Source organism: Cervus elaphus, chromosome 23 (assembly GCF_910594005.1).
Source record: "Cervus elaphus chromosome 23, mCerEla1.1, whole genome shotgun sequence".
Taxonomy (NCBI): domain Eukaryota; kingdom Metazoa; phylum Chordata; class Mammalia; order Artiodactyla; family Cervidae; genus Cervus; species Cervus elaphus.
In genome coordinates, this window is record NC_057837.1 from 32,397,253 (window position 1) to 32,519,148 (window position 121,896).

The window sequence follows — 121,896 nt, forward strand, 5'->3', positions numbered from 1 at the left end:
GTTGTGTCCAGCTCTTTGTGACCCCAGACTTCCCTGGTGGCTGACAGTAAAGAATCCACCTGTAGTGTAGGAGACCTACGTTCGATCCCTGGGTTGGGAAGATCCTCTGGAGGAGAACACGGCAACCCACTCCAGTATTCTTGCCTGGAGAATCCCCATGGACAGGAGAGTCTGGCAGGCTACAGTCCATGGGACTGCAAAGAGTCAGACATGACTGAGCGACTACTTTATTATTTTATTATTTAGACTGTAGCCCACCAGGCTCCTCTGTCCATGGAATTATCCCAGAGTGGGTTGCCATTTCCTCCTCCAGGGTATCTTCCTGACCCAGGGATCGAACCTGTGTCTCCTGTGTCTCCTGTATTGGCAGGCGGATTCTTTACCACTGAGCCACCTGTGAAGTCACTTTTAAAATCAGCTATACTCCAATAAAAAATATAAAGTTCAAAAAAAATACCAAGAGACTTCTCTGGTGGTCCAGTGGCTACGACTCCGTGTTCCCAATGCAGGGGGCCTAGGTTTTCATCCCTGGTTGGGGAACTTGATCCCCCATGCCACAACTTAGACTTGGCACAGCAAAATAAATAAATAATCTTATTTTTAAAAAAGGTCTTTCCTTTCATCTCATAATAGTAATGCATATTCAAGTAAAGGAGAAATGAAATGTTTCCCTGACATATACACAGGCATCCCACTTTGGTGAGAAAAAGGTCTTGTTCAAATTATTCTTGTTAGAACAATTTGAGATTCATAAAAGGTAAAAGTAAATTAGTTCTTACCCTACCTTACACCATAACACTCAAAATTTCAAATGGAAAGAAAGTTACACAAGCCATAGAAGGATAAGAAAATTACTTAAGATTTGAGGTGTCTAGGTCTTTTTAAGCAAAACATAAAACCAGGGGAAACTGGCAAATTTTGTACCTGAAAGTTTAAATATCCTGTAATACAAAAGCCATCATAAACAAACTAAACATAAGTGCACCATAGAAACACATGTGACAAAGAATGCACAGATATATATATATATATGTGTACATATATATATATATCTGCTAATCCAAATCAATAAAAATGACTAACAATTCAACAAAAGTGTGGGCAAACAATATGGGAGGGCAATTCACAGAAAAAAATACAAATAAATAATAAATACATGAAAATATACTCAATTTAAATAACTGGGTAAATATAAATGGGAAAAAATGAAAAGATTTGCAGTATTTAGTGTATGAATATGAAGAAACAGGTGCTCCCATACCTTGCTGTTGGGATTAAATTGATATAAAATTTTTGGAACACAATTTAGTAGCATCAATCAGAATTTAAAATGGGTGTTCTCTTTAACATAACAATTTTACACCGAGGAATCTCTCTTACGTGAATACATCTGTACAAAGGTCCAAAAGTCCTTGAGACTGTTATTTAACTTCTCCAAGTCTGATCCTTCATTGATAAAGTATGTATTAAAATATGCATACCTCATTTGCTTATTAAGTGAGATAAATGGCCTGGTGTATAAGTGTCAATAAATACTATATATACCTATTATACATTGATATTACAATTATCAGCATTATCATCTTGTTATTTTCAGGACTTATCAATAATTATAAATTATAAACAAAAATGTCCATCATATATTAAGAAGTAGCATGCATATGCACATATGTATCCACATGAAATCTCCAATACATGTGAGCAAAATCACATAAAATATTTAAATTGTTTCCATTTATGTAACAATTTGTGTATGTGTCTGTGTGTATTTGTATGCAAAGGGGACGAGAAAAAATAAATATGTGTTTTATAAAGGTCTAAAAGATACCAAGCTGTTAAGTATGCCTAAAGTATTGGAACAAAAGGGAAAAGTGAAGAGACACACTTTCACTGTGAGTCATTCTGTCTTGCCTGGATTTTGATCTTTCTGAACAGCCAACAGAAGCTGCAATGTTCCTTACAAAACCCATGAACTTGACTTATCTGAAACCATAACAGTTGGACCATATGACTTCAGTCAACTCTAACCAATGTGGTCATCTAGTTTTTCAGATTAGAAATGAAAGAAGATAATGTATAATCTAGATTCTGCACACCACTTAGGATGTCAGAGATTTATATCTATCTTTTAAATGGGGTTGTATTTTTTTAATGGGGTTGCTGAAGGTTTCTAGAAAATCATTTTATTGCTAAAAATGGCAGATTAATGAAGCATTTCTGAACAAAAGTATTTCATCTTACTCTGATGAAAGAACTCTTCATTTGAGAAAACTATAATACTTTTACATTCTTTGATTAATACCATACATATAAAGTGAAAGTATCACTGAGTCTTACTCTGATGAAAGAACTCTTCATTTGAGAAAACTATAATACTTTTACATTCTTTGATTAATACCATACATATAAAGTGAAAGTATCACTCAGTCATATCTGACTCTTTGCATATAATTAACATATTAATATTTCATCCTCACAATAACCCTATGAGGTAGCAACTACTATTTCACTGCTGTGGAAACAGGAGAAAGGGCCATAGGCCAGTCAGCTGGGACCTGAACCCACCACTCAGCTCACAGTCTATGCTCATCGACTACCCCGCTGTGCTGGTCGGGCCCTAAGCATACACTGTGTCTGCTGTCCTTTGCTTAGTCAGTCACGTCCAACTCTGTGACCCCATGGGCTGCAGCCCGCCAGGCTCCTCGGTCCATGGGACTCTTTAGGCAAGAATACTGGAGTGGATTGCCCATTCCCTTCTCCAGGGGATCTTCCCAACCCAGAGATCAAACCCAGGTCTCCCATGTTGCAGGCACATTCTTTACCATCTGAGCCACCAGGAAAGCCCCAATTATTAGTGATATGCTGACACAAGAGAATTCTCTAAGAAGATCTTCTGTTGTAAGGATAGTGCTCACATCCTTTCAGCACAAGGCCTCCTGTCAGTGACTCAAAGCTCACCTCCTCTCCCCGTTCCTGTGAGCGATGCCAGAGGGCCAGGTTGGCTGGAAAATATCTCACTACAACTTCTGCATAATCGGAAGCATTCACTATCAAAGGGCTTGCCAATCAGAATACCACATATATCCTAAAAGAGATAATGCCTAGGTTGCTCCTTTCCACTGTTGTCCTGCTAAATGAAACTATAATCTTCCCCCTTTTTTTAAATTAAATAATTTTATTTATTTATTTATTTACTGGCTGTGCTGGCTCTTCATTGCTGTGTGGGCTTTTCCCTGGTTGCAGTGAGTGGGGACTACTCTCTGTTGCCATGTGCAGGCTTCTTATTGTGGTGGCTTCTCCTGTTGATGAGCACAAGCTATAGGGCACACAGGCTTCAGTAGCTGCGGCATGTGGGCTCATGAATGGACTTAGGTGATCCACAGCATATGCGATCCTTGTGGACCAGGGACTGAACCCATGTCTCCTGTACTGGCAGGTGGATTCTTTACCACTGAGCCACCCGGGAAGCCCTAGCCTTCTCTTCTAATTCAAGATAAGGAAAACAGCTAAATAGAAGCCTTTGTTCAAAAGGATAAAAGTAGAAAAAACATAGGAAAAGAAAATTCCACCAAAACAGTTCCCTGGATGTGACATTAAATTCTACCACAGAAGTGAGTTTGATACGACACCAGAAATTTCACCTGGCACAATATAGTTGTTATAAAACCATTAGAAGCAAATTGTCATTAATTCCAATTAGCATTGATTATTTCTATTTGCCAAGCTCTGTGCTATGCAGTTGTAGATGTTATCTCATTTGCAACTCAGACAATTTCTAACCCCATTTTATAGAAGAGGACTCTGAAGCTTAAGAAAATTAAGTATTTCCCCCCAAATCTAGCACAAGTCTCACTCCCAGGCTCCAGGTCTTAATCGTTATACCTGTCACCATTCTGTTGCTGAAAATAGCTGATTAGAGAATTTTTAAATATCTAGTAATAATAACCTATGGTATTGTTTTTAATTTTATTTTGTTAGTATTTGTCAGGAAATAAATCTGTGGACACTTTACCCCTAGATAAATATTTATAGCTTTTGATTAATCCATTTTATTCACTACACGACTAGAATTAGTACTAAAACAACTCAGCCTTAACCCCACAGAAGTTGAAAATAAATGTGGTAATGATTTCTTCTTTTAATGTTTACTGAATAAAACACATATTTTAAAATAAGCAAACTGTTCTATAATATATAAAATAGATAGCCAACTAGGACCTAATGTATAGAACAGGGAACTATACTTAATATTTTGTAATAACCTATAAGGGAAAAGAGTGTGTGTGTGTGTGTGTGTGTGTGTGTGTGTGTGTGTTAGTTGTATCTGACTCTTTGGGATCCCATGGACTATAGCCCACCAGGCTCCTCTGTGCATGGGATTAGAGTGTGTGTGTGTGTGTGTGTGTGTGTGTGTGTGTGTTAGTTGTATCTGACTCTTTGGGCTCCCATGGATAGCCCACCAGGCTCCTCTGTGCACGGGATTAGAGTGTGTGTGTGTGTGTGTGTGTGTTAGTTGTATCTGACTCTTTGGGATCCCATGGATAGCCCACCAGGCTCCTCTGTGCACGGGATTAGAGTGTGTGTGTGTGTGTGTGTGTTAGTTGTATCTGACTCTTTGGGATCCCATGGATAGCCCACCAGGCTCCTCTGTGCACGGGATTAGAGTGTGTGTGTGTGTGTGTGTGTGTGTGTGTTAGTTGTATCTGACTCTTTGGGATCCCATGGACTATAGCCCACCAGGCTCCTCTGTGCATGGGATTAGTGTGTGTGTGTGTGTGTGTGTGTGTGTGTGTTAGTTGTATCTGACTCTTTGGGATCCCATGGACTATAGCCCACCAGGCTCCTTTGTGCATGGGATTTTCCAGACAAGAATACCTGTCTTGGGAATTTCAGACAAGCAGTGGGTTGCCATTCCCTTCACCATATATATATATAACATAACTGTGAATCACTGTGCTGTACACTTCAAACTAACACAACATTGTATACCAACTATACTTCAATTTTTAAAAACCAAAAATAAATTTTTAAATTTTAAAACACAAAAAATAAGCAAACTCATTAAGTGTTTTCAAGGTATACAAGCATCGAAAGTTAAATCACAGGAAATATTTTAAAATACTTCTTCAAAAACTATCTGAATGCATTTACATAAAGTATATAATTCCATAAGCATAATATACAATAAGGATTTTTCAGGGCCAAAAATGTTTCATTACTATGAACATGTACAACCTGTAAAATAACCAACATTTTCACAAACCTGTTTTTATAGGCCTTTTTTGCTACCTATGTTCATACCTAACTTTTTTGTTACCTATCACATTGTTAGTTCATACTGTCTACTACATATAGTATCAACTCTTCTGCAGAAAAAAAAATTATCCTGAAATTTGTAAATTTCCAATTTAAAAAATGTGATACATTTTAATTATACAAAATCAGCTTTTATATAAATTATCTTATATATGTTCATTTTGGAATTGAAACAAAAAAGTAATACTAGATTTTAGAGCAAATGCTTATGCATAAAAGTCACAAAGTTGTACCTTTGAAAAAAAATATTTGATGCTAAAAATCAACATTCTCCTGGCTGAAAACTGTTTAAGTCATTTTTTTTCCTTCTTGAGTAAATTTAATGTAAATTAGTCTTTCCATTTCCTCAGTTCTTAAGATTAATTTCTTTTGTAAAGTTTTTAATAAAGTTCAGCTAAAGTATACTCAATAAAACTAGCTTCGGAGCATATTCATTTAACCACAAACCTATTTTAGTCAAGTGATGATTAAATTATAAATCACTCAGGCAAATTATAATTACTTCCTATTGTGAAATATTTCTCAAAAACAGTAACACATATGCTTTTCACAATCTTGAATATATTCCTTTCTAAGAGGCGTGTATGTGTTTAGTTAACAAAAGAGACTGGAAGTTCTGTTCAATGAACAATACTACTAAACTAAAATCTAACTGTAATGATGTCCATTGATTTCACAAGATTAGATTCACTACAATAAATAACCTGATTATCACTCTGGATTTTAATACTGTTCTCTCTTATGCTCTCCACTACTTAAGTGAACAGACAGATCAATTGTATGGCTATAAAATAATACATACTTTAAAAACACATACAAAATGTCTTACTATCTCACACTATGCAAATATCAAATTTTTCATCTATATAAACTTAAAGCTATGGTGTTCATTTTGGTGAGAGATATAGCAATGCTGATTTTTTTCAGTTACGTAAGTACATGAAATACAGCACTTGTAAGAAGTCACCTTTTTTGGCCCCCTGGTATTTCTCTAAGGCAGTGTTTCTCAAACGGATAGTGGAACCTCTAAACTGCCTATATCAAACTGCCCAGGACCTTGCAAAAAATGCAGATTTCTCAGTTACCAAGCCACTGATGCAGAATCTCTAAGGGAGGGGGTCTGGGGTCCTAGGATCACTCTTAAAGAAGCTGTGGTCAAAATCCTTTTTTTCTACAGTCTTAATCCTAAAAGTAAAATCCTCAAAATGTTAAGTGGATTTAAAGTGGATTTAATTTTCAAGTTGCACAAATGACATTTTAAAATATAGGGGGAAGGCAGTACCCTAAATCAAGAAATAAAATGTATTAAAAAAATTTTTTTATGTTTTAGTATCACTGCATAGCTTGTAGGATCTTAGTTCCCCAATCAGGGATTGAACTCATGCCCCTGGCAGTGGAAGCTTGGAGTCTTAACCAGTGTACCTCCAAGGAAGACCCTAAAATGTATTTTCAAAGCACTCTCAACCTTGCATTATGTATCATTTTGGTAAAGCATAATATCATGGTGAGAGTATATAGTAAAGTAGAACAGAAAATGTACTTAATAACGTGTAAGCAAAACCAAAGTATATTAATTAATCAGAGTTTTGCAGTCTAGGTGCTAAAACATCAACATAAAGATTGAATTAATAAAACACCTGGAAATTCCATGTGTAAAAATCACTTAGCACTTTTCAATCCCTTAAAAAGACATCAATCTTCATGTATCATAGCAAGGCATATTAATCAGGTTAAAAAAAAATCCCAATGCCACATTTCAAAGCCAAACTCCAGTGAATTAGATCAAAAAGACCTATGTGTTACTCTGCAACCAAAATATGAAAAAACAAATCACCGAAAACATCAAAGTTAGTATCACCAGTAAATGGGACAAATCAATATTCCTGTGGAAGAGTGCATAAATTAAAGTTAGTCATGAGGAAATAACAAACCCAAACTGAGAGACTGTCTCCAAAACAACTATCCTGTACTGATGAAAATGTTAAAACCATGAAATGAAGAAAAACCAAGGAATCATTCCAGACAAGAAGAGATGACAACTAAAAGAGTGCCTGAACCTGGATGGGCTCTTAACCCAGAACATATGTTCAGAACTTCCCTCTTGGTATTTGAAGGACTGTAGTTTAGTTAGGCTTCCCTGGTGGTTCTGACAGACAAGAATTCGCCTGCAATGCAAGAGACCCAGGTTCAATCCCTGGGTTGGGAAGAACCCCTGGAGAAGGAAATGGCAACTCACTCCAGTATTCTTGCCTGGGAAACCCCATGGACAGAGGAGCCTAGCAGGCTCCATGGGGTTGCAAAGAGTCAGACAACTAAAACGACTTCACTTTCACTTCATAGTTTAGATAGTCTGTCAGTTTTAATTTCCTCATTTGGGTCATCATATTGTGGCTGTTTAAGAAAATGCCCTGGTTCTTAAGATCATACACTGAAGAAATGGTTCACAAAATATTTCAAATAGATAGAATGTTACAGCAAAATCACAAAATGTTAACAAGTAGGGATTCAAGTGAAGACTAGCATTCTTGCAATTTTCTTGTAAGTTTGAAATTCTTTCAAAATAAAAAGTGAACAGTATATTTTTAAAAGCTGGAAAAGGAACACCAGAAAAAAATATAAAATTTTAAGAACATATTTTTAAGCTTTCAGTCTAGAGGAACAACAAATGTCTATCTGTTTCATAAATTTAGACTAAACAAACTGAATTTTCAATTTCATTTAATGCCTTCACATTGGAAACTACAAAACTATGTTGCTCTTTTTATCGTATATATGTGTATATTCCATATCTATGTATATATTGATGGAAAATATGTCTACACTTTACACTTTCATTTAAACCTTGCTTCTTACAGTTATTCTGCCTTCAGTGTTGCACCTTGATGATTTAACAGCTGCATATCTGTAAGGGTTTGAAAATAAATTTAAACCAGAATATTACCTATTTAATGGCAGTCTGATACACTTATACACGTGAGAACCTTGCCACATCTGGATGGGGAGAAAGGATACATATATATATGCATGGCTGAGTCCCTCTGCTGTCCACCTCAAACTATCACAACCTAGTTAATCAGCTATACTTCAACATACACAAAAAGTTTTTTAAAAAGTCAATAAGCTGCCACTTCAGGCTACCTATGCACTCAATTTTGTTAAAGCACAAGGAATCATTTCACACTGTGATTTTCTAACCAATCTGACCTAGGAATTATGTCAGAAGTTCACTATGTATGTTGGATAGACAGACGTACGCTAGGAGGAAGATGTTAATTCCCTAAAACAGTCCTTGGCACACAATGCGCACAAATATTCTTAGGGGCAGAGAGGAGGGGAAGGGATTATTGCACAATCTTATATCATTTTTGTAATATATCACCAGAAACCATGAGATAGTGGCATTATAATTAGATGCTTAATAATCTGAAGATGTAATGTTTCTGAGATTCTACAGATGTCAAAGAACAAAAGCCTTTGGTGAAAAGTGACTTTTTAACATTAACTATTTAATATTTATTTTGGCATTTTTCATTAAGTTATAACTATTAGGGAAACTGCTTTATTAATATCAAACTGAGGTACTTCCCTGGCAGTCCAATAGTTAAGAATCTGTGTGGAATCTGTGCTTCCACTACAGGGGACGCAGGTTCGATCCCTGGTTGGGGAACTAAGATCCCACGTGCTGCATAGTATAGCCAAAGAACAACAACAACAAAAATAACAAATTGAAAACCATGAAAAGTTAAAAAAAAAAATACTGTGGAAAAATTTTTAAATGCATATTGTATCTATTATTGTGTGATAAACTATAAAGCTATGAAAAATTTAAAACTAGAATTGTAAGGAATGTCAAATCCCATTGGAAGTTGCTAGCATCAAAATTTCTTGGTATATGGTTTGTCAAATCCAAAATCTTCAGGACTGAATTCAAAATCTATTTGATTCAAGCCTGATGTGCATACTCAAAGGAACGTTATAGTGGTTTTGGGAGATTTTCCAAAGAGTCTATCACAGGAGACAAGTGCAAAGGACTTTCAAATATTTCTCCTTGTTGCAATCAAATTACCATTTAAGCACTTTATTTTCTACACAAAAGATGGCTGAGAATTAGCTGAAATAAAAGTTCCCAAAGATAAACTAAATCTAAAGTTTAGGCATACTTTGAGCATATTAACATAGTCTCTGAATAGTCTGATGTATTACATTTTTATTAAAGTTGATCTCAATTTCTACTTCAAGATATTCCATCACTTAAGGGGAAAAAAAGAGTATTAAATCTGCTGGTTAGGCGTACAAGGTGAATTAATGCAAATTTTAGGAAGAAGACTGAAAATACTTTTCGTAAGACAGGCATCTAATAGGATAAACATGTGAACTTCTTGTACTATGTTACCAAAGGGGAAAAGTCCCTGAAAATTTCTTCCATATAAAAATTCAAGATAAAAACAATCAAAGTCAAATAAATACAGAATGAACGTCAGCATTTTTGAAAATTAGTAACCTAATATTACAGAGAAAATATTAAAATGTAATAAAAGAAATAGCACCTTTTAAAAATCAAGTTATCTAAGATGTAAGTCTGCAAAACTATTCTGAACTACAAATTTCCAGATGAAATCATTTGAAGAGGAAGTGATAACACAAAACAAGCAATTCTGAAAAGTGAAAAGTTACATGTCGACTGTAAATGAAAACAATACAGAACAATTAAAGCCAAAATTATACCTACACATCTATAGCAAGCAAAAAATTCCTTTTCTTTTAAAGTCACATATTTAAAATTCTCTTTAAAATAGGTCAGGAAAGCAATATATCTTAATATTAGAGGGGAAAATTTTAAAGGATATACTTAAGAATAAAAGCATGATTAGATTATCTTCAGTGTATCTTTCTATTAAACATGTGAACAGAAGCTTTATTATAAGACTTTTTACTGGTCAATAAAATTCAGAATAAAATAAGTCTATTTCAGGTCATATCCTAAAATTTCTGTTACCTAAGTACCACAAAGGTGTATCACAAGATGAATTTTATTAGATGATCCCACAGTGTAGAGCAGCCTTTTTCAGCCAGAGTTCTCAATGTAACAGACCCAGTGTGACCATCAGACTCAATATTCTCATTTTCCTTTTTACAAGTGAAACTAGGTATACACTTATATTCTTTCTAATCTGTTAAAATCCTTACAGTTGGAAAGGTTGACCTTGGGTAGTCAATTCAAATGAAAATAAATGTGCTTAGCAGTAATTTCAATGGCCTAAACACATTTCTAAAGACTGTTTTCCAACTGTGACATTTTCTTGAATATTTTTGACTTTCATATGGCTACTTTATCTAAATCAAAAGATCTAGCAAATTATGTCCACATTTCCAAAAACTGGTATTAATTAAAAATGTTACCTGTTATACTTCAGAGAAATAGACCCTGGGTTCAACAAATGCCAATACATTATTAACAAGTTATTATAATTCTGTATTCAGTTTCATTTATAAATATCACACAAATATCACTGGCAGGCATCATAACTTTAAATCATTAAACTAATTTTTAAATATTGATTTAAAAAGCTTTGAACCTATGTAGCAAAAATCACTTGGTGAAACTTAAAAACTACTGAAGCCTTTCCCCCACCCCACCCCAGGTAATATACCCAATTATTTTTTTTGATGATCATCACCTACCCAGGAGTTTATATTAAATACTTGCATAGTTCTTGTAGCAAATGGAGCGGCACAATCTGAAGACAAATATTGGCAAATACCACGTGCCCCAAGTTATAGTTTAAGAAATAATACAACCCGCAATATTTATCAAGTTGTTTATTCTTGTTATTAAAACTTGGACTCAAGTAATCCTGGTTATTCTGGAAAAAGCACCTTGTTGTGGGGATCATTTAATCATCCTTTTCGACAATCACCTCTCCATGAAGCACCTTTCTTCTCTGCCGTAACATATGAAAGTAGAGTTGTGGAAACACTTAATGGAGAAAAGAAAACAAGAAGGTGAGCTTTTGTTGGAAATGTTTCATACTTACAGCCTCTCAAACATGGTGATCTTTGAGAGCAAGCCCGTCATGCACCATGGCTACTGCCCTAATCGTTACAAGGCTCAGAGTAAGGGTACAAATGGAGGCTCCTATACCATATGCCTAAATGTTTTAATGCCATAAACCGTCAGGTTTTTTTTAGCAAACTTAAATATTTTCTTAAATATATCTTTATAATGACCTGGAAGGCCATGTTTGAGTTGAGAACTCTGGATGGACCTAGAGACTGTCATACAGGGTGAAGTAATTCAGAAAGAGAAAAACAAATATCATGCATTAACGCATATATGTGCAATCTAGAAAAACGGTGCAGATGAACCTATTTGCAAAGTAGAAACTGAGACACAGGCATAGAGAACAAACATATTGACACCAAGCTGGGGGGAAGGAGGGTGTGGGATGAATTGGGAGACCGGGATGGACATGTATACCCTACTATGTATAAAACAGGTAATTAACGAGAACCAACTGTATAGCACAAGGAACTCTACTCAATGCTCTGTGGTGACAAAGAGGGGATATATGCATATGTATAGCTGATTCACCTTGCTGATCAGCAGAAAGACAACACTGTAAAGCAATTAAACTCTGATTAAGAAAAAAGAAGATCTCTATAACTTTTAGGAATACTGTGCCAGAACAGTGCGGCACAAAAAAACCTGGCCCCTTCTCTGCGTTCTATCAGCTGTCCTATGTCATGAGGGGTTTCAGGAACATCTGTGTGGATGTCCAACCCCACACAACCCAGCTGCATCCATCCACCTCCCAAATAGCTTCCCCTTAGTCTCAGGGATGTGCACACAGGTGACGCAGTTAACCCTCAGGAGAACGCAGACTGGGGAAGAAAGCCAGGCAGTCCCTGGATGCATGCCCAGTGCCATCTGGGTAGCAAATTCCATGGTCCCAGCTTTCTAGGATGTGATCTGAAGGAAAGGGGTCCTGTGTGGAAGAGTGATCAGTGTGGGCCCAGAGCAAAAACCCCTACTGGTTGGGCATAAGGGTGGTCTGTTATCTACAAATGCACATGTATTAGGTCAATTAAACAAATGGTTATCCACCCTGTCGAATTTGGAGAATTATTTTGAGTCAATTTGAACCAGCACTGTAAATTATAGGGTAAATGCTAGTGGATGAGCAAATTAACATCAGCTATAAATAATATAAATATAAAAATATATCTGAAAATGAGGAACAGAATAACGAAAATGAATGAATCTAATGACAAAACAAGCTCTGAATATTTTGCTAGGGGAACTATGGATAAGTACTTACAGAATTTAGCTCAAATGGAGCCAAAATGCATGAAAGATTTTACTTTTTATTTAAGTAGGTACTATCCACCTTCATAAATGTAACCATCATATTATATCTAAGAGTCTAAATATATTCAGGCAATGTAGACGTAGAGCTAACTGACCAAGTTTTGAAAATAGGTCTATAACATCCTGATTAGATAGACTTGTTTTGAGTGCTAAGATAAGCGCTCAAAATATACTTTCATACTTGTAACTGGCAAAGCATTTAAAAGAGTCAGATATTACTTAGAGACTAAACAACAACATCAAAACTAATACTAATCATCAGGTGAAAAACATCCCCTACTGACTGACTGATCCACCAGCAGGAGGGGGACAGCCTGATAAACTGAGAAGCTGCTACTGGCAAAGCCCAGTCTTCACAGGACACCTGAAAACACGCTCTTACAAATTACTGGTTTCATGGTTTCAAACCACGATCTCTTGGGCCCTGGGTTTTCACAGAGATGCCTCAGTGACTGTGAAGAAAAGAGGAACTCAAGACCTGGACCTGTAAGTATCAGGGGACAAGTGTGGCTCTGCTCCGGGTGTGGTGCTATTCACTAGATGCTGGGAAAATCAGGGGAAGGAACAAGTATTATAGGCTTAGCACCCCTGAGCCCCCCTGAGCCCCCCTGAACTGGTTCTGGTGGAGAAAAAGAGGAGAGTCAGACTGAGAAGAGAGAAGATCAGGGAATAAAAACATTATATGACAAGTCCATTCTCTATGTCTGCATCTCTGTCTATTCCTGCCCCACAAATAGATTCATTGGTACCACTGATTCTACATATATGCATTAATACACAGTATTTGGTTTTCTCTTTCTGACTTACTTCGCTCTGTATCTCAAGCTCTAGGTTCATCCACATCACTACAAATGACCCAATTTGGTTCCTTTTTATGGCTGGGTAATATTCCATTGTATTTATGTACCACATCTGCTTTATCCATTCATTTGTCAATGGACATCCAGGCTTTTTTTTTCCACGTCCTGGCTATGGTATATAGTGCTGCAGTGAACACGGGGGTCACTGGGGTCACAGGGGAGGAGGGAGAAGGGAGACAAATAGAGAGAGTAGCACTGACATGTATACACCCCCATATGTAAATCAGATAGCTAGCTGCCATGCAGCACAGGGAGCTCAGCTTGCGGCTCTGTGATGACCTAAATGGATGGGATGGCTGGGGGCTGGGAGGGAGGCTCCAGAAGAGGGGTTATAAATGTATCACTTCTGGCTGATTCACAGCATTATATAACAGAAATGAACACCAACTTGTAAAAGAATTATAGTCCAAGTAATTTAAAAAACTAATTGAAAAAATTAAACTAAAGATACTATATGACCATCAAGTCAATTTTTACTTCAGAAAAACTAGGCCCCGAAGAAGTGGCCAAATTTTATATTCATCCTCTCTAAATGAAATATTTCACACTATGTCAATGCTGATTTTAGATACCATAAATGTTTCTCATTTCTTTTTTTCTCCTGCACTGACCTCAGAGTCTCTAATTTTATTGACAAGGGCTAACAACAGTCTTGCTGTATCTCCATATTTCCTGCTAATGATTATCAAAATCTGACATAAAAATATACCACTCTGTATTTAAATGAAATGAAGAGAGTCTCATCAATTCATTGCAACTATTGAAAGATGAGAAGAAATTAGTGAAAAGGCTGAGTTATTAGAAATGCCTTAAAAAAGTAGCTTATTCATTATTTTCTAGTACATAGGAAAACACACATAAGACTAAAAACTACTTTGGGACACTTTTTCTAAGTATGTGCTTAATGAATAGAAATGATCTCCGATCTCCTTGGATAAAATATTTCTGTTCAGATGCATAATTCTAAATGCTTTCAAAGAGTTCACCGTGGGCTCATCTTTTCTTTAAAAACATAAATCATACTAAGCTTATTTTTAAATGATTTCGAGAAGGCAGTCATTTGTGTGTTAATTTACTTTTTTCCTCACAATTTGCCTTTCAATTATTTCAAATTAAGGGACTGAACAGAGGTTTTGATATATTTGTAAGACATTATTTCTCCCTTTTAAAAAAAATTTTATTTGAGTGAAGTTACTTTACAATGTTGTGCTTGTCGCTACTGTATAGCAGAGTGGATCAGCTGTACGTGCACATATATCCCCTCTTTTCTTGGATTTCCTTCCCCTTTAGGTCACTACAGAGCACAGTAGAGTTCCTTGTGCTGCATAGTACATTCTGGGCAGTTACCTATTTCATACATCATGGTATATATATGTCAATCTTCTGACATCTTTCAAAGCACTTTCACAGCATATGCTACATCGGAGTGCTAACAGATATATACTTACATGGTATATATGAGGCCATGGTTATAAGAAGAAAATAATAGTAGTCAAAAGAGACATTGTATTTATTGGGAAGTCTTATGGAGAACATTCCTGTTTTCTTCACATATGGTAAGGCAGCGTATATTGTAAGAAGTTCACCAGCAACTCCAACAGGATATAAGATGATAAAAAAATTATATCTGGAGAAAGAAAAATCTGAGAATTATTTTTCTAGAATAATTACTGGGCTCTATAATTCTTTTGCTACTACTTTATTTAAGCTTAAAAATTCTCCTTCCTATATACTTATATTAACCTCACATAAAGGTTAACTTTTTCTACTTTAATCATTTGCTTAGTAATTTAATTATTATCACTTTTTTTTCTTCTAGCAGTTCCCATTTTAAACAGCAAGATCTTAATAAAGTAAGAAGTCAACTTACTTTATAGGACTGAAATAACTATACATTTGAAAGTCAATGATTGATTGATGCAGTGTTTTAAGTATGATAAATAATACAAGTATTTATTACAGTCTATTGTAAAGTAAATATAAGCATTGTAAGATATTGTAAAAGTAACTGCTTGGACACCTGGAATCATACTGACTGATTTTTTTTCCCTGCAGCTAGTCATTTGTTGATCCAATGCTATGTTTTTAAAAGGCCAGTTATGATCCTAATTTTAGATCTAAATTTTGAAACTGCCAAAATAGTTGTTTGGAGGCATTCGGAAAACCCTATGTGGTTATTAATTAAAAGGAACTCCTATTTTAGAAAACTGATAAAAACCATCTGAAGCATCATCAATAACTGCTAACCAACGTATTGTCTAAAATTGCTTTTATGATAAAACAAGGAAGATAGGTCATTTCCTGAATCTGCATATTAAAGGAATAGTTAGCTTGCTTAAAATGGAACTGAGAAAGTTCTAGTCAAAATCCAAATCACAGTTTCTTCATTTGGATTGCAGGTCGTCCTCTCACATACACTGGGCCCGCAAGTGCCTGGCATCACTTCCGCCTGTGAAGTCTCTACTGGTGGACCAACAGGACAGACTCAAGCACCCCAGGTAATAACATTTCTCCATCAAAAAAAAAAATCAGTTTTCTCCAAGTCAGTTGCTCTATAATAGTTACCACAGAAGTTAAGGTCAAAATTTTGGTGGAAAAAGAAAGCAAGCAAATTGATCTGGATTTTAATCATTTTGTTGGGATTAAGACATATTTGTAAAGAGAAGTCAAATGTGTGAATACAGCAGGAGCTTGGAGACAACTTAAAAGTCGCCTTACTTCTATGTGCCAAGGATATGTACGCAAAGACAAGAGATGACAGAGGAGGAGAGGAGAATTATTTGCCAAAATAGATGAACTGGTAAAGAAAGAAGAATGATTCCTCAATGGTCCCCCCATGCCCTCTCCTTGCCTTATGCATGGCACCTCTCTCAGCAGCCTTGTGTTGTTCTGTGTATATCTCTTAAATCAATCTTTTCCTATCTCAATTTAAAAGCACATAATCGAAGATTTTATATTCCTTTCTCAATTAAGACACTCAAACTTAAGTATTTTCTTAACTTTATGTGGCTCTCAGATGATGTTTTTTGGGTAGGACTGTTCTTTAATTGAAAAAAAAATAACTCAGAATAAAGTAAGTTAAAGTCATAAAAACAGTAATTATTTTCAATGAAATGGGGAGAAGTTATATAATTTATTTGACTTTATTTGCACTTTAAAAAGGCTGTACGTCACCAATTCTCTAAGTTCTGACAGCAGCATGAGAGATTTAACTAATATTCCAAAAAAGATATGATGCTTCCTTACAGATTCCCAATTGTCATCAGAAAATTTTTGAAAATAAAAAGAAATCTGTATGAAAACATAACAATGTACATTTATCTATTCAGTGAGCTTTTCTAGGAACACTTTTGACAGACAAATAGAATCAAATCATATCCAGATATCCAAATCATCATAGCAGGGCAATGCTTTATAAATAAAAAGCCATTTTTAAAGTGAAGTTTTATTTAAGAAAGGCTTCAACATTTGAACATAAACATAAATGCTATTTTAGGTTAGTTTAATGGGGTGGGCAAATACCTATAGGTGTTTGGGATCTTTCTGAGTTTTTACATGAAACATAATTATTCATGACTATAATGAACTGACGTGATGTATTATGTTAAATTATGCATTTCAAAGTTGAAAAATTTTACAGAAACCTGTTTACCATTAAGGCAACTGACAAAGGATTTCTGACAGCAAATTTAAACATGCAATGGTAGAATTTTTAACTTTTCCAGAAATTCAAGACATGCAAATGCATTCTAAAAGGCAGACAAAATAGTAAAGACCATTACCTTCCACAAACAAATTTTATAAATATAGCAAATAAAAAGAGACTATATCTTGAATTAGTATTATGAAAGGTGCTGGAGGGTCTGAAAGACTGAGGTCATGCAAAATGGCAGTGAGTCACATTCTGGGATTAGCATCCAGCCACATTCCAAACCGCTAATCTTGTGAAAGGCCCAACTGCTAGAGTGATTACATTTTCTGGTACAAGAAAAATAAAACCAACCAAATGCTTATAAATGGTAGTGCAACCTTCAGCAGATAAAATGTTTAAGCTCAAATTATAGTTTTAAAGCCTTATTTTATATACAAGGGCTTCCCTGGTAGCTCAGCTGGTAAAGAATCCGCCTGCAATGCAGGAGACCCCAGTTTGATTCCTGGGTTGGGAGGATCCCCTGGAGAAGGAAACGGTTACCCACTCCAGTATTCTGGCCTGGAGAATTCCATGGACTGTAGAGTCCATGGGGTCACAGAGTCAGACATGACTGAGCGACTTTCTTTCACTCACTCACTTTATATACAAAATGGTAAGCCACAAAAAAAGAGCTAGAGAATATAAAAAAGTTTGAAAGAATATATATTGATAGTATAATTAACAGTGATTATCCTTTATAAGGGGAATATAGACAATTTTAAGTTTTTATTCTTAAGAAAAAGTGTTAGGTTTTTAGTATATGGTAATCAAAAACAAGTCTGACACTAGATATGGATTGCCTTGATATTAGCTATATAGTAATACCAGAGTTGTTTAAAAAATAACAGAAATATGGATATAGCATTGTTCTGATATCACAAAGCAGTATTTAGAGTATCCGAAAACCAGAAGTAATCTAAATTCTGGCAATAGAGAAATGAGTCATTCATCCTATGGACTATGATGCAGCATTAAGAGACAGAGAGCAAGCTCTAAATGGACCTGCACCAATTTAAAAAAGAAAACAAGAGCTCCAATATATAAACAAAAATCAAGTATCATGTCATTCATTTATTTTTCAAAAACTCACATCTGTGTGTTCCCACTGTTAATAAGAAAAAGTCTGGATGGTAAACTCCCAACTTTCTCCAGGGGGAGGCCAGGCAGTCAGGTAGGAATACTAACAGAACTTTCGATGTTTATTATATAGACTAAAAACTGTTCGTGTTTTTTATAATGAACACATACTACTTTTGAAGCTAAATTTTAAAAATTTAAAGATTGAAGATACCATCAAGCTCTTTTATCCTACCCATGTGAGATATCTATCCATCTAGCCACCAGGCTTTCCTGGTGGCTCAGATGGTAAAGATGCTCTGCCTGCAATGCAGGAAACCTGGGTTCAATCCCTGGGTCAGGAAAATCCCCTGGAGAAGCGAATGCTACCCATTCCAGTATTTTTGCCTGGAGAATTCCATGGACAGAGGAGACTAGAGGGCTACAGCTCATGGGGTCACAAAGAGTCAGACACAACTAAGCAACTAACACGCTTCATCTATCTATTAATATCTATCTATTGTCTATCTATCTACCTACCTACTGGGTTGGCCAAAAACCCAAAAGAACTTTTTGGCCAATTCAGTACATAGCCATATATGGGACAGATATCTCTTACCCTAACAGCCTACCTGCATTTCTCTCCATTCAGCATTTCTCACACCTGTTAGTCATTTTATTTTTTTTCCTCTTGCATCAGGAGGGGACAGAGATTTTGTTGTCCTCACACCTGGGTATGTTATTATTATTACTGTTATTTCTGATTATAAGTATGTAGAGAATGAAATGAACAAATCTATGCTGGTTTGTGATTTGTTCTCCAAAGAGCAGTCTTGTTTTTATAATAATTCTGTAAAATATCAGCTGCTCAAGAATGCAAATTTTAAAAAGGACAGAATATCTTTTATTTTAAAAACTGTTGCTTTTGGAGAGCTATATTTAGAACCCTTGAAATATAAATGTTGTCCTCCTTCCAAATAATACAATTCCAAATAAGGATGACTTTTAAAAACTGTCTTATCTGCTACTTAATACACACACAAAGCTGACATTGTATATACAAGATACTAAAAGTGTGGATATGACATAGGCTGAATATTAAGTTAATGACTGATTGATGTAAGGATCACTTTTAGCAATTACAAGAACATTATGTATTTAATTCAGTGAAACTCTGTCATATTAAAAAAATTTCTAGGCACAGAATGTTTCCAATAATTTCTTTAATATCCATTTTGTTTCTAAAGCTCATCTGTTTTATAGTTTATTTTTAGTGTTTTAGTTTATTTTCCTAACTTTGTTTTGTAGAATATAGAGTTTGTGAGCTGTCAAAAAGAAAATTTTAGTCAATCAGACAAAATGCCGTATTTTGGGTCAAGAGTTGATTTAATATAATTCCATAGATGTATATCTTGCTTTCAAGGAAAAATGAATGACTAGTTAGGAATTTATTTAAGGATACTAATATAATTTGTCTGGCACTGCTTTCATTCAAGATATATGTTAATATGACTGTTCCCTAGTCATTAAATTAAGCCTTTAGAATGCAAGTTATAAACTGCTAATATCCAAAACGGCAGCCTCCTAGCAACACACGGCTAAGACACACATTTTAATTTTGTGTTAGCTCAGCACACAAACACGCATGCGCAGCACCATGAGCAACTAAACTGCAAGACATCATCGCCACCTGGCCCATTTAATGAAGTATGGCAAGTGGTCGAGAAGACTGAATGTGTAGAAGGAGTAGCGAGTGATCTCTGTCACCGTCCACGCGACCAGAAAAAGCACCACACTCTCCTCATTCTGGATCTGCGGAATTACAGAGAAAGTCACAGGTTCGTTGAACTTCTTTCTCCATGAAGATTTTTTTTTTTCATTATTTACTACGTGCCTTTTGTTATAATGGAGAGTTAGGGTTAGAAAGATGCAATACAGACAACTCAATGCAGTCACCATTACCTAGGTCTTTACCAATATCAGATTTAAATATGCCATTAACAGAGGAATGGCTGGATTTCTACTGGGTCCTCTCTGTCCCCTTTTGCTCCAGCTAATAACTCAACCATCCCAGGACAATATCAGCCTCTCAGAACCAGTATGCACTGTCTAGAACAGCGTCTCTTTTATTTGATTGATCTCTTTTATTTATCTGTTGGACTCCCGCTCTTAAATGACAAGGCAATCTGAATGAGGGCCTGATTTTGTACATGTACATGTGTGTCCACTGCCCTCTGCATGGCGGGCACTGGTTAGGGACCGGGTGGACTGAGTCAGCTGAGTGAAAGATTCTAGTCGAGAGGGTTGAAGTGCAGAGCAGTAAAGGGCAGAAGGTCAGCAATCTGTCCCCATGCAGACTGGAGGCCATGAGCCCAGCAGGCCACGCAAGGGAGGTTATGTGTCACCACAAGCAGACAGGACAAGTCAGGCATCTGAGGACAGGACAGGAGGCCAGAGAGCTGTCCTCAAGTAGACAGGAGGCTCCAGAGGCTGTCAAGAAGGTCAGAAGGGCCTGTGTGGGAAATGCTTCTGTCATGGGTTTAAGAAACCCAATGGCTTGAAATGCTAAACATGGTGTTTGTTTGTCTAAAAGGCTTTAAGCCATTAATTAGACTCGAGTCTCCTGTCATGCTTCAATAAACAGCAAGCTTATTTTTCTCTAAGTTCCTTAACGTTTCTAACTTTTAATTGAGTCTTTTCCAAGTATTCAGGGCTACAGAGCTAGATTAACTTTGTGTGTCTCTAGCTACAATGCTCGATGCTAAATGAGGAAAAAGGAACTGTCTATACTGACAACTTCAATTACATAATCAAACACAATACACAACTTCAACAGAAAAGAAAATTCTCATTTCACTATGTGACAGAATAGGAACATTTCACTTCATTTTATTTTACTTATTTTTTTTAATTTTTATTTTATACTGGAGTATAGCCGATTAACAGCGCTGTGGTGGCTTCAGGTGCATAGTAGACAGCACTGTGGTGGCTTCAGGTGCATAGTAGAGCGATTCAGCCATACATATAAATGTATCCATTCTCTCCCAAACTCCCCTCCCCCTCCAGGCTGCCACATAACATTGAGCAGAGGAATACTGATTTTAAAAACTGCAAAACTCCAGAGGAGAGTATATTATGGCTATAAAAATGCCAGTTTGGGGGTTTGCTGGTGTTTCAAAGCCATTCTATGAATGCGCTAAGTCAATGTACAATCCCACTTACATCCAAACCCAACCCTTCTTTGGCCAAGGGTTCTGCTTCCTGAAATATAGTCAGGTTAATATTTTGGGTTCCTGTTAATAAGAAAGCTTTCCTGCTGGCTCAAGTAGACTCAAGTAGACCAGTGTCACTTACTGGTTTTATACTGTGAGTAACGAGCCAAACCATGAAGATTCTTGAACTCACTTGGACCCCAGCCACAATCACAGAAGTAGGTACAATTCCTTAAAAAGAAAAACAAGTCAACCACGGCCCCAAATGCAATCTCTGCCGAACATAAAAATCAAATTAAAAAAAAAAAACTCACCAATTAAACAGTGGACTATCTGTAAGCAAACAAACAAACAAAAAAATCACATGTCAATAGCATAAAATAAATCCCTGCCACCACTGGTTTTAAGTGAATCTATGGGGAGTAAGTAATAAGCAAAATAAGACTGATTCTGCTCCAACAGACATATTTTCAAATAAATATGATATAAAAACAAGCATCGTTGAAAACTTACCTCAAGCAAGGCAAATGTCTGGAAAAATTTAAGTGTCTTCTGAATACTTTTATATAAACCTTTGTGTGTTCCTTTTTCCATGTAAAAACGTACCATGGCAATAGCCAGTACCAACCACCTAGAGAAAAGAAAAGCATTTTATAAAGCTCTATCAGAATGAAGTCTCCTGAATCCTGAAAAGATATGCCATAACTTATACAGTACTTGCATGTATGTGTTAATATGCTCAGTTCATTATTCTATTTTCAAAAACCCATAGGAAGAGATAACAAACATCATTTTTACATTGACTCCTCAAGGAAATAAACAGGAGTGGGTAGCCCTTCCTGTCTCCAGGGGATCTTCCCAACCGAGGAATCAAACCTAGGTCTCCCGCATTGCAGGCAGATTCTTTTACCAGCTGAACCACAAGGGAAGCCCAAGAATACTGCAGTGGGGAGGCTATCCCCCAAACCAGGGATCAAACCTAGGCCTCCTGCATTGTAGGCAGATCCTTCACCAGCTAAGCCACAAGGGAAGCCCAAGAATAGTGCAGTGGGTAGGCTATCCCTTCTCTAGCAGATCCTGAATCGAACTGGGGTCTCCTGCATTGCAGGCGGATTCTTTACCAACTGAGCTATCAGGGAAGCCCGTATTCAAGATCAGCTACATACAGATGTCAAACAATGTGCACTGTATTTTTGGTTTCAGCAGATAAAGTAACAGACTGAAGTAGGTTTCTCTACCAAAAATGAAGTTATTATAAAGTAGTTCATAATTATATAAAGATTTGATATAAAGAGCTATGTGTATATAAATATCTATTTTACACAAATATATATGTAAAAGTCGTTAATAAGAACCATTAATGTTTTTATAATTTCCATTAAATAAAAACAATTGTGAGGCCGCAGAAGGAACACATAGAGAAGGTCAGATGTAAACCTGCTTTTATAACCTTTATAAAAATTTGTACTTATTCGTTTATTTGTTATTTTTGGCTGTGCTGGGTCTTTGTTTTCCAAGCAGGTTTTCTCTAGTTGTGATCAGGGGCTACTCTCTAGTTGTCGTGCATGGGCTTCTCATTGCACTGGCTTCTCTTGTTGTGGAGCATGGGCGCTAGAGCACAGGTTCAACAGTTGTGGTGCACAGACTTAGTTGTTCCACGGCATGTGGGATCTTCCCAGATCAGGGATTGAACCCATGTCTCCTGCATTGGCAGGCGGACTCTTTACCAATGAGCCACTAAAGGAAGCCCCAAGCCTGCTTCTAAAACTAGTGGTTGGGAAGGGGAGAGGGATAAGACAAGAATAGGGGGTTAAAAGACACAAACTACTATGTATAAAATAAACAAGGAACAAGGATATATCATATGGCACAGAGAAATACAGCCATTGTTTTATAATAACTTCAAATGGAGTATATTCTATAAAAATATTGAATCACGACAATCCCTCGCGCTCTTCCTTTCCAACCACGGCCCTACAGGATGGCTCCGGCAAAGAAGGGCGGCGAGAAGAAGAAGGGCCGGTCCGCCATCAACGAGGTGGGGACAAGAGAATACACCATCAACATTCACAAGCGCATCCAAGGAGTGGGTTTCAAGAAGTGTGCCCCTAGGGCACTCAAATCCGGAAGTTTGCCATGAAGGAGATGGCAACTCTGGACATGCTCATCGACACCAGACTCAACAAAGCCGTCTGGGCCAAAGGAATCAGGAATGTCCCATACCGGACCCGTGTGCGGTTGTCCAGAAAACGTAATGAAGACTAAGACTCGCCAAACAAGCTCTACACTCTGGTTACCTACATGCCCGTCACCACCTTCAAAAATCTACAGTCAATGTGGACGAGAACTAATTGCTGATGGTCCAATAAAGTTATTGAACTGCCTTCGCAAAAAAAAAAAAAATATATTGAATCACTATGTTGCACACCTGAAACTATTATTGTAAATCAACTATACTTTTTTTAAAAAGGGTTCATTAAAAAAAAAAATGCACATCCTCACCCCTTTGAACTTGGTGGTGGTGTAGCCACGAAATTGTGTCCGGCTCTTGTGACCCCATGGACAGTAGCCCACTCAGCTCCTTTGTCCACTTATACATTAAATGTAGTTGTGGTGAATTAATGGTACTTACAAACACAAATCAAACCTGTGGACACCAGCTTTCTCACAAGTCAGATACTCAATCTCCAAGAGTCCCTGATAAGAGTTCAGTTTTTTCCATTGCAATTACAAAAGCACTTTGAAGCTTAAAAAAGTTGCATCACCTGTAACTTTTAAACATCTTTAATAACATACACTCATGGAAATGAATAGCTGCCCCAGGCTTTCAGAAACAGTGGTCTCCAAAGTGACTAGTTAAATGGATTTATGAATTATAAAATTATTACACAGTTTTAACTTTTTAATTAAAAAGCACTCATAAAATAGACAAATGGCTTAAAGGTGCCTGTGAAGAAATGACTGATTGAGTGGGATGAAAAGCAGACTCAATAGAATAGTGAGAAAATAGTAGAAGAGCACTTCAACCCTGGGAATGTTCCCTCCTCAGCACAGAATGAGTAAAGAACAATCACTTTCTAGTGAGAATGACAAGAAATCAGGCAAATGTCTGGAACTATCACAAAGACCTTTGAAATGTAGAAGTATTAACGTAGTAGCAAGTATACTTTTGGAGTGCTTTCAATGTTCTAGACACTGCCCTATCTATATATGTATATATATAGTTAAAATATTAATATTTCATCCTCACAATAACCCTATGAGGTAGCAACTACTATTATCCTATTTCACTGCTGTGGAAATAGGAGAAAGGGCCATAGGCCAGTCAGCTGGGACCTGAACCCACCACTCAGCTCACAGTCTATGCTCGTCAGCTACCCCGCTGCACTGGTCGGGCCCTAGGCATCCACTGTGCCTGGTGCGATGTCCTTAGTCACTCAGTCACGTCCAACTCTTCGCAACCCCATGGACTGCAGCCCGCCAGGCTCCTCTGTCCATGGGATTCTCCAGGCAAGAATACTGCAGTGGGTTGCCATGTCCTCCCTCAGGGGATCTTCCCAACCCAGGGATCAAACCCAGGTTTCCCGCATTGCAGGCGGATTCTTCACCATCTGAGCCACCAGGGAAGCCCAAGAAGACTGGAGTGGGTAGCCTATCCCTTCTCCAGGGGATCTTCCCGACCCAGGGATCAAGTGGGGGTCTCCTGCACTGCAGGGAGATTCTTTACCAGTGAGCTACCAGTCTGGGGATATTAGCTAATCATAAAAATACATGTATTTAAATTGTAGTAATTTTTAAAGTTATACAGAGTGTTAAACTCAGATATTTCAGCTGATAGTAGTATGCTATCAGGAAAGTTTGAAGGCCATTGTTCAATACGAGGTAATCACCATGCAGAGACATCTAAGGGCTTATCCTAAGGCTTAGAGTAAGTTCACGGTAGAAGTCTTTTAAAGCCCATTTATACTTTATACTACCTTTATATTCCTTTATACTATATATAGTATATAGGATATTCCCTTTATACTACCATGGCTTCCTGGATTCAGCTCATGGTTTCACCCCACACTGGAGCCAACACTCAATCCTGTGCTGGGTTCATCTGAGTGTGCTCATCTGAAACATGTTTTAGGTACTTCCAGTTGTAAAATGTTATGATTTTCAATATCTTCAATTCCAAGGCCTTATATGACTTCTCATAAGAAAACAAGCTCCATAAGCTGTTTTAATTCGGAGCTTCCCTGGTGGCTCAGGGTAAATAACCCGCCTGCCAATATAGGAGACACGGGTTTGATCCCTGGGCCAGGAAAATACCACATGCACAGAACAAAAATTATTACCCTACCAAAGAATTCATCAGAAGATTCATCGAGATGATAAGTTTTCTATATTTTTAAAAGCATGATACAAAAATCCAAGCATTGTTAACAGTAACACATTTTATTGTTGTCCCATAGGTGGCAGTATTGTACCAACTATTAATGGTACAGCATTAGGAGAATACCACCACCAACCTGTTGGAAATAAAATAAATGAACACTCTAGGGTTATAAAGGACCATGGAACCATCTGTGCTAACCTCTCACCTGTTTTTCAATAAATACAGCCAGAAGCTCATCTGAACTAATCCATTCTCACCTCCTAAGCCCTCCATCACAAAGGGTGAGGATCAAAATTTCTCTTAAGGGACCTACATTTAAGTAACCTTGGACTGCTACATCCATCAGTTTAGTCATTATAATTTTAAATATTTCCAGAAGCAACTAGAGTTCCTACAATTCGGAATTCTTTTCTGGAAAGTTTTCTTAAAAAATATTTCAGAGCTATCAATTACACAAATATGAGCCCAGACACTTTCAGTCCTTAACAAAACACTCTCTTTGGAAAATATAAACATGTGTTCCACATGTAGAAGGTTTCTTACTTGCTTGATTCATTTATTTATTCATTCAGCTTCAGTATCAACATTTATTGCTACACTAGGTACTGTGCTAGGTCCTGGAGAATTAGAGATAAGACATAGTTCTAGAAAGTGGAGACAACGCAACAGTGCAGCAAGGAAAGAGACGTATAATTTCCTAAACACCTTATGGCACTCACGAAACTGCTCCTTCTCACGCACTATGGCTGTGACGACCCTAAAAAGTCTTACTGAAGGTGGAGCTCGCTTTTCCAGATGTCTTCTGGTGCCTCTTTTTCTCCTACTATCTCTTGGAGACCACCTGCTTTTTTAAGAACTTGGTTATCTACACCTATATCTCCTTTTTTTTTTAAATTTCAACACTACTTTAAAAAAATTTTATGAACAACTTCAAACATATACAAAGGTGTAGAGCATGCATGAAAGGTGTAGAACTGAAACTCCAATACTTTGGCCACCTGATGCTAAAAGCTGACTCATTGGAAAAGACCCTGATGCTGGGAAAGACTGAAAGCAAGAGAAGAGAATGACAGAGGATGAGATGGTTGGATAGCATCACTGACTCAATGGACATGAGTTTGAGCAAGCTCTGGGAGTTGGTGATGGACAGGGAGGCCTGTTGTGCTGCAGTCCATTGGGTCACAAAGAGTCGGACACGACTGAGCGACTGAACTGAACTGAGAGCATGAATGATACTATGACCCCTGTTCGCCACTGCCCTGCTTCAACCAGTACCATCTTTTAAATTTTTTTTTAGTTCATTTTATTTTTTGACCACAAGGTATGTGGGACCTTAGTTCCCTGATCAGAGATTGAACCTGTGCCCCCTGCAGTAGAAGCACAGAGTCTTAACCACTGGACCACAGGAAGACCCAATCAGTATCATCTTACAAATAATTTTGTTTCATCCAAACTTCTATTCACTTCTCTCCCCATAAGCCTTCCTCTTTGATTATTCTGAATTAAATCTCATACATCCTATAATATGATTGATAAATGCTTAATAATGTCTTTCTCAAAGGTTTATTTTCCACAAAGAGAGCCAAAACACCACTATCCCATGTGAAGAATTTAATGAGAACTTCTTCAATCACAAAACTAGAGTTAAGACACAACTGTCTCAGAATTTTTAAAAATCATAATTGGGGGAATTCTCTGGTGGTCCAGTGGTTAGGACTCAGTGCTGCCAATGCAGGGGGCATGGGAGTGACCTGGATTGGTGAACCAAGATCTCGCATACAATACAGCCAAAAAAAAAAAAAGAAAGAAAGAAAGAAAGAAATCATGACTGAAATAAGATTCATTCACTGTAATTAGTTGCTATGTCTTTTTTTATGATTATGTCGATCTATATATTTTGCCTCCTTCCATCCATCCATTCATCTCTCCTCCCTTCTCTTTCTCAAAAACTTTATCTGTTGAAGACACTGAGTGATTTGAATGGATAAAAAGCACTATTTACAATAGCCGGGACATGGGAGCAATCTAAATGTTCTTTGACAGATGGATGGATAAACAAAATGTGGAACATATATACAATGGAATAGTACTCAGCCATAACGAAGGAATGAAATTGGGTCATTTCTAGCTATGTGGATGGACCTAGAGTCTGTCATACAGAGTGAAGTAAGTCAGAGAGAGAAAAACAAACAATATCAATGCATAGATGTGGAATCTAGACAAATGGTACAGATGAACCTATCTGCAGGGCAGGAACAGAGCCACAGACAAGAGAGCGCGGACGTGTGGGCACAGTGGGTGGGGGATGACCTGGGAGAGTAGGACTGACATATACACTACCATGTGTAAAACAGCTAGCTGGTGGGAAGCTGCAGTGTAACACAGGGGGCCCGGCTCTGTGCTCTGTGATTACCTAGAGGGGTGGTATGCAGCAGGGTGGGGTGGTGGGGGGTGAGAGGGAGGTTCAAGACGGAGGGGATATGTGCATACATATAGCTGATTTATTTTGTTGTACAACACTGTAAAGCAACTATACTCCAATTAAAAAAAAAAAAAAAAAAAGCTGTCACAGATCCACACATGGATTCATCCTCCCCAGGAATAAAATATATGTCTATTACTTAACATGTTGAGAAATGTACATGCCTGAACCTTGGGTCTGGTGCTCTGCTAACATACACCATGTACACAGGGAGAATATCTCAGTTTCTGCACAAAGTGCACTTTACAATTCACCACCAGGAACAGGAATTATCATTTCTAAACACCCACTATGTGTCAGGCAACTCTGTCAGCCACTTCATATCCACTTAATTCCTTGTAATAATCTAGCAAAGTAGTTGTGTTGTTCCTTTGACAGATGAGAAAACCCAGGGTCAGAGAGGTTATGGAACTTATCTGAGGTTACCCGGCTAAAAAGGGGTGAAAACATAACCTTCAATTATCACCTTCCGTACTGCTTACAGGTTAGAATCCAAACATGTTAGCAAGCATGTCAGGCCTGCGCAAAGGGGCAGGCTACCCGTCCATCTTTCTGTCCCAGCCTATGCTTCAGACCCACTTGTTTTCACCCCAACAGCATGTCTAGTGGTGTCACATCTCTGTACCCTAACTCCTGATGCTTCCTCAACCCTGCCAAGTAAATCCTGCTCATCCTTCAAAGCTCAGTTAGAATGCAATGGTTACATATACATACACACACACACACACACATACACCTTTCTCTGATTCTCCCTACCTACAGACATGACACCTCTGTGGAACACTTATTTCATCCCGTCTTTTACTGCAATCTATAAATGTCCCTGGTAACACTTCTCCAAGCACAGGGCCTAAAATATTTAGCTTCTGTCTCTCACTTGACCTAAGACAATTCACAAATACATGCAGGCTTCAAAAGTGTTTGTGGCAAAACAAAAAAGAAGAGAGAGAAAATGCTCCTAGCCAAGCATCTATTGTCAACAAGTACCACAAAAATCCTCACATCCTTTAAATCACATTATTACTTAACTAAATTAATTACATCCTGTAGTTCTACTCCGGGAATTCATCCTAAACAAGTAATTCAAGAGAAACAAATTAAAGGATAATATCATTAGAGACATGATTTGTACTATTACTGTAACTTAACTCTATTCACTTTTATATAACCATGAAAGAGTGTAATTTTGAAAACTACATGGAAATATTTGGTGAAATACTGCATGAAAACTGAATATCCAACAGAGTAGATATTGTAACTACAATACTCTATAATATCAGTACATTCATTTACTCGACAAATACTGGGTTGGCCAAAAGGTTCCTTTGGGTTTTTCTGTAAGACGTTCTGGAGAAACTCAAAAGAACTTTTTGGCCAACCCAGTATTTCTTGAGAGTTTCACGGGGCTAACATTGTATAGGGTCTGAGAAGCAGACCAATAAGCAACAAGACGATTTAGTAAAATTCATCGTACAGTTATATGGTAACAAGCATGATGGAGAAAAATAAAGCAGGCAAAGAGGATAAGGAGTGATTTGTAAGCAGCTGCTACTTAAATGAAGACAGCCAGGGAACGCCTGCCTGAGTATGGTAATTTGAGTAAAAATCTGAACAAATTTATTCTCATGAGATATTACAAGGAAAAATGAAAAGTCATGCTGAGCTTATAGAATTAGGCAATTTCTTTTTTACACTTATGTAAAAATTTCATTTCTCAGATATTGTTTGATTTCAAAACTATTACCAAAAAAATCAATAAATCTTCCAAAGTTGTGCTAAATGCGAAAAAACCAAGCTAATAAACAAAAAGAACCTCTGCATTAGCAGATGTAAGCTATTACACATAGACTAAATAAACAAGGTCCTACTGTATAGCACAGAGAACTATATTCAATATCGTATGATAAATCATAATGAAAAAGAATATATAAAAACAGAATGTCTATATGTGTATAACTAAGTCACTATGCTACAGAGCATATACAGCAGAGATGGGCACAACACTGTAAATCAACTAAACTTCAATTTAAAACAAATCAGTTGCTAGGATCCTAAATCTTAAATGTTCTCCATCCCAAAATAAATATGGCAACTATGTGAGGTGACAGATGTGCTAACTAATCTTATGATGAAAATCATTTTGTAAAATGTACATATACCAAGTAATAAATCAAGCAATCGTATTGTACACCTTAAACTCCCAGTGTTAGGTGTCAGTTACAACTCAATAAAGCTGGGAGAAAAAAAGCAGGCAAAAAAAAAAAGACCTCCAAACCACTCAATCTACACGTGTGTGTCCCACTTTGAACATCACAGCTTTGCCAACCTCATCTGCACAATGTCTGCACTGCTGCTACTGCTAAGTCACTTCAGTCGTGTCTGACTCTGTGTGACCCCATAGACATCAGCCCACCAGGCTCCCCCACCCCTATGTCCCTTCAATTAAATCAGGAAGCTTCACTGCATCTCATGCCTATTTTCAGAACTCATCTCACTTGAAATATCCACCCTCTACATATGCAAATCCTACTCTTTCTTCAAATCTCAATGCCTCTAGAAAGCTTCCAAAGAGTTAGTTATACGATTATTCCATTTCTGCTCCCCTTGCTTTGAACAACTGGGAGACAGACAAGATTCCGGGGAAGCAGTGATTTTGCCGAGCCAGGTAGGAAGGTCAGGAATGAAGTTTGAGAACACACATTTAATTCTGCTTCAGGTGGGGTAAGACACCCAGAGAACTTCAAAGAGGTGACGGTGGTTAAAAGTCATGGCAGGGACACAGGGAATATTATCCACAGGATGAACAAGCCTGAGCAAAGATGGAAAGAGCCATGAAAATAAAATTGCACGGTGCTTTGAGGGCACAGTTGAGCGAGAGGAGATACCAAAAGCAATAAAACTGGGAAGAGTAATCAGGCAGATATTGCCTTGAATGACAGCCTAAATCCCTTCCATTACAGTGGCGGTAATGCAGAGTCACTGAAGGCTTTAAACTGGAGTTATGCATTGATCTTCTTTTTTTAAAAGGTAACTCCGCCTTCAAAAGGGAAAGTGGCCTGGAAGAGAAAGGGACCTCAGACAAGTTAATAGATGGCAGGCTTCCCCAGTGTTTATTAACTGGATGAGACTAGCAAGAAGAGACGATTTTTTGCACGCTCTAGCACATAGTGGGTACCCAACTGTTCTCCAGTGGCTTGTGAATCAATTAGTTCTCTTTTTCAAGATAAGAGTGGGAAGCAGAAGTAGCAGGGCTCCGGAGTCAAACTGTCTGGGCTGAAGTCTTAAGTCTGACGCTTACTGGTTGTTTGAACTTGAGCAAGTTACTTAATCGATTTGTGCCTCAGTTTCCCATTCTATCAAATGTAACATCGTGCGCCCCTCACAGGACGTACAGGACCGATGATGACAGATTACACCTAGATGAACCGACACAGTGCCTGCCCCACAGTGAGTCCTCATTAGGCATTAAGCACAAAAGTACTCAGCACTGTCTCAAGTCATTTATTGAATCTCGGTCAATCACAGTTTTCTGTACGCCCTAGAGAAAGTTTTCGATATTAAGCTTTCCCCCCACATTTCCAGAGGTTAGTAATACCTCGTGGGATAACGCAAAACAGGTTTGTTTTTTTTTTTTTTTAAGGCAATGCCATTTAAAAATGGAAGAGCATTTCCCAGCAGGTTTTTAAAAGTCACTGCGGCCGCTCTTTGCAGAGCTATGATAGTCATTGTGTAACCTTAACTGGTAAATCGCACTCAAAGTCAGAAATAAAAGTAAAGAGTATCAGTCACGGAGCCACAAGATCCTGGACACGAATGCCACGCTCCGATCTCTCAGGGTATTTAGAAAATCGTCCCAGGTAAGAAGCTCTCCGGCGCACTATTACTTAAAAAAAAATCGCAGAGACAGGAAGAGTCAGCAAACTCTGCCCAGCGATACGGAGCACGAGGTTGTGCAGTCCAGGGGCCGGCGACCGGGAAAGCGGGTTGGAGTCACCCTCCGGACAGCTCCGGGCTCGGGGGCGGCAGGACCTCGGCGCTTCTACATCAGCAGCCGCAGCGGTGGCGCCCGGGGCGGAGGGGGCGGGCGGGGGCCGCCTCCCCCGCGGGTCGGCCCCGCATTCCTGCCCAGGTCTATACTTAACCTCCGGCCAGCGCCCCGCGGCCGCCGCGCGCGCCGTGCACCGTATTAGGCAATGCCAGGCGAGCACCGCCCGGCACCCCCCCCCCCCGCCCCGCTCCATTCAAGCCCGGAGGCGCAGCGCCCCTCCCCCTCCCCACGACCGCCGCCCGCGCCCCCTTCCTGCGCCGCACGCACCCCCGCGCCCCGACCACCCAGCTACCCGCGCGCACGCGCACTCGGCCCCTCGCCGCCCCTCCCGGGAGCCGGGAGCGCTCCGCCAGCGACCAGAGCGCGCAAAGTCGGGGGCGCGGCGGCGCGGGGAGGGCCCCCTCTGGGCGCACGTACCCCGCGGTCATGGCGATGTTGTAGAAGGTGAGCCAGACCGTGGCCAACAAGCCCAGGCGCCTCCGCTTGCCCACAGCCTCCCTCTCCTCGCTCGCCTCCGAGGCGCCGCCGTTGGTGCCGTCCTCCTCGCTGGACGCCATGGCGGCCGCGCAGCCGGGGGACGTGGACGAGAGGGGCAGGGGAGCGGGAGGGGACCCGGCCGAGCGCGCCGCTGAAGCGCCGCCGCCCGCTGCCGCCGCCTCCGTCAGGCGCCCCATGTGCCGCGCGCAGGGGGCTCGGCGCCGCCAGACCGGCCGCCCGCAGTGGGAGGAGCGGGCGCCCCCGGCCGCCGCCCCGCCCCCGGCCTTCGGGAGCGCGCGCCGCGCGAGGGCCGGGCCGCCTGGCCTGGGAGCGGGGACGCGGGGGTCCTGGGAGCCCGTGGTTGCGATCTCTCGCCCCCCTATCGGGGAAACCTCGCGAACTGGGGAACCTCCTCTTAGAAACGCCGGGGGAGTCTTGCTAGTGCACGGGCGCCTTGCTAGTGCACGGAGTCTAAACGCACCTGGACTTGGCGTAGCCCTACCCCGCCCAAGACTTTTTTAAGATAAATTTCTGGATGTGGAGAGGGGCCTAGGTATCTTCCCGCCAAAGACTCATTCTTAAGAGATTCTGGGGAAGGAGCAACCACTTCACCCTGTTTCGCTTTTCACAGCCAGTGGAGCAGGTATTCGGGGGCGGGAGGTGCAGCCGGATCGCCACTCCTGCGTGGATTTCACTGGAGCCAGTGATCTAAGGGCCCTGATTGCAGTGCAGCGCGGAACACAGGATGTCAGGGGGAAACAGGACGTGACAAGATATCAAAGGAGAAAAGTTTGAACAGACAGAGGCAATCTATAGCTGTAAAGATAACAAGAACCCTTCCCGCAGGAAACATGGTATCCCACTGTTATCCACTCTCTATCTCCCTAAACACACACACACACACACACACACACACGCAAAACAAAAACCACTTCCTCCAGATACACATGCTCCTGACAGCTCTTCCTCTTTCCTCCTAAAGCACACAGTTAAGAAGACAGGCTCTGGAGTCAGATTACTGAAATTCAACCCCCAAATTCCTGGCTCCACCAGTCTTGGTCGCTGTGTGAACTTGGGCAACTAAAATCTCTTCATACCTCAATTTCCTCAGTGAGAATAAATTTAAAACCTACCTCGTGGGGTTGTTGTGAGATTTAAGTGAAATCGTTCATGTAAACCACTCACAGCCCTGACAGTTTGAGTCACCCAAAATCAGTGTTATCACTGTTGGGACAACTCCCGGTTCGGTTCATCCAATGAAAGAAATGCTGCACGCGCCAAGGAAACCGATCTGCTTGTTAGGTCATTCTTGGCTTCCCTGCTGGCTCAGTGGTAAAGAATCTGCCTGCAATGCAGTAGACGCAGGAGGCCTGGGTTCAATTCCTGGGTGGGAAAATCCCCTGGAGAAGGAAATGACAACTGACTCCAGAATTCTCCCCAGGAAAACCCCATGGACAGAGGCACCTGGTGGGCTATAGTCCTTGGGGTCGCAAGAGTCCAACAGGACTGACTGAGCACGCTCTCCAGTTACCTGGAACCTGAGCCAGACCTCAGGGAGGGGAGGAGCACCTGAAGGCCAGAGAGACCACAGTTGGACCTGTTCCACACTGAGCTTTGCTCTGGGTTCTGGCCACCCAGGTGGCACTTCCAGCCTGATACAGGGAACTTAGACATAATTGAGGAAGACTTTGCAACAGGGGATAGGGAGTCTGAGGTGTGCCTGGGGAAGAAATATCAGCTGAAAATTGTCCAAGTTTGATGAAAACTATGAACTAGTGTGCAGAGCACATCATGAGAAACACTGGGCTGGAAGAAGCACAAGCTGGAATTAAGATTGCAGGGAGAAATATCAATAACCTCAGATGTGCAGATGACACCACCCTTATGGCAGAAAGTGAAGAACTAAAGAGCCTCTTGATGAAAGTGAAAGAGGAGAGTGAAAAGGTTGGCTTAAAGCTCAATAGTCAGAAAACAGATCATGGCATATGGTCCCGTCAGTTCATGGCAAATAGATGGGGAAACAGTGGAAACAGTGGCTGACTATTTTTCTAGGCTCCAAAATCACTGCAGATGGTGATTGCAGCCATGAAATTAAAAGATGCTTACTCCTTGGAAGGAAAGTTATGACGAACCTAGACAGCATATTAAAAAGCAGAGACATTACTTTGCCAACAAAGGTCCGTCTAGTCAAGGCTATGGTTTTTCCAGTTGTCATGTATGGATGTGAGAGTTGGACAGTGAAGAAAGCTGAGCGCCAAAGAATTGATGCTTTTGAACTGTGGTGTTGGAGAAGACTCTTGAGAGTCCCTTGGACTGCAAGGAGACCCAACCAGTCCATCCTAAAGGAGATCAGTCCTGGGTGTTCGTTGGAAGGACTGATGTTGAAGCTGAAACTCCAATACTTTGGCCACCTGATGCAAAGAGCTGACTCATTTGAAAAGACCCTGATGCTGGGAAAGATTGAGGGCAGGAGGAGAAGGGGGCGACAGAGGATGAGATGGTTGGATGTCATCACCAACTCAATGGACATGGGTTTGGGTGGACTCCAGGAGTCGGTGATGGACAGGGAGGCCTGGCGTGCTGCAGTCCATGAGGTCGCAAAGAGTCGGACACGACTGAACGACTGAACTGAAATGAATGTACTAGTGTTTTTAAAAGTATTTACATTGGAAAAGAATAAGTAAAACTATTCAACATTATATTATTAGAAAAACCTAAGGAATCCACACCCAAAAAAGCTACTGGAATTAGTTGCAGGTTACAAGGTCAATGCTACAAACATCAGTAAATTGAAATTTAGAGTAAAATTATATAATACTTATCAACGTCCAAAAATATGAAATATAGAGTGATAAATTCAGCAATACACGTGCAAGACCTGTACCCTGAACATGATAAATCACAATTAAGAGAAAGTAAAGACCTAATAAGTATTACAGCTTCATGAATTGGAACTCAAATTGTTAAACTGTCAGTTCTTTGCAGATTCCAGCAGAATATTTCTTTAATTTGACAAAATAACTCTAAAATTTATACATAAATGTGTAGGAAAAACAAAGTTGGAACATGCACATACCTCTTTTCAAAACTTAGTATAAAACTACAGTTTCCAGGACAGTGTGATAGGCACAAGGTTAGATATATAGGTCAATGAATAAAGTCCAGACCCCATACATATAGTCAACTGGTTTTCAACAAAGATGCAAAGCTAATTCTTTTTAACAAACAGTGGTGAAACGACTAGATACCACATTAAAAAAAAAAAAAGGAAATGCTTGACCCTTACCTTACATTTTAGACAAATACTAATTTGATGTGGGTCATAGACCTAAACATAAGAGGTAAATCTCTAAACTTCTAGAAGGAAACAGCAGAATCTTCATGACCTTGGGGAAGGCAAAGATTTCTTAGATACAACAACCAAAAATAAATAAAAAACAGCATTAATCATAAGAAATATGATTGAACTTCATCAAAATGTAAAACTTCTCTTACCCCAAAGATACCATAAAAAAGTGAAAATATTCACAATATATGTATCTGACAAGGAACGTGTATCCAGAATATATTAGGAATCCTTATAACTCAAGAATACAATAACATTTTTTTAAATTAGCAAAATATTTGAATAGACACATCACAAAGAACATATGCAAATAATAGCACAAGCAAAGATGTTCAATCTTTTTTGTCATTTGGGAAATGCAAATTAAACCCACAATGAGACATCACTACATCTAGTATTTTTAAAGGTTGTCAAGGATGCAGAGCAATTGAAATTCTCATTTATGGCTAAAGAGAATACTACTTTGGAAAACAAACTGGCAATTTCTTTAAAAGATCAACATACACTGACCATATGACCCAGCAATTTCATTCCTAGGTATTTAACCAAGAGAATGAAAATAGGTCTGTACAAAGACTTGGACACCAATGTTCATAGCAACTTTGTTCATAGTAACCTCAAACTGAAAATCATCAATGTGTCCATCAATATGTGAATGAATAAACAAACTGTAGTATGTTCACACAACAAACTATAACAGCAATGAAAAGGAACAAACTACTGTACATGCAAACATGAATGAATCTCATAAACTCTACACTGAGCAAAATCAGAAAGACTGCATAGTAGATAATTACATTTATATGAAACTAGAAAAGGAAAATCTAAACCTAAAAATCTACAGTGACAAGAAACAGGAAAGTTGTTGCCTGGTGCTGGGGATGTGTACAAAGAGAAGAGACAGAATAGACACAGGAATCCTTTTGGAGCAATGTAAGTGCTCTGTTTGTTGACTGTGGTTTTACACAGGTGTATATACTTGGTAAAACTCATCACAGCAAACACATAAAGCAGATGTATTTTATGTATATAAATTATTACTTAGAGTTGATTTTAAAGTGTCCTGAATAAGAAATATTTTAAAGTGTAACATTTACAATATTGATATGTTTAGCATAAAACCCAAATTTTATGGGAGAATGGGTTTGTGTATTAATAGTTAATATTTTTTCCTCCAATTGTTACTTTAAAACATTGAACATGGCATGAGATGTAACTGATTTTCAGAATGGCTGTATGTTTTTACAAAGTTGAATGTAACATTTTTGGGAAAAAAAAACCAACTTTGAAATATCCTAAGAATACATAACATGCCAACAGACTTCTAGAACTCTCCCTTTAAGAGTGACGTATATACACTATTGATACTATGGCTCAGTGGTAAAGAATCTGCCTGCCAATGCAGTAGATGCAGGTTAGATCCCTGGATCAGGAAGATCCCAGAGAAGGAAATGGCAACCACTCCAGTATTCTTGCCTAGGACATCCCATGGACAGTGGGAGCCTGGCAGGCTAGTCTATGAGGTCACAAAGAGTCAGATACGACTTAGCCACTGAAGAACAGCAGCAAGATACAGATAGTTCTCTATACAAGATAGAGAACTAATAAGAACCTACTGTATAGCTCAAGTAATAATTCTACTCAGGGCTCTTTGGTGACCTAAACGGAAGGAAATCCAAAAAAGTATGGATAAATGTGTACATATAGCTAATTCACTTTGCTGTACAGTAGAAACTAACAAAACATTGTAAAGCAACTATACTCCAATAAAAGTTAATTTAAAAAATAAATAAAACTGTCCCTTTAAAAGGTAGATATATTATACTGTGTACAAATAGGTATCAAAACAGTACTTTTTAGTGGATAAGAAAATTATACAAACAAATGTATGCCAAGATAATGTTAGAAACATACCACATCTCATGCGTCAGGCACTTCCATTGATTTAATCCATATCTTTACAGATAGGTATTATTATCTACATTTTCAAATGAGGTCATTGAAGTCTGGAGGGATTGAGAAACTTGCCCAAGGTCACAAGCTAGCAAGTAGAGCGTCTGATGTTCTGCCTGACACCAAAGTCTGTATTCTATCATCAAATGCAGAGTAAAAGAAACTTGAAAAGTGAATCACACAGAGCTATAAGAGTAACTTGCTTGGGGGGCTCAGAAAAGGCTTCATGCAAGAAATTACTTTTGAATACTTGAAGAATGAGTCTGATTCCAACAGACAGCTTGCAAGAGGATCTTGCAGGCTGGGGGCTCACCAGGAACATGCGGGCAGGAAAAACAAACTTGAGGAAAAGTGATTTGTGCCATTTGACTGTCTTAAAAGCACCAAGAGAAAGGTAGTATAGAAATCCATTGAAAACCACTCTATTTTAAAAGGCAATAGTGAATTTCTGAAGACTTAAGAGAAGGAAAATCGTATTAAAGTAGCCTCTTTTCCAAGGTTAATTTGGCAGCAGTGTAGTGAATGCTGAAGGCATGCGGGAAAGGAGATACTTCAGTCTAAAAAGTAATAAAGCCCCAGAACTAGGTCAGTGGTCAACTGCAGCATAAACTGGGGAGTGAATGAGGAAATATTCTGAGACACAGCAGCGTCCAAACAAAAGCTTTTATTTGCTTATTTGTTGAAGCAAAGGTGCCATTAAGACGTGAAGAGACTGTCTTTGTGAAATAGGTTACTTCATGAAGCAAGATGTGAGAGGATAAGCAATCAAGAAGATAGAGAGGAATTCAGTTTCAAAAAGAGAAAGGACACTTCTTTTTCAGACAGGAATAAAGGAAATGGAGGTGGAGATATTTTGAGGCAAGGAAAAAGAAAGTTGAGGTGGGAGCCTAATTTAATGCCATTTGCAGCAACACGGATGGACCTAGAGACTGTCATGCTGAATGAATTAAGCCAGAAAGAGGAGAAATATCATGTGACATCGTCTCTTATACATGGAATCTAATATGAGATGATACAAATGAACTTAGAAAACACAGACTCACAGACTTAGAGAACAAACTTACGGTTGCCTGTGGGGAAGGATGCAGGGAAGGGATAGTTGGGGAGTTGGGGATGGACATGTCCACACTGCTATACTTAAAATGAAAAAACCAACAGGTCCTACTGTATAGCACAAGGAACTCTGCTCAATGTTATGTGGCAGCCTGGATGGGAAGAGAGTTTGGGGGAGAGTGGATACAAGTATATGTATGACTGAGTCCCTTTGTTGTTCACCTGAAACTGTCACAACATTGTTAATTGGTTATACTCCAACATAAAATAAAAAGTTTAAAAAGAATAAAAGAAAGAAAGGGGTCCCCAAAGCAAAGAAGATTTGAAATAGCATTTTACATACAACCTCCTTTCACTTCTCGCAACATTTTTTATTTTATCACTCTACACATTAGCCCCTGTCTTTCAGATAAAAGTGGATTACTCAGCTTGCGTTCAGAGCTCTCTACAATATCCTAACCCCGGGGAGCCAATCAAATATTATCTCTTATTAAGCGCCTGTCACTGAAATACACTGACTCAACCAAGCAGGTCTGTTCATTGTCTGTAAACTGATCTGGATAACTTTTAATCCAAACCGCCATTCTTTTCTCCCTACCCAAACTGCTAGTTTCCCTTCTTTCATGTTTGTGTAAGTCTCATTCACTCTTCAAGGCTATATTCAATAGCAGTCCTTTCGATTGCCTTTCCCTGATGGCTTCAAATCCTGCTGGATCTTTATTCTTCTGCAACTAAAACTCTACTGGTAATGTGTCATTAATTACATATCATCTTCTGCTTTTACTTAACTCATTCTTGTGTGTGTTTTAGTTCCAGAAAAACATCTATTTCTGCTTTATTGACTATGCCAAAGCTTTTGACTGTGTGGCTCACAATAAACTGTGGCAAATACTGAAGGAGATGGGCATGCCAGACCACCTGACCTGCCTCTTGAGAAACCTGTATGCAGGTCAGGAAACAACAGTTAGAACTGGACATGGAAAAACAGAATGGTTCCAAATAGGAAAAGGAGTACATCAAGACTGTATATTGTCACCCTGCTTATTTAACTTATATGCAGAGTACATCATGAGAAACGCTGGGCTGGAAGAAGCACAAGCTGGAGTCAAGATTGCCAGGAGATATAGCAATAACCTCAGATACGCAGATGACACCACCCTTATGGCAGAAAGTGAAGAAGAACTAAAGAGCCTCTTGATGAAAGTGAAAGAGGAGAGTGAAAAAATTGACTTAAAGCTCAACATTCAGAAAACTAAGATCATGGCATCCGGTCCCATCACTTCATGGCAAATAGATGGGGAAACAGTGGAAACAGTGGCTGACTTTATTTTTTTGGGCTCCAAAATCACTGCAGGTGGTGACTGCAGCCATGAAATTAAAAGACACTTACTCCTTGGAAGGAAGGTTATGACGAACCTAGACAGCATATTAAAAAGCAGAGACATTACTTTGTCAACAAAGGTCTGTCTAGTCAAGGCTATGGTTTTTCTAGTAGTCATGTATGGATGTGAGAGTTGGACAGTGAAGAAAGCTGAGCGCCAAAGAATTGATGCTTTTGAACTGTGGTGTTGGAGAAGACCCTTGAGAGTCCCTTGGACTGTAAGGAGACCCAACCAGTCCATCCTAAAGGAGATCAGTCCTGGGAGTTCATTGGAAGGACTGATGTTGAAGCTGAAACTCCAGTACTTTGGCCACCTGATGCAAAGAGCTGACTCATTTGAAAAGACCCTGATGCTGGGAAAGATTGAGGGCAGGAGAAGGGGACGACAGAGGATGAGATGTTTGGATGGCATCACTGACTCAATGGACATGAGTTTGGGTAAACTCTGGGAGTTGGTGATGGACAGGGAGGCCTGGCGTGCTGCAGTTCATGTGGTTGCAAAGAGTCGGACACGACTGACCGACTGAACTGAACTGAACTGTGTGTGTTTTGGCTGTGGTGAAGAACTGCATAGAGATCATGAACTGTAAAAATCCTTCTCAAAAAGCTGAGTAATGTTTTGCAATTCTTCCCCCCACAGAAAGTGATTTGTTGTTTTTAGAACAAAATAAGGTGCTCTGAGAAGTTTTTTTTAGCAAAGAAAATACTTTTAGAACTTTAAAAGTTTTTAGAGCTTTTCTAAAACATTGTTTTTGTCTGCTGTTAAAGTAGGCTCTTCAGTGTGGAAAACTCTCCAGAGGTCAGTGCCTGGGTTGGATCGCACAGCTCACGATTGTATCATCTGTGAAACCTTCACCGCAATCAAGATAGTAAACACATACGTCATCCCAAAGAGCTTCCTTGTGCTCCTTTTAAATCCCTACTCTTACCCCTCCTCAGGTAGCCACCGATCAGCTTTCCATCACTTCAGATAAATTTGCATTTTCAGTAATTGTAGATACATCTCTTATATGTGGAATCTAGAAAAAATGGTATAGATGAACTCATTTGCAGAGCAGAAATAGAGATACAGATGTAGAGAGCAAACTTACAGATACCAAGAGGAGAAGAGGGGGTGGTGGGATGAATTGGGAGATTGAGATGGACAGAGATACCTTATTGATACTATATATAAAATAGATAGGGATTCCCAGATGGCGCCAGTGGTAAAGAACCCATCTGCCGATGCCGGAGACACAAGAGACGGGGGTTTGATCCCTGGGTCAGGAAGATCGTCTGGAGAAGGGCATGGCAACCCACTCCAAGTATTCTTGCCTAGAGAATCCTATGGCCAGAGGAGCCTGGCAGGCTACAGTCCATAGGGTCGCCAAGAGTCAGACGCGACTGAGGTGACTTAGCATGCATGCATGTAAAATAGATAACTAAGGAGAACCTACTGTATAGCACAGGGAAATCTACTCAGTGCTCTGATGTTACCTAAGTGGGAAGGAAATCCAAAAAAAGAGGGGATGTATGTATGCATAGAGCTGATTCACTTTGCTGTACAGTGGAAATACAGCATTGTAAACAACCATACTCCAATAAAAATTAATATAAAAATAAGTGAAACCATATGTTATGTACCCTTTGTGTCTGTCTCCCTTCACTCAGGATAATTATTTTGAACAGGTCCTCCTTCACAGGCATGTGGCTGGTGCAGTCCTGTAGGATCTTGTTCTTTAAAGGCCTTGGCACTTGTTTTAATGCTCTGCTGTCACTGTTTTGAAATTCTTAATAATATGTGAGCAAGGGAATCCATATTTTCATTTTGCTCTGTGTTCCACCAATTATGTAGCTGGTTGTGAATTAGAGATTCATCCATGTGGCAGTGTGTATCAGTAATTTACTCTCTTTCATTGCTGAGAAGTATTCTATTTCATGGATATACCACAGTTTATCTATTTACCACATAGTTTATCTACTCATGTTTAGATATTTGGGTTTTTTTTTCTCCCAGTTACAAATAAAGCAACTATGAACATTTGTTGACAAGTCTTCGTACAGAAATACACTTTCCTTTTTCTTAGGTAAATACTTAGGAAGTGGGATGACTGGGTCGCATGGTTGATATTTGTCTAATTTTCAAAGAAACTGCTAAAGTGTTTTCCAAAGGGGTTGTACCACTTTACGTTCCCACCAGCACAGTGGAGGAGTTTCAGAGGGTCTACATCCCGGCCAACACTTGGTATGGTTAGAAATTTTACATATTCTGATTCATTCTGCCCCAAAACTTTGAGCCACCTTCATAACTGTAGTTATCTCTTTTGGAAATCTGTAGCTCATTTTAACATGCATGAAAGCCTGTGAAAAGTCTGAATGGTAAATGCTGGGGAGGAGCAGATTTCTTGGGGATGTCTTTATTTTCAAACATCCTTCATGATACATCAGATGCAAACTAAGTCAACTGAATCACCATAAACCCCGACCAGCTGATGAGTGTTGCTAATCCAATTGCCCAGTCATTAGCAGTTATTTAGGTTAAAGAAAATACATAATCTTTATAAAGAAAGGAGTCAAAGTGGAAGTTAGGAATTGAGTGACAATAAGAAATTACATTCTTTAATAGAAATAGAGCTATTCAAGTAAACTATTTCTGTCTTGAGCTTTAGAATTTTTTGCTGTTGAAGGAATTTGCCTTTTCTTTTTATCTAATTTACAGGTATAGAGTAGGCCATAATATGGGAATTCCCTGGTGGTCCAGTGTTAGGACTTGTCATTTTCACTGCTATGGGCCCAGGTTCCATCTGTGATCAGAGAACTAAGATCCTGCAAGCTGTGAGGCCTATATATATTTATGTTTTAAAGAGAATTGGCCATAATAATATTCCCTTATTATCCTCTTAATATCTGTGGCATCTGTAGTGATGTCACTTCTCTCATTCCTGAAACTGGAAATTTGTATATTTTCTCCATTTCCCTTGTCAATCTAATAGTTATATCAATTTTATTTATCTCCTCAAAAACTTTAAGTGTGATTTCTGCTATTGTTTCTCTGTTTCCTTTTTCATTGCTTTCTTCCCTGATGTTTAATACTTTTTTCTTCTGCTTCCTTTGGGTTTCATTTGCAGTTTTTTCTAGATCCTTAAAATGAAATCAAGATCATTGATTTGAGAACTTTCCTCTTTTCTAGCATATATGCTATATGCTGTGCTGTGCTTAGTCGCTCAGTTGCATCTGACTCTTTGTGACCCCATGGACTGTGGCCCACCAGGCTCCTCTGTCCATGGGCATTCTCCAAACAAGAATACTGGAGTGGGTTGCCATGCCCTCCTCCAGGGGATCTTCCCAACCCAGGGATTGAACCCAGGTCTCCCACATTGCAGGTGGATTCTTTACCATCTGAGTCACCAGGGAAGCCCAAGAAGACTGGAGTGGGTAGCCTATCCCTTTTCCAGGGGGCATCTTCCCAACTCAGGAATCAAACCAGGGTATCCTGCATTGCAGGTGGATTCTTTACCAGCTGAGCTACCAGGGAAGCCCATATATGCTATATTATATTATAAATATCCCTCTAAATACTGTTATAATTGCTTCTCGTAAATTTTGTTATTTTATATTTTCAGTATCAGCCCTTTCTCAATACTTCCTATTTTTCATTTTTATTTCTCCTCTAACCAATGCGTTATTTAGAAGTGTTACTTAGTTTCAAAATATTTGGGTACTTTCAAATATCCTTCTGCAATTTATTTTTAATTTAATTCATTTGTGCTCAGAGAACATACTCTTTGCCAACAAAGGTCCAACTAGTCAAGGCTATGGTTTTTCCAGTAGTCATGAATGGATGGGAGAGTTGAACTATAAAGAAAGCTGAGCACTGAAGAATTGATGCTTTTGAACTGTGGTTTGGAGAAGACTCTTGAGAGTCCCTTGGACAGCAAGGAGATCCAACCAGTCCATCCTAAAGGAAATCAGTCCTGAATATTCTTTGGAAGGACTGATGCTGAAGCTGTAACTCCAATACTTGGGCCACCTGATGCAAAGAACTGACTCATTGGAAAAGACCCTGATGCTGGGAAAGATTGAAGGCAGGAGGAGAAGGGGACAACAGAGGATGAGATGGTTGGATGGCATCACTGACTCAATGGCCATGAGTTTGAGTAGACTCTGGGAGTTGGTGATGGACAGGGAGGCCTGTCATGTTGTAGTCCATGAGGTCGCAAAGAGTTGGACACGACTGAGCCAAACTGAACTGAACTGAACATACTCTGTATGACTTGACTCCTTTTAAATGTATTAAGCTTTGTTTTATGGCATGGAATATTCTCTATCTTGGTATGTCATGCACTTGAAAAGACTATGTAATCAGCTTTCATCAGATGTAGTGTTGTATCAGTTTCATTTAAGTTCGATGATAGTACTCAAGTCTTCTACTATTGAGATGGGGAGTTGAAATTTCCAACTATAATCATTTCACCTAGTTTTCAGTTGTTTCAGGCAAAATGATAAATCCAGTCTCTGTTATTCCATCTTGGCTAAAGTCAAAGTGTGAAAAATATATTCCTTTTTCTTCTTGGCTTTAGCACTAAGATTGTCATTAAACCGTAGCGTAAAAATGGGCATTCTTCTGTTGCTTCTTACTATAGAAGAATCATTCTCTTTCACCATTGAGTAAGTTGTTAGGTCTAAGTTTTTCAGAGATGACTTTTATTAGGTTGAAAAAGGTTTCTTCTATTCTTTGTTGTTTTTATCACAAAGGTTTTGAATTATGTCAAATAGTAATTTTCTGTGGCTATTGAAATTTTCATATGGTTTTTCTCTTACATACTGTTAGTATGGTGAACTATGTTGATTGATCTTCAAATACTAAAATAACTTTATAGTCCTGGGATACACTACTTGGTCATGATGTATTCTCTTCATATTCCTATAAATTTCTTTTTTAAAAGGATTGTTAAAAAAAAAAAGGATTGTTATATTTCTATTAATAAAGGTATTATTTAATATAATTATAATATTTTAAAATATTATATTTTAATAATAATTTTGATAATTATAACATCTGATCTTGGTGTCAGGATGCTTTTGGTCTCATACAATAATTAGGAAATTGTTCTCATCTGGTGTATTTTCTAAAAGATTTTGTAAATGTTTGATATTATTTCTTCCTTAGAAGTTTGATATAACTAACAATTGAACTCATGGACCTAGGAGATTTTTGTAAAGTGTAATTAAGAATTTAATTTCTGGTACTGATATATATATATACATATATATACATATATATATATAGGCTTCTTTGGTGGCTCAGAAGGTAAAAAAATCCACCTGCAATGTGGAAGACCTGGGTTTTATCCCTGGGTTGGGAAGATCACCTGGAGAAGGGTATGGCAACCCACTCCAATATTCTTGCCTGGAGAATCCCCATGGACAGAGGAGCTGAGTGGACTACAGTCCATGGGGTCACAAAGAGTTAGACACAATTGAGTGACTAAGCACACACATTGATATATATATACATATATATATATAAAATACAAATAATATGTATAATATAAATATATATATATCTCAATGTGTGTGATATTTACTCCTTGGAAGACAAGTTATGACCAACCTAGACAGCATATTAAAAAGCAGAGACATTACTTTGCCAACAAAGGTCTGTCTGGTCAAGGCTATGGTTTTTCCAGTAGTCACGTATGGGTGTGAGAGTTGGACTGTAAAGAAAGCTGAGAGCCGAAGAATTGATGTTTTTGAGTTGTGGTGTTGGAGAAGACTCTTGAGAGTCCCTCGGACTTCATGGAGATCCAACCAGTCCATCCTAAAGGAAATCAGTCCTGAATATTCTTTGGAAGGACTGATGCTGAAGCTGAAACTCAATACTTTGGCCACCTGATGCAAAGAACTGACTCATTGGAAAAGACCCTGATGCTGGGAAAAATTGAAGGCAGTAGGAGAAGGGGATGACAAAGGATGAGATGGTTGGATGGCATCACTGCCTCAATGGACATGAGTTTGAGTAGACTCTGGGAGTTGGTGATGGACGGGGAGGCCTGGCGTGTTGCAGTCCATGGGTTCGCAAAGAGTCAGACACTACTGAGTGACTGAACTGAACTGATGTTATCAAATTTATCAGCCTAAAGATTTTTAAAAGAATATTCCTTTATGAATGTTTTGGTTTAATATTATTTGTGTAATGTTTTAATTACAGGATCTATAGTCATGCTGCTTCTTTAATTGTTGATACTGGTAATTTTTTTCCTCTTATTAATGTTTTGATCTAGGTAAAGTGAAGTCGTGAAGTTGCTCAGTCATGTCCGACTCTTTGCAACTCCATGGACTGTAGCCCACCAGGCTCCTCCATCCATGGAGTTTTCTAGGCAAGAGTACTGGAGTGGGTTGCCATTTCCTTGAGTGCTATCAATTTTGACTTTTAAGAAGGTTGAATTTTGGTTTTATTGATTTTGTGTTTTATTGATTTCTGGTTTTATCTTTATTATTTCCCTTTTCTACTTGAATTCTTTTTCTATCTTCTTAAGGTAGGAGCTTAGCTCATTGATGTTAGAGTTTCTTTTCTAATATCTAATGCTTAAAGTATTTCCTCTAAGCATCACTTTAATTGCATCTCACAAATGTTGATTGGTTGTTTTCACTTTCATCTAGTTCAAAATAGTCTCTGATTTTCCTCTGACTCAGATTATTTAGAACTATATTGTTTAATCTTTACATAAATTGAAATTTTCAGATAGCTTTGTTACCTTTCTAAGTTAATTGTTTTAGTCAAGAAAACAATCTACTTAATTTTATCCTTCAAATTGTTTTGAGTCCTTATACAGCCAGCATCTTGTCTTTGTTTCTGTTCTTGTCTACTTGACAAGAATGTTTGTCTTGCAGTGTTTGGGTGGGGCCATCACAAATGTCAATTTGGTCCAGTTGGTTGAGAGAGTTCTTTGTCTTCTGTGTAATTAGTAATTTCCTATTTGTTCTATCTTTTCCTGAGAGAGGAGTATTAAAATAGATAACAAAACTCTGGATGTATCTATTTCTTCTATCAGTTCTGTAAATCTTGCTTCCTCTTTTTACAGTTCAGTCTTTAGGTTAAACACATTTGATATTACTGTCTTCTAGTGAATTTATGCCTTTATCTTTGTAAAATGTCATTCATTATCCCATTTGGTAATTTTGGGGTTTTCCCTTCCTGGGCATAATCAGAAACTGACTCTAGACAGAAGGCTGTGGCAATCATAGGGCTCATTGCTTTTTTCTCCTTGGGCTCACAGACTGCTGTTTCAGGTCTGCAATCAGTTGTTTTCATACATTTCGTCCAGTGTTTTACTTGGTTATGGTGAAAAGGTAAGGCCAGAGCCTGTCACTCCCCATGGCTGCTAATGGCAGTGTGCCAATTTAATCATGACATATTTTATTTACTGCATTTAACAAATGTTTATGGAACACCTATTGTTGAAAGTCTGGGAACCCAGAGATAAGAGAGTCACAGGCCAATGCTATGGAAACAAGTAAAAAGTTACAATAGTGTGGCAGCTTTCAAATATGGCCCCCAAATTCTTCAATACTCTTTCCATGGAGAGGTGGGTTTTATTTCCTTTCCCCTTGAGTGTAGATGCTGCAATTGCTTGTCCAGTGGTATATGACAGAAGCACTGCTATGCCCACTTTCTAGTTGAGGTCTTGAGAAACTGGGAGTTTCCTTTTCCTGCCTCTTACAATGCTCAGTCCAACGTGCTGACACACGGGAGGTCCCCTGCAGGTGTTCCGGCCAAAAGCCCCAAAGACCCAGCCAATTGCCAGAGTCAACCACCAGTTATGTAAGTGTGCAAGCTTTCAAAAGACTGTAGTCCCAGTCAATGATCCCAGCCTTGACCCCTCTCTTACTGACCTTGTATGGAAGACAGGCAAGCTATGCCCACAGAGTTCTGTTCAAGTTTTTGATTTGCAAGCAAAAGAAATGATTATTGTTGTCCTAGGTCAGAAACTTTGGGGTGACTTTTATGTAGTAGAAGATACTTAATGTAATACCATTAAGTTCTATGATAGAAATGGTCAATAATCAATTAACTAACAAATACTTACTATGTGCCTATGACAGTTCGGAATTGGAATTTGAGTGGAGATTTAGAGAAGGTATAGAACCAGAGCAGGAAAGTAGAAAGAAATGCTTGTTTGAAGACATGGAAAATATGGGGGAATCTGAAAGACTAAAGTAGAGGGTCTGAGAAACTAGTTTTTAAAAAATGAGATTTTCACGGACCAGTTCTATAAGGATGTAATACTAAGGAATTAGGACTTAATTCTTTATTCAGTGACTGCATTCCCCATCAGCTATACTCTATAAAAGAGCTTTAATCTCTGTGTTTTCAGCATCTAGTATGGTACTTGGTACACATAAGGAGTTAATATTTATTAAATGACTGAAGAACCATGTGATAACTTTAAAGGAATAACATAATCAGATTTTTGTTTTAGAAAAATCATTCCAGCAGGGGTATGGAGAAACGTAGGTGTATTTATTCAGCTGTTGTAAGAAAATGTCTTAGGCCAGGGGCTTAAACAAGAGATTTTTAAAAACAGTTCTGGAGACTGGAAATCTGAGATCAGGCTACCAGCATGATCAGGTTCTGGGGAGCACTCTCTTTCTGGCTTGCAGACACAGCTGCCTTCTCACTGTGTCCTCACATGGCAGAGAGGAGAGAGAGTAAGCTCTCTGGTATCTGTTCTTATAACGGCACTAATCCGACCACAAGGGCCCCACCTTCATGTCCTCTTATAAATGTAATTGCCTATCTATCCAGAGAAGGAAATGGCAACCCACTGCAGTATTCTTGCCTAGAGAATCCTGTGGACAGAGGAGCCTGGTGGGCTGTCGTCTATGGGGTCGCACAGAGTCGGACACGACTGAAGAGACTTAGCATGCATGCATTGGAGAAGGAAACGGCAACACACTCCAGTATTCTTGCCTGGAGAATCCCATGGACAGAGGAGGTTGGTGGGCTACCGTCTATGGGGTCGCACAGAGTCAGACATGACTGAAGTGATTTAGCAGCAGCAGCAGCAATTATCTACCAAAGGCTTTATCTCTAAATATTATCACATTGGTAGTCAGGACTTCAACATATGAATTTTGTGGGGACATGATTCAGTCCACAGCAGTAGGAAAGGAGAAAAACATAGCAGGAGATAAACGTAAAAAATCATCTAAAAGATGATGGGAGTGTGAACTGAAGTAGTGTTAGTAAGGTTCTGTTTTTTAAACCTTAAAATTTTCCTGGAGTAACTCTATTTGCATGGAGGTGTCTTCTTCTTTTTTTAATGTATTAGAATTTTCAAAATCAAACCAAAAAAGAAAAAGGGAATAATATATCAAAATTAACCACAGAATCTAGTAAACACATATTACAGAAACACTTGAATGTTTCTTTTTGTCTGACGCCCGTCTGACCTTTTGCGACCCCATGGGCTGTAGCCCACCAACCTCCTCTGTCCACGGGATTTTCCAGGCAAGAATACTGGAGTTATCCAGGGTATCTTCCTGACCCAGGGATCAAACCTGCATCTCCTGTGTCTACTGCATTGCAGGTAGATTTTTTACCACTGACTCACTGTGGAAGCCCCTGAATGTGTCACTACAACGTTTTAAAAACTATGGTAAAAGTAAAAGTGAAACTCATGTAGTTTCAATGTTTTAAGGGATAATCATGGAAAGGCAACTTCAAAATACAAACCACTTTCAGTTTTTCTATTTGGTTTTATGTTAAATAATATTAAAAATGCTTCCATAGCCTATTAATCATAAAGTCCTCAAACGGCCAACATCATTCTTCCAGGTCAGAATACATGGATAATTCTATGAAGATTACTAAGTGTGCTATTTTACTTTAGTATTTCCAGAGCGCACATACTGATGAGCAAGGCTTGAACAATTTGCTCACTAGCTTACTGCTGGCAACATAGTTCTTCAGTGATGCACAAAGCACAACCAAATGCTTCTTCATAAATATCTGGCTCAGATACAGGACAATTATGATTAATGTGTACCAGACACTAATGTTTGGGAACTTGAGGTAGACAAGTTGTCACCTGATCCTGTCAGCCCAGTAATCAAAAACTGGTTTTTCAGAGAGAATTTTCCACTTCACTGATTAATACTGATGTTTTGGAAGAATTTTATACTTGTCATAAGGAAACATAAGCAAGCCTTGGTATTGGCTCCTTAAAGTGTAAAGAACTGGTGGGACTAACATACCACATTTTTTACACTGTTAACTATTTTTCTGCTTTTCAAAGAAACATAGGCTCATGTATTTGTAACACATCATTAAAATATTTGTAAAATATAAACTGCCTAAGAACAAAATATCATCACAGATCTTACAATTCAGAGATAATCAAATTATTCTCATCTATGCCTTTTCAAACTGAAAATTTGGGGTACTGCATAAACCTATATGGTTTTGTAAGCAGCTTTTAAAAAAGGAATATACTTAGATGTCATTCTGTAAAAACACAGATCTGTATTAACACTTATAATAGCTGGAGAATTTTTAGACTGTGTGTACTATGACCAATACGAATTAAAATGATTACTTACACTTATTTAGTGCTTACTATATGCTAGGTATTCAGGGGCTTCCTTTGTATGAATCCATTTGATCCTTACAACCCGATTATCACTCCTGTTTCATAACAGATGAAAAAACTGAGGCACCAAGAAGGAAGTTAGCTGTCTAATCCCTAATGTCCTGCATTTTTCTGGTTAACAGTGCTTTGATATTATAAGCAATGTTGCCATGAACATCTTTGTTCATGTTGTTAAAGAATGTCTTTAGGATAAATTTCAAAAAGTTGTTGGGTCCAGAGGTATTCACATTTTAAAACCTTGTGTTACACATTTTCAAATATTTCTACTGAGAGACTAATAATTTCATTTAACAATATGAGTGTATGATTCCCCACATCCCTGGTTCTTTTGCATCTTTGTCTGACAAAAACGTATCTAAACACTACTTTAATCTGCATTTCTCACTTTTAAAAACGGAACCTCATAATGGATTTTTTCTAAGCACTCTCCGTCTATCACAATACTAACCTTGTTGACACGTTCTAAACGTTTACATGCTACAGTCAGCAGTTACGGTAAATTTTGGTAAATTTACATAATTTCAATTTACATGCAAGATGCTCCTTAGAATTTCTACAGGATACAGAGAACAATTTTTGTTATTGTTAAGTAAGCTTATAAATAAAATTACTAAATAGTTTAAGTTATTACTAATCACTGATCAAGCTTTAGATCCATTTTTCAGCTTTCTTTTTTTTTTTGCTCGTTTTTTTTTTTTTTTTTTGGAGGGGGGGTTGTCTATCGCAGACCTTTTTGGTCAACTGCCAATCACTGTTAACAGCCTGCGGATCACACAGCTAGTAGCTGCCAACGCCCAGCTAGAAGAGCTTTCGACAGAGCTTCCAGGCAGCCCTTCGGGGACTCGCTGGAAGGTGCCAGCGCCGCCCCAGCCTCCGCGAGGAGCCGCGCGCCTGACACTCCCCTCTTTGGGATTCGAGCCAAGCCGCCCGCTCACATGACTTTACCAGAGCAAGCTTCCTGTCACCGCGGGCAGCGACCTGAACTCATAATCCCTTTTACTTAGATAAGGAATGGAGTTTCCATCCTCCCCCCTAGGGACCACAAACTTGTGACCACCATCGGAGCACGGGGGAAAAGAGGGTTTCTCTCTAGCCAGACGCGACCCCTTTTCTTTCTGCTCATCCTCTGATTCACGCCTGAGCTCGTTAGTCGTCTTCGGCGCGCCTGGAGGACCCCGTCCTCCGGAGGCGCCGGACCAAGGCCAAGTCAGGAAAGGCAGGCATCCCTGCCACTGTCCCGTGGGGCTAGTCAAAGGGGGTCCGGGCGGAGGGGGCTCTGAGGTTGGGCCGGTTTCTGCGGGGCAAGTTCGGGGCAGGTTCTGGACAGGCGAAGCCCAGGGCACCCAGATTCCCGACAGGCTCCGCGCCCGGGGCCTTCGCGGCTCCTCCGCTCTTGCCGCCGCCGCCGCTGCTGCCGCGGTTGCTGGGGGTCGGGGAGAGCTGGGGCTGTAGCGGGCCGTGGAGAGTCCGTCTCGGCCGCTGTTTTTGCCCGAGGAGACTTCCTTCCTAGGTCGCACCCTGACTCCCGTGGTGTCGAGGGGGAGTCCCTGCGGACACCTCTGCACGCAGTGGAGATGCCTCTGTTTGCCACCAATCCCTTCGATCAGGATGTCGGTAGGTGGTTCTGCCGCCCCCCTGTCCAGCCCCCGGCGGACCGCGAGCCCGCTCGGCCCGCTCCCGGCGGACGGTCTGGACCCCCGGGTCGGGCGGAGTCCTTTCTCTTTCCTGAGGCTCTTTTTGTAAGGGTTTGGAGGAGGTTGGGGGCATGTCGCATCTTCTTACAAAAAAAGGGGGCGGGGGGAGACTGAGAGAGCTTGGGAAATAGGCCTGGAGCTGGGGCTGTGGGTTCCGAAGGAACTGCTGGAAAGGTGGGTGTCGAAGGCCGCGGAGGAACAGCTGGTGTGGCATCTGGTGCTGGGACATTGCTCCTGGGAGGACAGAATCGAGAGCTAGGGAGTCCCAGCTGGCGTAGGATGATAAGCTGTGTGATGAAGGGTTTCCCGGACACATGTCAAACGTTGGGAACTGGCATAATGTTTTAGGTTAGCTTCCTTAGAGGACTTTAAAATCTGTTTTATAACTACCAGGGAGAGGGAGGAGAGAGCTTTGGTTAAGGGTAGACTCTTAAAGATACTGGGAGAGAGATGAAGATGGAATACTTGACAACAATATAAACACGCTTGAGGACCTGATTCGCTGGGCTGCCTTCCTAGGGTAGGTCTGAGTTCTTTAAGTGTAGAAGAGGACCTGGGATCTGAAAATGCTAATTTGTTCTGAATTTGAAATACTCTTTTTTGTTTGTTTCGTGAATCACAAGTTTTAAGTACTGATCATACCAATTCAACAGGTTAGCTCTGTGTGTGTGTTTTCCTGGTCTGAGGGTAATAATGAATGACAGGAGTTTGAATTTTCCCTGAGAGAATTTTGGAGTGATTTGAATGCATTTGTATGGTGCACAGGTGTGAAATGAAAGCAAGTTAAACACCATGTCTAATGGTTATAGTCAAGAAAAATAAGGACGACCTTATGGAATTACTGTTTCTCTATTTGTGTAGTTTAATTATGAAAGGTTTGAATTTGCTTTTTAATTCCCAACTTACAGCCTGCCACTGAAGCTTGATGGTTTGGGTTAAGATTAGAAAATGTTTCAGTCCTGTCCCGGCCACTGCCTAGCTCAGAAGGAAATCATGGGCAGGTTACTTAAGGTAATAACCAGGGTTCTTTGAGCCCTGGTGTCCTCATCTTTAAAGAGAGGGAAAACACATCCTGTTTGTGGTTCAATAACATGTGTAGAGGATCTGCTGCAGTGCCTTTAGATAGTAGGCATCAACTCAAAGATAACTTTTTTGGGATATTTTAAATGAATGTCCTGCATCTTAGCAGTGGATGGAGCCTTAGCGTTCACTAGGGGTATTTAATAAATAAATAATTGGAAAGTAACATTTAACTTAATAAGTATTTAGCACACACTGTTTATAGGACACTGCTCAGTGACATAAGAGATAGTGATGAATAAGAGCCGTGGTCGCTGCTCTCAAGTGGTTTTATAACTTACTACATTAATTTCCAGGGCAAATGGTTAAAATAAAGCAGTTTCTTAATACCTGCTCCTTCTGTTTCCAGCACCTTAATCTAGTTTTCATGGTTGTATGTAACCGAGCTTCCACCTACATAATCATCTATATATCCCATTGCCCTTTGAACCCGCATTTCCATTGGATTTTTAATGTCAAACCCTTTCCCAGTACCTGCACCACCCAATTCAGACACAGGCTCCTTCTTGCTTTTACACTTTTGCTTGTATTGTTTCTTCTACCTTTCTGCATGTCCTCATGACTAAAGGCCAACTCAGCATCCAGCTCATACCTGAATCATATCCTGATTACTCTAACTTGGAGTTTCCATAGGTGACATTACGAACGGTTTGGACCAGGTAAATGTCTTTGTCGTGGGTATCTGTCCTCTGCAGTGTAGGGTGTTCAGTAGCATCCCTGACCTCTCCCCATCCAACCCACAGCTATGATTTAAAACATCTCCAGACACAGCTAAATGTCCCCTGAGGGCACAAAGTAGTTTCCAGTTGAGAAACATTGTTCTATCCCACTGTTGTTGCCACCCTTTTCAGACCTCCTGCAATACTTTTTGTCTTTACTAAATTATTTCATATTAAAGGTAGTCATATCTTGCGTTATGCTCCTTAACTATTACTTGTTGCTACAGAGGAGATGCCTAATAAAAGTTTGTTGAATTGAGAATGTATCAGTTGAACCTGCTAGGGTAAGCTTCTTGAGTATAGGAGCATTGTTTTGCTCCAGAAAAGCTTACTTTTTTGCTTGTTTTATTTTGGCTGCTCTGGCTGGTGACTGGTGGAGTCTTAGTTCCCTGTCAAACCTGTGCCTTTGGCAGTGGAAGCAGAATCCTAACCACTGGACCACCAGGGAAGTCCCAGAAAATTTTACCTTTTAAAAGCTAGGTTTTAGTGTTTGGATCAATTCTTTTGCATGATCCATGTATCAAAATATCATGAAAGGTTATCTAAGAAGACTTGCCAGAGACTCTCAGTAAATCATCCTCGGACAGAGTCCAGTAGACTCCCATTTAAAATTTTTTTACTAGGATAGCATACAGAATATAGTATGTATAATACATTTAACTATTTCTTCTCACTTTATCCATCAGTGAGCATGTCAGTGATACACTCTCACTAACTCACTTGATATATTTATCACTTAACATTAGCATATATTTTTACCACTTCAAAATGAATTGCCGTTAGCTTTATTCATCAATAAACTGGTAAACTGAAACCATAAATCAGAAATTTACTGATTTATACCATGTAACATTTTATGTAAAGAAGTAAAACACTGAAGATAACTTTTCCTTTGAAGAAACGCCTCAATATGTTATTAGAACATATGCTCCCTGAGGACAGAGCTTTTTGTTTGGTTTGTTCCAACATGTAGACCACTGTCTGGCACTAGTAAACATTCAGTAAACATTTATTGAACACATGAATCTCATTTCAGATGTTTTATTTCTTGCTCAGTTGAACTCTTGAATTATAAAGATAACTCATTCCATCAAGCTTTTATTTCAAAGTCCCTGGTGAATTCCATTTTGCCAAATCCATCAGTCAATTCCTATTCCATTTCTTTGTTGATCTCTTAGCATTCCTGTTTTTGATGTACTTTATTCTCTTGATTTCTAGGACACCAAACTTTTTCTAACTTTCTGCTTAGCTCTTTTTAAGTCTTTTTGGCTTCCCTCTCTCTCTCTTATTTTTTTTTTTGTGACTTCCAAATGTTCAGTCCTAGAACTTATTTTTTGACTTTTTTTTTCCCTTTGGAGTCTTACGAGGCAATTTAGCTTAGTGTTAAGAATTCAGACTCTGAAGCTGCACTGCCTAAACTCAATTCCCAGGTTAGCTGCTGACCAGCCATTTAACTTTGCTAAGTTGCTTAAACATACTGTGCCTTGGTTTCCTTATTGTTAGTATGGGAAATAGAGATAATAACAGTTTTTGGTTTCTTCCCCACATCTGCTCAGTCCTTCATCCTTGCCTATTTCAATAGATGGCATTGCTGATACAGTCACTCATCTCTAATGTCTGCTGCTGCTGCTGCTAAGTTGTTTCAGTCGTGTCCGACTCTGTGCGACCCCATAGATGGCAGCCCACCAGGCTCCCCTGTCCCTGGGATTCTCCAGGCAAGAACACTGGAGTGGGTTGCCATTTCCTTCTCCAGTGCAAGTGAAAAGTGAAAGTGAAGTTGCTCAGTCGTGTCCGCGTCTTAGCGACCCCATGGACTGCAGCTTACCAGGCTCCTCCATCCGTGGGATTTTCCAGGCAAGAGTACTGGAGTGGGGTGCCATTGCCTTCTCCGCTCTAATGGCTAGGAGTCATCATTGATTCTCCTTTTCCTTCACCCTCCACATCTTTACTCTAAGCCAATTCTTCTGGTTCTTCTTTAAAAATATATCTAGAATCTCATCGCTTCTCCTTCGCTCATCACTGTTATCTTACTCCAGTCATCCTTCTCTCTTTGATAGACTGGCAGGAGCTATTGGCTTCTTTGCTTCCGTTCTTGCCCTTTACAATCAGTTTTCATGTACAAAGATCCGTGTTCTTTTAAAAATCTGAGATACTGTCATTTACCTGCTCAGAATCTTCCAGGACCTTCCCATGCCACTTATTGGGAAATGCAGGTTCCTAGTGTGGCTCACAGTCTTATCCTTCCTGTGTTCCGATATTATGATCTCCAGACACTTTCATTCTAAGTTCTTAGTACGCCAAGCTCATTCCTGCTGTGGTATCTACGTTGTGCTGTTTTCTTTGTCTAGGACATTCTTACCCCAAATATTTGAAGATTTTATATTCATCAGTCTTTCAAGACTGTTCAAATACGTTTCTAAGAGAGGCTTCCCCTAATTTCTTTCTGTAAAAAATACCATCTTCACCCTGTGTCCTTGTTGCATTTTGTTTCTTCATTATACTCAGCTACCTCCCATTGATTGATTGATTGATTGTCTTGTGTGTGGAATATAAACTCCTGGAGGATGAGAAATTTTCAGTTCTGTTGTAGTACCTTAGGGCCAATGCCTGGTACATAGGAAGCACTCAATATGTATTTATTAAATAATGAGTTGTTGATACTTTGCTCCCTCTCTGGCCTTGCCTATCTATTTGGTATTCTGTTACCACCTAAAAAAAAAATCAATGTCAGAAAACTGAGCTTATCTTTCCAGATGGGTTCTTTCTTAATTATGTAGTTTATTTTATCATGTTCTAGTTATCTTGGTTTGAAACCCAAGAGACATCTTTGGAATCATGACCCTGCTTCTGCCGAATCATCATGTCTTAGTTTTTATAATACTGCATTTGCATTCCTAGTCACACTGCTTTGGTCCAGTTCATACCCTACAATCTTGGACATGTTTTGTTAGCCCAGTCAGTATCAAACCACAACGAGTTTAATTTTCATAAATGTCAGTATCAGTCTCCTGCAGTTTAGTTTGAGGGAAAGACCTTGCTTGGGCTTTGGGTTTAAACTCCAGGTGCAGCATCGGCTCTTAGTAAGTGGGCAGAATGTGGACTTAAAAAACACACAACATTCTCTTTACTGGAGTTGAATATTCAAATTCAGCATGTTCAGAATTACATTCAAACTTTTCGTTTTGAGTATGCTTTTCCTCTATTCTGATGACTGGTGCTTCAGTTTACGTAGTCACATATGTCAAGAACCTGGATGTCATTCTTAAATTCTGTAATTGTCATTTTCTAGATTCTCCCAGGAAATACACGCTGTCTGCTGTGAGACAGGTACCCTGAACTTGCCCTCAAGGATTCTGGTGCGGTCGCAGTCGGTGTGCTTCTAATAGCTCTTAAGTTTATTCATCGGTCCCTTCGTTCATGTCTCCCATCCTTTTTTTCCTCACTGCCGCCACCCAGGCACGTTTCGCTTGCCCTCTGATGAGTAGTCCAGCAGCTCTCTTATCCCTGCTTCCAGTCTGTCCCCAGTTATTTTCCGGGTGACAGTGATATTTCTAAAATGTAAATGTGATCTTACGGCTCCTCTGATTAAAATAGTTGAATGAATCTACAGCTTTCCACAGGAATTTGCACTTTTCGGCATAGCATATATGACCTAACCCTAATCTCTTCAGCCTCTACATTTGTCCTCAAGGCATATTTCCTGGTTGGTTTTACACCATGGCTTTTTCAAAGTTTGTGGATTCTCTGACCTGACGTACTTTTCTCTTCACGAATCCCTATTAAAGGCTCTTTTGAGGAGATGATGCACGTAAAGCAGTCACCCCAGTACCTGCAAGGGATACATTTCAGATCCTCTTATAATCAAGTTAGACAGCAATTTGGAGGAGGCTACTCAGCTTCTGTCTTTCAAATTTAATTAACTATATAAAGATCGCTGGGCTAGTAAATGGCTGAACCAGAATTCAAGTGCAAGTTGTCTAACTCAATCTGTAGTCATACTAAATAATTGGTAATTGTTAGCGGAATATAAGTACCCTCTGTAGGGCTTTCCAGGTGGCGTAGTTGTGAAGAACCCACCTGCCAATGCAAGAGACAGAAGAGACGCAGGTACTATCCATAGGTTGGGAAGATCCCCTAGAGCCTTCTAGGGATGGCAGCCCACTCCAGTATTCTTGCCTGGAGAATCCCATGAACAGAAGAGCCTGGTGGGCTACAGTCCATAAGGTCGCAAAGAGTTGGACAGGACTGAAGCAACTTAGCATGCACGCACTCAGATTCTAAGAGGTGGATTCAGTTATTGTAAAACATACTGGGGAGGAAAATGTGAAAATCCAGAATACAGATATGTTAAGGGTCTGCTATCCACTGGGTTAAGAGATTTTCTACTCAATGTTTCTTCTGTTCCTGTTTTACTTCTCCTGTAGGTTATTCTTTCTGATGCATCTAGGTTTTCCTTTCTATCTTGGGCTTTTTTCTGAGACACTTTCATGCTTTCCTTTGACACCTGCTTCCCTGTCTGGTCTGGTTAGAAGAGCTTCAGATTGCTCTGCCAGTAGGATTTCCAGTGCTCAGGATGGACAGGAATGTTAGGTAAAACATTTCTGGAAAACTGAGTCTGATAATCTCCAAAAGGGATGATTTCTTTAGGACTTGTGTTTTCCCTTGGCTGATTTGATGAACTCTTACATCTCTCGACTGATTGAATGAGTCTTTTTCCTATAGCCTGAACATGGTACACAGTCATCCTGGCAGCACCTCCCCAAATCTCTGGCAGTCATAAATTTTGAGAAAATCAGAAGTAGCTGCTTCTCAGAAAAAAGTTCTTTGATCCATTGAGAAGACTACTGAAATTCAGATGAGGCTCAGTGTGTGATTTTTCTGGGTACTGCTAGGCAAATTTCTCAGTTTTTTAGTATAATGGTAAGGATAATCTGAGGATAAAATGAGATCATTATGAAGCTTTGAATTCTTTGGAAGCAACTCTGTTATATTTACTTGTTACTTTTCCCTTTCCCGCGAACCCTGTTTTTTGTCTTAGAAAATGAAGAGTTTTGACATTGCTGTTTACAAATCCATGTTGAACTGCTACCGATAGTTTATATTTTTCTGATTTGAAAACTGTTTATTGTTTTACAGCCTAGAAGAACTGAGCTATCGCCCTTGATCTTGAGGCAGCATCAGTAACTAATGGGAACAGCTTTAGTGTTCTGAGATGAATGACGTCTCTGATCTCTCCATTAAGACTGAGTTAGATCCTGATCCTACTTATGCATAGGAAAATGTTTAGCATAATACCTGCTAATGACTATACCAGACACCCCTGGGTATGCCTTAATTCAGATCATCCTTAGTTATGACAATAGACAATTTGTATTTGATCAGACACAAGCTTGTCATTTCTAGTTAACTATTTACTTTTTAGTAAATTATGTTTTAGTAAGCTTAACTATTATATATTTTTTGCTGTTTTTTAAAAGTTTTTATTGGAGTATAGTTGATTTACAGTGTTGTGTTTCTGTACAGCAAAGTGAATCAGTTATGCATATACATACATATATATACTCTTATTTTTAGATTCTCTTCTCATATAGGCTATTACAGAGCATATTGTATTATTTAAGAAATAAACTGATAGGTTTTGAGATTTAAGTGTATTCTTTTAAAAAATGCACTAAGCTTTTACAAAATCTGCTTGGCTACCAGTCAGTGACAATGATGAATTAATTATTTAAGTGCACTACTAGACCAGAGTGATAGCCTGCTTTCCTTTTCTAAGATGAAATACAGTCATCCCTCAATATCTGCAAGACTCCCATGGACACAGAACTGCAGATGTTCAAAGTCCCTCATAAAATGACATCATGTGTTCATATAACATATGCACATCCTCCCATAGACTTTTTTTTTTAACAAGTTGGAGAAGATGTTTTTACCAACGAAAATTTTTTAAAATATTCTTTACAAATACTGAACACTTACAAATTAATAAGATACTTATGTTTAGTCACTAAGTAGTGCCCAACTACTGTGAGCCTATGGACTATGGCCTGCAGGCTTCTCTATCCATGGGATTCTCCAGGCAAGAATACTGTAGTGGGTTGTCATATCCTTCTCCAGGAGATCTTCATGACCTGAAATCAAACCTGGTCTCCTACATTCCAGGCAGATATTTTACCAGCTGAGCTACAAGGGAAGCCCTAAGACACTTATGTAGACGTACAAAAAGAGAGATGGGCAGAGGCCATGAATATGTATGTTGCAGAAGAAAAATACAAGTAGTTGATATAAACAGTATATTACACTTGACACACTAATAATTAAACATAGAGAAACTACAATAAAAGTGAAATATTTTTATTGTAAAGTTTAGGCAGTTATTTCTGAAAATTAGCATTTTTTTGGCAGTTACTTGTGATTGATATAAGTATCTGCTTACAAAAAGAAACCTGCAATCTTAAAAGAACACATTTTAAAAAATATGTATATAAAAATAAAGCATTGGATGGCTTTGCTACTTCCCTGGCACATTGGACATGGAAACATGAGATCTTTCCTTTTCCTGCCAGTGTTTCCTCCTTTTCCAGTTATTTTGAGAGACTTGTTCAATCAGTCTTATTGAACCACACATGACCAAAGCCCTTCAGGGATTCTGGAAGGAAAATTCAGACTGGAGGTATTCAGGAGAGTCAAGAAGAAGCACATCTTCCTCTGAGTTCATCCCAAAGGAGATGAATACTCCCATATACTTTCAGTCAGGGGTCCCCAGCCTCTAGGATCTAATGCCTGATAATCTGATGTGGAGCTGATGTATTAATAATGGAAATAAAGTTCACAATAAATGTATTGTGCTTAAATAACTCCCAAACCACCCCCAGCCCACCCCTGCCTTCCATGAAATTGGTCCCTGGTGCCAAAGAGGTTGGGGACCACTGCTTTAAATCATCTCTAAATTATTTGTAATACCTAGTAAAATGTAAATACTATGTCAATAGTTGTAAATACAGTGTAAGTGCTATGTAATTAGTCACCCATGCACAGCACATTCAAGTTTTGCTTTTTGGAACCGTTTGGAATTTTTTTTTCCTGGCAGTTTTGACCTATGGATGCTGAATCTGCAGACTGTCAATGTTAGACTGGAGGATCTTGTTCGGGATGACTCACTCAGTCTTCTTGGGTGTCAGATGGTTTGGGGGTTTAATGGGGCAAGGTTCTGGGACTCCTCAGAGCAGTTCCCCTTGGATTTACTTTACACGTTGGGTTTCTTTTAAGATAAATTTTTCTTAGAAATGGTTGAATAATAAAGGATTTTACTAATCTTTGTCCATGTTTTCTGGAAAGTGTTAGTCACTCAGTCGTGTCTGACTCTCTTGCGACCCCATGGGCTGTAGCCCGTCAGGCTCCTTTGTCCATGGGATTTTCCAGGCTAGAATACTGGAATGGGTTGCCTTTTTCCTTCTCCAAGGGATCTTCCCGAATCAGGGATCAAACCCAGGTCTCCTGCATTGCAGTCAGAGAATCTTTATGATCTGAGCCACCAGGGAAAAGTGAAAGTGAAAGTTGCTCAGTTGTATCTGACTCTTTGCAACCCCACTGACTATACAGTCCATGGAATTCTCTAGGTCAGAATATTGGAGTGAGTAGCCTTCCCCTTCTCCAGGAGATCTTCCCAACCCAGAGATCGAACCCAGATCACCCAGGGAAGGGAACCTTTAAATCCTTGGAATTTCCCAAGTGGTAGGAGCATCTTTCATATTTACGGTGGGTTCCTGGGACGATACTTTGGTGTATGCTAGTAAAATCACTCAGTATGGGGGCTGATCCCTCCAAAAAGACTAATCTTGTGATTAGATGGCTGGCACTTTGAGTCACATGTTATCAACTGGACCTCCACAAAGGAGGAGGAGGTTTGGAGATGCAGTTCCAGGAGGCAGCCCCTCATTCAGTCAATAATACCTTCTTGATGAAACCCCAATAAAAACCGTGGACACCCAGCCTCCACTGAGCTTCCTGGTTGGTGATCCACATGACGTGCCAGGAGGATGAGAGTCCTGAGGGTGCAGAAGCTTTGCCTTTGAGATCCTCCCAGACCCAGCCTTGTGCATATCTCTTCTTTGGCTGGTTGACATTTGTATGTTTTATAATAAAACTGTAATTATAGGTGATTTTCTTCATTCTGTAAGTGGTTATAGTGAATCAGTGAACCCAAGGGGATAGTGGAAACCCCTGAATCTGTAGCCAGTTGGTCAGAATGCATGTGGCCGGGAAGCCCAGAGCTTGCTTTTTGAGTCTGAAGTGAGGGGAGACTTGAGTCCTGTACCTTCAGCCTGTGAAGTGAGTGCTGACTCCGGGTAGCTAGCATTAGATTTAACTTGTAGAGGGTTTCTGCATTGAAGAGTAAAATTTGAAAAAGAAAAACACTGAAATAGATGTTATTAAAGGTCTGTGTTTCTATGGCCCTTATGGATTCATATTCCAGTTATATGATCAGGTTTAGCATTTATGAGCATTTAGACTGAAAACATGAATGTTCAAAGAATTACCCAAAGTAGAAATTGTTATTTTTAAGGGATTTACCGTTATGGAAGCTTGAACAGGTCAATTTGACTGTTACCATCTTGGCATTCCCACCAGTGAGAACACATTAAACAGCATTTCAACATTTGCTTTCAAAGTAACTCATTTACTTTGTTTCCAGATTTATGTTAAGTTTCTCCTTATAGTTTCTTCTTTTCCCTCTTCCAAACTATTTTTTACATGTTGGCAGCAGGTTCATGTTTTCCCCCCAGAAGTCCAACTCTGATCAGATTGTTTCCTTGCTCAAAATTTTCTTAGCTCTCTGGTGTTTCTTGAATTAATACAGATCCCCTCATGGTTAAAGCTCATTTAAAATAATTTAGTGAGTCTAGAGATTCGGAGAAGGCAATGGCACCTCACTCCAGTACTCTTGCCTGGAAAATCCCATGGACGGAGGAGCCTGGTGGGCTGCAGTCCATGAGGTTGCTAGGAGTCGGACACGACTGAGCGGCTTCACTTTCACTTTTCACTTTCATGCATTGGAGAAGGAAATGGCAACCCACTCCAGTGTTCTTGCCTGGAGAATCCCAGGGACGGGGGAGCCTGGTGGGCTGCCGTCTATGGGGTCACACAGAGTCGGACATGACTGAAGTGACTTAGCAGCAGCAGCAGAGATTCTTTTCACTTGTAGCTGCATCTTGCTTGCTTCATTTTTTTCCTGGTGGACTTTCTCAGGATTCCAATAAAGAGGCAAAAGAGAAAATACTCCAGACACAGATCTTTTCTACTGGTGCAGATGGTGACATAGTGCATCAGTTGAGGTGTTTTGGACTTTCTTGGTATGTTGTTGTTACATAGTGACACGAACTTTAGGTCTTGAAAGACTTCTGTAAGTCTGCAGTAACCTTGTTTTAGGTATAGAATAAACAAACAAGGGGCTTCTCTGGTGGCTCAGTGGTAAAGACCCCACTTGCCAATGCAGGAGACATGGGTTTGATCCCTGATCAGGAAGATCCCCTGGAGAAGGAAATGGGAACCCACTCCAGTATTCTTGCATGAGAAATCCCATGGATAGAGGAGCCTGGCAGGCTTAAAGTCCACAGGGGTCACAAGAGTTGGACATGACTTAGTGACTTAGTTTCTCTTTGGAGTTCACATGATTTTTTGTGTCAGTTATTTTGACACTCTTTAGTTAGGCACATGTATGTTAAGGATTGTTGTCTTCTCTGAGAATTGACCTCTTTACCAGTATGTAATGCCTCTGTCCATGATGATTTTCCTTGTTCCAAAGTTGGCTTCATCAGACATTAATATAACTAATCCCACTTCTTTGTGATTAGTGTCAGCATGCTCTGTCTTTCTCCATCCTTTTACTTTATATGTGTGTCTTTATATTTAAAGTGAGTTGTCTGTAGTTGACATTTAATTGTATCTCATTTTTTGATCACTCTGACAATCTTTGCCTATATTTAGACCATTAACATTTAAAGTGATTATTGATATTGTTGGATAAACATCTACCATATCTGTTATAATTTTCTAGTTGTAACCCTTGTTCTTTATTTCTGTTTCTGATACTCTTCGACCTGCCTTTGGAGTTTTAATCGAATATTTTATATGATTCCATTTTCTTTTTTTAGCATATTAGTTATACATATTTTTTCTACTTTCTGTGACTGCCTAAGAGTTTACAATATATATATGCATTTACAACTAGTCCAAGTTCACTTTCAAATAACATTGTACCACTTCAGTGATAGTACAGCTCACCTTCTAGTAACAAAATATTCATGTTCCTAATTTCTCTCTCTTGTTCCTGGTGTCCTTGCTGTGTTTCATTTCATTTATGCATATGCCTGCACACACACACACATTCATGTATGCATGTCTCCTATATGCTCCCTGAAGAACTTTTGAAACATTTCTTGCAGGGCCAGTCTGGTGGCAACAGATACCCTTGATGTTTCTTTATTTGGGAAAGACTGTGTCTTTTCCTTATGGATAATTCCACAGGATATATAATCCTTGACTGGTGCTTATTTTCTCACAATACTGTTTCATTCCGTTCTCTCCCGGTTGGCATGGTTTCTGAGATGTCAGGTATAATCATTGTTTACTTCTGAATAGGTAAGATGTTTTCTTCTGGCTTCTTTTTTTTTTTTAATTAAAATAGCTTTAAATTGGAGAATAATTGCTTTACAATGCCGTCTTAGTTTCTGCCATACAGCAGCATGCGGGAATTAGCTAAATGTATCCATGTATCCCCTCCCTCTTGAACCTCGCTTCCACCCCGCACCCCCCGTCTCACCCCTCTAAATCATCACGGAGCCCCGCGTGGAGCCCCCTGATACTCAGCAGCTGCCTGCTAGCTGTCTCTCTTACAGATAGATGGTCCTGTACAGACGGCAGTGCTACCCTCCCTCCCGATTTGTCCCGCCCTCTCCTTCCTCCGCTGTGTCCAATCCATTCTCTACATCTGTTGGCTTCTTTTTTCCCTTTATTTTTGATTTTCTGCTGTTTGAATATGATATGCCAAGGTGCAGGGGGTTTGTTTCTTTATTTGACATTTATTGTACTTGCTGTTCCTGGAGCTTCCTGGATCTGTGGTTTGGTGTCTGACATTAATTTGGGGGAGATTCTGAGTCATATTTGGTTCAGATATTTCTTCTTTTTCTTTTCCTCTTCCTTCTCTAGTATTCCAGTGATTCCTTTGTCACAGCTTTTATGGTTTCCCACAGCTCTTGGATAAAATCTGTTCCAGTGTCCCCGCCACCTGCTCCGGCCCCCTCCCCCGGCCCCCTCCCCCGTCACTTTTTCTTTTTGCTTTTCAGTTTTGGAAATTCCTAGTGATATGTCCTTAGGTTCAGGGATTCTTGCTTCAGCTGTGTCCAGACTGATGATAAGCCCATCCAAGGATGTTCATTTATATTATATTATTTTTTGATCTCTAGTATTTCATTTTTAGAATTTCCATCTCTCTGCTTACATTGTCCATCTGTTCTTGCATATTACCTCCTTTTTCCATTTAGAGCTCTTAGCATATTATCATATTCTTTAAAAATTCTGGTCTGATAATTCCAACATCCTTCTCATGTCGGAGTTTGGTTCTGATACTATTCTGATGCCCTTCCAATTGTGCTCTTTGCCTTATAGTGTGGCTTGCCAGCAGCTGGATGTGATGTACTAGACGAAGGGACACCCGCCTTTAGTGGTGTGATGATCAGGTGCCGACTGTCCTGTGATTTGGGCTCAGTGAGCCTCGCTCCCCTGGGGTGTGAATTCTCACATGCCTCTCAGTGTCCATCCCCTGCTCATCCCATCGGTGGGATGGGATGGCTCCAGTGGGCTGGAGTTGGATATTCCCCTTCTCCCACATGGAAGGCTGGAACAAGCTAGCTTTTGGGGTCCCACAGTTAGGTTAATCTCTGGTAAAACACTAGTTGGTTAGGACTGATAAAATAATTTCTCTTGAGGGTAGGATTTTTTAGGAAGAGAATACTCTGGTGTATTTCAGAATGGTCAGTTTCTCTCCCCTTGCTGGAAAAATAGGGGAAATTTTCTGTGATGTTCACCTTGAGAACCTGGAAGAACGGTGGAATTGAAACTCACAAAAGTATGGGAAGTGTTCTAAGCCGCCTCTTCTCTGGCGTTTTAACTCAGACTTGTGCACACTTCGCCTTCAGCAGTTTGATAGTTTCAGTGTAGATTCTCCTACCCTGGTACTGCTTCCTGGTGATGTTTGTGTTCATGAGCTTCTGCTCTATTAAGTTGTGGTTCTGTGTATCTGTCTATCTGTATGTCTAATTTGGGGGCATCAGTTTGCCTTGTGACCTTACTTCTGAGGGCTTTAAGAAGAGTTGTTGATTTTTCACTTTGTTCGGTGTTTTACTTGTTAGGATGAAGTGAATACTTCCATGCTTACCTGCTGGACTGGAAAACTGGAAAAAAAAATCCTTATTTTTGCTGCCTAAGTCTCAACTATACCTGGTGTCTCCCTGTCTAGAAAAAATTTGCTTTACCTACAGAAAATAAGCCATCACTCATTTTCTCGGAATAGGGAAGTGATTGCTAGAGCCCTTGAGTGAGGAAATAGGGACTGCCTACATTTCAAACAGTATTAACCCATTTTGCTACCTCGGAAGTGCTCTTTTTCTTCATTCTCAATTGCAGTAGTTGAATTTCCTGAGGATTCAACAGACTAGTTCTTCAGCTTTTTTTCTTACTAACAATACATGGTTCACCTTTCTTGGGTCTTCTCAGTCGTTTGCCACGGATCAGTGTTCTGTAGCTTTTGAGATATTGTTGCTGTTATTGCTTCTCATGTTTTCCTTATCCTTGTGTGTTTTCATTAAAATTCCTTTATTGTAATGAAGAAAGGGGCCTAAATTAATGATTTGGTTTAATCTGCCGTACCTTTTTTTTTTTTTTTAACTTGTCAAGATTTAAGGGAAAATTTTCAGTTAAACCTTGGTTTTCTTTTGTTCAGTGCCCCCTCCACTCTACTTCTCAGAATCCGAACTCAACAAATAGTTAATTTGATTCTCTGAAACATTTTGATAGAGACCTGTTCTTTGTCATGTTCCTTCGAGGGCAAGTAAAGCTAAGAATTAACTATGTAAATAGTTAGTGAAGCTAACTATTAACTATTGATAATGAAAGAGTTCCTTATTTTGGTCTTTCTGTGTGCAGATAGGGATAGACCTGTGTGTATGTGCATTTTTATAACAAAAAAATCAGTGGCCCCCCCTTTTTTTTAAATACCAAGTAACAAACAAATGAAGTATAAGTGGGGAAAATAATTGTGATAGGTAACAAAGGTGCCCCACCTCCTTTTAAAGACAGACTTAAATATTCATTAACCAGATGTTGACAGCTATTGTGATTTGTTGGTACTTGGTTATACTGCAGTTTGGTAATTTGAATGTAGTCATTTACCTCTTAAAGCCTTTTTAGAAATAATGTTTCTGCAATTTCTTCTTGTAATATACAGAGAAAGCAACCAGTGAAATGAATACTGCTGAGGATTGGGGCCTCATTTTGGATATTTGTGATAAAGTCGGTCAGTCTCGCACTGGGTAAGTGTTGCAGGGTTTCAAAGGATTTTTATTTTTTCATCCTGTTTATTAATGGGAATAAAACCGGAGTTAGAAGGTAAAGCTTATTACTAGAGTCACAATTTGGTTTGAAAAAAGAATGTTTTCACTAGCAAGATTTGAGGAATCATCCCATTTGGTTACTGCTTGTAACAGCAGGGACAGCATGACCAGTAACAGTGTCAATATTTAATTATTCACCCTTGTTCATATTTGTCTCCTAAAATCTAGTTTTTCCTACTGATTTTTAAAAGAAATTTTATTGAAATATAGTTGATTTACATGTTGTGTTAATTTCTGCTGTACAGCAAAGGGATTCGCTTTTACCTATATGTGTTTTTCATTCTTTTCCATTGTGGTTTGTCACAGGATATTGAATATGTTTCCCTGTGCTACACAGTAGGACCTTGTTGTTTAGCCATCCTCTGTATAATAGTTTGCATCTGCTAATCCCAAACTTCACTCCGTCCCTCCCTCACATCCCCTCCACTCTGGCAACCACCAGTCTGTTTTCTCTGTCCCCGATTCTATTTCATATATAGGTTCATTTGTTTCATATTTTAGATTCCACATGTAAGTGATATCACATGGCGTTTGTCTTTTTCCGGCTTACTTCCCTTAGTATGATTATCTCCAGGTCCATCCATGTTGCTGCAAGTGGCATTATTTTATTCTTTTTTGGGGCCAAGTAAATATTCCATTATATACACACCAGTCTTTATGCACTCATCTGTTGATAGATATTTAGGTTGTTTCTTTTCCCACTGATATTTAAAGTCATCACTGATTTCTCAGATACCAAGTTTTTTGGTTATTTCTGTGTTCTTTTCTTCTTTGTCACATCTGCACATTCGACTCAACTAATCATTGATACTGAAAGAGACAGTTTAGGGAAATAGAATTGTAAACTTTTTGGCCTACAGACTTTTTGGTAATACAGGGCTTTCTAAACAGTGCAGCAAGGGGATTAACTGAGTAGTGGTTTACAAGGCGTATACAGAGTAATGGTTTTCTCCATTCCTGGGCTGATAACGTCCAGTTATGAGTAGCCACATTTATCTCTTTGTGCCGCACAAACACTGTCTTATTTACATACTTCCCTGTAAAATCATGCTGCTAAATGATACTGGATTCTCCTGGTTGTAGTATTAACCCTCTGATGGTGCCTTCTCAGGCTCTTCTTCGATCCCTTTTAAATAGACGTAGTTCCTTAAACTTTCTCTGACCCTTTTTTTTCTACCCAGCACTTTTTCTTTTTTTCTGTCACAGCTTCCAAGTATCTTTATGTGACTTCTATATTTTTAGCTGTGATTCTGTACTTAAGCCCTACTCCCATGGATGCAGCATAATTTCAGAATATCACATGTTATAAGCCCCAATCTCACCACCTAGAACCCTGAACTCATGTCCCTTTTTGCTTTAGACCTACATTCCCTCCTTTGTCCTCACCTCTGTTAATGACAAGGTTATTCTCATTTCTGCTTAAAGCCTCAGGCTCACCCCTGCATTTAGTTTCTTACTGAATTCTGTCACTTTGATCCATGATCTCTCTCATGATGTTGATGTCATAGAGTCTCCTTAGTTAAGTCCTGAACTTGGTCAGATTAGGCAGGAAAGTTTGTCTTTAAGGCCTTTCTGCCCCTTCACTTGAGATCTTTCTCGCCTATAATGTGCTCCTCCTGGCAGGCTCCCAAAGTTGTGGCCTCCAAGTGTGGCCTCATCCATCCTCTTTGTTGTCTTTGCATTTTAGTAACCTCAATCTTGTTCTTTCCGGCCTGGTTGCTTCCTTAATTTAATTGAAGTTCGAGGAGCTGCTGCATGTTGCTTATCTATTCCTTTTTCTCTATTTCTGTTGACCGCACTTTACTTGAGCCATCCTTCACCATGCTTAGACTAGTGAATTAACCTTCTGTCATTTCCTTCTGTCTTTTTCTGTCCAGTTCTTATAACCAGTTGCCATGTGACAACTCTGACCATGTTACTCCCCTACCTTCCACTGAATTAAGCCTAGTAACCTCCTTAGGCCTCTGAATCATTTATTTTTCATTTACTTCTTTTGTACTCACTATTCTTTTCAACGGGCTTCCCTGGTGGCTCAGTGGTAAAGAATCCACCTGCCAGTGCAGGAGATGCACTTTTGATCCCTGGATGGGGAAGACCCCTGGAGGAGGCAATGGTCACCCTCTCCAGTATTCTTGTCTGGGAAATCCCGTGGATGGAGGAGCCTTGTGGGCTACAGTCCATGGGGTTGCGAAAGAGTCGGTCATGACTTAGTAACTAAACAGCAACAACACATTCTTTTCAACTCAAATATTTGAGTTGCCCGTGCTTTTCAGCCTTTCTTATTGCTTTTGGTCCCTCTGTTCCTCCAGTGGGGAATATTTCTCATCTCCAGTCTCAGCGGTGTCTCATATCCTCCAGACACACTGTGGATATTATTTCTTCCATAAAGCCTTTCCTTATCCCATTGACTGAAAATCTAAATCCTCAAAGCACTCTGTGAAAACCTTTCTTGTTTGAAATTTGTCCTGTGTAATAGTAATTTATATGTGTCCAGTAGATATAGATTTGTAGCTTGTTATGCAGAGGAAAGCAAATAGCCTAGTGGTTGAGGGCATGGACTCCGCGGTGAGATGCCTGGGCTGGGACCCTGCTCTGACTGCTTAGCTATGTCACCGGTGGTCATAGTAACTTTAGTTTGCTACTTGAGAATAAAAACAGTATCTTTTTCATAGGGGGTTTATGGTGAGTGCGAGATTAGTTACTACACGCAAAGTGTTTATAATAGTATCTGGGGCGTGGATAAGTGGGTAAGCCTCTGCTCCTTTTTGATTAAAGTGATATTGTCTGACAGTTTTTTGAGGATGATGTATCCACCTAGCTCCATCCCTGTGTGTTTTGGAGATAAAGGGGTAAGCCTCTGCTCCTTTTTGATTAAAGTGATATTGTCTGACAGTTTTTTGAGGATGATGTATCCACCTAGCTCCATCCCTGTGTGTTTTGGAGATAAAGCTTTTATCTAGCATTGAAGTTGGAAAGTCCCCTCCTCTCTTCACCCCATCAGTTTTCATTTTATCTTTAGTTTGGTGTTCTTCATTTTGTAGATGTTTTTTATAATAATGTGGTTAGTGGCTTGAAATGAAAAGACAAACTCCCTTTCATGACTAGAAATGTTCCATATTTTTCTAGTTAAAAAATAAATTTGAACCCATCTAAAAATCCCATATGATACGTTGTGAGGATTTAAAGAGATCAATTTGTTTTTCTGCAGCTAACATTATTATACTAGAAAAATTTGTTAATTTTATTTCCTATTTTTTTCTTGTGATGAGAACTGTGAAAAGATGCATTCTCTCAGCAACTTTCAAACGTACAACCAAGTATTGTAACTATACTCTCTGCGCTCTGCATTACACCCTCATAACTTACTTATCTTGTAACTGAAAGTTTGTACCTTTTGGCCCATTTTACTCATTTTGCCCACCCCTTGCCCACCCCTCCAGCCTTATGGCAACCACCACTCGGTTCTGTTTCTGTGAGTTTGATTTTATTAGATTTTGCATACCAGTGAGATCAGACGGTGTTTGTCTTTCTCTGCCTTAATTCAGTTAGTGCAGTGCCCTCAAGGTTCCATCCATATTGTCCTCAGGTCAGGTTTATGTGGTCTAAGAACCTAGATATGTATTTAAAATGTACTAATTTGTTGCTTTAAACAGTTGTATTTTATTTGATTTTGTTGTTATCTAGTATCAGTAGGTTTAGATACATGCTTATTTTAAATTTTTTTCATATTTACTTTAGAGGGCATTCTCTCAGTATTTTTCTTTAATATTTTGTTACCCTTTGGAGATTTTAATTGACATTGTGCCAAATCTGTGAATTTACCTGGGAAGTGTTCTCAGCTTTGCTAATTTAAATAGAGGGGTGGTTCTTTTTGTTTTTTTTATTAATGTTTCTTTCCTTTCCTCTTTCTTCCTTTTCCCTTTTCACTTATTTTTTCTTCCTTAATAGTTCTTGCTCTCTGGTTCCTTTAAAGTCTCATTATGTTAATTTTCACGCAGTTTGTTTATGTAAACGTGATAGCTCTTTCTAGCTCTTGTTAATAAAGAATTGTTTGAAAAGGACTATATAATAGTTGAGATACCATTGTAGTCTCACTAGGGTTCAAAAAATGCAGACCCACAAAGCTTGTTTATGTGTGTGATTTCTCTTTAAAAATGATGTTTTACATACATATCTGGTTGTATTTTCACCTTCTTGCTGTGCCTTGATGACTTCATAGTAGGAAATAAGCATATAGTAGGAAATAAGGCCACATTTTTATTTTCATGGGCCCTCAGCACTTTTGTCTTCCTAGGTCCCTTTCTCCATAAAAAGTAACAAAAATAAAAAATTTTATGGCTGCATTATTATAAAGACAAATGTATTATTATACATGAAAACATTTTCTTTGATCTAAGTTTGTGACATTCAGTACATTCACATTACTATGAGATCATCTGTGCTGTCTATCTCCAGAACTTTTCATCATCTCAGGTGAACTCTGCCTGTCAAACAACTTAACCATTCCCCTCTTCCCTTGAACCTGGTAACCATTTACAGTTTTGTTTTAATTTTTTTAAATCATTTTATAATTAGGTATATGGAAAACTCATGGAGATCTGGTTTATGTTGTCTAGGAACCTAGATATGTTTAGTATGGGTTGCTGATGGTAGCATACGAATATTGAACGTATGTATTGTAGATTGTTAGTGAAGTACTCTGGGTACCTGGTATGCTTTAGAAAAGGTTGAAACATGTCACTGGTGTGAAAGGGAAAGTGGGCATGAGTTTTCCTGAGACTGGTGTAGATAGAGCAGGTTGAAGTATGCAATTCATAAGCTTATTTGTGTACTAGGCAACAGTCTAGGTTTTTTTTTTAAAAAACATTGTCAAAAAAAAATTGTCATTTGGAGTTAATCTTTGATTTTATGAAATGTACAGATCTATTTAAGAGGATGGATTTAGGGAAGGGGGAGGGAACTTTAAGAAAAGCGTTTCTGTTTTTGTAAGATTTGTTTATTTTAATCAAAATGATATGTTACCAGCAATATATTATAGAATTATTTAGTATATAAATAAAATAACTTACATTAAAGTCTTTATCCCCTAAGAAAATAATATTTTAAAATCCTTTGGCTCTTTTTAAAAGAAAAAAAATTCTTTCTTGTAAACTGTTTTGGAATTGTGGTCATTTGGAAAATATTCTCAAGTTTTAAGGGGAAATGAAGAGCCAATTATTGTGAAATTTCATTTACTCAGAGAACTGTGACCCAGGAACATGGTTCCAGCAGTCTTTCAGAAAACCCTCCTTAATTCTTCCTCTTTGAACCACACATATGTGTGTATTTGTTTGTTGATTTATAGAAATATTTATGTTTATATGAAATATGTACTTTCTTGTTTCAAAAATACTCACATGGCTCAAACATTAAAATAACTTAAAAAGGTAAATATTGACAAAATAACTCCTGTCCCTATTTCTCTCCCCCATCCTCTGTAGGTAACCACTTCTGTTTCCTTTGTATCTTTCTATTGTTCCTTTATACAAATACAAAAATAATTTTCCCACATTGATAGGCAATAAACATATTATATTCACTGTTCTACATTTGTAATTACTTAATTCCTTAACATATCCTGTCACCCTGAAGTGTTTGAATATGCTGGACTTAAAACTTAAAAAAAAATTATGAAATTTTTTTTTCTGACTTTGTAAGATATTCACATGATGTTTAGTGTTCAGTTCCAGTGTCTGAGTAAGTACTGAAAAATACTTAGCCAGTGAGGTCATATGATAGACTGAAAAGTCTCTGTTCAAAATCAAGAGAACTTTCAGAATAATAGTAGCAGTTTTCTTTAATGTGTCTTCACATAATAAATAGCTTTTGTCTGTTAGTTTTGATTGATTTGTTTATAACTTCATATATAAAGAAATAGATGTGAGAGTAAGTATTGATTATCCACAATAAAAAATTAATATTCTGTAATTGACATCCAGATTAATTTGTGCTATTTTATATCTTAACTATCTTTGCTTCGACAAAAATACAGTTGACTGAGAGTGGAAAACATGATAAACTTTTCTCTGTACTTGGCTAAGGGATCTACTTAGATAGTAAGTCTTTTGATTTATTCACATAAAATTAGAAGAAGAAAATGATAAGTCGTTGACATTTCGTGAAAAATACGAATATAAGCCTTTGGGAAAGAGTTTGTTAAAAATATTTTTCATTGGCTTTACGTTGTCCTTTCCTGGACCTGGACTTTGACTATCTTTGGGCTTTAACTAGAGGTTGATAACATATGTCTTGATTTTTTTTTTAAGGGAAGAGTAATCTTTGACCTAGACGTCTTCAGATTAGAAGGGTGGCTTCAGGTCAAGAAACAGATCTCTTCCAATGTTTGTTTTGTGACAGTCATACCCTCAGTTGACGGGCCTTAGGTCTTGAAGTCTTTCATTTATTGACTGTTTATTATCTGTGTTAGGGACTTTATACATACCTCATCTGTTATATGAATCATGTATATATTTTTTCCATTATTCATTTGACTTTTTTTTCCCATTTAGAAGTTTTTGATTTTTATAGAGCTGAATTGATCAGTTTTCTGGATTTTAGAATTTTGAGTTATAGACTTTCCTTCTTTAAGGTTTTAGTAGAACTATCTCATGTTTTCTTTATAGTTTCAGCTTTTGTTTTATGATTAATGTACTTTGTTTTTTAAAATAGAATTTTAGATTTACAAAAAAATTGAGCCAGTAGTACAAAGAATTCCATAACCCATCCCCCCATATATAGTTTCCTCTATTATTGACATCTTGCATTAATGTGGTATATACTATAAGGAATGAATCAATGTGGTGGTGGTGTAGTCGCTAAGTCATGTCTGACTCTTTGGACCACATAGATGGTAGCCCTCCAGGCTCCTCTGTCCGTGGATTAACCAATGTCTGTAGTTTATGTTAAGGCTCACTCTATACTGTACAGTTTTATGGGTTTTGATAAGTCCATAATGACGTACACCATTGTTACAGGATCACCACAGAGTAGCTTCACCAACCTTAAAATGTCCTCTGTTCCCCCTATTCATCCCTCCCCTTTCTCTCTGAACCTCTGGCAACCACCAATTATTATTATTATTTTTTCTTTTTTACTATTTCTGTAATTTCCCATTTTCCAAAATGTACAATTAGGAGCATTTAGTATATATAGCCTTTACAGACTGGCTTCTTTTACTTAGCAAAATGCATTTAAGCATCATCTGTGTTTTTTCATGGCTTGCTGGCTCATTTCTCTTTATTTCTGAATAATATTTCCTCACCTGAATGTATTATAGTTTGTTTGTACATTCACCTATTGAAGGATATCTTGATTGCTTCCAGTTTTGGTGATTGTGAATACAACTGGTGTGAAAGCATGTGCAGGTTTTTTGTTTGTTTGTACGAACATAGACTTTTAAAAACTGGGTAAGTACCAAAGAGCATGCTTGCTGCATTGTATGATAGGACTGTACATGGCTTTTCTAGGAAACTGGCAAACTGTCTTCCAAAGTCTCTTGTAGTTGTGATTTCATTTTTTACGTTTAAGTCTTTGATCTATTTGGAATTTATTATGTAGTTTGAGGTATGGCTCTAAATTTATTCTTTTCTGTTTGGCTACCTCAAAATTTCAGCACTATTTATTGAATGATCTTTGTCCTTTCTGATTTGAAATACTGCTTTTATATATTACATTGCTTTATGTATTTGGATTTTTTTTAAATTCTCTTTTGTCTCATTGGCATGTATCTATTCATGTGCTGCTACCATGTGGTTTTAATTATTAAAACCTTATAATACATTTTAATACTTGTCAGGGCTGGTTTTCTTATTTTTTTTTTTACAGTTTCTTAATATTCTTGTCCCTTTCTACTGTCCTCACATAAACTTTTGGATTGGCTTGGCTAGTTTATGAACAGAACTATTTTTTTTTTAAATGGGCTTAGTTGTAAATGAATAGATTTTTGATATTAAAATTTTCCAGTCTGAGAATGTAGCATATCTTTCTGTTTGTATCTTTTAATAGTGTTTTAATGTTTTCCTGTTAACAAATCTCATTCATTTTTTGGTGAAGTTTTTTAATAAGGTATTTTATCCTTTTGTTGTTTAGTCACTAGGTTTTGTCTGACTCTTTTGCAACACCGTGGACTGTAGCCCACCAGGCCTCTCTGTCCATGGGATTTCCCAGGCAAGAATACTGGGGTGGGTTGCCATGCTCTCCTTCAGAGGGTCCTCCTGACCCAGGGATTGAACCTGCATTCCCTGCATTGGCAGGCAGATTCTTTACCACTGACCCACTAGAGAAGCTCATTTTGTCCTTTTTGCTGCTATTTAAGTGAAGCCTGTAACTGCTGGTTTGATGGTAAATTTCTTTTTTCAAAATAAACTGTATTATAACAATGGCGTACCCTGAAGAGGTAAACCATTTGTAAGGGGAAAGTGATATGATGATTCAGGAGAAATTGGCAACAGCTGTAGGTGCCAAGACCTTGACCAGGCAGTGGAGACGTGGGTCTGATTAGATCTGATATTTCCGTCTTTACTTGCCCCAGACAATGATTTTCCTTTTGTATTTTACATGATTTTTTAAACCACCGTGTATTCAGTAGAACAGGATCTACAGAGTCCTCATGACTCCTGAGATCATTTCACAGATGAGGAAACTAAAGCACTGAGATTTTAATGTGACTTGTCTGAAAGTTGTAGAGGCAAATTGGAAGTCAGGTTTCTTTACTCAGGTTATTTTTACCAATTTTATGTTTCTTCTCACTTCTTTGTGCTGAGTCCTCAAGTACCTATGGTGCATGGTTATTTAAAAGTCAAAATCATGAACTAAGTAAGACGTACCAGTTTTTTTTCAGTTGGTGTTTAAAATTGCTCTGCAGTGTTCCGTACAGCGAAGTGAGTGAGGTATGTGTATATGTGCATCCCTCCCTCGGAGGCCTCCCTCCCCTGCTCATCCCACCCTCCAGGTCTTCATAGAGCACTGAGCTGAGCTCCTTGTGCTGTAAGCAGCTTCCCACTAGCTATTTTACACATGGTAATGTATATAAAATGGGCTTCTCAGGTGGCTCAGATGCAAAAGAACCTGCCTGCCAGTGCAGGAAGCACAGGTTCGATCCCTGGGTCAGGACAATCCCCTGGAGAAGGAAGTGGCAACCCACTCCAGTATTCTTGCCTGGGAAATCCCATGGACAGAGGAGCCTAGAGGGCTGCAGTCCATGGGGTTGCAAGAGTTGAATACCACCTAGCAATTGAAAAACAACAACAAATGTAAGACATACTGATTTTATTAAGTTTTTAGTGATTCCTCTTTCTCCCATACATGATATAACCTTGTGTTTTGTTTGACTGATATATACTTCTGTGTTAAATGATCTGGGAAACTCAAATATCATACTAAGTTTAAGAATTCAGTGAGTGTTACCTGCATTTCCGTTAATCCTCATTGTTTCTGTGAAGTCCTTCTGGAACATGAACTCGTTCTTTCACTAACCGGATAACGTTATTTGTATACTGTTGTTCATGTTCCATTGGTCATCTCATAAGAAATACCTATTTAATAAGCTCAGAATCGAGAATTTGATTATTTATGTTCAGTGTTTTGCGCTTTTCCCCTTGTGCTGTGTAGACTGTGTTTTATGTAATGTATGTTACAAATCACATGTGCACTTTGAATATGACATTGAGTATACAGTTATTCATTTCAGTTCAGATTTCTTTTGTATTTTATATTAAACTTATTGTTAATGTAATGCCTTTATGCTTTTGAAAGTCATCCTGTAAATTAGATTCCCTTTAGTATTCCAAGCAGGTTTATCTTTTCTGTTAAGTTTTTTTTTTTTTTTCACTTTGATCAGCAAAGATTTGAGTTCTCATCTCTTTTAGTGTATGCCTGCTAGGTACTAAGACCTGTAAAAGTATGCATATGTATATTCACTCTCCACTCTACAATATCCTTGAATTATAGTTTGTGGTAAAGTACTTTTTATAGCATATAAAATGAAAATGTAAAGTTTAAATCACTCTAAAATAGCTTTGAAAGCTAAAGCTGTAGAAGTAAAACTCAGGAGAAGAATAGGACACGTGTGTGCTTTCTAGAACTCACATCGAGTGTCTCTAAGTCCCTGGCACGATTCTGGGAGTAATGTAATAACATACTGAACAGGAAGTGTCGAAGTCCCCTTTTACAGATGAGGTCTGTCAGGCCTTGCATCTCTTTCTCCTGAATCACAGTGCCGCTTTTGTCTAGCAGTGGTTCTCAGCCCAGTGGTGTCGCTCTGTTAGGAATGGTTTTGGTTCTCACAGTGACAGGAGGTTACTACTGACATCGATTAGGCAGGGGCCAGAGATGTGATACACCAGATAGTCTTACATCACAAGAATTTTTCTGCCCCTATTTAGAAACACACAGCTAGTAGCTCTGTACCTTTTCAGTCCTGCCTCAAAGGTGATGAGAGGTTAACCATGCAAGCACATTTGTGAGTTGTACTATGGATTGTTATTACTGTTACTTTTTTTTTAAAACTGTTTTTCTTTTATATTTACAATACTTTAAGGGAAATGCCCTATTGTTCTTCTGTCAGGCCCCATGAGGGGAATAATATAGAGGTGGTATTCTCATTTTGAAAAGTTGATTGATCTGAAATCATAAGTTTAGTAATAGATGCAGTAATTAGAATTTAAATTCACTGCTCTTTGAATGGTAATAATTTACTCAAGCATATGAAATCTCATTACAGTTGAACCTGATATCTTTATGGTACAAAAGTACTTTTCATCTGAGATGTAGAGATGAGACATATTTGAAATAAGAGACTTTTAAAAAGTTGTACAAAGTGTAAGATCTCTTAAAGCTTGACTTCTTTTATCCAGCAATATCATTGAATATTTTTGTCTTTCTCCTTATATATTAATGGAAAGACCTTTTCAGGTAATCTCACTAATTGATAACCAGGGACAAATGTTGAGCTGTTTAACTGTCATAACTGTACAACAACATACCTACAAGTAGATAGATATTTATAAATAATGTGACAATTTTGGAAATGTACTCAGGGCTCTTCAAAGAGATTTGAAAGTTCATTGTTCTTTGAAAAGAGAATTGCAGGATTGCAAAATTAGTTTTAGTTTTCTTTGATCCTGTGAATTGCATTGTATGCATGTTTAGCTTCCCGAACGTAACTGTGTTCGTTTGCAGCCCCCTCCATTTTATTTTCCCTGAAAACTTGGTCTCCTGTCCACTGAGTGAACTCTGTGTGCTGTCTCACAATTTCAGGTCCCGTTTCTCTTACAGAGTGTGAATATCTCCCCACACTGAGTGTGATTGTTCAGAGTATCCATATTTTAAACATGGCCCTACATATACCAGCCATCTTCTTCGCTTGGTGTACAACATAGCAGTTTTGCTTCAGTAATTGAGGAGAAGTTGCCCGTATTGCGCATACTTGAGAGATGGCAGGATATGTGCTCCAACAGGAACTCCCTAGCAAGGAAAATTGATTAATCGCCATGTTTGCCTTATATCCTGACTTTGGAAACCCAGGAAACAATATGCTTCCTTTACATTTTACAGTGGTGTGATTTACACTGTGGCCATTTATCATGTCTAAGTTAAGAGCATTATTTGGGACTGGAAAAGGTGAGGGAGAGTTCTTTCCTTGTTCTCATCTGTATCCTTGATCCCTCCTATCTTTTTGTTTTTTCCACCCCAAGGTAAGGAAAAGTGTGGATGAGTCTTACAGATTGCTTTCAAATACGAAAATGGGGTTTGAGGAAGGGTTTTGAGAGACATCAGGATTTAACTGATTGGTGGTGGAATCTGTTGGTAGTCCCCTCTAAAGGCACATGCAGATTTTATCTTAGCAGGCAGTTTTATAAAATACTTCATCTTGTATGTACCATCAGTCTCTTTCTTCACATCCTGTCCTTCTCGCCACACTTCTTATTGTGCATTTTTCCCTTACCATGCAAGTTTCAGAAATAAATTTTGTGAGAGCATGTACATTTTCCACACGGGAAGCAAACTCAGTGGAAGATGCAGAAGTTGGTAACAAATAGAGCTTTATAGTGAAGATTATTTAGTTATTCAAAATACTAATTATTGTACAACAGTGAAAAGTAGCGTTTGTTCCTTTTGGCTCAGTGACTTTTTCTTGAGCATCGGCCGTGTTGAAGGCATAGCACCTAAATGACGAGAGTGGTGTGGGGTGAGAGGATAGACAGGGACCCCCTCCTAAAGCTGTCTTTTCTCTGAAGCCTACAGTGCAGTGTGTTGAGGTGGATTGGAGTAATGTTGTGAATAAAGAAACTGACTTTGATGCTTTAGTTCATCAGAGCTGACACATGCTGAGGCAGCCGTGTGCATTTGTGAAAGGCCTGTTTTCTTATCTGGCCTATGATTTAAGGAAAAGACATTAGAAGCCACAACTTGATGCAAGTACTGCCTTTTTTTTCTCACTCTGATATGAACTACATGTCCGAGATCTATGCATAAAAAGATAATGTCTGGATGAATATAATTTTGGCTGGGGTGACCACGCATCCAGTTTGCCTTGGGTAGTTTCACTGTCTGCATACATTATGCCTGGTTAGCACCGCCTTTCACTCTCAGAGGGGCATGCGTATAGGTGATAAATTGTACAGATGCTGTGTTTGTAGTCCACGTTCATTTATCATCAACAGAGGATAATGACCAGAGGACGCCTACTTTAAATTCACTTATAACTCTTTCTTCTTTTCTTTTTTATGGTTTTTCATAGGATGTTTTTTTTTAATTGGAGGATAATTGCTTTACAATGTTGTGTTTCTGCTGTGTTCAACGGTGTGAATCTGCTATAAGTATACATATAAGATCACATAACTCTTAAGCCTTTTTGAAAACTATTTTAGCCATAATTTTTTGTTGCATAGTAACATTTAATAATGGTATGTGTATATATATACTTCAGTTTCACTTCTGTGTTTTGCTTATAATCTTGTGGAAATACTGAGAAGATGAATTAAAAAAACACGGAACAGAATGAGGTAGTTTAGTGTTTTGTGGGTCACTTCTGTTGTTTAATAGCACCGGTTTTATGTACAACTCTGAATGGATTATTCTTTTAGCTTAATGTATCTAAAAAGATATTGCTTTGTTAGCATATATGAAGTATTTATCAGGACTCAAGCATATCCTACTTCACTTTCCTCTTTGGCATTATCCTTTTTATGGTTGCCATAGCAAACTATACTTTGGTGTCAGACGTTCTTTGCTTTGGTTTTTAAAATTGGCTGTGGTAAAATGTTTCAGCAGTATAGAAATGAGTGAAATAAAAAGTAAAAGATCCATTTCAAAGTGTCTTTCTCCAGCCTCCTTTCCACAAGTCCCTGCAGTTTAGATTCTTTTTTTTTTTTTAATGTGATTTATGAACAATACATTTAAAACTTGGTGGTAAAGCAAGTATTGGGAATTATTTTCTAAAAAGTAATCATAGTGCTGAATCACCTTTGGATCATTATTTTTTAATGATTTCAGTTTTAGTATTCAGATAATCTTTTTTATAGTTGGCCTCTGTCATGCTTTGAAGTGATAATTTTGTGTTTGTCAACATGCTTTTCAAAAGTGCAGAAATTAGCCTGCTAAAATCCTGATTTCTGTCCCCTCAACTCAGTGAGATCACCGCTGTCTTCCTGGGATCACCTTCTCTGCACTGAGATCCAGAAACTGCCTGCAGACAGAAAGCCTGTTCCAGTATCTGCAGTGCCCCTGTGTAGAAAATTGAAGCAAATGTTTGGTTTATCTATTTTGTATTCTTACAGATCATCATTCTGTGCTACCTGTGGCCTAACGTCTCAAGTGTATTTTAAATATATTTTTTCAGTTTTCTGATTATTTACAACAGGAGTTCCACTTATTCTGTCATGACTAGAAGTAAAACTCTTGATCTGTCATTTTATTTTCAAAACTTTCCAACCAGAATTAGCCCCAAGTGCCTAGTCTATGATTGCTAAGTTGAAAAATTTGAAGGAACTTTTTAGTGTACAATTTTTCAGTTGTGTCATTAATAAAAATTAAAATTCTCTACCAGGTTCTCCCATTTTGTATCACAACTTATTGCCTTTTATAGTTAAGGTGGGAGGGGGAAGTGGAATATACAACTAATTGTTACACTTTTCATTTTTTAGACCTAAAGATTGTCTTCGGTCTATTATGAGGAGGGTAAACCATAAAGATCCTCATGTGGCTATGCAGGCTCTCACCGTGAGTGATTTTGTTTTAAGATCTACAGCAAAATTGTCTGCCAAAATCAAGCCCTTTTAACTTCCAATTTTATCCTTTTAGCTTCTAGGAGCATGTGTCTCAAACTGTGGCAAAATTTTTCACTTAGAAGTATGTTCGAGAGATTTTGCTAGTGAAGTAAGCAACGTATTAAACAAGGTAAAGAACATTATTTCCAGAAATGAATTAAGACTGTCTTCTTTCTTCATGCATTTTACGTGTATTTTATTGTTCAGTTCTTCACCTTTTTAAATCACAAAGGACTATTCTGTGTTTTTTTGTTTTTGTTTTTTTAGCTCTTTCTAGGATATGTTTATCCCATGTATAAGTCCATGTTAGGTTTGCTGAGGAGACTACATATTTATATAACTTGGAGAGTTGGTTTTGGTGAAGCCAAATTAAGATACATTTAACCTTTTTTCTTCATCATTCCTTTCTTCTGATGAAAAATATGCATTTTTCTGTCTGATTAAAAGGTACCAGTTTACTTTGGGCACAGAGATTATCTGCTTAACAAAATGTAAAGGATTCAAATCCAGCAGTTGAAGGAATTTTAAAAATTTAATTACTAAATAATATGTAAGTTTTCCCAGTAAAAATTCATGCATTCATAAAAATTCATGTAGTTATCTCTGGCCTTTCTTGGTGGTGGGTGGAGTAATTATTAAGAAAAATTATTTTTAATGTTAAAAGAGAAAATGCTTCATGGTTTTTTTTTTTAAAAATGAGCATTTCCAAATTTTAGTACGAAACAGTAAAGAAGTGAGATAATTTAAAATTCTGATCTTCTTTTAATACATTATGGTTATGTGATAATTTTCTCCTGTGCTACTTTATTCAGTTATTTAGTTATATTGTATTTAGGTCTTTTTTTTTTTTTTTAAAACTAATTCTTTACTATTCTTTTGATGTCTTGAATGTCCATTCAAAATGTACAGCTATTTATGAAGAGATTCTAATATAATATTTTCTTTAATTGATATGTGCTCAGTACTTAGTAATATAAACAACTGCATTGAAAGGCAAGCAGGTGCATATAGGAGAAAGAACTTCACTTTATTTTGCAGATATTTTGTAGTGAACTTGTTGGTTTTATATTTAAGAGGGAGGTGCTGTTTTGAAGAAATGAAGTTTCCAGGAATATGGACAGTAGTGGGCCTCAGGCCAGGGCTCAGATAATTAAGTAATTGGAGGAAAACACAGTCATGCATATTAAAAATTAGGAATTAGGAATTAAAGAACTGTACTATTTATTCTTTTTTCCAACTTATTTTTTTATTGGTCTGAAAAAAAGAAAATAGATTTTCCTGTCTTCCTCATATGCAGTAAAATATGAGTTAGTAAAAGACCCTGAAATACTCTTAGTTGTAAAATACTCTGAAAAGTCCTATCTTTCTGACCTCCAAAATAAGTAACTCTATATCTAATGTTTTGGTTTGATGTGACATATGTGATGGTATCATCTATTTTTTCCCATAATATGAAAATAAAACTGGCTTATTTCTAGTAACCATCTGTGTTTTCTTATGTGTCACCTATAGTTAGGGATAATTTATGATTTAAAAAGAGATCTGAAATACTGTATTAAATCACTAAACAGAAAGTGATTTTTTGTTAAATTTTTTTCTCTATTTTTCAGGGTCATCCTAAAGTGTGTGAAAAATTGAAGGCTCTTATGGTTGAATGGACAGATGAATTCAAGAATGATCCACAGCTTAGTCTAATATCAGCAATGATTAAGAACCTGAAGGAACAGGGTGTTACGTTTCCAGCTATTGGCTCTCAGGTATTTTATAGACATTTGTGTGTGCTACATTTGTTTCTGAAGTTAACTGTGTTTATTTGAGGTTTTCTTTTTTTCTTCCAAACCCAGGTAGTTGTTTATACTCCAGAGGAATTTTATTAATAATTATAATCTGGCATATAAAGGTGCCAAAAAGAATATATAGTGGATTGCTAATGTTTTCCAACTTCCATTTCCCCACTGTTTCTTCTTTTTAAATGAATTAACTGTTTTGTTATTTAAGATTTTTTTTAAATATAATTTTAATGATACAGAGCAAATTGCTTTATTAGTTAGTACTGACATTCTTGTTAAATGCTCTTCATGCTGTAATTTTATCTACAAAGAATGACAGCTCTAAAATAATGTTTCCTTAAAATTTAAGGATGTGTTTAGAGGTTATTTGGACTATGAAATTTATGAACACCTGTATTAAAATGGGAGGGAGATATAAAGGGGTCATTAGGAGGAGAAACACATAAAACATCTTTCCCGTTAATAAGAACTGACCAGCACAGAAGTCTTCTTTCTTCTTCCTAATAAATATGATTGACTGAAAAGCTTAATTTGCCTTAAAAAAATTATTTATGTAATGGGCTCAATCTCTAACTTATGTCATGTAGGAAAAAAAAAATGAAAGGGGATGTTTTTATTCTTTTTCTTTTGTGGGTAACCATTATTTAGGATGCCCACTTGACTAAGCAGGCTTAAAATGTCTGGTAACTTACTGTATTGTCTTGCCCCACTATACCGCTTGGGCTGGAATGTAATGAGTGGTGTGAAAACACGATTGGGAAATGCTTAGTTGTGAAGGGCTTGCATTCAGGGTTTTGGCCGTTTCAAGGGAATTATGAAGTGATTCATCTAGACCTTCTTCTTAAGGCATTTCTGATTTATCAAAGTACTCTTGAGATGTGAAGATCCAGAAATATATTCTGGAAATGAAAGAAGAAAAGGATATTTTTCTTTTTACTTGAAAAAAAATTTAGCTTATGACTAATTTTACAGTGATAAATTATGTCTTGAGAAGTAGTCATTCATAATTGATAGCTCGTTTTACTACTCTCAGTATAATTTCTAAATCTCTGTAGTTAAGGAATAATTTTATGCAGAATAATCCAAGATACGGTATAATAACATGACAGCAGAAGCAGCGTTTAATTACCAAAGACTGTCCTCACTGTGGAGAAGGAAGAGTGTAGCTACTTGGTAGAATGTCAGTTTGTGTGCCTTGAGAACCTGTTCTAGAGAGTGGTGCTCACAGTGCAGTTCGTGGACCGTCAGTAGTCACCATCACCAGGAAGCTTATTAGAACTCTCATCTCACTCGTGTGGAACACACCATGCAGTGGCTTCATTAGCTCCATTTTAACAAGATCCCCGATGACTGTGTGCACATTAGCGTCTGAGCAACACTGCTCTTGAGGACAACTTTCGGTGCTAGTGAAAACTGCACTCCTTTAAGAGAAGGAAGAAGAGTTAATGATCGGATGGATCCATAGCTTTGCTGGGTTAACCTCAAGTCTCAGGTAGTTGTGGGAGCCACTCTCGTGATCCTCTAATCTAATCCCCTCATTTTACAGATGAGGGTACTGAGCCCCAGAATGGTTAAGTGACTTGCCCAGGGCCACAGCTAGTGGTTGACAGAGCTGGAACAGGCCTTCCAACTCTCAGTCCAGTGTTCTTTCCACTACATGATCCTGCCTTCCGTTTGCTATTGAGGTTAGTAGATATGTGTCTGTCCGGACTAGGATTTGAAGGACAAGAAGTGGAGTGAACACTGGGAAGACTGCTTACGTACTGATGGGTGTAGACATGGGATTCCTGTCTTGTTCAGAAGATTCAAGATGTAGATTAGCAGTAGGAAAGAGTGACTTTTCTTTTTTTCATGTACATGTTATAAAGTATGTGAAAGCTCATTCTGTTACAGCTGCTGTGTTTCACCCACAGGAAATATGTAAAATGCATATAAACTATGATGAGGTAGAATGGTGTTTTCTATTTTTTTTTAAATAGTAGTTTCTGAAGAGCTTGTTTGTTATTGAAAATCCTGTTTGTAAAGAGCTCCTTGTTTAATTAAAAAAAAAATCTGTCATCTGGAATCAACTGCAGAAGTCCCTACCAATTTTACAGCCACTTAGTTGCTTATGCTTACTGCATTTTAGTCAGACTAGATATTTGTTAGCATATTTAACAAAAACCTCTGGAAACATGAGGATATTTTTTTTTAAGTATGTTATTTCATCCAGGTACAGGAGAAAATAATGTAAAAATATTAAGAAAAGTCATTCTGAGTCACCTGACTCTTGCTGCTTTGATTCTCTCGTAGCACTAACTTTTGACCTCGAGGGAGAAGTGATGCTGGCCCTGCTACTACGTTTGACTGGTTAATAAGACAAGTAGCGTTGCTATACTTGGAACCTGATGATAGAAAGGAACTTTGAAAAGAGAGCAGTTCAGGAATGTAGAGCTTAATATAGCTCAGTTCTGCGTTTCCTTCTTGACCAGTAGAGATCCCTTCACAGACCACAAAAAATCTATATGTCTATTTTGTGAAAGTCACTAAATTGTGAAAAAAAAAAAAAAAAAGCATATATAAGGAAAAAGATTATCTCTGATGAAGCATACCTTCAATGTTAAGAGGTGTGTGATAATTAAAACATTTTTATCCAGGGAAGGTTGCAGCTAGAGGTGGGTCAGATTGGAAATACTTAATGTTCTATTCAGTGAGTCCAAAAGCTCTTTTCTTATCAGCTTTCCTAAAAATGAAGCCCTCGTGCATTTGTTTGACATTATAAAATATATTAAGTGAAGGCTGTATTTGCTATAATGTTGAATATTTTGCCTTTCATTTAGTCAACAATCACGGCTTATAATATTTAGGGCCGTATACCCTCAAGGAGTCTCCCTGGTAGCTCAGTTGGTGGAAGGATCTGCTTACAATGCAGGAGACCCTGGTTTGATCCCTGGGTGGAGAAGATCCCCTGGAGAAGGAAACAGCAAGCCACTCCAGTATTCTTGCCTGGAAAATCCAATGGACAGAGGAGCCTGGTGGGCTACAATCCATGGGGCCACAAAGAGTTGGACATGACTTGGCAACTAAACTGCCACAACAGCCCACAAGGAACGCACATCCTGGTTATGGGGATAGACATGTAAGCAGCCTCATTCTGTAGAGGAGGAACGTGAGACACAAGGAGGCTTATGGGCTCCAGGTTCATGCATTAGAAGGTGGTACATCTGGGACGTACACCACATTGGCCTGACTCCACAGCCTGCCTTCTTAACTACCCATGTCATAGGACCTTGTTGAAAATCAGAGGAATACAGAGAAGGGAATGCTTACTTAGAGGGTTTAGGAATGTTTCACTGAGAAAGTGATATTTTAGCTGTTCCCTGACTTGTGGGTTGAAACTTAGTAGGAAAAAATGTGGATGTAGTATAAGGAGCTAGAGGGGAAGACGTTATGAGTAGAAGCAAGTGTGTGTCAGAGGCGTCAAAGTGTGCATGCATGTGTGTGTGTTTGTGTGTGTGTGTGTGCGTGTGCCCACGTGTGCGCGTGTGCCCGCGCGTGCCAGCAGTTCTGGTAAATGATAGAATGGGTGAAGAACGAGACTGGAGTCTAATTCTCCTTGATGGCCACACAAAAAGCAAGCAGTCATTAAGGCTTTGGAAGCTTTATACTTCTATAAGCATGAATCAGTGTGTGTGTGTGTTTATTTGTCCTCTACTTTATTTACAAAATAGTTTAAGATGAACAATAATATACTGTCAACATTGACTACTAGTATTTTAGTTTAGAAAATAGTATAATCTTATGAGCATTTATATTATTATATAGAAATCTGGATTCCTGACTTCTGAGCTGGAAGGAAACAACAAAATATAACTCTTGTCTAGATGTTTTAAAAACTACTTGTTTTTAAAGTAGTCATCTCCTTTCCCCTCGCACCCTGTTTTCTGGTTGTAAAATTTTCCAGAAATGTTGAGATCTCCTCTAGCCTCTGTTTGCTGGTTTGCATACTGTCTGCCTCTAGTGTCACCTTTTCACTCACCTGGCAAAGTGTGGTTGTTCTGTCATCCCTAAGAAATGAACGCTCAGTCTGTTTTCTGCAGTCCTGCCTCAGCTCTGTCTTCTGTCAAAGTGGAGACTTCTTCCCCTTGGATTTCTTTCTTATTCAGAAGTCTGGTGGATTGATTCAAGGAGGGGTCTTGTGAGTTCTTAGATTAATTGGAGTAGGAAAATTTGAGAACAGCTTTCAAATATCATTTCTTTTTTCTGTTTTAGGCTGCAGAGCAAGCTAAAGCAAGCCCAGCTCTGGTAGCCAAGGATCCTGGTACTGCGGCTAACAAAAAAGAAGAGGAAGATTTAGCGAAAGGTACATTTTTTAAGTCCCTGACCCTGGGAAGATGATAGGTCTCTTCCTTGATATTTTTCCCCCTGAGATGTTTAAAAATAAAGGAAATAGGAGTTCATAGCCAAAGCTGAAATCTGCTTTGTTCTCCTCTGTTCCTCTCTTCAGTATCACGTCTTTCCTCTCCTTTTCCAAGGCAGCTACTGTCATGTATGTCTGTTCAGTCTTGTTTCTATAATATTTTTACTATACTATCTGTGTATCCATAAATTATACCAAATACTTTTTTGTTTCCAGCAAATTCTTTTTTCATAAGTACTGTACTCTAGGTACCACCTGCAACTTGTTTTTTTCATGTGATGTTTGAGATCTGTTCATACTGAGGTATGTATGTCGTTCATTTGTTTTAACGGCTGTATAATATTCCAGTATTAGCACCTGCTTTAGGTTCTAATAAACACCTGCTATAACCTATCTTCCTTCCTACTGATGGACATCTGGATTTTCTGATTTCTTTTACTATAACACATATGCAGCATTGAGTATCCTTTTTCATGTTCTTCAGTGTGTGTGTGTGCGCGTGTGAAAGATCGTTTTGTGGTATGGTTGACTTATGGAGTGGGTACATCTTCAACTTTGCTAAGTAGTTGTGGTATTCCTTTCCCATCCACAGTGTATGAAAGCTCTTATTATTCACTTATTATTTCTAGTCTCACGATGACATTTGCTGTTGTCAGAGTAATTTTTGTGAATCTGATGGGTTTGAAATGATACCTAATTATTTTAATTTTTATTTTCTTGATTACTAGTGAGGTTCAGTCCTTTTTTGTATGTTTATTAACTGTTTTGATTGTCTCTTTTTCTATATTTTTTTCCTAGTAATGCTGTATACAAAATTTTTATTTTGGATATCAGCATTTGCCTGTTATATCTATTGTAGATGTTTACTCTTGGGTTTTGGCTTATAGTTTAACTTTGATAATGGCATGTTGTATTAAACAAGTTTTAAATTTTGATGTATTCAAAATTTTTGCTTTTCTTTTACAATTTTTTTTTTTTTTTAATGTCAAGATATTTCCCTCTCTCCCAGGATCCTGATTTCCTATTTTTTCTTATGTTAATTTTAAAGCTTTATTTTCTCATCTGGTCTTTTATTCATTTGGAAGAGAGGTGGCAGGGAAGAAGGGGTTATGTGTTGAATTGAAAGTGGCATAGTCAATTTATTAAGATTATATTACAAAGCCTGAGTGACGTGGTGATGGCCTGCACTGGGGAGGAGATAGAGCAGACACATTTCAGATTTATTTGGAGTGTTAGTTAGGTGAGACTTTACTGCATTTGTTTCCAAATTCCAGTTCTTAGACTGCTTACCTGAGAATGACCTTTGGAACAATAAAACACAGGCTCTCAAATGCTATCTTTGAGACTTCTGTTTAATGAGCCCCCAGTGAAGGACTCCAGCTTGGGACTTTTGACTTCCAAAGTGATTTTGATTATTATTTGGTAAACTTAAGCGATAGAAATACAATGAGAAGATGAAAGAAAATATAAAATATCTGTAGTTAAATAAAAAAAAAACAGATTTGAGTTTATATCACTTTATTACCAAGAATATTTTAAATTGTACCTGTTCAGTTAAAAAAAGCTATCATGCTCTTCAGTTGTTTTGTTAGCTTATTTCTTTTTTAAACTTTTAGGTGTGAACAAATGAATACAATTGATGTCATTATTTTTGTTCACTATTATTATATCAGGATATGTTCTAGCTTCCCACTACCTTATTGAAAGAAGAATACTTTTTACCCTCAGATATCTTTTTGTACTTCTTAGGATTGTTGGGTGTATTAACATTTTGGGTCTTTTTTTTAAAACCCATTATTTTCCAGCCATTGAGTTATCCCTGAAGGAACAAAGGCAGCAGTCAACCACCCTTTCCACTTTGTATCCAAGCACATCCAACCTCTTAACTAACCATCAACATGAAGGCCGGAAAGTTCGTGCTATATACGACTTTGAAGCTGCTGAAGATAATGAACTGACTTTTAAAGCTGGAGAAATTATTACAGTTCTTGATGACAGGTGATGGTTACTATTATGTTGAATATTCACTTGAAGATACATAATATATTCTGTGTTTCATTTATTCCTGCTGACTGCCTTATCAAACATAAAAAAATCAAATATTGACTCAGGTATTTTCTCTGTAGGATAGTTGGTTGCTTTGCTTGTGTCATACTGTCTGGATTTGTATTTTATGGTTTAATTTTTTTCTCATCTATCACTTAAATGCTTTTTATTTGTTTTGGAGGCCTAGTTTACTCTGTTCATTTTTGGTTCTATCTGATACTATACACTGTTAAATTAGTAAAAAAGTTAAGATTTTAGAAAATGCACTAAATATATATGCATTTATGGAGTTTATAAGAAATATATAGTATATTGAATTAATTTATATCATCAGATGATACAGTGCATCTCTGTTTTTACTACAGTTTTATGTTTACTCGAAGATAACTACTGGTGATTGTTACTCATAATGAAGTGCTAAAATTTATTGCAAGTGGTTTTTGAAGATCAGTTCAAATAGATCTAAGATTATTCCTCTAGTATCACACTTGCATACTAATATGTTTTCTTGAGTGAAAGAAAGTGAAGTAGTTTGCGCTGGTTATTTGGAAGTTGCATGAAACCTTGATCATTCATTCATTCAAAAAATATTTCTTGAGGGCTGGCTAGCTTTCCTTATCGTAGGCCCTGGGGATCCAGTGGTGAGCATGGGGATGCACTGGGGATTGTGTTCCTTGTGAACGTTGTGCTCCTAGGGATGTTAGTATCATGTGTGTTCTCTTGTGGGTGGACAATATGCTAATATGTGCTGCAAAGAACACTGATTTAGAAATGGAGGTCTGGATTCAGAGTCTACCATCTATCTTGTTACAGAAGATTCTTAGGCTGGAGCCTATGAACCACCTGAAGTTGACAGTTTTTTAAAAAAATATTTATTTTTTATTTGTGGCTGTGCTGGGTCTTCGTTGCCGCACATAGGCTTTCTCTAGCTGCAGCGAGCAGGGTCAGGCTGCTGTAGTTGCGGTGGGTGGGCTTTTCATTGCGGTGGCTTTTCTTGTGGAGCGTGGGCTCTAGAGCTCGGGCTTCAGTAGTGCAGCTGTGGACTTAGTTGCCCTGGACCAGGGATTGAAACCATGTCCCCTGCGTTGGCAGGCAGATTCTTAACCACTGGGCCACCAGAGAAGTCCTGAAGTTGACAGTGAAGTCTGGGGATCTGTCTTTTGCAGGGGAGAGAGTTCAGAGCCTTATATTAGATCCTCAGAGCATTTACCAGCTTTCCAAAATATGAAAAAGAACTGTGTTTAGAGTCTCATGTCTTCTCTGAGACCTCATCTTGTGTTTGTAATAATGCTATACCTATTTCCTCCTTCGTTGGATTCTTATGGGCTTCACATCTGGTTAAGATGTAAGTTAAACACCATAAAAGGTAAAGATAAATAAAAATAAGAATTCTTTGTTATAGTAAAGCTTTCTTTTTTTTGTTCTTCTTAGTGACCCCAACTGGTGGAAAGGGGAAACCCATCAAGGCATGGGGCTCTTCCCCTCGAATTTTGTGACTGCAGATCTCACTGTTGAGCCTGAAATGAGTAAGTATTTTCTGGTCTGTCACTGGACAGTAATCCTTTATTCTCTAAAATTCAGCTTTCTGGAGCAAGAATTCTCAAATCTTGGCGCCTCCAAGGTGTTTATTAAAAATGCAGTTCCCCAATCAGTTTATCAGGCTGTAGACTTTTATTTAGGAAAAGAAAAAGTATGTTTGTGTATTTATATGTCATTGCAGAAATGCAGATTAAGAAGTGTTGTAGAATTTAATCTTGTATTTTTGGTATCATCAGTTGACAATAGTGTGACAAATGTGGTGTAACCTTCTGGAGATTTCTTCCTGTTCTAAGTTTAGCTCATTTCACTAGTATCCAGCCTCAAACTTGAAAGCAGTGGCCTCTAAGCAACTTAATGGCTTTCCTACACTTAATGTCAGATATTCAGAAGCAACCATACCTAACCATGTCAGTACGTTCTGACATGGAGAAACTGTCTAAAAAGTGGGGCCAAGGAGGAAGAGTGGTATTACGGGCAGGCATAATCATTGCAGGAAATGTCAACTGCCAGTAGCCTATCGAAATGTTGGTAGGCGGGTCACTGTATTTCCACAAAATACTGTGATGAATGTTCCTGATGATAAGTTTGAATCATCAGGAGTAAGTCATATTCTTCCTCTGTTTAAGGAAACAGAAATATGTTCTCATCTAGAAAGGTTTCTATTAGCGACTGAAATGTTTTGAGTTTTAAGGGATTTTTGTATGTTAGTTATCTTGGCAAAATGTCTCAGTTCATCTTATCTTTCTGTAATGCCAGATAGAAGAGATCAAAGAGAGTTATAAGTCACCATTTGCTTTGGTCTTTTTCAGTTTATGAGAATTTTAAGAAAAGATCTTTGTCTCAGTTTTTTTATTTCCAGCAGTACTTGGTACTGAGTCTTATCCAGAATACAGACTGTATAAATGTTTATACAATAAATGAAATATAAGTGTCTATGTATTGGTAAAGATACACTTTTCTTTGAAAATACAGAAATGCTTCTCTTTCAAGAGAAGGCTTTAATAACATACATCACAGATCCTGGATAAAACAGTGCTGTCTCCTAGTTATTGTCAGGATGTCTTATATCACTTTAATACAGACAGATTCCGATACCCATTCCTTTATGAAGTTCTTTTTTGTTAAACTCAAGAACAAGTTGTAGAACCTAGTTTAAATGGCAGTGCATAATGTGCCCATTTTTTAACCTCACCTGAGGATGGTGAACTTTTCTGTATTTTGCTGTGAGGTTTTTTTGTTTGTGTTTTTATCTGTGATTTTGTTTTTTTTTGTTTGTTTATGTTGTTAGTTGTCGGATAGAATTGTCTTGAATGTCCATTCCAGATGAGATTCAATATGTCACGTGGATAAAGATACCTTCTTGCCTGTCACATAGCAAAGTAACCTTAAAGTGAATTTTCTAGCTATTTTCATGTGTTTCACTCTGGACCACCTAAAAGAGAGCATCAGAGCTTATGTAATGGAGTTATAGTTCTCAAGTTTGGAAAAGGAGTGTTAGCAAGATCCTTGTAGATCTGTATGAGGAAATAGAGGTCCATTTCACTTAATGTATCATTAGAAATGCCTGAGTTACTTAGCTTGTTTACATTTTGGAGAGGTAGTAAGATTTTGTGAAAGGACTTTATCATATATGTGTGTATGTGTGTGTGTGTGTGATATTTATACTCATGTGACACATAGTACACAAACATAATGCATGCATACAAAGTAACAGTATTAGCCCCTAAGAGAAAAAACACTGTAGATTTGTGCAGGGTCAGCTGTTAGGATGGGAAGTCTGCCTTGCAGGGCTGTCCCAGCTTTCTATGTGTCTATACTTCAGGATATAAAAAGCAGAAATATCTATAGCAGGTGGCTCTTTTTCTCCCATGGGAAAATGAAATAAGCTGAAATTGCTTGTGTATGTAGACTTTTTCTTTATTGTGACTTCTGTGGGATGAATATATTCCTTGTATTGGAGATTAAACTATTTTCCATTATATTCTGTAACATAGAATATATAAGTGATATGACTTATTGTTCTCAGCATAAAGTCACAGGCTGGATTCCAGTAGTGTGGGCTAGTGCAGCTAGAATGATGGGCATTCAGGTCCAGGCCTTGCCATTGATTGGCGTTTAATCTTTCTAAGCCACTGTTCACCTTATTCACAGGGTGGGTGTATCTTAGAGGATTGTATTGGAGACTCATTGGGGGAAATGCAATATTCCATTAAGCACATTTAGTGGTTTAATAAATATTATTTTCCTTCCTTAATTCTGCCCCTTTCCACTTGCCCTCTTTCCACCTTGAATCTTAATTTTTACGAATCCTGCTTGGCTGCATTGCCTTGTTGTTATTTAGATGCTGAGTCTTGTCTGACTCTTTGCATCTCCATAGATTATAGCCCGCCAGGCTCCTCTGTCCATGGGATTTTCCAAGCAAGAATACTGGGGTGGGTCGCCATTTTCTTCTCCAGGGAATCTTCCCGACCCAGGGATCAAACCTGTGTCTCCTGCATTGGCAGGTGGATTCTTTACCACTGAGCCACTGGGGAAAGCAACTATATTGATACATGGATAAAAAGATCCCAAAAGAAAGTTCATTTCTTTAAGGCTGTATGTGCCTCTCAGTATTACTTCGGAGAAAGTCAGTTGCTGTGGAAATCATAACCTTATACTTGCTAGTTAGTGATATATTGAATACTTTTTAAATATTGCTTTGTTGAGCAAGAGAAATATGTACTTCTAGTTTGCAGATCCCTTAGTAACCACCCTTTCATTGCAAAGAATAATGTAACTAAAAAATACAGAGTGATTTAGTGGAAAAACTCAGATCCCTGCCAAGGCCAGTTGTAAAGTTCTCCACTGGCCTAAATGTCATTCCCTTAGTTAAAAAAAAAGTCTGAGGGGCATGCAGGAAATATACAGCTCACGTCCCAAATTCATTATATTGAAAGAGTATGGCCTGTGGAAAAGCAGAGACTTTTCTTTGAAAGAACTGGTAATTTGAAAAGAGGATTAATTTTAAATAGCAGAGTTTATTTATACCATTGTAAAACTGCTTTTCATTCAGCAGTTTATTGAACTCTCATTTGTAATAGGTGATTAATCTTTGTTCCAGAAATACAGCTCTTATTTTTAGTGAAGTATCTGTTATGGAAAACATAAAATCTTTAGAAGAGAAAATTAAGAAGTCTTTACAGTTTCATAATGTATTGTTCTGTCATTATTGCCTTAATCTGCTAGCGGTGTATCCCTTAAATTGAGTCTGTCAGATTGAAGAGAATATAGCAAACACCTAGATTCTTTCCTGGAACTTAAAGTGCTTTAAGATAAAGTTGTAAATTTATGATATGGAAAAGATAATTGTTACATGTTTTTCAGTTAAAACGGAGAAGAAGACGGTACAATTTAGTGATGAAGTTCAGGTAGAAACGATAGAACCAGAACCAGAACAAGCCTACATTGATGAGGTAAGTGACTTTCTGCCCGAGAGCACCTTATTTGATATGGAAGTTGAAATGGTTTTCTTCTCTTCTCTAAAAAAAAAATTCAGTCCTTGATTAATGCATGTATTTTGTTATAAAAATTCAAATAATACAGACCAAGCCAAGATTCTCCTGGAAATTTCCTCTCTAGTCCCCTTCTTACCATGTCAGTAGGTATAGCTGTCCTTTCTTATTTTAACTTCTTGCTTAATCTTCCATAGTATGGGTTTATCATGACTTCATTCTATTGTTGGACAGTTAGGTTGTTTTCAGTTCTCTGTGGGGTTTTTTTTTTTTTTTTTTTTTTTGCTGTTACAAACACTATTGTAATGAGACTTTTTGGATAAATTCAAAAGAATGTGTGACTTTTATTTTTATTATTTGTTTACTTTACTTTTTACTTTTTGGCTGCACTGCACAGCATGTGAGACCTTAGTTCGCCAGCCAGGGATCGAATCCAAGCCCCCTGCATTGGAAATACGGAGTCCTAAGCACTGGACTGCTAGTGACGTCCTTGACTTTTATTTTTAAATCTCAGTAGTTAATTTTTTGGCAGTTATATCCTTTGTAACATTTTAAACTAATGATGAAAAATGAGAATTCCTGTTTGAAATATGTGAAGGGATTTGTTGGTTTTTAGCCTTCTTTGGAGGGAAGTATCTGTTATGGAAACAGAGGACTAAAGTTCGAAGAGCACTCTTTTGAAGGCTGTGCTGAGAGCCAGAGCCTGTATAGGGGCAGGGAAAGTCAGCTTTAGCTATAGCATGACATCAGAAAATGTGTGGGGACTTCCCTGGTGATCCAGTGGCTAAGACTCCACTCTCCCAACACTGGGGGCCCAGGTTTGATCCCTGGTCAGGGAATTAGATCCCTCATGCCACAACAAGATCAAAGATCTCATGTGCTGTAACTAATCTGGCAGAGCCAAATAAATAAATATTAATAAAGAAAATGCATGTAGGGTCTACCTAGAAACCTCATTTCTCTGGTAGATAATTTCAATTAGGGTACAGAATTCTATAAACCAAGAGGACAGAAGTTACCCACGTGTTAGCTGACTCTCATTTTACTCCTCCTCTCCTCTCTTTTTTTGACTTCAGACACTTTCCTGACATGTGCCTTCTCTTTTAGACTACTTAAAATGAAATTAGGACTCTTTTACATTGAAAAGTAGTATCTATTTCAGAATATGAAATTCTTTGACTTCAAGAGAGTTTTTTTAATATAGTTGTGTCATTTTCACTCTTAGTGATTAGTTCATCTCTCAAACTGTTCTCCTTCTCTACAGACTACAAAGTTTTGTTTTGGTTTACACGGTGACTTTGCTTCGAATTGATAGTCTTTAAATAATTTACCTAAGTAGCTATGCTTAGTAGTATAATCTTGTCAAAACCATGAATGGAGAAAAGTTTGCAATTATTATAGTAATATTGTTTGGTACAGGAGATCTATATTTTGATTTTTTTAAACTTACATATAGATACATCTCTGCTCTTACAATGCGTACATGTGTTTATGTCATGATGGCTTCTTTATTTCTGTTGGTCTAAAACAAAAGACTCTGAAATAGGTCTGAGTCACTGCCTTGAGATGCCTCCCGGCCTTTCACCCAGGAGAATAGAGAAACCACAAATCATCCTCCCCTTTTTTGATGACAGGCTGCAACATTGGTGGAAAGAGAATGTAGAATAAATCCCTCTGGTGCTCCTCAGAAGAGGAACGGCTGGAGTAGAGCCGAGCTGTGCCTTATAAAACAGCTGCTGCGTTCTCCCCGGTGGAGAAGTAGTGAGGGAGTTGTTAGTCATAAGTAATGACGCCAGCTTGATAGGGTACACCTGTCACTGTGGCCAGGCTACACCGCTGCTCCAAAAGAAAGTGAGATGGAAATCCACTAGCCTGACATAAGAGATTAATGAACTCACATGTTGTAAGTTTAAATGTTGCTCTATTTCTTCTTATTTAAGAGAATTTCTGTTATCAGTTTCGAAAACAAGAAGAAATAGCTTTCAACACTCTGACTTCATATGGTAGTAAAGAAAATACATGGATAGTAAATACATTAAAGCAAAATTGAAGTTTTCATATCTGTGAATTACAAGTTTATCCATTATCTAATTAGCAAAGTGAGAAGTCATTGTAGCAGAGTGATTTGTTGCTTTTTATATTAACTGTTTAATTCCTGTAGGATAAAATGGACCAGTTGCTACAGATGTTGCAAAGTACAGATCCCAGTGATGATCAACCGGATCTTCCAGAGTTACTTCATCTTGAAGGTAAACCTGGTTTTCCTTTTACCTCACAAGTAAAAAATAATTAAGGGTTATATCTAATGTTCTCTTACAGGGTGCTTTTATTATTAAATAAAATTGAAGACAATATAAACAGTGTTAACATTTCTCGCTCTTCTATGACCAATCTCATGTTTACATGCAGTTTAAACCTGTGGTAGAATTCAAATTTTTATACATTTCTACCCAAATTAAACATTTTATTCAACATTTTAAAATGTTGTAAAATGAAGATTGGTACTAAAGTTTTCTGAGAGCAATGCAATCAGTCAAAAGTATTGATTTTATAAATATCCAGGAAAACCAGTCTTGGGTTCTGTGGGCCTCAGGTTAATTGATAGAACTTTTATTATTCCAAATGACATCTTTTAGAGAGTTGCTGTCTTTTGCTGCGTTGTCTTATATTTCTTCCATCTTGTCGTCTTAGCAATGTGTCACCAGATGGGGCCTCTCATTGATGAGAAGCTGGAGGATATCGATAGGTAAGACTGTGTATGCTGCCTGTGCTGCGTGCCCTCTTCCCTACAGAGCTCTCTAAGCTGCATCTTGGAACAGAGCTGCCTTTTTATTTTATTTTTACAGATATGCCAGTTTTCACTTGTTTCCCACTAGATGTGAAAATCGAAATTAAACCCATCTGTCCCCGCTGCCCCCTTTTTAAAGTGAGAATTTGTGTGACTTTCTGATACTAGTCTTGTTTTTTTTAATAAGGGTTAACTGTTGTAATCATATTTGCTGTTAGTGGCATCATCAAGCCCCACAAATGACCCATCTGTTACTAATGAGGGAAACCTAGATTTTTGAGGTAAAGTCAAGTGCAATAAGCTCGAGTCCTTCCCGCACAACACCTAAATCTTAAACACTTGTGGTTGCCTTGGAGTTAAACTATAGGATATTTTGTTTTGTCACCAAGTTACATTTTTAATAGTGTCTGCTTAACACCATTCTTGCCTACTTTTGCTATTTTGATGCATCTTATTACTTAGAACATGTAAATAGCAGTGATGTTTTACATTCTTGTATAATATTTCAGAAAACATTCAGAACTCTCAGAACTGAATGTTAAAGTGATGGAAGCCCTGTCCTTGTATACCAAGTTAATGAATGAAGACCCCATGTATTCCATGTATGCAAAATTACAGAATCAGCAGTATTATATTCAGTCATCTGGTGTTTCTGGTTCTCAGGTAAGCTTTTAAAAGCTCAAGCATCTCATTTAAAATTTTCAAATATATTTGAGATTATTTGAAATAGCTATGTTTTTTTAAAATGTGAAACTTCCCAAAAGTAATGTTCAGAGTAAAAATAAAGTTTAGAAGACTTTTTTACTTGACAAATACAATGGATAGTATGCTAACTATACTGATAGTTCTTGTTCTAAAAAATTATTTTTATGCAGAAGTGCACATCAGTCACCATCAAGTTAAAATATAGATGCATTGGCTCTACCCCAGGCATATTGAATCCAGGTGTGAGATCCAAATGTCTGTGTATTTTCAAAGTTTCACATCTAATTGTCTGGTTAAGGAGGACAGTTTTTGTCTGTCTGAGTACAGTTTCTTAATATTAGTAAGTCCTTGTGAGTATCTACCATTTTCAGTTTTACAGTGAGCTGCCTTGATCTGGATTTTTTTCTGTTCCCTTACATGGGAACATGTGTGATGTGCACAGGCCCTTAAAACTCGTCACACCAGCAATTATTTCCAGAGCCCATTTCCCACAAACTCACCAAGTGCAGGGTGTAGGGAGCAGTTCACCAGACACTGTATTTTATCCAGACAGAGTACCATAAACTTTGTGCAGGTGAATTTTTTTTTTTTTTTGGTGAGGTCCACTCCTGAAGGGAGGGGCCAGAACCCTGAAGAAGAGCAGCCAGACCTGAGAAATGTGGGGCTGGACAACACCTACCCATGAGTCATGATACCAGTGCGAGCCAGCAGACAAACAGAACCCCTTCCTGTTGGTTTTGCAAAGTACAAACAATTGGATTTGTGAGGGCCGGAGTAGCTGTGTTTACAGTGAAGACCTTCTGGACTCTGTGTGTAGTGCGTCTCTTGTGGCTTTAACACAGGCACTCCCATGGTGGTGATTTTGTGTCCTGACGGCGGTGTTACCGTCTTACAGTAACAGCTGGTGAGAGTCGCAATCCCTGAACAGTTTTCAAACATGTGAAATGGAAGGATCTAATGAATACTGCAGAAAATTAGAATATTATGCATGTTAAGATTTGCGAGGCACTTGAGACCTGAATCTCTCTGGCTTAAATACAGTTTTTAGATGCAGGGATTCACAAACAATGGCCCAAGGGCAAAAATCCAGCCCCTGCACCTGTTTTTTCTTTTCTTTTTTTAAACTTTTACTGAAATACAGCCATTCTCTTCAGTTTCTACATCATTTCTGACTGCTTTCTCTATGAGCAGAGCTTACTAGTGCCAACAGAGACCGCGTGGTCCACAAAGTCTGACACGTGTACTGTCCAGGCCCTTGACAAAGTCTGCTGACTCTGCAGACTTTGAAGGGTAGCTTAGCTTGCTCTGTGTTCAATAAACTGTAACTTAGGAAATATTTAGTATATCTCTGATAGGTATCGAGAAACAAGTGTGAACTGTTGCTGTAAAACAGTGAATTCAAATACACTTTCTTAAGCATTTGGGGGGATTCCTTTGTTGTTATTGTTGAGTCACTAAGTCCTGTGATTCTTTGCGACCCCATGGACTGCAGCGTGCCAGCCTCCCCTGTCCTTCACTATTTCCTGGAGTTTGCTGAAACTCGTGTCCCTTGAGTCAGGGATTCCTTTTAGGGAGATACAGTATCAACATGGAGAGAGAGATTATATCAGTATCAGATTAAAAGGTAAGTTCCTTTACTGCTTCTGTATGAAGGGGAACATGAGTTTTGCTATTGTTTACCTAAGAACAAAAATCATCAGAAGCCCACGTCACTGAAAAGTAACTTTTTCAGATGCCTGACAGCAGAAGTAACTTAGAAGACTTCAGAGATGTGATTGTTGTTCTGTTTGTAATTGAAAGCATGCCTGTTAAAATCAGAGGGAACCTAACATGTTTTATGTGGAACTGTTCTAGGTGTACCCACCTCAGAGTGGTGCTTACCTGGTCGCAGGGAGCGCCCAGATGAGCCACCTGCAGAGCTACAGCCTGCCCCCAGAGCAGCTGTCTTCCCTCAGCCAAGGAGCAGTGCCACCGTCTGCAAGCCCAGCCCTTCCTACTCAGCAAGCCCAGGCTTCCTACCCCAAGTAATTTGATTATTGACTTGTTTGTGGGTAGTGCTATTGAAAGCCTCAAGTGCCGTCGATCATCTGTAATCATGAAAACTGGATTTAAAAAATGCAGGATGGGTGTCATCACTGCAGCAGGGTGCCATCACTGTCTGTGGTGGCAAGTGGGTTCTCTGGGACCCCGTGCAGCATGGCAGTGCCAGCCAGCATGCCAGTCCTCTGTCCTACTGGTTCCTTGAACTACTGGATTCTGATTTTGCCTCGTTGTTGTTTTTTCTTAACTTTTAGTTTTGTACTGGGGTTAGCCAGTTAACAGTGTTGTGATTGTCTCAGGTGGGCAGCAAAGGGATGCAGCCAGATTTGTACATGTATCCATTTTCCCTCAAACTCCCCTCCCATCCAGGCTGCCACATAACATTGTAGCTAGGTATTTTTGATATTCCTTCCCATCAGAATTTCTTTTGTTTTTATCTGAGTCTGATATTAGCTAAGGACTTTAATGAAACTTAACTTTATTTTGATTACTGTAATTTAACATTTTATACAAATTTCACATAAAAAGCTCAGTGTTCTTTGATTATTCTTTTACAATTTATAGTTCTGAGCTGTCTCTTAGAAACAAATATGTCCTTCTTTTTACCCTGGTAGGAAGTTAGTATATATATCACAGCTTAATAAACCACATGGAAGGAGACAGTAACAAGAAGCTGACACCCCCATGGTTCATGGGGTGAGTAGCTGGTGATAAAATGTCAGGGTCATTGTTTTGGTCATTTACATATAATGCCTCATCATGTAAATGATTATATGTATGCATTATATTATTCATAATTTATGAATGCTTTTTCTACTTCAACGGGAAGTCATTCCTTTGTCTCAAACAGGTAGACTTAAGAGTTCACAACAGAAGTTTCTCAGTAACACAGGCACAATTTCTAGGAACCTCCATCCGTGTTGGAGTCGTCTCAGAGCTCCGGTCCTGCCCTCACTGTTGTACTGTTCAACCTCAGGAGCCCCCCTCTAGGGATGCTGAGGGGTTGCAAACATGATTTTGTGGTCACATCTCGTATTCTGAAGTGACCTTAAGAAAGAGGGTAATGGGGAAGCCTGTTAGAGGCATCAGATGACAGCAGCCAGACGACGGCACTCCCTACTGGGTTAGAGTTTAGGGGAAAGTTAGGTGGGACCCTTTCTGTCTGTCCAAGGACTTTTTTATTTTTCTAATTCTCAGTTTGTTAAAACCAAATACTCTTACATGGAAATCAGTAGGGAGCAGCTTTTAAGAGAGTAACATGTTACTTTAAAATTAGATCAAAGTGAGTAGAGGTGGAAATTGTTTAGAAGTGAGCCAGTGTACGGGAATGAAGTAGGAAGCCCTTAGAAACTTGAGCCTTATCCAGAGGTACTGCTGTGTCCCAGCTGGTCCTCGGTGACCCTGTCACGCGCGGCTCTAGTTGCTCTCGCCACTGAAGGTTGCTTGGATCTCTTAGTCCAGAGCCTTGAGGTATTATCCTTGTAAATGAGCTGCTCTGATAGTGGGTGCTGCAGAGTCAGAGTGCCGTGTTACTGTTGGCTGGGGACTGCCCTGTCCTCTCCTGCCACCTGGGTATGAACCCCTGTCCTGGACCCATGGCCTGTGCTGTATCCCCCAGCCTGGCTGCTGGCTAGCCGTAAATGTCACCTCTCCGGAAACACAGGTGCTTTTCAAGAGGTGCTTTTGGTAGAGCATTAATGTCAAAATATTTAGTCCTCTTCATCCGGCTGTTCTACTCATTCTTTAGTTCTCAGCTTCATCTTTGCTCCAGGGCTGTCTCGCCCTCCCCCTCGCCAGCGCTGGTGCTCCTCTGTTGCTGCCCCAGGCCCCCAGCGCACTGTGTCGTCTTGTGGTCCGTATCCCCAGCTAGGCTGCTGTATCCTGAGAGCTGGCGTGGGATCTGTCACCTGTAGAGCCACACTGTATAGCAGTTTTATACCTGGTGGGAACTCAGTCGATACTTGATAAACAAATGTCTTGATGGGAGTTTCAAGGGCTGTGTTAGGCCAGTGAGTTATACATTTCAGTTTCTTGAAAAGTCTTCACAAAGACCTTGAGACAATTTTTAAAAAGATATATTAGGAACAGTTGTGTGTATGTACATGTGCATCTGTGTGTGTTTGAATGAGAAAACTGATGGCAAAACAAACATATGCTAACAAAATTGGAAGTAGTGGAAATGGAGGTGGACGTATACATCATAGGGGTATATGACATATTTGACTCAAGCCTTCTAATTGCACATCACAGTCAGGAGGAATTTTTTCCTGTGTTTTTGGTAGGCAGGTATTTTAGTGTCCCTCGGTCCATATCTAGCAGACAGTTTCTTATTCTTTTACATAGATTTTCGATTCTCAGGTTGTCACTTTTGCAGACTTCCGTCACCCTAGGGGGAGCCTGTTAAAACCAAGTTGCGTCACATTGTCCTTTCCTGGCCGTCACCGCAGCTCGTAGGGGCTTCTCTGCCTAGTTGCGGCACGTGGACTTCTCTGGCTGTGGCACGTGGGCCTCTCTAGTTGTGGTGCGCAGGCTCAGCAGTTGCCGCGCACGGGCTCTCTGGTTATGATGAGAGCTTAGTTGCCCCTCGGCATGTGGGATCTTAGTTCGCCACCAGGGATCGAACCCGAGTCCCTTGCTTTGGCAGACGGGTTCTTAACCACTGAGCCAGCAAAGTCCTGATTGCTCTTCTGTCCACAGTCGACTAGTGCTTTTCCGTCCCCCTCAGCCACAGGCCCGGACCCTGACCACAGTCTGCAGGCCTGTGCACACAGGCTCCTCTCCTGTTTCTGCTGCCTCATTTCATGCCACTCTGCCTTCTGCCCACTCTGCTCAGCCATCCAGGCCTCCTTGCTGCCTCTTGACCATGCCTGGCCTTTTCTCACAGGCTTGCTGTTCTCTTTGCCGGAAGTGCCCTTTCTCCTAGATCGTGGATGTCACCCCCTCCCACTCTTTTCGGGTCTTTCCTTCAGTGTTGCTGTATCTGAGTGGCCTCCCCCAGCATCCTGTATCCACAGGAATCTCTTGTCCCAGGAACTAGTGGTCCTCCTGGGATGCTTTGTTTCTTTTTGTCTTTTTTTGACTTAGACCATTTTTAAAGTCTTCCTTGAACTTGTTACAATGTTGCTTCTGCTTTATGTTTTATTTTATTTTGGCAAGTGGAATTTTAACTCCCTGGCCAGGTATCAAACTCACCCCCTGCATTGGAAGGCGAAAATCTCAACCTCTGAACTGCGGGGGAGTCCCTGTGTTTCTTCGTATCACCTCTTGTCACTACCTCTTGACATATCACACATTTTTTCCTCATCTTTTTTCCTCCTGTTAGAATATAAGTTCCATGATGGTGGGGACTTCCCCCCCTTCTTCCTTTATGATATCCCAGTGCCTCAAATAGCAGTATCTGGCACATTCTAGCCATTTAATAAACACTTAATGGAATGGATCGCTTGACTGAGTGACTTTAGTGAACAGCTTTGCTGTTGATCTCTGCATGGCCGTGTAAGTCAGTGTTGACCTAACTGAGTGTTCTGTCCCCTCCACAGCACAATGGTCAGCCCCGTCCCGGGAAGTACGTACCCCAGCCCGGCTTCAGTGTACAGTCCTCCCCCTGCCGCCACAGCTGCTCCCGACGTCACCATCTACCAGAACGCGGGGACCAGCCTGTCCCAGGTGCCGAACTATACGTTACCGTCCACAGTGCCCCAGCCGGGGGGCAGCCAGCAGCCGCCTCAGCCGCAGCAGCCGTACTCCCAGAAGGCTCTGCTATAGGACTGGAGTCCCCTTTGTGGCAGATACCCGCCGATCGCCAATGGCAATGTTACGAGATCCTTTAATATCTTAAGATTGGTTCACCCTCAGCTTATAGGAATCGTATCTTGGTCAACACGTTCCAATGTTCAAGAAGGGAGATCCCTCTTCAATTTGCACTGACTTTTTAGAGGGTCTCCCCTCCCCTCCCCTGTGAGGAATGAAACTACTTACAACATATAATTCCTTTCATAATATGAAAGGATCAATGCAAGATTATCTGTCTCGTAAAACCACCTGGCCTGCAAAGAGTCAAACTTACCAACACTGTTGTGGCAAATGTTGTGTACATAGGTTGCTGTGTAGCTTCACTACTGGCCATTTTGAATCACAAGTGGTGATCATGTGAATATATTTAACACTGTTAAATTAATTGACCTTGCTATTTTATTTTAATCATGAACAGCTACCATGTTCCATAATGTTTTGTGTAAATTGAAGATAATTACACTATCCTTTTAAACTGCAAGAGAAAAACTGTAGCATATGTACATGAAGGTGTTATGTTGTCCCCATTTCAGTTTCCCATTCAACTGAACCTTCCTGGGAGTAATTGGGAGCTGAACGCACATATGTTATGTCATTCTGTAGCCTCTGCATACTACTAGCTGTCATCACACCAGCGTACAGTAGCTAAATTTTTGGTGCACTTCTAGCAAATGATGATGTTCCCCTTTAAACTTTGACATTTTGGCATGATATATCAGAATACTGTGGGACCATGAGACAAAAATCAAGTCGGACTGCATTCTTTTATACCTTAACTTTTAAAGAGATAATGTTGATTTACTTTTTCCTAGTCGAAGATAGTAATTAGGTTTCTAAACTGTATACTGTGTTTATTGGTGGCAGTGACACCAAAGATAGAGGCAAAGGATAGAAGCTTTTAAACTGGAAAGAGAACATGAATTACACTACAATTTCAGTCTCTTGTAATTATTTAGGCTACGGTGAAATTCATTTCATCTGTCTTATTCCACTGCTAGTCTTTTAAATATGTCTTTAACACATTGTATCCTTTAATTCTTCATTAAAATGAGTGTAAGTAGATGTTTCAAAGTCATCTAGATTCCTGGCTTTGCTTAACAGTTTGTATATGTATTCTTGTCTTTGAAACTGAATTTATAGGCTGTTTTCTCTCTCTCCTCTCTTTTAAAGTTCCCGAATGGAATTATTTTGGCTTCTTATTCAGAAGCAGTTTTGAATGAATGCTTTTTCTTTTAATCCATATGAAATATGTTTTCTGCTGATATTTTAATCTCCTTAAATATTTATAATTTCCCAAGTTGTGCTGTTATTTAACACTATTATTGAAACAACTGAAGAATTGAGTACCATAGTAAACGAATTGATTTATTAACAGGTTTCACACCATAAATGAAGATTTAATTTGTATTTTCTGAGACTATTGTGATCAGGTACTTGCTTTCCCTTTTGACACCATGATTCTACCTTTGACAAGGTAGGTTCAAATTTACATCACCCTAATTTGTGTTTTCCTAAGTTTAGAGTACTTTGCCCTCAAACAGTAATTTTAAAATTCAAAATCAAACTTTACATTAAAATTTTTAATATGTTGTTTTTTGCTAAACATTGTCAAAAGATTGTAATATTTTTCATTGCCATTTGAATAGTTTAAGTGATACACTTTGTGTCAATTCATACTGTATTTTTCTCTGTTTTTTGATAAATTCCCCAATACCAGTGGCAAAATGTATCGTTGTCCCATTTTATTTTGGTATGCTTCATGCTGTAAAATCAATGACATATTCTCTAGTATGTGTTTTGCCTTGTAAAAGTCAAAGAATGGTGAAATGAAAAAAGGCTATCCTTATTACAAGGCATGTGTAAGTTTCTTTACCTAGTCATATTACTAGGCTTTTATAAAGATTTAAATGATGAATACTTAAAAATACTTAAAACCAATACTATATTATAAGCTTGTAGGTTTCTTTTACTAGGCTTCCCTAGTAGCTCAGTGGTAAAGAATCTGCCTGCAGAGCAGGAGATGCTGGTTTGATCCCTGAGTTCAGAAGATCCCCTGGAGAAGGAAATGGCAACTCACTCCAGTTTTCTTGCCTGGGAAATCCCGTGGATAGAGGATCCTGGCGGGTTATGTTAGTCCATGGGGTCACAAAAGAGCTGTAGATGACTTAGCAACTAAACAGCTTTCACTTACTAGGTATGAAAACACCAGATGGAAAAAATTCCACTGAAAAGGAAGCACTGGATTTTCCATCTTTCAGGTGCCAGGGCAAGGATAGAAATAGGAAAGGACTAATTAGGAGCACAGTGATTTTGTTCTGCAACCAGAGTGTGTGCTGCACTTTTGTAAAATTTTTCTTTAACAGGTAGCTGTCCCCTTTTAAAGGGAATTGAATTATTTATAAAATAAATTAGCTATAATAAGAATTTCTGGGAAGCAAATTTTACTTCTCAGTAAAACTCTTTTTGCTTTTATGAAGTAAAAGTAAAAAGTTTTTTTTACTTTTATAAAGTTTTATAAAGTTTGTGTATCCATAAGCCAGTGACATCTGAATGGCAAAATTCTGCCCAGTTACTGTCTAGCAAGAGTAGCTAACAAACCCCATGGTCAGTCGGATGACTAATACATCAGTGTCCTAAACCTACCTACTACGTAGTGCGTCCTTCCCCTGATTTCCCCTAACTCCGTGGTCCTGCTTTGCTGTTCCTGTCTCTCCTACTCATGAGGAACCTTTTTCTGTGCCAGAGATTTTCTTCACTGTATTAAAAACTTCTGAAAGTTTGTCTCTATACCTGTTAATTTATGTAATTAAAATGCTTAGTAGACCCCTAGTGTTCTTTTCTCGTAGTTTTCATAAATGACACATGTATAATTCAGCATGAAACTTACCTTTAGTCCCAGGCTTCAAGTTTATAAAAGATAAATTAGTGTCCTATCTGATAAACTCTGCAACTGCAAAAACTATACAATTATTTTCTAAATTTAGGTCCATTGGTATAATTTGTCAAATTTTCATTTAAGACATTAAAATCACTGTTTTCTTTTTCTCATCTTACCAGTTAGCAATTATAGAGTGTTGTTGTATCACTCTTTATTTAATAGTAAAATCATATAATTTTATAATTTAAAAAAAGTTTTTCATTGTCAATGAATCTTTGTACCCTTTAGAATAAAGAAAAACTTACTTAACTGTTTCTCAAAGACCTTATGTTCAGTTATCTTTTATTTTAGAATCATGATTAAGTGTTCTTGTCAAAACCTAGATTATTTTCTTTCTTTTTTTTCAAGATTTTTTTTTTCAGGTGAACCATTTTTAAAGTCTTTAATGAGTTTGTTACAATATTGTTTCTGTTTTATATTTTGTTTTTTATGAGCGTGAGGCATGTGGAATCTTAGCTCCCTGACCAGGGATCGAACCTGCACCCCCTGCTTTGGAAGTTGAAGTCTTAACCACTGGACCACCAGGGAAGTCCCTAGATTATTTTCTGTGTTATTTATGATTACAGCCCCTGTTTCTAATCAAAGCTTCCTTGAATTTTATGCCCTCTTTTTTCTAATATGGTCTTCCTTTGAGATTATTTTTCCCTCCTGATTTTTCTTGCTTCAGAAATATTTTTTCCATACAGATTTCTTTACTGAACAAAGCCTAACTCTTTATTGGCGATAACTTGTGGTCATACTGTTCTTTGCTGATTTTCTGACTCCTAGTTTTATGTTAATCCTTGCCATTGCCATTATTCTCCGTTTCCTGTTTCTTTTCCAGTCAGAGTTTCTGATAAGGATTGCATATTAAGTGTCAGTAAGCTCCTGCATAAACATGAAAGGAACTAGTTCTAATATCTTTTGGTGTTCATAGACTTAAGAAAGTTATGTGTATTTTAGAAAAGAGTATATTCAAATTTTTTTATCTGATGCCATCAGTAACAAATATTTTTGAGTTTATGGCCTCAAAATATGTGTATTTACAAATGGTACAAGTTCTACTGTAGTAATATGTGTAGTACATTATGAAACCCAAGAAATCTTACAAGGATAAGAGTAAAGTTTATTAATAGAAATTCTAATATTTCTTCGCTTATCTCTGGTTCATTAGTCGGTACCCTGGAATGTATCTGCCCGATTAGGAGACCACTGATTTAGAGGTTACGACTAGACAGAGGGGAGGTACTGTGTTACTAGGTTGGCCCTTTGAAGTCGGCATCTGAAACTACAAGTGCTGCTTTTCCCAGCCATTCTCTATGTTGAGAATTTTCAGTTATAAAAAGATTGAAGTAATATATTGAATACCTGAGTACTCTTCACCTTGATTCATGAATCATTAACATTTTGTTAATGATACTTTATTGTGTGAATAGGCAAAGTTAGACTTTGCACTAAACTATATGCCCAAGCATTTCATCATGTATTTTGTTAAAGATAAATACCTCTTCCTTCATAACCTAAAACTTTATCTAAGAAAATTAAGAAAATTAACATCTAAGAAAATTAACAGTAATTCTGTAATATAATTATTACCAAACACCCCTAATAATCCCTGTTTTATAGGTACAGTTTTTTTAAATTCCAGGAAACAGATCACATTTTTAATGTCCCTTTATTCTCTATGAATCTGGATTAATCTCTTCTTTTTTCCTCCATGATTTTTGCCCTTTTAAAGATCAAACCTGTTGTCTTTTAGTGTGTCCCACATTCTGGATTTATCTCTCTCTTTTTTTTAAATGTTAATTATTATTTATTATTTGATGCTCTAGTCTCATTATAGTCCTCTTTTTTCTTAATTAACCCTTCAAAAGTTAGTCAGAATTATGTGATTTATGGTTAAAGGTGGTGAATCTAAAGTTTTCAATCTCATATCAGAGAAGTGTATATATAAATGAACATTTTGAGCCTTTGGATGTGGTTTTTCTGTATAAATAGAGGCTGTGTGCTCAGGCCACTGATGCTTAGTACAGTTTTGTGTCCTTTTTATCCAGTTGCAGTTAGAGTCAATGAAGGAAATCTGAACCTTTAAAAACAATTGGCTCCCTTCTATCCCCTTTCAAACCCAAATCAGCTTTTCTTAAGCTTATTCATGTACCTGATTCACTCACAGTGGCTTTTAAGTATTTTAGAAATGGCATCAACAAGTATAGAACTTTGTTTTAGGGTGTGTACATTTTGGCATGTTTGTTTTAAAAGACTCATTACCTTTTATTCATATCTTCTATTAAGATACTGAAATCACTTTAAAGGAAGGGAAGTACTTCCTTTTTAAAAAATCTAGATTTTACTTATTCTCCTGAGATTGGTTGCCAAATTGGAATCAGGCTGAGTAAAATTTATTCCCAGAGTAAAGTTAGAAACACATACAAGTTACGGTAATATACACTATCAGGTTGTTAAGTAGCTGGTTTAAACCCTCATTTCAGTTGGTTAATGGCTTTTAAAAAAAAACCCAATATTTGTAATCCGTTGTTTTTGTGTCAGGCTATATGAAATTTCTTAAAGTGTAGGATAATTACATATCTTACTACTTCAAAAAGAGATCTAGTATGTAAACAATTGAGGATGTTTTTGATTAATTGTACGTGATGTTTTCTGGAAGGTATTTAAGATGCCAAATATGAAACGTCCATGTGGTATGATTAAAATACTTGTGTACTGGTTTTGAATTTTGTTCCTCTTCCCTCAGAGGAAAAAAAATGTTTCAATTTAATATCTTTGATATTCTGTAGTTTTAAAATACGATAAACCTAAAGGAGTTGTGAAACATGACCAAGGAAGTTGTAGTGAAGAATACAGGTAAATTCACTAAATATTTACCAAAGAAGCTTCATTATAACAAGTCCATTTCTATGCATGGTAGATGGCACAGGATAAAACAAATGGTTTTAGTATTTGCACTGTAAATTGTATCCATTTTGACCATATGGGTTTTTTTGTCAAGGATGTGGTGATACTTCTGGTTGAAGAAAAGAATAAGAACTAAATTATGTTTCAGGAGTTTATTGGGGTTCTATTCTACTATGATGTGGACATTTTAGTTCATGACCCTTAGGAATTCAGATTTTAACCCAGATGTGTCTTTTGTCAAAAGAGTTATCTTGCTAGATATGTGATCCTGGGCAGTTCCATGAATCTCTCCAGCCTTCTACTTATTTATAAATTGTCGCGTTAGTATAACTGTTACATGATCCTTTGAGGCTTGCAGAAATTCTGTGCTTCAGAGCCTCAGCCTTCTCGCCATTCAGCCTGGACAGCTCATCTGTGCCCCTGCTGTTACCTCACAGCTCAGAGGCAGACAAGGTACAGAAACTTGGGGACCTGTTCCCAGCACATGGTCACTAACAGTCCCTGTGTGTCGTCTGGGATACTTGGTGTCCGTCAGTCCAGCGGTCCCCGGCCTTTTTGGCACTAGGGACTGGTTGCGTGGAAGACAATTTTTCCACAGACCAGGGTCAGGGGGATGGTTTCAGGATGATTCAAGCGCTTTACATCTATTGTACACTCTTATTATTACATCAGCTCTGCCTCAGATCATCAGGCATTAGATCCTGGAGGTTGGGGACCCCTGCGTTAGTCAACTCCTGAGCCTTTTGTTGATGTTTGAGTGACCCCACAAGGAATATCTGGACTTGGAGTAGAAGCACTTTCACTTGATAATACTTTCACTTTCACTGGTGCCGATTTGGAGGAAAAATTAAATAATTATGGCTCTGAAGCATATACTGTTTTCGTATCTTGTGTCAAGCTAAAGGAGAGGCAACAACAGACTAAGATTATTATGAAATTTTATTGCTTTTGATGTTCTTGTAAGCAGAATAGTACCATTGGACTCACCGAGGTGAGAATGGTGACAAAGCCAACGTATTCTTTTTCTGTTTTATTTACCAAGTAAGCAGATTACCTGAAATGCTGGAGAACTATGGAAACTAGGAGCTTCCATCTTTGAAACAGGCTGAGAGAGTCTTTTTCTAATATTCCAAATAAGGTACAAAGTCAGCAATGGCATTTTTTGTTTTTTTGCATCACAAATATTTGACCTAGGAAAATGTTATGTATTGTGTGATTACAAGTTATTAACACACATAAACATTTGCTTTTAAAGGTTAGTTTTTTCTAAGCAACTTTTTCGTATGTGTCAATGTCAGTTACATGTGTACAGTATTTTACATAGTTATATAGAACAATTTCAAAAATAAAATGAATTTTTTTTTTTTTTTTTAGTGTTCTTGTTTGGACTTCAGGAAATTAGATATCCTGCTGGCATTAAAAATTCTTTCCTAAATTAGTTTATGATATTTCATGGAATCTCATTAAAAGGCTTTTGTCAAGTATTACATAAAGTAAATAAGCTTTTTATAGAGGGAGAAAGACAGAATTTCCAGTTGTTTTCACTGGTTGTGTTATATTCCCAGCAGGAATAGTCAGTTCCTTTTTAGAATCTTTTTTGCTGTCTCTCGCTGATTTTTTTAAGAGTAATTTCAGGAGTGAATACTGGTTAGTTTTTATCAAAACAAGCAGACAAAAAAGACAAAGCTCTTTACGTCATATTGAGAATCAATTTTGTGTTTGTATAGGTAATGTTTCTTCTTTATTTTTAAGAGATTACTTACATTCTAGTTGTTCTTTGTGAAATAATTTAATATCAAAACATCAGGATACTTTTATTTCATTGACATGGTTGCCAAATTTAATTTACTTGGAGGGGGAGCAGGCAGGCCAGTGGGTTTCCTTTGGGTTAAGTTAAATATGCATTTGCAATAGGAAGACTTCTGGTATCTGGACTGGAACTTTATTAGGCTATAAGTTAAAGTGTTGTGCTTTTGCTTAGCTCCACAAAACTGAGGAGTATTTCTCCTCTGCATGCCTTTCATGAACTTGAAAGAGAATCATCTCCTTCAGGTTTTCAGTATGAAGGGAGCAAAGTTCTGTTTTTATTTCAACTCTTATTCAGCATTTGTGTCTAACTATGCTGATTTGTCTATTTGAAAAGCAAAAAATGTCCTCCAAAAAAAAATATCCTCCAGTTTTTACTTGCTCAAGAATACTTACTGTAACATAATTCTATTTGTGCTTTGAGTGGGGAGCACTAAAATTAAGTGTCTAGTTTATACCAAATGTTTGTTTTATGTATATTGTAATTCACAATGATCAGGGAAATTGGTCACGAAAATTAAGCAAAGGAGGATAGATTAATTGCTGAAGGAGCTGAGTTTAAGTAATATGTTTTAACCGTTTTGTCAAACACATTTTGAGATTAAAAACTCTGAAGTATTTTTCATTTTTGACCAAGAGGTGAGCATTATTACATTAAAATTGAGTAGAATAATCTAAATTATTATGTATAGTATCTTTTGAAAGTCATATTTCTAAGCTTTTTTATATCTAGTAATTCACATGTTTATTAGTCATGCTGTGTATAACTCTTTTTTTTCTAGATATTTATTCCAAGAGCTGTGGTTTGAGAAACATAAAATTCTATACAGAATGAAATCAACTGAAGAGAAACCTGAAGACTGATTGTGGTTCTCACAGATAATTCCTGTTTATTGGATTTAAAATGTTGTAACTTTGATGACCTGGAGCTCAGAGTACAGGGAATTTTGCTGTCGGGCATTTATGTGTCCTAAAAAATCACTATGCAGCATGCATTACTACATGATAAAAAAAGCCTTAGAGTTTATGGGGAAAACCCATCAGAGGCACAACATTGCAGAGCATCTGCAATAACACACTTAAGAATAAAGATAGGAACCTAATATAAATAGTAGCACTGTTTCATGTGTTAAATGGTTTACGAAGACATGAACATTACAGTAAATATGACGCTTTACCTTGACAAAGACCTAACGTGAGCCTTTGGGAGTGGATATGGGAAGGATTTATTTGTGAATTAACATGCAGATGGGCATAGGGACTGCTAGAGTAGGAGAGCGGGCTGTGACACCAGATCTGGGTAAGGGTGACTCAGCCCTGGGTGAGCTGAGGGCGCTTGCTGGTGGTGCGGTGAGGCGTGCCCGCATGTGGGTTTTGCCTGTCTCTGCAGGTGTTTTGCATGTTCCTGCGTGACTCAGTTTATCTGGGTGCATCTTCTGCATTTCACCTACTGTTTCTCCTGGACAAAGCCACACAAACTGAAATTTGCATTTTGCTCACATTGTTCCTTAAGTGTATCACCTCCTGCAACAAGTTTTTGTTTTCCAAAGAGCAGTTATATCTATACTGACTCTCAAAGTCATTGAGAGATGGAGGGTGAGTGGCTAGTCACCATTTATGTCTAACTTAAAAAGCAAATGTTTTTTAGGGATGGAAAAGAATCAGGTATATCTAGGATATAAAATGTTCTTTCCTCTTTACAAGGTAGAAAGGATCCCAGTAGAGCATGTGAGCACGTTCAGATTCAAAGAACTGTGTTTTGCTGAAGTACAACCTGTGAGATTATATGACTGACAACGCTGCCACCTCCCTCCAAAAAAAGAGAAAGAAAGGAGGAAAATTAAAGAAAACCATCATTTTCTGAGTTAAATGGGCAAGGCCATCGGGCCATTATTTCCACTGATTTTTTAAAAAATTAACTATTGATTTGACTTTCAGTTGGCTGACTTTTGAGTAATGCACCAGGATTTCCAGGTTTACTGCATTCTAAATTTTTATATTTCATAGCACTTAGTAGATATTTATTTAAATAATTTCATAAATCAGGAGATGCAAATGCAAGTCATTTATAGGTTCATTTTGACATCAGAGTTTTGTTTTCTTGGACAAAATTGCTCCATTTCTTTCTAAAGCATGCTGTGTTGGTGAGTGAGCCTCCTAGAGGTGATATCTCCGTCAGCCACATTTTCCACCCCGGCTTATTGCATTAACTTTTCCTGGTCCTCAGCTTTACCATCTATAAAATGAGAAAATTGTGTCTTCTTAAGTTCTGTTCCAGCTGCTGTTCCTGCAGTGATGTAAAAAAGCAGTGTCACTTTAATTTTATTTATTAAACAAGCACTTGCATTGTTCTTACTGTGGGATGGGTACCACTCTTAAGTGCTTTTCAAATCATTCATTTAAAGTGGGCTGATGGGGAGAGGAAACCAAGGCAGAGAGTTTGGTAATTTACTCAAGGTTGTCCAGCCAGATGAGGGCAAGGCAGGGACTCAAAGCTAAGGAAAGTTTGTGCTCTTATTCATCAGCTTGTCTTTAAAACGATGATTCAGTTTCTAATGTATGGAAACTCCAGAAGCTACAGGGGAGAATGAGGCAGCCCCTGCTCTCCAGAATCTTCATATGAAGGGAGAATTTTGTACTCTGTGTGTGTGTGTTTATGTCCCACAGAAGAACTCTAAAGTAAACACTTGGTGAGACTGCCTCATTAGAATGTAAAAATAACACATTTTCAGGTTAAGTAATTGGTTCCAAGCTTCCAACTGGCTTATTTAAGATTATTTAAATAAACCACAGGGTTCCAGTCTGATGGTGATAAACTTGGTGAAACTCTTTTAGGGTACTGTGGAAACATGATAGTTAAAAGGCTGACTTACTTGATACCTAAGATTAATCATACTATGTGTAGAAATTAGAATAGTTATGTGGAATCATTGAAGTTTTCAGTCAACCCAAACCCCTTCTATGTATATTAATATGAACTTCTCGTTAATGGGAGATTCCTAACAATGGGATCTTTTTCATATTTTTATCTGTATTGTACCTAGAACAATATCTTTTCCACTGTACTCACTTAAATGTTGAGTAAGTGACCACTTCAGTATTACAGTAAGCACGATGAGTCTCCGGAGAGCTCTGTGTCCCTGTCAGGGGCCTGCCAGAAAGTCAGATTATACACAGGAGGTTAACTAAACAGACTTACAAAAGAACTCCTTACCTGAAGACTGAAGGAGCCAGCAAGGAAAGTGGAGGCATCCTTTACTGTCAGGACCTCTGAGTCAAGAGGGGTAAGTGTTAACATGGCAACACAAGGTGAGAGCTGGACTCGTGGAGGAGGGACAGACGGATAGAGCTCTGACTGGCACAGTGGTCAGGAGAGAAGGACGAGAGGAGTCCATACCCTAGGGTCTCCCACTGCCGTCTGATTTCTTGCCAGTCATCTCACTGGCCGAACCCAACTGGAATTCAGAATGATGGGGGCATGGGTAAGGGGATGGATGGAGAGTAGCCAACATAGTAGAAACATACCTGGGTATGTGTTTGTCCCTTCAGGCTGCTATAACAATACCATAGCCAGGGGACTTTCCTGGTGACCCAGTGGTTAGGACTCCATGCTTCCACTGAAGGGAGCATGGATTCAGTCCCTGTTCAGGGAACTAAGATTCCACATGCTGCATGGCAAAACAACAACAACAAAAATACTGGAGCAGTGAGGAGATGGAAATGACATAAATAACAAATTTATTTCTCAGTTCTGGAAGCTGTAAAGTCCAAGGGCAAGATGCTAGGAGATTCAGTTTGTGAGGGCCTGCTTCTGGTTCATAGCTGTCTTCTCACCATAACCTCTCGTGGCAGAAGAAAGAAGGGAGACAGCTCCTTGGGGTCTCTCTTAGAAGTTACTAATCCCATTCACAAGAGCTCTGACCTTGTGACCCAATCACTTCTCAAAGGCCCTACCTCCAAACACAATCACCCTGGGGCTTAGAATTCCAGCAAATTTTGCAGGGAACGTAAGTAGTCAGTCTATTGCATAATTGAAGCAACCCTTGTCATTGAATGCAATTTGATTCACCACTTGCAAAAATATTTTAAAAATTTCCTCTGTCAGTTAAATTATCGTACATATTTTATGAGAAGCCAAGCATGTTCTAGGTGATTTCCAATTAGTTGGTTAATCTTCCTATTGCTAAGAGTTTATATAAAGTACTGAATTCAAATTATCAGTAGGTGGTGCTGCTGAGATTGAATCTAGAAAAATCTATAGTAGACATTTCTTGATGATTAGGATTTCAGACAGGTTATTTGGGAAAGAATGTTACAGAACCATCAACTTGTGATTTATTGTTTTTTATAACATCTGAAAAACATCAGTTTTTAGGATTTTGATTTACTTAATGTGTGGAATATTCTGGATTTGCCCAACATAGGGGCAGCAGTGGATGTGTCTCCACAGAATCTGAAGGATGAGCATGTTATAGAATATAACCACTGATAATTTTCTGACATGCTGTACTGGGGGTTTACCACTTGTCTTGTTTTAATTTACTTTTTGAGATAGAAGCAATAAATCAATGCATATCAAGTTTTTTTAATTAAAAAATTTTTAAAGTCTATTGATTTTTTTTGTAGTATTTCTGTTTTTTTAGTTTTGGGGCTGTGAGGCATATATGGGAATCTCAGCTCCCTGACCAGGGATCAGACCCATACCCCCTGCATTAGAAGGTGAAGTCCTAACCATTGAACCACCAGGGGAGTCCCTCAAGATTTTTTAAGTGATTCAATTTTAATTTCCTGGAGAAGAGAATTGCATGCAATTTAACAAGTGCCCCAGACGATTGTCCTGGTAACACTGGTTTGGAAAATGCTGATGATATGCAACCTTCTTTTGGCCTAAGTTTCCTTATCCAGTTGGCTTGAATTTCCACAAACATTCTAGGTCACAGTCACATTTGAAAAGGTAAAGAAAGCTTTGGATCTTCTCCCCAGAAAAATGCGCCCACCTAGAGTGCTGCATATTATTTCAGGTGTTTCCGAGATGCTTAAAATCCATCTATATATCCTGTCTGTGAACCCCTATGCTGTAAAATCTGTTTAAAACTCTTCAGTCTAGGCATCAAGGGTTGCCCCAAGCTTGGCCCATCCCACTGATGGACCCCTTTACCCCATCATTGCCATCAGAGTTGGGAGCTGTGAAGATGAGCAGATTTTAGATATTGTGTTCCTGAACACGTGGAAAAGCTAAATTCACAGAACGTGTATGCTTTGTTTACAATCCATAGGAATTCTTCAAAACACACAAAAGAGTCATTTGAGGAAGTCATCTAGGCAGGCTTTCATATTTTGCAGTCATTGGCATTGTCCAGGAAAAAAAGAAAAGGAGATTGTGTTGATCTGTCAAGCCACCTTTTTCTGTTCTCAAAGACAAGCATCTTATTTTGAGCATAATTTTAGGGCCATGGCGTCCCACAAGAAAAGTTGTTCTGCCAGCCTGGCAGTGAAACATGGGAACTCCTGACAGAATTCTCCAGCTTTTTACCAAAGCATCCTTTGACATCACCAGGCCTAGATTCTGCCAGCAGAGCTGCCAAGTCACTCAAAGTTCTTTATTATTGAGACTAAGTTTGTTACTAGTCAGAATCAACTTAGCAGTCTGCTGCTGACTGTTAACATAAGTTCAAAGTGTTATTATCATTACAGAAGAAGGTCTGTAGACTAAATACCTTAGGTCAGATCCCAAACAGATATAAAAATAGAAATCATATCCAGGCCATTACCTCTGTGGTGGTGATTTAGATACTACTTTGTGTTTACTTCTATATTTATTATAGTGATTAACTAGCTGTTTATGTGAAATTGGTTTATCCAAGCTTAAGTATTAAAGGGTGAAAGAAAACTATGTTGAGTGGCAAGACAAAGTTTTTAAAAGCACATGTAGACCAGTTCTAAAATATAAACAGTTCTTTGTATACATGAAATGATCATTTATTTTTCATCATCTCGCTTTAGCTTGAAAGTGTAAAGTGGAAAATGGAATTCAGCAGATGTTTCAGTACTAGGGAGATCTAACAATGACTAAGTGGACAGAAAAAAAGCTGGCATAGCGGGCCTGACTGCCATCTTGTGAGGGTCCTGTTTCCAAGGTTGGCCTTGACTGGCTTTGGGAGCTTGGATTTGGGGAGGGTTCCCACCATTCTCAGAATGGAGAAGAACGGCACATTGGGCCCAAATTATTTGCACAAATGATGTGGTCCATGCTGATCACCTGCTTCCTTCTGGGAGTCTGGAATCTGGAGACATGCCAAGTAGGACTTGATCCGGAGACATAGTCAGCCCCAGTAACAGCTCCAGGCACCAAGGGTAGTGAGCTTTCTTGGTTGGCAACATTACACACGTGTTGTCACGCCTTGTTGCTGGGGGAATTAAACTTGTCCTTTGTGACTTTGGTTCGAGAACTCATAGAAGCCCATACCTGGTTTCCCTTGACAGACCCCCATGCACCTTTTTTCTTTTCTGGCTTTGCTTGAAGTCCTTTCGGTGCAATAAATTACAGCCAGGAGTGCAGTGTACTGAGCCCCGAGAGTCGTCCTAGTGGATCATCAAAACCACAGGTGGCACTGGGGTCCCTTCAACACAGCAAGGTCCTGTCACTGCCTTTGGGAAGGTCACAAAAGTGTAAGGAAAGAAAACATACATTTAAAGCTATAGCACAAGGTAGAATTTAGTAAGGTGTTCAGTACTACAAGAGGAGATAAGTGCTAATATTGCAACTGCAGAGTTAGATACAGGCTATAGTCATTTCAGTGTTGGGAACAACATTTTTTCTTCAACTTCATTGCAGTAATAAACACAAAAAAACCCACATAATTAAAATATACCCTTTCATGAGTTTAGACATGTATATACTCATGTTACCATCCCCACAGTCAAGGTGATGAAAATATCCATCAGCTCCAAATTTTCTGCGTCCCTTTGTTTTGTTTTTGTGTTAAAAACACTAGACATGAGATTCACCTTCTTAACAAATTTTTGAATGCATGATACTTTATTATTAACTACTGGCACAATGTTTTAGAGCACGTTTCTGGAACTTACCATCTTGAATAACTAGCTCTATACCCATTGAGTGACAGCTTCCCATCTCTTCCTCCATCTCCAGGTACCACCGTTATATTGTCTGCTTCTCGATGTCTGACTGTATTACATGCCTCACATGAGAGGAGTCACGCAGTGTTTGTCTTTCTGTGACTGACTAATTTCATTCATCATGTCTTCAGTATTGTTGCAAAGAGTAGGATTTCCTTTTAAAGGCAGGATAATATTGCATTGTGTATACATTCCGTATTCATTCCTTGGCTAGTGCACATTTGGGTTGTTTTCTGTTTCTTGGCTGTTGTGAATAAGGCGGTGGTGAATGTGGGAGTGCAGATGCCTCTTCAAGATCCTGATTTCAATTCAGTCCCAGAAGTCATGGTCATGTGGGAGATCTACTTTTAATACTTTGAGGATGCTCCATACTACTTTCCATAGCAGCTAACCCATTTTACATTCCCACCAACAATGTACAACAAAGACTCCAGTTTCTCCGCATCCATCCTCACCAACCATATTTTTTTCCCTTTATAATAGCTATCTTGACAAGAGTTGTCTTGTTCCAGATTTTAGAGAGAAAATTTTGTTTTTCCACTATTGAGTATGATGTTAGCTGTGGGTTTTTCATATAGGGCCTTTGTTGTGTTGAGGTAAGTTCTTCTATACTTAATGTTTTGTTTTTTTTTTTGAAGTCTGGTGAAAACGTGTTGAATGTCGTCAGATACTTTTTTCTGCATGTATTGAAACAATCATGTGATTTTTGTCCTTCATTCTCTTAATGTGACATTGTCACATTGACTTGCATGTGTTGAACTACCCTTACATTCCAGGGATAAGTCCTACCTGGTCATTATGATCCTTTTAATATGCTATTGAATTAAGTTTGCTAATATTTTGTTGAGAATTTTTTATATCCATATTAATCAGGAATATTAGCCTATAGTTTTTTGGCTTTTTTTCTTGTTTTTTTGTCTGGCTCTGCTATCATGGTGGTGCTGGCCTAATATAAAAGGAGTTTAGAAGTGTTCTCTTTTTATTTTCTAGGAGAGTTTGAAGGGTTGGTATTAATTTTTCTTAAATATTTGGTGATAAATTTACCTATGAAACCTTCTGTCCTGGGCCTTGTTGGGAGGTTCTTGATTATTGATTCAGTCTCATTTGTTATTGATCTGTTCAGTCTTTCTGCTTCTTTACTCAGTCTCGGTGGTTTCTTTAAATGTTTCTTCTAAGTTATCCAACTTGTTAATATATAATTGTTTGTAATAGTCCCTTATGATTTTTTAAAATTTCTGTGACATAACTTGTAATGTCTCCTCTTTCATTTCTGATTTTTAGCCTTTTCTCTTTTTTATAGTTAGTTCAGCTAATGGTTTCTTGATTATGTTTATCTTTTAAAAATAACTTAGTTTTCTCTATTTTTTGTATTGTTGTCTATTCTTTATTTCATCAGTTTCTGCTCTAGTCCTTATTGTCTGCTTCTTTATGCTAATTTTGAGCTTAGTTTGTCCTTTTTCTGTTTATTTGAGGTGTAAAGATAGGTTGTATGAGATCTTTTTTAATGTGTTCATCACTAAAAACTTCCTTCTTAGTACTGCTTTTTGTATATCCCCTAAGCTTTGGTATATTTTATTATTGTTTTCATTTGTCTCGAGATATTTTTAAGTTTCCCTTTGACTTCTCCTTTGACTCAATGGTTGGTCAAGAATGGATTAATTTCCAAGTATTTGTGTGTTTTCTTAGTTTCCTTTTGTTACTGATTTCTGGTTTTATTTCATTGAAAAGTGCAATAAAATATAGTAAAAAAGATTTTAGTCTTCTTAAATTTGTAGAGACTTCTTTTGTGACTTAGCATGTGA

At 38.4% G+C, this 121,896-nt stretch overlaps 2 protein-coding genes and 1 pseudogene across 7 annotated transcripts; 2 read left to right on the forward strand and 1 right to left on the reverse strand.

Moving 5' to 3' along the window:
• Positions 1-11,121: 11,121 nt before the first annotated feature.
• Positions 11,122-34,046, reverse strand: HACD1 (3-hydroxyacyl-CoA dehydratase 1). 2 transcript variants are annotated; one of them, XM_043884190.1, is made up of 7 exons: positions 34,026-34,046; positions 22,018-22,135; positions 21,819-21,837; positions 21,647-21,735; positions 19,983-20,104; positions 14,994-15,172; positions 11,122-11,293 (listed from the first exon to the last, which is right to left on the reverse strand). In XM_043884190.1, the coding sequence occupies exons 2-7, from the start codon at positions 22,111-22,113 to the stop codon at positions 11,211-11,213; spliced, it is 588 nt and encodes a 195-aa protein (XP_043740125.1). In that variant the 5' UTR covers positions 22,114-22,135; positions 34,026-34,046; the 3' UTR covers positions 11,122-11,210. The 2 variants fall into 2 exon arrangements, with proteins under 2 accessions (XP_043740125.1, XP_043740124.1); XM_043884189.1 differs by lacking the exon at positions 34,026-34,046 and adding an exon at positions 32,833-33,171.
• On the forward strand, positions 23,455-23,886 carry LOC122681761 (annotated as a pseudogene).
• Positions 34,047-52,629: 18,583 nt separating the features above from the next.
• Positions 52,630-114,044, forward strand: STAM (signal transducing adaptor molecule). Of its 5 annotated transcripts, XR_006336934.1 has the most exons (16): positions 52,631-52,873; positions 68,257-68,341; positions 82,606-82,681; positions 82,763-82,858; positions 84,339-84,485; positions 88,770-88,860; positions 90,723-90,915; positions 92,395-92,489; positions 95,866-95,954; positions 98,155-98,242; positions 98,685-98,739; positions 99,291-99,444; positions 101,341-101,510; positions 105,066-111,601; positions 112,191-112,286; positions 113,737-114,044. XR_006336934.1 is itself a non-coding variant. In XM_043883282.1 (14 exons), the coding sequence occupies exons 1-14, from the start codon at positions 52,834-52,836 to the stop codon at positions 105,289-105,291; spliced, it is 1,605 nt and encodes a 534-aa protein (XP_043739217.1). In that variant the 5' UTR covers positions 52,631-52,833; the 3' UTR covers positions 105,292-114,044. The 5 variants fall into 5 exon arrangements, 2 of the variants coding, with proteins under 2 accessions (XP_043739219.1, XP_043739217.1); XR_006336932.1 differs by having other exon boundaries at positions 105,066-112,286; XR_006336933.1 differs by having other exon boundaries at positions 112,191-114,044.
• Positions 114,045-121,896: the final 7,852 nt, after the last annotated feature.

Bases quoted from the DNA above. Each gene is read 5' to 3' on its own strand.
- HACD1 (XM_043884189.1), bottom strand. From the start codon at position 33,089: ATGGGGCGCCTGACGGAGGCGGCGGCAGCGGGCGGCGGCGCTTCAGCG. The intron at 22,136-32,832 runs GTACGTGCGCCC...TCTTTTCTCTAG, and splicing joins AACATCGCCATGACCGCGGG to GTGGTTGGTACTGGCTATTG. The intron at 20,105-21,646 runs GTAAGTGACACT...GTAATTCCGCAG, and splicing joins TTACTCACAGTATAAAACCA to ATCCAGAATGAGGAGAGTGT.
- STAM (XM_043883282.1), top strand. From the start codon at position 52,834: ATGCCTCTGTTTGCCACCAATCCCTTCGATCAGGATGTCG. The intron at 88,861-90,722 runs GTACATTTTTTA...ATTATTTTCCAG, and splicing joins AGAGGAAGATTTAGCGAAAG to CCATTGAGTTATCCCTGAAG. The intron at 92,490-95,865 runs GTAAGTATTTTC...CATGTTTTTCAG, and splicing joins CACTGTTGAGCCTGAAATGA to TTAAAACGGAGAAGAAGACG.